The 144,179-nt window shown below is 38.5% G+C and overlaps 6 protein-coding genes and 1 non-coding gene across 16 annotated transcripts in view; 3 read left to right on the forward strand and 4 right to left on the reverse strand.

Moving 5' to 3' along the window:
* Positions 1-2,751: 2,751 nt before the first annotated feature.
* rbm45 (RNA binding motif protein 45) lies at positions 2,752-12,630 on the forward strand. Its single transcript, XM_017470657.2, has 10 exons — positions 2,752-3,245; positions 3,490-3,612; positions 5,584-5,710; positions 5,802-5,921; positions 8,021-8,197; positions 9,050-9,179; positions 9,301-9,397; positions 9,666-9,829; positions 11,295-11,508; positions 12,299-12,630. The coding sequence occupies exons 1-9, from the start codon at positions 2,976-2,978 to the stop codon at positions 11,485-11,487; spliced, it is 1,401 nt and encodes a 466-aa protein (XP_017326146.1). The 5' UTR covers positions 2,752-2,975; the 3' UTR covers positions 11,488-11,508; positions 12,299-12,630.
* Positions 12,631-16,936: 4,306 nt separating this feature from the next.
* Positions 16,937-77,052, forward strand: osbpl6 (oxysterol binding protein-like 6). 5 transcript variants are annotated; one of them, XR_001813000.3, is made up of 24 exons: positions 16,937-17,228; positions 34,627-34,886; positions 46,852-46,974; positions 49,143-49,196; positions 49,298-49,411; positions 49,564-49,734; positions 50,582-50,720; positions 52,147-52,250; positions 54,602-54,694; positions 56,889-57,057; positions 57,229-57,359; positions 58,045-58,152; positions 58,401-58,538; positions 59,649-59,736; positions 62,751-63,004; positions 65,321-65,458; positions 67,342-67,405; positions 67,958-68,036; positions 68,634-68,778; positions 68,878-69,022; positions 69,129-69,255; positions 71,184-71,306; positions 73,938-74,059; positions 74,231-74,353. XR_001813000.3 is itself a non-coding variant. In XM_017470838.3 (23 exons), the coding sequence occupies exons 2-23, from the start codon at positions 34,746-34,748 to the stop codon at positions 74,337-74,339; spliced, it is 2,757 nt and encodes a 918-aa protein (XP_017326327.2). In that variant the 5' UTR covers positions 16,938-17,228; positions 34,627-34,745; the 3' UTR covers positions 74,340-77,052. The 5 variants fall into 5 exon arrangements, 4 of the variants coding, with proteins under 4 accessions (XP_017326327.2, XP_017326329.2, XP_017326330.2 ...); XM_017470838.3 differs by lacking the exon at positions 73,938-74,059 and having other exon boundaries at positions 16,938-17,228; positions 74,231-77,052; XM_017470840.3 differs by lacking the exon at positions 73,938-74,059 and having other exon boundaries at positions 16,938-17,228; positions 50,585-50,720; positions 74,231-77,052.
* Positions 77,053-78,368: 1,316 nt separating this feature from the next.
* Positions 78,369-84,636, reverse strand: prkra (protein kinase, interferon-inducible double stranded RNA dependent activator). Its single transcript, XM_017470910.2, has 8 exons — positions 84,498-84,636; positions 83,770-83,942; positions 82,218-82,299; positions 81,267-81,345; positions 80,911-81,028; positions 80,275-80,369; positions 79,988-80,150; positions 78,369-79,178 (listed from the first exon to the last, which is right to left on the reverse strand). Exons 1-8 carry the CDS (start codon positions 84,509-84,511, stop codon positions 79,021-79,023), a joined length of 882 nt encoding a protein of 293 aa, XP_017326399.1. The 5' UTR covers positions 84,512-84,636; the 3' UTR covers positions 78,369-79,020.
* Positions 84,637-86,980: 2,344 nt separating this feature from the next.
* LOC108266931 (uncharacterized) lies at positions 86,981-88,670 on the forward strand. Its single transcript, XR_008396588.1, has 5 exons — positions 86,981-87,221; positions 87,321-87,459; positions 87,585-87,688; positions 88,026-88,115; positions 88,331-88,670. It is a non-coding gene; the product is annotated as an uncharacterized LOC108266931 (transcript).
* A 102-nt stretch (positions 88,671-88,772) lies between these two features.
* casp10 (caspase 10, apoptosis-related cysteine peptidase) lies at positions 88,773-98,584 on the reverse strand. Of its 3 annotated transcripts, none has more exons than XM_017470760.3 (12): positions 98,344-98,584; positions 95,247-95,518; positions 94,893-94,998; positions 94,556-94,691; positions 93,217-93,296; positions 93,016-93,043; positions 92,881-92,921; positions 92,780-92,792; positions 92,435-92,544; positions 92,224-92,338; positions 91,149-91,656; positions 88,773-89,713 (listed from the first exon to the last, which is right to left on the reverse strand). In XM_017470760.3, exons 1-12 carry the CDS (start codon positions 98,353-98,355, stop codon positions 89,560-89,562), a joined length of 1,575 nt encoding a protein of 524 aa, XP_017326249.1. In that variant the 5' UTR covers positions 98,356-98,584; the 3' UTR covers positions 88,773-89,559. The 3 variants fall into 3 exon arrangements, with proteins under 3 accessions (XP_017326249.1, XP_017326251.1, XP_017326246.1); XM_017470762.3 differs by having other exon boundaries at positions 92,224-92,341; positions 94,893-94,911; positions 98,344-98,583; XM_017470757.3 differs by having other exon boundaries at positions 92,224-92,341; positions 98,344-98,583.
* A 2,917-nt stretch (positions 98,585-101,501) lies between these two features.
* Positions 101,502-104,177, reverse strand: fam237a (family with sequence similarity 237 member A). The gene is made up of 2 exons (XM_017469362.3): positions 103,423-104,177; positions 101,502-101,720 (listed from the first exon to the last, which is right to left on the reverse strand). Exons 1-2 carry the CDS (start codon positions 103,808-103,810, stop codon positions 101,566-101,568), a joined length of 543 nt encoding a protein of 180 aa, XP_017324851.1. The 5' UTR covers positions 103,811-104,177; the 3' UTR covers positions 101,502-101,565.
* A 2,603-nt stretch (positions 104,178-106,780) lies between these two features.
* LOC108267022 (disintegrin and metalloproteinase domain-containing protein 23) overlaps positions 106,781-144,179 on the reverse strand; it is a 37,409-nt gene continuing 10 nt past the window's right edge. The window contains exons 1-26 of one of the 4 annotated variants that reach the window (XM_017470894.3): positions 143,769-144,179; positions 142,863-143,068; positions 142,436-142,512; positions 136,115-136,178; positions 134,055-134,137; positions 133,876-133,933; positions 132,972-133,044; positions 131,972-132,027; positions 131,043-131,108; positions 129,959-130,027; positions 128,078-128,244; positions 124,990-125,074; positions 124,712-124,802; positions 124,543-124,594; positions 124,030-124,129; positions 122,593-122,664; positions 122,304-122,390; positions 122,073-122,153; positions 120,555-120,605; positions 120,328-120,391; positions 119,925-120,030; positions 118,938-119,057; positions 118,683-118,851; positions 117,631-117,742; positions 115,497-115,587; positions 112,253-114,262 (exon numbers count right to left, since the gene is read on the reverse strand). The exon at positions 143,769-144,179 is cut by the window's right edge and continues 10 nt beyond it. In XM_017470894.3, coding sequence (XP_017326383.1) covers positions 114,217-114,262; positions 115,497-115,587; positions 117,631-117,742; positions 118,683-118,851; positions 118,938-119,057; positions 119,925-120,030; positions 120,328-120,391; positions 120,555-120,605; positions 122,073-122,153; positions 122,304-122,390; positions 122,593-122,664; positions 124,030-124,129; positions 124,543-124,594; positions 124,712-124,802; positions 124,990-125,074; positions 128,078-128,244; positions 129,959-130,027; positions 131,043-131,108; positions 131,972-132,027; positions 132,972-133,044; positions 133,876-133,933; positions 134,055-134,137; positions 136,115-136,178; positions 142,436-142,512; positions 142,863-143,068; positions 143,769-143,847 — 2,325 coding nt within the window. In that variant the 5' untranslated portion in view covers positions 143,848-144,179 and the 3' untranslated portion in view covers positions 112,253-114,216. Of the gene's footprint in view, positions 107,363-112,252; positions 117,406-117,630; positions 117,743-118,682; positions 118,852-118,937; positions 119,058-119,924; positions 120,031-120,327; positions 120,392-120,554; positions 120,606-122,072; positions 122,154-122,303; positions 122,391-122,592; positions 122,665-124,029; positions 124,130-124,542; positions 124,595-124,711; positions 124,803-124,989; positions 125,075-128,077; positions 128,245-129,958; positions 130,028-131,042; positions 131,109-131,971; positions 132,028-132,971; positions 133,045-133,875; positions 133,934-134,054; positions 134,138-136,114; positions 136,179-142,435; positions 142,513-142,862; positions 143,069-143,768 lie in introns of those variants that run through there. The other 3 variants (XM_047155966.2, XM_017470895.3, XM_053681044.1) reach the window with 3 other exon arrangements.

The following is a 144,179-nucleotide window of genomic DNA, read 5'->3' on the forward strand; positions in this document are numbered from 1 at the left end:
CGTTCATTCTTACAGCCAACGACAGAACACTTACAAAGCTTACGAAGCTGAGGCATTCTTCACTATTGTTGGACTGTGTGCAGCTCACTCAGGGGAGGATCTATGATAATAGGGCATAGTCCGTCAACAGTTATGGGCGGGGCCTGTTCCAACGTGACATCATTGGAGAGAAAATGCAAACGACTCGTTTTGAGACACTTTATGATTTATGGAGAATATAAAAAAGGGAGTGGGTGGATTTTTACCATTATAGGGTGGTTGTTTACACATACTGCCGACACACATTTATGTTCAAACACAATGTAAAAGAGAATTTTGCATTATAGGTCTCCTTTAAAGTAAATAACACTTAATATTTGTTTGCATATCCCTTGCACTAAGATCACCAAACTGTTGCATTTTTTGTTGTGATGCTCTTCCAGGATTCTACTGCAGCTTATTACAGTTACTGTTTCTTTTAGGATGTTTTTCACTTCAGTCTCCTTTTCAGCAGGTGAAACGCATGCTCAATTGGGTTCAGGTCTGGTGACTGACTTGGTCAGTCTAAAACCTTCCACTGTTTTACTCTGATGAAGACTTTTGTTGTGTTGGCAGTGTGTTTTCAATCCTGGTCCTGGGGACCCACAGCACTGCACATTTTGTATGTCTCTCATATCTGACACACTCAGCTCAGTTCATGAATCTCTCACCTAATTAACTGATGATTTGAATCAGGTGTGTTAAATAAAGGAGACATTCAAAATGTGCAGCATGGTGAGTCCCCAGGACCAAGATTGAAAACCATTGTTTTAGGTAATTGTCTTGCAGCATGATAAAGTTCTTCCCAATTAGATTGGATGCATTTCTCTGTAAATTGGCAGACAAAATATTTCTGTATACTTCTGAATTCATTCTGCTGTTACCATCATAAGTTACATCATCAGTAAAGATTGGTGAGCCTGTTCCAGAAGCAGCCATGCAAGCCCAAGCCATGACACTATGTCCACCATGTATGACTGATGGAGTTTGTATATCTCGGATCAAGAGCAGATCCATTCTTTCTCCACACTTTGGCCTTTCCATCAGTTTGGTAGAGGTTAATCTTGCTTAAAGCCCTTTTGTGGCTCATCTTCTTTGCAAATTCCACTCTGGCCTTCTGATTCTTAATGCTGATGAGTGGTTTGCATCTTGTATATTTCTGCTCTTGAAGTCTTTTTCAAAAGGTGGATTGTATTACATTCACCCATGCCCTGTGGAGGTTTTTGGTAATGCCACTGACTGTTGTTTTGGGGGTTTTCTTCACAGCTCTCACAATGTTTCTGTCCTCAACTGTCATTGTTTTCATTGGCTGACCCATTCAGTGTCTGGTTGTTAGTACATCAGTGTTTTTCTTTATTTTTTTAGGACATTTCAAACTGTTGTACTATGCCCAATACTTTTGCAGTGGCTCTGATTGATTTTCCCTCTTTTTTCTCAGCTTCAAAATGTCTTGTTTTTCTCCCATAGACAGCTCTTTGTTCTTCATGTTGGTTTATCGTTTTTAACAAAAATTCAGTCTTCACAGGTGAAACCCAGGGCTCAACCCAAGAGGAGATATTTAGAGCTAATAAGTGTTTAAATAATCAATCTACCAGGGAAAAACTAGGCAACAAAAACAGCTCAAATGATATGTTCAAATATTTTTTATCAATTGAATAATGAGTTGGTTTAAAAAAAAAAAAAAAAAAATTGGCATATTCTATGTTGTGTAACATATCTCGGTGTAAATATAAGCACATGAAAGCTTAAATTCTGATCCATCATCTGATCCATATTCATCTTTTGATGTCAGACCCAAATGTTGTCCATGTACTGTACTGCAAAAACAAGAAATGGCCGTGCTGTTCAAATACCTCCAGGGGCAGGGTGAGTGTGTGTGTGTGTGTGTGTGTGTGTGTGTGTGTGTGTGTGTGTGTGTGTGTACTCACACGTGGCAAGAACAGGAATCTGAGGCTAAAATGTTCACAGACTCACCCAAACTGGACAGTTAAAGATTAGAAAAAACAGTCACCTGATTTTTTTTTTCTTTTCGCTTTTCTGCTCACCACGGGTGTAAAGAGTATGTATTTGAGTTACTTTAGACCAGTCCTCTGATCTCTCTCATCAGCAAGTGTTTCAGCCTGCAGACCCTCCCCACACAGGACGTTTATGTTATTTATTTATTTATCTATTTTTACACCATTCTGTATGAACTCCAGAGAAAATCCCAGGAGATCAGCAACTTCTGAAATTTCAGCTCGTCACAAAGATCACACTTTTTTGTTTGTTTGTTTCCCATTCTGATGTTTAATGTGAACACCAACTGAAGCCCTTAACGTTTTATCTGCATGATTTGATGCAATTTTTCAATAACCTCATAAATGAGCAGGTGTACAGGTGTTCCTAATAAAGTGACCAGATCTCTTTTAGCACTCAGAATACTTTTGAAGAGTTTTCAGTCCTTCCAAAAAACAAAAAAAAAATTAAATAATTCTAACAGTATAGCTGTAGTAATAAATCGTTCAAGCCTGATTCGTCCAATTCATATTTACACATGAAAACATTTTACAAGTCATACATGCCTGTGTCACGTTGCTGGCTACACTATTTCTTCAATGATGGTTTTACGTTTTTATGAGGTCAAATGCTTGTAAGGAAAGCTTTATTTATTTATTCCTAACAATGTATTTTTTAAAGACTCTTAATTTAGACCAAACATTACGTCGTTAAGCAGAAGGACCTTTATTTTGAAGTGAGATTTGACGACAAAAACAGTGTTTGAACTGTAGACGGCACATTGGACATTTTCTTGTTTTGCATTTACTGAGTGGCTTAGACGTCGAGTACTCTGGTAAAGCTGTTTTTTCGCTTTTACTTTTTTTTAATGTGTTTTATTTATATTTTGTCGAGTTAAAGAGACGTATAATCCTGAAGTCACGTGTTAGTTAACAAGGTAGCGGTTAAGCAGTGCAGTGAAAATGGAGGACTACAACAGGCCGTCGTCCTATCTCGATGATCCCCCAAACAGTCGGCTGTTTCTGGTCACCAGCAAATCCATCACCGAGGACATTATTCGGGAGCGTTTTTCCCCTTTCGGTGAAGTGCAAGACATTTGGGTGGTGAAAGACAAACAGACGAAAGAATCGAAAGGAGTGTCTTTTGTGAAATTTGCCAAATCCTCTCAGGCTTGCACCGCTATGGAGGAAATGCACGGCAAATGTCTGGCTGAAGGAACCAAACCCATTAAGGTGTTTGTTCATTACTGTCTTCTGTGTTGTTGCACTTTATTTATTTTTTTTATATCCCCAGACGACTTTACAGACCAGTGAAGTTTATCGCCCAAATTGTGTGCAGAAGTGTATTTCTTGGAATTGGTGGTGCAGTTGAATTATGATATAACTTGTAATTATTCACTCACACACACACACACACACTCATACTCATTTATTGATCTCATCTCATTGAGCCACTCTGCTCTCTTTCCTCGGACAGGTGTTCATCGCCCAGTCCAGATCTTCCGGGAGCCACAGAGACGTAGAGGATGAGGAACTGACCCGAATCTTTGTCATGATTCCCAAAACATTTACTGAAGATGATCTCAAAGAGACTTTCAAGGTATAACACAAATGGTACTTTTCCACTGCACGGTAGGACTCGACTCGGCTCTGCTCACTTTTTGGGGGGTTTTCCAATGTAGATGGTACCTGGTACTTTTTTTTTCAGTACCGCCTCGTTCGAGGTTCCTAGCAAGCCGAGCCGATACTAAATGTGAGCCACACGCTGATTGAGGAAGGATTCTCAATAAAGAGTGGTTCTGTATTGTGGTTGAATAAATGTGTCATTTAATACATACTTTGTGTACGGTAATATTCTATTAATTTAACATTATGCATCGTTTCTTATTACAGATAAAATTACAACAAAGGTTTCTGTCTTAGATTTTTGCATTTCGCTTGTTACTGATTTCCAATTAGGCATTTATCACTGACGGTCTCTCCTGTCAGACTGAATCTAACTTAGCCATATCGAGCACTACGTAGGTTTTACAGCACTGTTATTTTACATCCTTAATAACGTCCGTGTTCAGTGAACAGGAAAGGCGTTTGGAATATGGCCTGACCGTGTATTTGTATAGGGCTTTGATAATTCAACATTATTCCTGCGTGAAGGCGAGTGGAAGATGGCACCTATGTTGAGGCGGCAGTAAACTGCAGTGGAAAAGTGGCTTAACATCATGATGACTTATGCCCCCCCCCGATTTATTTATTTATGCATTTATTTATTTATTTATTTTTTATTAGGATGTTTCCAGCCCAGTTTGTCAGCTTACCTTTGCACTCCAAACCAGATTCGTTTTATTGGTTTAACAGATGGTGAAAAAATTTTATTCAATTCAGAGTGCACTTGCGTCCAAAAAAAATGAGGTCTTTTTGACGGTACAAGAGCTATAGTTTTACATTACAGCTCCTTAAAAAGGCATGCAGTAGTTCAAGACAAGTTTGAACTGTTTTAGTTCTATAAAGTCAAAGGAAGAGAACACACCGTCATTAGTGGAGGTGAAAGACCGCTATTTGCATGCCAAGTCATATAGAAATTCTTTGCCAGATGTGGCACTTTGACACTGTGACAACATATTTATAGTTATTTTTGTAGTATGTGACTACGTTTACATGCACATCAGTATTACAATATTAATCTGAATTTGGCAGTATTGTTTAGTATTGCGTCATTTAAACACCGCAGTCCAATCGCCCAGTTCAGATTAAAACAATATTCTGATTCCCAACCCTGGAAAATGTCTGTTTTGTATTTGGAAATTTGTTGCATGTAAACACCTTATTCAGAAAATCTACTGAAATGAGATGCATGTGCACGCTCGTTCCACGAGGAATTGTGGGTGCGGACAGATGCTTAGCTGCAGGCTAGGTATTTAGGAATGGCAGCTTAGGCTAAACGGACGCATTTATGTATACAGGAGTATTCCGATGCCTGTACACATATAAACATCGTATTTGGAATACGGCTGTAAGCCGAATATAGACCACATACAGAATTTGATGTGCTTGTAATTGTAGTCTGTATCATGCATAAGATTTACACGAAAACCCTGTAAGCAGTTGATTGTTTTTTATATAATTGGTCAATCAGTTTCAATACAGTTATTAAACTTTCTTCAACTAACTTTCACAAGATGATGATGTCGGTGTGTGTGTTCTCTCTCTCCCCAACACCCCCCCCTCCTTTCACTGATGAGATGAATCACATGCTTTAAAACGGATAAATAAACAATTTGGCTAATTGGATTTTAGCACAAGATTTATTGATACTTGCATATAATCTACTGATCACTCTATGGGGGGGACGTATTTCTTAAGAACCATTCATTCATAACTACTTTTCTTTCAGTCTTTAATATGTCTCTAGTCAAGAAAAACAGAAATTTCACACTTTCTGGAAGTATATCAAGGCTTGACGGTACAACATAAGTTGTGATGAGTAAAGGTTAAGTAGTAATTTTGGATCTTGACAATGTTCTTGCTGTCTCTCGTTCTTCCCCTTATCCTCTCATTCTTTCACTAATGACAGACCTATGGAGATATAGAGTATGCCATCGTCATCAAAAATAAATCTACAGGGGAGAGTAAGGGTTTGGGCTACGTCAGGTATCACAAACCCTCTCAGGCTGCCAAGGCTATAGAGAACTGTGACAAAAGTAAGTGGCATGATTCATCAATCCATGGTGAGACTTTTGAAGACATATACGGCATTTTCACGTACTATACCATCTGTTTCTGTCTGACTAGCATTCAGAGCCATCCTCGCCGAACCAAGGACGAAAAACGCACCAGCCGACAATGAATATTTCAGCAACCAAAGATCGGATCATGCAGCAAATGAGCCAGGCTTAAGTGCCTACCCATTTGGTATGTGTTAAATTGTACAGTATTATACTTTTCTTGTTATTTATAGTTGGGAAGTTACATATTTGCATGTTTAAAGTTTAATAGCTTGGTAGCACTAATGGATCTAACGTCATTTTCTTTCTACTTGTAACAATATTTTCTGTCTCTCACAGAAAAGGCTTTAAACATATCGTGTTCATTCATATGCATTAAAACAAGCACGATGTTGTATGCTGTTAGAGAAAACACAGGATTCATGTCTTTTTAAAAAAAAAAAATTTGTTGGGGTTTTTTTTGTTGTTTTTTAAAAAAATACAAAATAGATAGGGTAAATAGGGTGATGCCACTCTAAATTTGATTGCTGTTTTAGGAAAATATTCGGTCCCGAAGTGTTAGTCTTTGTATACCACAGCAGTTGTTTAGAGTGACTTTTTCTGTGGTGGAATAACTGTGAAAGTTTCCTTTACAACTTTACCTTTAACTCTTTCATACAGTCTCTTTTCATTAAAGGTAAATCAACATTCTGCGTACAGAATGCTTCATTACAGCATTTTGGAACACTGAATCATAGAATTGATTAATGTATTACAGCGAGCGCATTAATATAAACCTGTCATTTGCCTTGCAGCAAATAATTTTCAACAGAACACGAATATAATCCTCTCACTTTTAATGACACCCCACTGCTGCAGCGCCCCCCTTTCCTTCTGCTGTTCTCACACTCATTTTGACAGAGACAGCTCTGGTCCACTTTTCAGACCCCTTTAGCAATTTTTTTTTCCTCCAAAAAGCACCTAGTGACAAATCTAGTGACTTGTTGGACAAACCTTAGCTACTTTCCGTAGAAGAGAGTTGCCAGTACTGCCCCTTCACTTCTAACTTTCTCTTTGAGTTATCATTTTACACCTAAATATAGCTGAAATCACAGAACACCCATTGTCTATAACTTGTGTGTTGTGTGATTTGCCAGATGATGTCGTGGTTATAAATGAGGATTTTAACTGTGCGGAGCAGCAGCTTGGAAATGGCTTGGAAGTGATTGCTGGATACCATGTAGTCTCTTAATGGGCCACATTTCAGGCACTATTTTATACTTGTTCCGTTGTCTGACAGCAGAAACAGAAAAATATGAGAACAGCTTTATTGGGAATTCGGCTATATTAACATACAGTACGTGAGCATGGAGAGTAGAAAAGAAGCAAACATGAAAAGGGCTGTCACTAGGCAGAATGAAAATATGACACAATGATGTAATTAATATGCTAATTAGTGCACGACATCATTTAGAGACTTTCCTTTGAAAGCTGCTGGCAACAGTGCTCCTGTCACTCACCTGGAGTATAGAGATGTTATGGTGAATATGAAGAAGCAGTGCCTGGGAAATGCAAATTTAGTTCAGCATGGCTGGAAAAGGTGCCATTTAAAAATCTGTTATGTATTATTTTTATTATTATTATTTTAAAATAAGAAATAAAGAATATCTTTGAATGACATCTCTTGTTAAGTCCTTGAAAACAACAAAAAAAAAAAGGTGCTTTGGCAAGTTAAAGCTGTCACTGATGTTTGCAGAGCAAAATTTGACTGAAACGATAAAAATAACGGTTCCTTTTGTTATTTTATATACGGATCGTTAGATCTAGAATTCTGCCCGCTGTAAATCATACACATGTATGATAAAGTAGTGTGATAAGATAACATTTATTTGGATGGATTATAGTAAGTATTTATGAGAGGAAGAGGGAGATTGTACGTATGTGGATTACCTGCGTCTGTGCCACGTCTCTACTAATAATGAAGCTGTGAGTTTAACTGTATGTTACTATAGTTACAGTTGTTAATAGGCAGTGCATTAATTTAGAATGGTGATTAAACTGACTGGAACTACTTGTGATGTATATGGTTTTAATGCACACCTCCAGCCAATCAGAATCGAGTATTCGGACAGACCATGGTTAAAAACTGTATTGTAGAACAATAAGTTCCAGTCCACTAATTTGATTGGACAAGGGACATTCCAGGAGTGCTGATATTTAGTATAACAGCACTGGGACATTTCACTGTAGACCTTGCAGCAAAGCTTTGTATGAAGCTAGTATTAAAGTGTGTATGTTGTCCTGCAGGTGCAGAGTCTAGTACTTACACTGCTGGAGAAGGCTGGAACTCTGACTTGATTACTAGGTGCCTGATGGTGTCATCGCGTGTGCCCATCGCACAGGAGCAGATTTATAACCTGTTTGATCTGATCCCAGGAATGGAATACTGTGAAATGCAGAGAGACCAATATGGTTTCAGTAAAGGTAATATTAAACGCTGACGAATACACTTTCATGTATCTCTGTTAAAATGTTTGTGTATTTGTGTATCTGAACATGTAATTACCATCAATATGAAATGGAGAAGTGCTGCCTTGGGATGTAGTTGATCCCTTCTCATAATACAGTTGTTTAAGACGTAAATTTATTTACAGTCAGCTCCAGAATTATTGGAACCCTTGGAAAGATCAATAAAAAAGGTCTTTGTGGTTAATTAGTTTAACGCCATACTGAAATGCGACAGAAATCGAACTTTATTCTAAGACTATTTTAAAAACCCTTATTAAAAGAATTTTTTTTTTTTAACAAATTCATGTTTGTCACAATTTATTGGCACACCTGCGTTTAGTACTTTGTGCAGATGATTGCCTTTAATCCTGATGAGATTTGAGACTACAGTGTAAAGTCTCCTCAATTCAATTTTATTTGTGTAGCGCTTTCAACAATGGACATTGTCTCAAAGCACCTTTACAGAAACATATAAACACAGGATACAGATTTTTAGTGTGTGAAAGTATCCCTATTAAGCAAGCAGCAAGGAAAAACTCCCTAAGATGGTATGAGGAAGAAACCTTGAGAGGAACCTCAGTTCAATATTATTTTTGTTCAGTCTTTGTTACCAAAAAAAGCTGTGTTTTTGTTTCATCTGACTCCAATACCTGGTTCCAATGTCTCAGCAGCATCTAGCAAACTCCGTCTGTAGTCTGCCATACGCCGCCCTCCCACCCCTTTCTGAGACCGATAAATTGTTTGACATGGAGTTCGCAGTAATTCTGGAACTGACTGTTATTTTGAAATAGTGCTTTAGGGAGTCCTAATAATCCTTGTTGTCTGCAGGCCAGGCTATGATTCGTTACAGTAATCTGGGTTCAGCTGTGTATGCTAAAGATAAACTGAATGGCTTTGAGTATCCACCTGGAAACAGACTTTCTGTGAGTTTCATTGATGATGGAGAGGACAGGACCAGGTAGAGACCAGCCCTGAGCTGTTATTGTTCATCTTAATATACCTCTAATGTACCTATCATACAAGGAAAAACCTGCACAGGATTAAACTATTTAATATTGTGGGTTTTCTTCTCTCGACAGCCCAGTAGGGAAGATGGCCATGCAGTTGGTTGCAGCCCAGATGATGTCTATGGTATGGAACGGCCCCTCTGGAGCTCAACTAATGAAGACCACTGCAGTAAGCAGCACTCTTTAAATACAATGAACTGCAGCAACTGGCAGCTTATCTTGAGAGTTGACATAATGGTTTTCAATGAATAGTATTTTCCCAGTAAAATGTAAAACTAGGACTGTTTTCAGTGCTCCCTTAGTGAACATATTGTAGTTCTGGGACTACTGTGGCACAATATTAGCACTTCCAAATGAGGGCTAAATAGCTGGTTTATTGTTAATAACTGCATTCTGTGATGACCTCCTCAAACTAGCTGAATGAAAATTGTCTGCAGGGTTATGCAACATCATCAATGCCCCAGAAGCCTCGTGTTCAGACAGATGTTGTCCTCCCCTCTCATAAGAAACTGGCTTCTTCTGACAGTGTGGTCAAAGAGAGGCTTTTTGTCATCTTCAACCCCTCACCGCTGCCAGTGGACATACTGGAAGATGTGTTTTGGTGAGTACAAAGGCCGTTTATTGGATGATTATGGAAAACCACAAATGTTTAGCAACTGTCCACACATACACCGATATTAATGAAATCATAGTTTATACTCATTTGTCCACACAAACAGCATGATTGAAAATGTCTCAATCTATATGAAAATGCAAAAATGATTTGAAAATGTTGACATGAGCAGGCCTGCCCAGTGATAGTATATAATCAACTGTTATGTATAATGCCTATAAGTGATGGTTAAGAACAGGTGTATTGAGCAATAGAGAAGCTAAATGCAGAAAAACTGAACATGGCCAAGAATTCTCAAGTATAAAATGACTACCTCAAGGATTCGCATGTGTCGGACTGATTAAGGTTTGACTTGCATACAAAATGTTTCAAAACCCGGATCTTATCCAGAATATCCATTCACGGAATGCTTTGTACTCCTGGAACAGTAGATTCAAGAGAAGCACAGAATGCATCATTTTCTTGAGCCTCCGCATGACGGTGTAATAACACAGAGAAATTATGTTGCAAATACCAATATGTAATTTCAGATCCCAAAGTAACAGCCTGTTCAGCAGCCATGATGAACTGAGTCCTAGCACATTCAGAAAATGAAAGTTGGACATGCGCAGGGTGGTGCTGTGATGTTCATATATTTTAAAATTTCTTTGGTTTTCTCCTTGGAGGGGGCTTTCAAAAAGCTTTGTTTTCTGTGACCCAAAATGCCATTTTGTGTGGAAAAAGAAACCAAAAAACTACAGCCCCCAGTTCCAAAAAAGTTGGGATGCTGTGTAAAATGTAAATAAAAACAGAATGCAATGATTTGCAAATCTCATAAACCCATTTGTTATTCACAATAGAACATAGAAAACATATCAAATGTTTAAACTGAGGAAATGTACCATTTTAAGGGAATTTTTTTTTTTTTTAAATTGATGCCCGAAACATGTCTCAAAAAAGGTGGGACGGGGAGACAAAAGCATTGAGAAGTAAGTGTTACTAAAAAGAAATTGCTGGAGGAACATTTTGTAAATAATTTAGGTTAATTGAAGCAGGTCAGTAACATGATTGGGTATAAAAAAAAGTATCTTAGAGAGGCAGAGTTTCTCAGAAATAAAGATGGGATGGAATCTAGATGGAAGCATATGTTGCTCTATAACCTGTATATACCTTTCAGCATTGATGGTGCCTTTCCAGATGTGCAAGTTGCCCATTCCACAGGTACTAATGCTCCCCCATACCATCAGAGATGCAGGCGTTTGAACTGAGCGCTGATAAAAAGCCAGATATTAAGCCGGTCCCTCTCCTCTTTAGTACTCTTTAGTTTAGAGGACGTGGGATCCATGGTTTCCAAAAGGAATTTCACATTTCGTTTTGTCTGCTCAGAACAGTTAGTACAGTTCTTTAGTAGACTGAATCCTATTTGCTTTCCAGTAATTGACTGAACATGTAGGTACATATTTTCTTTCTGCAGTCGTTTTGGCTCTTTGGTGGAGGTGTACCTGGTGCCAGGTCGGAACGTTGGCTACATTAAGTATGCGGACCGAAAGCATGCAAATGACGCCATGGCAGCCCTTCATGGCAAAGTGGTAAACGGCGTGAAAATGAAGGTCATGCTTGCTGATCCACCTAAAGAGGAGTCTCACAAGAGGCAGAGAACTTACTGATACAGCTTCAAATTGGTTAAGGTAGGTTACAACTCCCGGTAAGGTATCACCTTTAGTCCCATCCCATCATTTGGCTAACTGAGGAACCTCATCATGCAGGTGTTTGTCGGTATTGAGTTACACACTAATGAGACATAATTACACTCGAACCAACACACTAATGATGTCATCCCTTCATTAAAGGAATTTACGAGGTGAAATGCATGGACAATTTTAATAATCACTTGTTTATCACGCCCTGTCTTGGACTTCTTTTGAGTCTGATTTTTAATTTTGATTCTTGAACATTTGTCTTTAAATTTGCGTGTGTAATCAAGTAACATTCTCTCTCACTGATGGCTTCAATCTGCTCGAGACCAAGCATAAAGAAAACCTGTTTATCTTTTGCAGGTCAGATAAGCAGTCTACAATTCTGTGCTAATTATTTTTTTATCTCCTCACATATTACCAGTTACTGAATGGAAGATGAAATTAGATTAAATATTGTTTAAAAAAAAAGCCCAATGATTATCATGCTGATGATTCTATAATCTGGCACTTTCACTTGTTTCTTCATGATGTTCTCACCTTTAATGACAGATTCTGTGCTTTTTTTTGCATCTCCGGAGTCTGTCGCTTCAAATTCCTAGATGGAAAATTTACTTTCCTAGTGATGCTCTTTAAACTTTGCAAGCCCTTAAGGCACATTTCTGCTTGATGGATGAAGTCTGTCAAACACAAGTGCATGTCTAAATTCTTTCAAACACACAGGAAGCAGATCTCACTGCAAGGTGTTCTTGTATAACTGGTTATGCTGTCTTTGTTCCTACAGAGTTTAAGTGACATGACGCATGACCTCGACATGACTGGACGGATTTTTACGATGACACGACCTCATAGCTACGGACAGTGACTACTGTACATATTTTGTCGTGCTATTTGTGATGTTTTGCTTTGAGGATGAATGCTACGTCTCTTTTAATACTGTATTCTTTTTCCGATATGTAATTATGAAAAACACCTTTAAATGGTGTAAAAGTCTAAAGACTGTGAAGACAAAGCTTAAGTGGACAGAACACACCACACAGACACCAGACAATTAATTGCTGTATGCAGGTTTGTGTTTCATGTAAATGGTCTTCTAATAAAAAAAATCCACCTGAATCGTGTTGTGATTTTAATTTTTTTTCCTCCTTCCCCTAGGTGTTACCTTAAGCATTAATAATTGTATAAATGTGACAGGTTAATCCACAACACTGCAAAGATACTGGAGTGTTGTTAATATATGTAGCACAGCATAGACAGAATGAATAAATCTGTTTATGTTGAATATTGAGTGTGTTATATATATACATACACACGTACGTATTCATAATATATATTATATAAAATATAACCTGGTTATAAATAAAACATACGTACATACATATTCATTTACTGGATTCATGCGTTACTAATTTGTCATTGTTTAGTGATAATTTTCTTGTCAGTTTAGGAAATAGTAACGTAAAATTTCTTTAACCAACTATGGGACATCGTCATTTATAAATGACGCAAAGAAAATTTCATTTAAAAAACACTAATAATATTCAAATCAATAAAATTACATTTTAATATCACATGACATCCCCTTCAGCCAATGAAATTAAAATTTATTTTCCATGTGCTTCACATGTATCCGCATTTTAGAAAAATAATTACTCAAGAACACCAAATCTGTGTCATGTATAAATGACAGTCCTTTTATAGGATGCATATTTCCTGTGTAGCTGCCAATGTTATCCAGTACTATCAGGCAGTATAAAAGTCTTCATGTCTGTGTCCTAGGTTGATGTTGGTAAGTTTTATGGAAGACAGAGAGGCAAAGCTGTACCAATTCCAGAAGGTAGTGATGATAGTGACAGCAGTGCATCAGACAATGAGGTTGTAGTAAGAAATTATCAAGTTGAGAATCAGGAGGATAACAGCAGTGAGAGTGAGGAAGAATGTAATCGGGAGCAGCCAGCAACAAGTCGTAGGTTGTTGTGGAAGTCAGGCATTCGGATTCATTATCCGATGCCAGTTTGGAGGATGCGTCTTGCCTCAGCAGAGAAGGTGCATTCTCCAAGTTACTACTTCAAGCAAATGTCTTCCTCCGAGTGTCTCAAACATATTGTCCAGCAAACATTTACTCCGTGCAAAAACAGGTTAACTCACCGCTGAAATGCACAGAGAAAGAACAATTCAAACAGTTCATTGGGACTGCTTTCCAAATGTCCATCTATGGAGTTCCTGTAACACATATGTGCTGGCAGACCTGCACACACATTGACAAGATAGCTGATGTAATGCCAATGAAAAGATGGGAACAAATCAAGAGCAACTTCCACTTCAGTGACAACACTTTAGGCCTTGGCAGTGATGACTCAAATCCAGATCCTCTCTTCAAAATAAAAAACCTTTCCTCAACTTTGCTGTAGAAAGAATGAGAAGCATTCCAATGGATGAACACCTAAGTGTGGATGAACAAATAATTCCATACAAAGGAAAAAGTCGACTGAAGCAGTACATCCCCAGCAGGTCCCATAAATGGGGGTACAAGGTGTACATGCTTTGTGACTCAAAAGGCATTGCATACAACTTTGAGTTTCACACAGGCAGGATACTACCAGTCAGTGGAATGCCTGACCTGGGAGCCAGTAGCAACATAGTTCTACGACTGGCATCCATCATACCCCCACATCAGAATTTCAAGCTGTACCATGACAGTTGGTTCATAAGCATAGGCCTTGAAGTTCAAATGACAAAGAGAGGGATCTACTGCCTTGGCACAGTCAGAAGTAACAGGTTATAAAGGGTGCATGTTGAAAAATGACAAGGAAGTGAAAAGGGCTGGATGGGGCACTTTTGATGATAAGGTAGCCATGTGTGAGGATGTCAAAATAATCGCAAGCAAATGGCAAGACAACCACACTGTCACCCTTCTGAGCACGTTCACTGGGGCCTACCCAGGTTCCATTGTGCAACGCTGGGACAGGAGGACAAATCAGATCATCAATGTGAAATGTCCATCCTCTGTGGTGATGTATAATTTTAAAAAATGGGAGGTGTTGATCTGATGTACACCTTGCTTGCATTGTACCGAACAAAGATTCGGTCACGGAAAGGGTACATTCATATTTTCTTTCATATCCTGGATGTACTGTGTGTAAATGCATGGCTCCTGTACCGAAGGGGCAACGATCCCTCTCCTAAACAAAGTAAGGAACTCAGCCTAAGAGAGTTCAAAACAGCAGTTGCAGATGTCCTCTGTAGACAAGGCACAGACAAAGTGAAACGTGGCCGACCCAGCTCTGGAGAGTGAGTGTCAAAGAAGAAGCAAAGGAGAGAATCCATAACACAACCAGAGGTCAGGAAAGATGGCATTGCCCGTTGGCCTCACTACGCTGACAAGCAGGGACGCTGCAAAAATGATGACTGCACAAGTCAAACTCGAGTTATGTGTAGAAAGTGTGGGGTACACCTGTGTTTCACACCTAAAAAGAATTGTCTTGTTGATTTTCACATGCGAGTAAAAATGAAATCACATGAAATCAATTACTGTAGCATAACATAAAACAGGACTAGAAGAGAGTACTGTTTTTAAAACTCTAAAACATTCTTACACTACTGTTTTTGATTCACTAAGAGATTCTTTACATTACTTTCCAGAGAGTGAAATTGCATTTGAATTTGTCTCAAGTTTCAGACAATTTTACATGGGTTCCAAAACAAATATAGCAGCATAAGATGAAATGGGATGTGAATAAAGTTTTTTTTTTTTTTTTTTTTTTTTTTTTTAATCTTTCTGAAACACCAAGACACTGGCTAACTTCTTTCTAGACAGTGAAAATGCATTTGAATGTGTGACATTTCAGAAATTTTATCAAAAATCTTTTACCCAAATGGGACAAAGTCAGTTATAAATGACGGTACACTAAAAAAAAAGGTCAAAGGTCAAATATACAAAAGTTTTGGAAATGATTTTAGCCTTAAATACACAAAAAAAATATAAAAAGTATAAAGATAAAAATATATAAAGTAATTAATTTTTTAGCTGTGATTTCATGAATAGTTCCATAGAGGGTTAAGGAGAACGTCAGCGTCTCTTAAATTTGCCAATTGGTATACTTATTTGGCGGATAGTCTAAACTCAATCAATCTGTAGCAGATATGACTGTCATGATGAAACTTGTTTTGAAGCCGTGCACTAATAGTATCTTGATCAGTATGATGTTAGGCTTAAAGCACTATTTAGATTAAAAGTTCATGTGATTAGTAGGATGGCAGCTAGAGTAGGGGACTGCTTTGTGATGGATGCACAGTAGGACCTGTTGCACTCCACCAGGTGGCAGATATTTTACAGTGAGCATGGTTAAAGCTGTCATAATGTTTGATGGATGCGATGTTTGTCCTGCTATAATGAGGCAGAGCCCTGAATATGTCAACCAACACCTCCTAAATTAGGCATGATGGGTTTTCATTCATCTAATATAATCCAATATTTTTAATGATCATTATGCTGATATTTTCTAGAAGAGTGAGGTTAATCCATCCATCCATCCATCCATCTTCTACCGCTTAATCCTTTTCAGGGTCACAAGGAATCTGGAGCCTATCTCAGGGAGCATCGGGCACAAGGCAGGGTACACCCTGGACAGGGTGCCAGTCCATTGCAGGGCACAATCACATACACACTCACACACCCATCATACACTACGGACACTTTAGACACGCCAATCAGCCTGCCATGCATGTCTTTGGACTGTGGGAGGAAACCGGAGTACCCGGAGGAAACCCCCGCAGCACGGGGAGAACATGCACACTCCACTTCGGACTCGAACCCTGGAGGTGTGAGGCGAACGTGCTAACCACTAATCACCTCATGATTAGCATAGTCAATGTGAATACAGGATGGTGCTTATCTATAATGTAATCCAGAGTAAGTCTGATTAAAGTATGTACCTGAGTGCTGATTTATGAATAAATGTATAGCCTAAAATGTTACATAGAATTTGAATTGTTTTTCAATGTAAGCCCTGATTTATTTATTTTTTATTTATTTTTTAAACAGATATGTATTTTCGATTCTGTGATTCAGTGGGCTGTTTCTTAACTATACAAACTGAGAAGGGATTTTACGCCAAGTTAGGTTACGATGCTTGACATTCAGACCGCTTTCTCCTTTGCTCAGGCGTTTATGCGCAATAACGAGCCGCTCCGGCTTTTTCGCAGAACCAGCTGTGCAGTCCAGCCCGTGTTCCTGCAAACCCCGCCTCCTGTGCTAGGATTGGTCAATGCGATGCTAGATGCGCTAGGATTGGCTAGTAATGCACGAGCGTTCGTTAGGGATTGCTCCGAATTGAAATGCAGCCAATCCCAGAGCAGGAGGCGGGTTTGTCAGAATACGGATGGGAAGAAAACAGTGCGGTCCAGTCCAGCTCTTAGTGCAGCTCGGCCTCTGAAGTCATCTTCTTTACTGCAGGGAGGAGCGTGCAGGAGCATCTGTCTCTAGTGCGTTCAAATTCAACCACACACAGCACTTTGCTGACTTTAGCTAGGCTATTTCTGGCTACAAAAAACCTTTCTAGGTTTAGAACATGAACAATACACCTCATAGGAGATCATCAATGGAACAGTGATATCCGTTGACGGAAAAAACCAACCCGAGAGCCCGTGATTACAGCATCCGGAACCGGCCGCATCGCTTTTATGCGCCAAGAAGATGGTCAATTCAGCTAACGGTTAGTAGGCAGCTCATTTCACATGTTTTAATTCATCCATCTTTCTTGTTCTCCTTCTTATTTTTGCTTACATTGGATTTCTTTTGTAAACCAGTTCCAGTCCTTGCCATTGCTCTATATCCAGTGTATTGTGGATATTGATCATCATTAGAATTAAAGACATTTGTTAATGACATTAAGGATGTTTTGGTATACACTGAAAAAGGACACTATAGTACTTATAAACAGTTATAATGAGTACTATCGATCTACATCACTGATCAGGAATGTGCAGTGTTTTGTGGTGCTTTTGCCCTGCACCAGGTAACATATGATGAGGACATTCTTGGGTGACCTGCATCCTGATACCTGCCCATCTGTTCCTCATCTAATCCCTGTGTAACTGCTCTAGTAGCACGTGAATAATCCAGTGTAGTGACATGTTTAAAGCTAATCCTTACCCCTGATCATTTTGATTCAGGTGCTCTGAAGGGTTAGAGACACTATGTGCTGTGTGTCATGATGACATCAATTAATTATACACGTCTACACATCTTGATCATAAGAGCTGGAAAAGTGGACGTCTTACCTTTTTTAAGCACCAAGGTCAAGCAGTGACATTGCAGCGTGGACCTAATATAGACTCCCGGATTTCTTTAACAGCACTTCAGATTCACTGGACTGAGAAGTGCGTGGGGTTTTTTTTTTTTCAGCCTTGCTGTAAGAGCTTAAGAAAGTTGAGGGAGAAAAAGGAAGCATTCTCTTCTCATGCGTTCTGCAATACATCAGCTTGTCATCATGTCATAGGAAAAGAAAAAGAAAAAGAAAGCCACTGTTGTATTTTATAAAGCTTTTTATTTCTTGTCATCAGATCAACTGAAACAGTAGTGTCCAATCTACTCTATATGCTGACACCAAAATATGTCTGTTGTTTCTTCCAGTGACATTTCCTCATACTTGTCCCAGTGTTATGTCCCACTCTGACATCTTTCAGGAATTGTCTCATTTAAATTGTATTAAAATTAAAACCAACATGCTCTGAGCTCAAATTCCTAAGATGGGATATGCAAAGAAAAGATTTTCACTCTGCTGTAACGTAAGACTTGACTTAACAATTGGAATATGTTGAGCAAATATGTTGATCCAGATGTGCTGAGCAAGAGACATGAAGTGGCTGAGAAAATGTGTAGAGCATAAAGATAAACACGTAGCGTCTGTGTTGTAAATAATAAACGTATACTTAAGTATATGTAGTTGTACTCTCATGGGCTTTTCGGACACCTTGTAGATACCTACTTTGCACTGGGTACTATGTTAAACCTGTATTAAATACTTACCAGGTGTATTATAAGCTAAGCTCATTATGTCCATGAAAATGGTTTCTTATTAAAAAAGCACAGTGACACTACAGGACACCAGTTGCTTGTAGGGATGGGACCTTGTTCTAGAGTTGCACTCACTTCACTGTAAACGCAACCAGACCACTGAGTGTGACTGGCGAAGACTATTTTATTTATGCAGCAGTTAGGACACTATTGCTGTCACCATGGACACTTTGCCTGACCATTCACATTGCAGGTGGACTGAGTCAGCAAAGAGGTTTGTGTAAATTCACCATGTGTACTTCTTCCACGTGTTGTACATGTACATGTGTACATGTATTTTGTTCTGTTTTTAGCAGACCTAGCGTATTCCTGGAACTCTGTGTGTCCAGTGGGATTGGTTTGTTTATGTCTAAATAGCACCTTTTGTTATGTATAGATTTTTGAACAATGCTTCTGTTGCCAAAATCTTTTTGAAGGCAGCAGGCTGTGGTAGTTCAGTGTCATAGTGAAATCCCTGACTCATTTTGCCCGGGCGTATAAGCTGCTTATTGCTCTTAGTCACTGCCTTTCTTATTCTTGTTTTTTTTCTCTCTATTGAGCCAATCGGGGCCCATTCTTCCAGCACTATGAGGGAGACATTACCATGTGCTTTAAATCAGGAATTTCCATACTAAGCAACAAACTTATACGCATGCACAAAACGTCACTACTGAATACAGGGCTGTAATGTTCCTATTCATGACTCCTCTCACCATTAGCAGGCTGATATTCTTGTAAATATAAACTGCTAAGGATTGTTCGCTATTTGCATCGCACTCCACAAGATGTGAGCCCACTGTATGGCTTTTGTTTTACAGAGACCAGTGTTCCGAGTCTTTATTGGTAAATATGTTACCATTAAAACCTAAAGACATGGGGGACCTGACTGATACTGAAGGGTATAAGAATAATAACTAATATGCTGATTCCTGCCAGTCACATGGTCATACAAAAAAAGCAGAACTGTGCGCTGAGATAAATGTACTGTAATGACTTATAACCTCTCATCATGTGGCCTAAGTGGAATTTCATTACTGTTTGCTGAGTGTTTAAAATCCAATAAATAGGGGGTGCTTTTTGGAGTTTATTTCCCCTCCTGGATAATTAGTTGCTCCAGAGTACAATATGCATCCATTGCAAAATTTGCCAGCTCAGTGTCTCTAAAATGTCATATACCCCTAATAATGTCGTATAGTTTGTTTTTTGTCCAGTTTGTGATGCTGTGGTTCAGCATTGTATGGCTTTCTGAAGTGAAACCCTTGCTACAGCCCTTATCTTAAATCATCTGTATACACATACATACATACACACAGACAATGGGCCTCATTTATCCATCTTTCAGTAAAGTTGTGTGTAAATGCTAAATTAAGCCAAACCGATCTAAGAATTGATGGCAGATTTACAAAAAGAAATACTGGTATTCTTTGTACTTGCGTGCTTTTGCTGATCACCCATGAAGTGCAAAGCTTGTTCCTGGCACAGCTCAGTTGCATTTAGTGACACCTACAAAACTCCATAAAAGGTCAAGCACAGACATCTGGGAGCATGAAATGACTACAAAATGGTAAAAGAAAAGGCTGAAGTGGAAGTTATTTTAACTCACTTCTATGCCAGTAAAAATATTTAACAGTTAGGTGTGAATTAAGTGATGTGCAGAGAAAATGATGTGACATGAAAACTGCACATCACACAGGGAAACTGCAATCCACAAGCTATTTTTAAATAGCGTCTCGGCCGATGTGCTGGATCTGAATTGTTGCATAGCTTTAAAAGAAGATGCCATGGCAAACTGAACTGATTTATAAGACAGCTTTCATCCTGACGTGGGCTAAATCTTTTGTCAGCTGAGGCATTTGTTCATGGCTTATGGCAGACAAACCATCCTGTCCTCCGTTTATACAAAGACATTTGTTTTGAATTAATCGAATGACAAGTTTTATTTGTCTCAATTTATGGGTTTGTGTTGCCTTGCGTTCTTTATTTTTCATATTCTGTAATTATGCTAATAATATAAAACGTCTGGGTTTCACAAAATTTTCTCGATGGTATTCTTAGTCTCTGAACTTGTAGTAATGTAGTAATAAAAGAGTAGTAATCCATACAAATTCTATCAGTCAGGGTTTACATCTGCGTAAATCTTCTCGTGCGTAAATTTACACACACTCACGAACATGAGTAGGAAACGAACATTTTTTCCAAAATGAGGGGCCTTTCATGAACAACAAATTTCTTGTATGAATGCTCTTATGAATGATTTACAAATGAATCCATTTGTATCTAGCATTATAAACGAGGCCCGATATTTCCTTTGCAGGTCACCATGCACACAAATTCTCACACTCACACACACACCTGCAGTTCAGAATTTAAGCCTAAAATTATAGAGGTTTGTTAGTCAGTTACTCAGTTGTGTAACAGCATTAGTTCATTATTCAAGCAGTCTAATGTGAAATATGACATGTAAGCAAATCCTATCCTACTTTAAGAACATGACACAAATATGTTGACATTTGGGAGACAGCATATCATTGTACTATCATGTGATTGGCCATCAGGTAATATCTGATAGATTAGAATGACACAGAAGGCTAATTTTCTTAGGCGTTGGTTCCTTGCTTTATCCCTCAGTGGGAGAACTTATTACATGGCTGTTTTTTACGATACCCAGCAAAATATCTGAAGGACTTTTTTTAACAACCAGGAGGGAAATGGGTTGCAAAGCACTGATGTTTTATACAGTTTTTGACTTCTTCTTTAAAAAAAAAAAAAAAAAAAAAATCTGTGTTCTGTATATCTTTTTGGCTAGCAGGATCCTGTGACTGCGATTCTGCTGCAGTTGCACTGACTAGAATAATTTCCTTTATGGTTATATGAACTGTGTGCTTTTTTGATTGTGAGAAAACCCTGACTATTAAATAAGGCAGTTTACACAAAAACAGTGGAGAACACTGAAGGATGCTTTTAGAGCTGCAACAACTAATCGATAATAATCGATTATGAAAATCGTTATCAACGAATCTCATTATCGATTAATTGGTCTGCGTGCGGTACAGGGTGCGTTTACTCACTGCGCTACTTCTGTTCTGAAAACACGCACCGGAGAGTAAATGCTAAAGTTGTGTCCCAAATGACGTACTATACACTTACACTATGTACTGTGCACTCTACCGTGTAGTGTATGGGTTTTAGAAAGGTAATATCATCTCAAATGGAACACGAGCGGTTTTTTTACTAACTGTATAAGAAGTATAAGCCGTTTCCCAGTCGATGGCACATGATGTCAAATGCAAGTACTGTGACGCCACTAGCTTTAGCAGATACTCAGAGTCAACAAAAATAAATTTATTCAGTTTACTGTTTATGTCAACGTTACCTTTTATACTCAGCATGACCTCAGTACCCATTAGACGGAGGCGTAAGGCAGGGGAGTATTTTATATTAAATACCGCAGAGAAGACTGTAGCCTGTAAACTACTGGAGTTTGTGTAGCACAGAAACACGACAGTGATGCATGAGCACAAACGTTTATATCCAAAATGCTGCACTGTTCAAGGGATTGGGGAAACTGGTGCAGGTAAAGATTTGGTTTAATTCCAGTTTATTGCAATTATTTGCTGGATTTGCACGCTTGCAGTGTAGCCTAACTTCTGTCATTTATTATAACGGAAGTGACCTGTTAATAACAAGGCTGCGTTGCTCCTCACGCATGGTGTAGATGCACTGATACACAGTGGGAGCACGAGTAAGATCTGTAATGTCTAATTAAAACACTGTGATCAAAGTAAACACAAGTAAAATAACATGTCTAAAGGCAGCGAGCAACAGAAACCACAAGGTTCCGTGAAAGTGAGTTTTTATTATTAATTTAGGACTGTAGTTTAATTCAGTGCTTTTTGTGCATTTATTAAATTAATGTATAAATACTTATATATAATATAAACTAGTATATAATTGGACAAACAGTTGTGTTAAAGTTTTATAATTTTATAAGTTTTATATGGGTGGTTTGTATTTGTAACACTCAGTTTGTGGTTTATATTTGAAATAAACCAAAAAATGGTACTGAAAGTTCCCCCCTATCCGATTAATCTGAAAAGTAATCAGCCGTTAATAGTTTATGAGAATAAACATTAGTTGCAGCCCTACTGTAGATGCTTTTGTACTGTAAGTCACATTCCATGACAAAGTTGTTTCCGAAGAGCTATATATATTTTTTAAATGACACAGACCATAAGCTTTGGGGGTTTTTCATTTTGATGGATACAAAAATCTGAGTGTGTTAGTGTCTGCCATCCAGGGTGTATCCCTGCCTCGTGCCCAGTGTTCCCATGATAGGCTCCAGATACCAGGATAAAGCTGTTACTTAAGAGGAATGAGTGGATGAATAATTGTCTTTTTATTTATAATTTCTATACAATAAATAAATATAGAGTTGCAGCTAGATGTAAGCACTGGATCTTATGCTTTTTCCCTTTAATGTTTTGTACCATATGTCATTTTGCATGTGAGTTTGGGTGACAGATACTTTGACAAATCCAAATAATAATTCTATCTGAAGTGCCCTTTTCTATTCATATGGCTGATATTAGCCTGAATGGTTCTATAGACACTGAAGTTTGTTGATTCTGTCTTTTCAAAGGCTCAGTTGGGCTCTGTCCCTTTTTTCTTTTAATGAACTAGGATAAGGCAGTTCAAAAGACAAGCACGCAGGCCTATTTCACACTGTTATTTTTCTGATTCATTCACTGTCCTTCAGAGCATTACAAAACATTAGTGGTTCTACTTCAAACAGTTTACGGCTGAAGAAAGAAGATGAAGGAACTGCTTCGTCCAGATGTGAACTGTTAGAGAAAGATGCATTTCAGTGGTTTTGTGCATTTACAGCTTAAGGTAGTGTAGGTGTAAGCGGTGACCTTTGTTGTGAAGAGGTGGGATCTGGCTTCCTGTGAACAGGAGCTATAAGCAGGCTGGGAGAGGCTTTTCCTGTTACTCCAGAGGCCTTGATGTAGGCAATATGGATTCTGCTGAGTCATGGGAAAGGTTTATTGTTTCTGTTTTAACATAGCCATTAGTTCCGGTGAAAGGGAACCCCAGTTGTTCAATGTGCATCATTAAGCAGTGAAATGAAGATGATGGTGGCTTTCAGTATTTAGGCTATAATGCCAACTATTTTTTATATATATATTTTTGATTTATTAATGTGGACACTTATTTATAAGGATAGTCACCCAAAAATGAAAATTCTGCCAGCAATTACTCACCCTCATGTCATTCCAAACCCATAAGACTTTCATTCATCTTCAGAAGACAAATGAAGATATTTGGAATGAAACCTGGGAGGTTTCTGTTCCTCCATTTACATTCCAGTAACAAAAATGTTCAAGCTCCAAAAAGTTCATAATGGCGTCGTAAAAGTAATCGATGTGACTCCAGTGGTTTAATCCCAATTTTATGAAGTGATACGAATGCTCTGTTTGCGCAAAAAAAAACTACAGTTAAGTCTTTATTCACAAAATATCTTCACTTACACATAGATTTTCGATGCACGTTCAAGAGAGAACCACAGCGCATGCGTTGTGTTGATGCACATGCAGACAAAAAAATGTCCGCGAGAGCAAACAAAACAAAAACTCAAGTCCTCCCCATGTCGAAATCAGTTCTCCGTTCCTGGGACCTGGTAGTGCTGCACTGTTTACAGCAGAGGAAGAGGGATGCTGTACACGAACTGAGTCACATAGAACAATTTTTCTTACAAAGATGTCTGCAGATTTCGACATAGAGGAGGACTTATGGTTTTTCTGTCTGCATTCGCGTCAACACAGCACGCATGTGTCGTGGTTCTTTCGTGAACGCATGTCGGAGATCGATGCAGAAGTGAAGATATTTTGCAGATAAAGACTTCATTTTTGTTTTTGATGCACACAAAATGCACACATAAAATTGGGATTAAACCACTGGAGTCATGGATTACTTTTATGATGCCTCCATGAACTTTTTTTTGGTTACTTGGACTGTAAATGGAGGGACAGAAATCTCCCAGGTTTCATTAAAAAATATCTTCAGTTGTCTTCTGAAGATGAACGAAAGTCTTGCAGGTTTGGAACGACATGAGGGTGAGTAATTGATGACAGAATTTACATTTTTGGTGAAATATCCCTTTAAGAGTTGTTAGACTTGGGAAATGAGATGCACAATCAATACTAAACTAAGTACTAAATACTAAGGCTTTGCTGATATGATGATTTTCCCTCTTTTTTCTAAATCTTTGCATTGGAGACAAGTTCATCATGGTGAACACGTGTTTATGAACTGTTGTTTCAAAACTAGCCCAACATTGTCAAATCCTGCTGGTGTCAGTCTCAAGAGGGAAGTGTCTAAAACACAGGGCACTGTATTTCACATACTGCTGTTAGCTAGCTGTGCTGTGAATATCGTACAGCACTTTGGTGCTCAAACATGTTTTTGAAACCTGCATTCTAATACTTAATATAAACTTCCCAGTCACCACAGTGATTTATTTATTTTTAACCCACATTGAATCAGACTGAGAGAAACTGTGTGTGTGTTAGGACTGGGCAATATATCGAAATAATATCGATATCATGATGAATAATTACACGATACACTTGTCTGAGATGTCGTCGGTATGGTCATGTATTTTTTTTTTTATTAGTTTATCATAATTTAAATGGTACTGAATGAGGCTGTTGAAAAAAATACTTCTTTGCCTTTGTACACATTAAAGAAAAGTATAATCAAAGTTAGTTTAACTGCATTTTTGTTTATTTTACTACAGTTTTGCTGATTGTGAATGTGTGTGTATGCATGTCATTAGCACCAGCTAGTATGCTGGTGTATTGGATTGTGAAAAACAGCCTGCTTAGGGGAAACATGTTGGGGGTTTTTTAACCCCTTGTGGCCTCTCCTGATTTGAAACAAAGCAGAAGTCACAGAAGGAGCATGTGCTTGATGTAATATAAGCAGTATTTTACGATGAATAGCCTACTTCATTATGTAGTCTGTTGAATGTATTGTTTGGTAAGCAGACATATTGAATCTCGTAGAGCGTCGTATCAAACAGTACGATATGATATGACATTATTATAAGGTGAAGGAAAGAGAGGCTGCAAGGAAAGGCAGTACACGCAGAGAAAAAAAAATCATCAAACTAGCACGACAGTGTGCAGCACTGCTAAGCCAAAAAAACTTGAGCGGGTAAATAATAGATGGAATTGCATTTTTAAAAATTCAACAGAGACGTTAGCGTATGATGACATCATTACATGTCAAACCGTGACACTATAACATCCTTGTATAGTAATAAGAGGAAGCTAGTTAAAACATGAAATGATACTGAGATGTATGGCAGTGCATTCTTTTATAGGAAGTGTGTGTGGGTGTGGGTGTGGGCTTGTGTGTGTCTATGTATACACTAAAGTAGGGCTAACCCTACTCTGTTCTGAATGCTAAATTTAGACAAGAGAAAAAGAATCATTTTCCCCCTCAGTATCTATTACATCTGATGTACTATGTCTGCTACAATGTCGTGTGTGAGTGTATGAGTGTGTGAGTGTGTGTGTGTGTGTGTGTGTGTGTGTGTCCTCTAGAAGGAAGATAGTAGTATTGAGTTCAAGTTCAAGATTCCATGTTCCTGGGCTTGGTTACAGAGCACCAGCAAGTATCACTCAGCAATTGTTCCAGTCCTGGTTACCAGGCAAACTGTCCTGTTTTTGTAAGTTATTTATCTTAGAATAGGTAAAACATTAGTGTTTGCAGTGTATCACTTTAACTAATCTCTCACTCAGGCTCGTCATCCGTGTGCAGATCAGAGCATTTGTTCCACTGAATCCGTCAAATATACAGTATCTCACAAAAGTGAGTACACCCCTCGCATTTTTGTAAATATTTGATTATATCTTTTCATGTGACAACACTGAAGAAATGACACTTTGCTACAATGTAAAGTAGTGAGTGTACAGCTCGTGTAACAATCTAAATCTGCTTCCCCCTCAAAATAACTCAACACACAGCCATTAATGTCTAAACCGCTGGCAACAAAAGTGAGTACACCCCTAAGTGAAAATGTCCAAATTGAGCCTAATTAGCCATTTTCCCTCCCCGGTGTCATGTGACTTGGTAGTGTTACAAGGTCTCAGGTGTGAATGGGAAGCAGGTGTGTTAAATTTGGTGTCATCGCTCTCACACTCCCTCATACTGGTCACTGGAATTTCAACATGGCACCTCATGGCAAAGAACTCTCTGAGGATCTGAAAAAAAGAATTGTTGCTCTACATGAAGATGGTCTAGGCTATGAGAAGATTGCCAAAACCCTGACACTGAGCTGCAGCACGGTGGCCAAGACCATACAGCGGTTTAACAGGACAGGTTCCACTCAGAACAGGCCTTGCCATGGTCGACCAAAGAAGTTGAGTGCATGTGCTCAGCATCATATCCAGAGGTTGTCTTTGGGAAATAGATGTATGAGTGCTGCCAGCATTGCTGCAGAGGTTGAAGGGGTGGGGGGTCAGCCTGTCAGTGCTCAGACCATACGCTGCACACTGCATCAAATTGGTCTGCATGGCTGTCGTCCCAGAAGGAAGCCTCTTCTAAAGATGATGCACAAGAAAGCCCGCAAACAGTTTGCTGAAGACAAGCAGACTAAGGGACATGGATTACTGGAACCTGAATGCCAACATGTACTGTGACATACTGAAGCAGAGCATGATCCCCTCCCTTCGGAGACTGGGCCGCAGGGCAGTATTCCAGCATGATAACGAGCTCAAACACACCTCCAAGACGACCACTGCCTTGCTAAAGAAGCTGAGGGTGAAGGTGATGGACTGGCCAAGCATGTCTCCAGACCTAAACCCTATTGAGCATCTGTGGGGCATCCTCAAACGGAAGGTGGAGGAGCACAAGATCTCTAACATCCACCAGCTCCGTGATGTCATCATGGAGGAGTGGAAGAGGACTCCAGTGGCAACCTGTGAAGCTCTGGTGAACTCCATGCCCAAGAGGGTTAAGACAGTGCTGGAAAATAATTGTGACCACACAAAATATTGACACTTTGGGCCCAATTTGGACATTTTCACTTAGGGGTGTACTCACTTTATTTACCAGCGGTTTAGACATTAATGGCTGTGTGTTGAGTTATTTTGAGGGGGCAGCAATTTTACACTGTTACACAAGCTGTACACTCACTACTTTACATTGTAGCAAAGTGTCATTTCTTCAGTGTTGTCACATGAAAAGATATAATCAAATATTTACAAAAATGTGAGGGGTACTCACTTTTGTGAGATACTGTAGGAGCATTGATTATGGTCCTTTGTGGTCCTTTGTGTGATTATGGTCCTTTTGTGTTCACTAATTGTCCCAGGATTAATCCACAGTTTCTGTAAATACGCAATTAGGATAATTTTGCAGCCATATAAGAAGCTGCTGATTCAGGCTGATACACATTTTGACAACAGGATACATCTGTGCTGGGTTTACCCAGAGGAAACCTGCTCAGTAAGCATGCTTGGGCAGACAAATGCTAAGGCCGACTCATCACAAACACAGACATACACATATATTATTTAAGGCGTCCCACCATGTCCCACAGCACCGAGCCAGCACTCAGTAAGTCAGAAGAGAACCAGTGACACAGGCGCACCAGTGACATCTTCACTGAAAGAACATGGAGAAAACAAAGAGTTGCATATGTGGGTTTATTGGGACCTCTCTAGAACAGGTACTTCCTTCAGAACATCAACTAAAATGCATTTGTAACAATATAAAGACTGTCTAGTTTGATTGATCACATATTAATTACTGTGCAAAGGTGATGTGACAGGCAGAAGTGCCCCGGTCTGGACATCATTAATGAGCTCTGAGCCGGTTGTTATTCTCAGTACTGATTGCTCAACAACACCCACACACCCCAAACAGAGCACACAGAAAGTCATCAGGGAACATTGTGAGCATAATAAAGGAACAAATATACAGGTAGAACTGAAATTCAAGTACAAAAGTCATAGAAAAATATACACCGAGTATATATACACACATTGTACAGTCTTTAAGAAGTACACAAGATCATGTAATCATCATGATTTATTGCTCACATCTCATAGATTGGATTTTGCCAAGAATGCTCTCACCTGCTTTTCCTTTCCTGAGAAGAACCAGCCACATCTCAAGCTGTGTCAATAACACTGTCTACATGTTCGCATTGAAGCTGTTTTCAGGCCTTGATTTCTTTCGTACGGACATTTAAATTCATTTGATGGACAAGGCGACTTTGATAGCTTATCCAAAGCAACTGACAGTTGAGCTCAGCAGTGGCAGCTTGGCATTACTAGGATTCTAACTCTCAACCTTCCAGTCAGAAGTTCACAGCCCTAACTACTTCTGCCTTTCTTTCTAGTGAGAAATTGTTGAGAATACGAAACATTATACAGAGTGTCGTGTCCCTCTTTCTAACAACAGTAAAGGTTATTTCTTAATAGTGTGTTTAACGAGTCTATTGTGTAAAACCTGCATCTAGATAAAAACTCAATTCTCATTTAATTTATAAGACAGCAGGGTTCAAGGAGCAGCAGAAGCTGTAAGATCAAGCTTTAAAATATGCTAAATACAGGCACTTTATTATCACTGCATATGAAGTATGTGTTAGTGTGTAGCTGCCAATCTGTCCTGTTCAATTTTGAATCCCTTTGCATCCCACACTTCATTAGCACACATAGTAACATAAGGTGAGAAGCACAATGTAGGTGAACTCTTCCAAACAACAGTCCCATCAATTTGATTAATGTGATGTAACGTAAAAGCTAACCTGACAGGTGTTGTGTAAGCACGTAATATCGTTGAGGATGATCTGGGATGCGACTGGGTGAATGTCAAGGTAATTTATCTGAGCCAAGCCAAAAGGCACGGACATAGAGTTGTTTGGGGTTTGTTAGCAAGTTTATATTATTGTTCGTTATCAGTGAGAAATCTATAATCCTTCATCACTGGGAAAACCAGGTGAGAAATTGATATATTAAAATATCTAAATATATAAATAATATATTAAGTACAGTCAGGGTTAGAATACAAACTCGGTGAGGAGCACCCACACAATGCTGTGCCTGACATTTACAATAGACAGCAATTTTTATAGTGTGTTTGACAATACAAAGCAAGATTACATCTCTCTGTCTTTGTCAAGGAGAACACAAATAAGTCATTGACTTTTTTCCATCGTGGTCCTTGATATAAAAAGATATAGTAGAGATAGCACATGCAATGTTATAACTACGCAGCAGGTAAAATACTATTTCATGGTCAGATGAGACCAAACTAGAATTTTTTTTATCCATCAGCATCATTGATGTTTGGCGAAAAAGAAGATTGCAGTCAAGTTAGGAATCATTGATACTTCTGGGCTCTTATGCGGTTCATGGTCTGGAAGCCCTTGTGATGATTTCTGCTAATTACCTGGATATTTTTAGACAAGTATCTGGTTGTCTGTAACTGGATGTTAAAGGAAAAATCCAGATTGTTTATTGAAATGTTTGTGTTTTTGCGTTTCTGGTGCTAATTTGTTGGTTGATGCTGAATCTCTATCTATCTATCTATCTATCTATCTATCTATATATATATATCTGTCTATTTATCCATCTACTGTCTGTCTGTCTGTATTTATCTATCTATCTATCTATCTATCTATCTATCTATCTACTGTCTGTCTGTCTGTCTTTCTGTGTGTCTATCTATCTGTCTATCTATCTATCTTCTTTCTTTTATTCCCATGAGATTGTATTGGTTGTGTGCCATTCTCACATTGAAAGTGCAGTTATTATGGTGTTTAAGAGGAGAAAAATCTCAAACCTCTGTGATAATGGTCAGCTTTCTGTCAGCTCTTTAAACCAAAAAGAACAAGTGATGCTTTTCTAACGTATTTTTTTTTCTTTCCAAAATGCAATGCTATAGAACACAGTTCTGCCAATTTAGGGGGAATGCTTAGCAACCAATTTGTCATCTTTGTCAATATGTCAAGCATGAACATTGACGCTTTGGTCGCTGATCTTTTTGAGTAGAGTGTGCAGATGAGGATGTGAGAGACCTTGCTTCATTCCCACTAGCACCACTCTCAGTGGGTAGTTGAATAACATTATGGTTAATGTCAGAGATCATTACACCAAAGTAAAAATACATCAACCATGATGATGAAAGTGATGATGATATAAACCAATATCCAAATTAACTATAAAACAAAGTGAAGGGCTAACACATGCTTCATCTGGGCTGCTGCTCATATAATCAAAGGGGAATTAATAAAGGCTGTGGTATGGTCAAGATTTAAACTTGCACTGTCCTGATGATAGGCACTCAGGAACCTTAACACATACAGGTTCATCTAAAAAAAATAGAATATTGTGGAAAAGTTCTTTTTTTCCATAATTCAATTCAAAAAGTGGAACTTTCACATAGTCTTGATTCATTACACAAAGTGAAATATTTTAAACCTTTTTTTGTTGTTGTTTTAATCTTGATGAATATGGATTACAGCTTATGGAAATCAAAAATCCAGTATCTCAAAATATTAGGATAAAGAATTTATAATACAGAAATGTCAACCTGAGAAGAGCTCTAATCAGCTAATTCACTTAAAACACCTGCAAAGGTTTCCTGAGTCTTTAATCTGTCAGACTGGTTCAGTATACACAACCATAATCATGGGGAAGATGAAAGAAATTTTGCATTTCATTTGGAAATCAAGGTCCCAGAGTCTGGAGGAAGAGTGGAGAGACACAGAATCCAAGTTGCTTGAAGTCCAGTGTGAAGTTTCCAGTCAGTGATGATTTGGGGTGCCATGTCATCTGCTGGTGTTGGTCCACTGTTTTGTCAAGTCCAGAGTCAATGCAGCGTCTACCAGGAGATTTTAGAGCACTTCATGCTTCCCCCTGTTGACAAGCTTTATGGAGATACTGATTTCCTTTTCCAGCAGGACTTGCACCTGCCCACAGTGCCAAAACTACTAGTAACTGGTTTTCTGACCATGATATTACTGTGCTTGATTGGCCAGCAAACTAACCTGACCTGAACGCTATAGAGAATCTATGAGAGACACCAGACCCAACAATACAGACGAGCTGAAGGCCGCTATCAAAGCAACCTGGGCTTCCAGAACACCTCAGCAGTGCCACAGGCTGATTGCCTCCATGCCACGCCGCATTGATGCAGTAATTCGTGCAAAAGGTATTGAGTGCATAAATTAACATACTTTTCAGAAGGTCGACATTTCTGTATTTTAAATTCTTTATTCTAATATTTTAAGATACTTGGATTTTTGATTTCCATGAGCTGTAAGCCATAATCATCAAGATTAATATAATAAAAAAAAGGCTTGAAATATTTCACTTTATGTGCAATGAATCTAGAATATATGAAAGTTCCACTTTTTGAATTACATTACAATTTTTTTAGATGCACATGTAAATACTTTGCAGGAATGGTGTACAGGATCAAAACTTTTTGAAAACCTGTGGTCTGAGCTAAAGAGGAAACTCCACATGCACAAATATATATAAGAATATAAAGGGGCTTCTTAGACATTATAGGAAGATTCTCAGTGCTGTTATTTGACCAAATATTAATTGTGTGGGTATTTTCGAAACCAGCGTATAGTGAAAAAATGCATTTAATACCTCTTCGTTCTTTGCATGTGTAATTTTCACTAAGTGGTGGTAATTTTGGATTCCATTGACTGCATATTCAAAATTAGCAAGACAAACTTTTATTATTCATGCGAGTTTGAGAATTTACAATATATATGTTATAATGAGAATGCTATGAAGGGTTTTGAGATGTAATTGTAACAGTAACCGCATCCTATAAAATAAGCAGTATCACTTATCACTGAAGATCAGTAGCTTCTTTACTCTTATTGAGCTCCTCTCTACAATAACAACAGAAAGAGAAGCACCGAGGTTTAGAGAACCATTTAGTGACAGATGAAATAATCTAATGCTGGTTTCTTATGAAGCTTTACAGAATGTTGGGAGAGAAAATCCCCTAAGATGAAAAACCTCGAAAGGGTTTTGGCTGGAGCTTTCTTTAATGAGCGTGTAGGAAATGCTTTTTTCCTTAGTGCGTGGAATCTCCTGCGGGAGTAATTAAACTGGACAGGGTTTTGCTTCTCACCGAATCGCTAATCAATACAGATACAGAGGCAGAATCTGTCTCTGCAGTACGCAGTACTGTCTCTCTCTCACACACACACACTCTACTATTGCAATTACACAACATTATGCACTTCCCTCTGTCAGTAATTTCAAAATGCATTCACATTTATAACCCAGACTGTTCACTTACAGCTTCCTTTACAGTGATCGTAGGCTCTGGTGACTACCACCAGTATGTTTGTAAGCATATGCAATAAGTAACAGATGATCTCAAAGCACTGCTGCCATCTGTAACATTTCCATAGAGGCTACCTGAGCTACAATGATTTGATTATGGTGCCTTCATGTTTTGCATTACAATAATAAGAACGAGGGATTTCCTGGGAAATCACTATGGTTACTGCATTCTACAATGGTGAGAAGTAGCTTGCCGTGGGTGTGGGTGTTGGTGTAGGTGGAATACGAGAACCTCCCTCATTACAGTCCAGTAATTTGGACACAAAAATGAAGGAATGATACAGAGGAAATGTGGCAATGCAGGTGTGTTATGACTAATGAAAAGCCTTGACTGGTGATATATCCCCTGTTGTTTCTGCAGTAAGGAAAATTGTACAGTAGTGCATATTAATTAGAAACAACAGTGCACTTAAGAGCATAAATAACACCCACATGTAATTAGGGGAATTTTCTGTAATTGTGGTTGTCGTTGGCTTCTGTTAGTCCTGCTCCTCTTCACCTAATGATACATGCAGGGGCTCCCACACACTCAGATAAATATAACGTGTCTGTATGTTTGGGTAGGCTTAAGACTAGAAGAATAGTATGAGTAGTAAAAAGCAATACTTGTGAGTGAAGAAGGGAGTACCTTTAAGATGACTGAAAGACATTTATATGCATATGTGTGTATGGACGTCCTTAGTCAGTAAAAAAGCCCCCATGTTTGTGTGACCGGCTACTTTTCAGTACTCTGACTGACAGGAAGTATAGTGGGTGTATGTGTGTGCATGTGTGTGTAAATATATATATTTATGTAAATATATAATATATATACTTTTTCAGTATATATTTAATATTAAGTAATTATATGAAATTTTAATGTCTAACATGATTTTACAGTGATGCAGTGGGTAGAGTTGCTGTCTCAGAGCTCCAGGGTCCCCGGTTTGATCGTGAGCTTCTACCCATGGGTTTTTCTCTAGGTTCTCCACTTTTCCTTGTTCTCATCTAGGACATATGTCTGCTTCATGCCTAGTATTCCCAGGATAGCCTCCAGAATCAATCAGTGTGTCCCTGAATGGGATATAGCAGTTATATTCAAGATGAATGAATTATGATTAATTAATGAATTAAGGCAAAGATGCATTTAGAGTAAAGCTGTTGTTCTTTGTATTTAAAAACAAAAGTCAGTTTAAATTATATACAGACATTCAGCAACGAGTCAGCTTGATGAAAAAGTTAAAAATCATCATTGAGGAAAATATAAATATATCTGTATGAAAGTTGAAGTGAAGTTATTTTGAGGACACCGAGCACACAGGTGTTTTGCACAGTGACTCATTTGAGGAATCGTAACCTTTGCATAAAGGTATTTGATTGGGCTTAGCGTCTCAGAGAAAGCAGGAGTCAACTCATAAACCCTGGAAGGCTTGAAGTGAGTTTATTTAATGTTACAAATGATTTGATTTACTCAGCTGATTATATACACCTGATGTTATTGGATATCTTACATCCGATCGTGGTTTTACGTATTTGTTATTTTAGTAGTCATAGGCAAAGGAGAATTCTATTTGACTAACCACTTAGTTGCATTTGACTAACGACATTGTGCAGACATCCAACAAATACCTTCCTTTATTTTAACAACAGTAACTTTTGTGTTAATCTTGCTCTTTTATGTTTCAGGTGTGAGGCTGTAAGTCCCCATTGAGGCAGCTTTCTCTGGTCATGTTGTTTGCCAGTGGTGAGAGCAGAACTTGAGGGAAGACAGACAGAGAGAGAGCACGAGGGCTGCTTTTGTCATCATGGCACACCACCATTCGCGAGGTCATCAAGGCCGTGCTGCTAGTATGGAAGAGAGGAGTGCCACGCCTGTCCATAAGAGCTCCACCCCTACACACAAGAGTGCCTCCTCTTCCTCCTCCTCGCAGAGAGACAGCAGACAGGTGAGAAGGCGCTGGAACAAAAAAAAACAGAAAACCTTGGATCTGACAAACAGTTGTTAATGGATGCATTCAATTGCCTTGTAATTATATTATAATAGTAGACGCTTTATTTGGGATGAGTGAAGCTGTATTTAGTAATTTTGTATAATTACCCACCAATCTCAGGAGATTGGCGTGGCGAAATGCTGCGACATGAAACACAAACCCTTAAAAATGACAGTCTGAAAACAACTAGAGCTCTCAGAGGAGTCATTAATATCTTAACAACTGTTTTTATGATTAATGCACTAGTTCAGTAGTTCTAAATATAATCAATCAGCCGTCACGTGTTTGCAGTCTGGATTTTGCTCTTGAAAATAGTTTTTCACTGAAGCTGCAAAACTAACGTAGTTCAAAACTGTGCTGAATTGGTAATTCATTTAATAAACTTGATTATGTGGCTTCTGCATGATACACTATTAACTATAAAAATAGACAACAGTACACTCCATTGCTGAAAACAGCCAGAAACACTTTTGCAAGCATCAGACTCATTGCTAATATTTACTTTAGCAATACACCCACAGTACAGCTGCTGCCTAAAGTTTGAAGATGAAGATTGTACATTAGAATAATGAATAATATTGTTTGAATTTTATTGAATCTGCTGTTTTATGAAACCAATGGTATCTCTGAGCTAAAACTATCACAGTTTTGGCCTTTGAAACAAAAAATATGATTTTTAATATGTGAAATAATTAGGTTTCAAATATACGAACAAATAATTGTGGACTCTCAATTATTAAATTAAGTAATTCTGATCAATGTAAATAACTGCTATCAGGTGATTTAGACATCATTCTGATGTTCCTGAAAGCGTCCCTTATTTAAGGCTACACTGCCTCGTAGCTTTAGTGCAAAAACTAAAGAAGCAGATGTCAGACACTAAACATGTCGAAGCTGATCAACTACATTTGGCATCAGTGTTATTTGTGGCCCAACTTTTCCTCTAGTAAAAAATCTGACGATTTGTATTTGCACTTTGGAAACTATATTCATGGTAAATTGGTATTGAAATGTGTCATGTATTTTACTGTAAGCATGTCAATGCTATAATCTTATGCATTCCGAAGGACTGGACATTACCCTGTCGGATTTGTTTAGTTTTATTATACCCTGACTAATGAGAAAAAGCTTTTGGTTGCTCTGTTTAAGTGTGAGCCTAATGCACATGTTATGTCTGCGGTAAGTACTGTATAATGAATAGCTGTGTTAAGATATTTATCAGATCCTTCAGCATTCAGACTGTCTATCGGTGCCAAAATAACTACACACAGTAATGAGGAGAAGAAGTAACATACCCTTCCCACTTGTCGCCTAGAATAGACAGAGATATCTAAACTTATATGTGTACTCCCCGTTACATGTAGTGCACCATTCATCTTGTTTAATGCTGTTTACCTTGTGGCATGGTGTTTTGCATGTGTGTGGCATCTTGGGAAATCCCTTTACATGGTGCTTCCCTGAACTGAAATTTGTGTTTTATTTGCACATATTTCAATCACAAGTCAAGTTTAGGAATATTAAAATCTGGTTACTCTCAAAAGTGAAAAAGAAGATACCAATTCCACTAAAACACATCAATACAGAGATTGACTGAAAGCAGCTGGTATGTATGTATGTATGTATGTATTTATTTATTTGTTTGTTTGTTTGTTTAAATATAGAATAATTCCATACCTATAATTAATAAATACCTCTTCATGCACACCAAACAAGCTATTCAAACACCCATTCAGTAGTTATTGCAAGTTTAATAATAATATATTTTACATCGTATTTTAAAAAGGACAGATGATTTTCCAGCCTAATATTTTTCACAATCCATTTTTTAAAATTAGTCTTACCATGCAATGTTACAGTGGGGGCAGTGGTGGCTTGGTAGTTAGGGCTATGGGTTACTGATCGTAGGTCGGTGGTTCAAGCCCCAGCACTGCTAAACTGCCACTGTTGGGCCCTTGAGCAAGGCCCTTAACCCTCTCTGCTCCAGGGGCCATGTATCATGGCTGACTCTGCGCTCTTACGCTAGCTTCCTGACAGGCTGGGGTATGCAAAGAACAGGATTTCACTGTGCATATGTATATGTGATAAATAAAGACTCATTATCATATGCATCAAATATAAATTGACAGCTGGTACTTACACCATATATAAACGGAATCTATTAGGATTACATCCACTACGCTATTGGGAAATAACCAACAACTGGTTAACAGCATGGTATTCACTGCATGAGGACAGCTCTCTTAAGACTAGTTCTTACTGCACCGACAAACACAACCAGTGCCATAGAAATGAAAGCCCGTGCGCTAGGCGCTAGGCACGCAAAGTCATTGTTGTGGGTAAAATGGCAGATCTGGACGAATCAGAAGAGGAGGATAAATTATGTATCGATGTGTCATTTAAATACAATTGTGGGTTGTTGTTTTTTTACCCATATTAAGGAACATCTAGTGTTTTGGTTACATTTGCGTAAAAATATTGTTCATAATGTAGGGCCTAATAATGGTCCTAACTTATCACAGATCCTACCTTAAGATGTCTTTTTTTTTTCTGAGTTGTTGAAACAAACCGAGCAACATTGTGAAAGCTTTGCACATCCTCTGTCTGCAGTTCTTTGCATAGATTTAAGTTAGCTCCAAGACTCTCACGTCACAGCCAAGGCTTCACCCACAACCGCCCTCACTTCACTATTTGTCTTTTCAGGGGAAGAGCGACACGTAAAGACACCAGTAATAGGAAAACTTGGATTGCGGTAAAATCCATTTTTAAACCAGTCTGACTGTCCGTAAAAAAGTTTGTCGGTGTCTGTTGGGGCAGTGTGAACATGACGGCCGTGTTTCCCAACATTTTAAATCCAACAGCCAACTTTTAAAAGTTGGTGATTGTTGCCGTTGTTTGCTGTCTGTCAGTGCAGTGTGAACCAGGCTTTAAAACAACTTGTGTGCAGAGCTGCCCTGCCCTGCCCTGCCCTTAGCTGTCATGGATATCCCGAAGGAACGCTGGATTCAGTTCCCAGCAGCCACTGCACCTCTGCATCACTGTCACATGACCACCTGCACCTGATTCTCATTCATGTTAACAAGCACTTGTGTGTGTGTGTATAGTCACAGTTTGCACTGCACTCCTTGTCTTGCTTTAATTGTTTTCTGTTGCCATGTTATGCGCTCTCGTCTCGTATGTATTGTTTTGTGTTTGTTTTCATTTTCACGTGTTCATAGTGTCTTCTGGTGTTTTGGTTTGACTTTTATTAAACTTGAAATCTGCACTTGCATCTGTCTCCCCCTTGAAATTGTGACATTACTCAATGTGTTCTCTGCAGAAAACCTAGGCACATTTAAAGGGTTTGAGAAATATACAGTATCTCACAAAAGTGAGTACACCCCTCACATTTTTGTAAATATTTGAATATATTTTTTAATGTGACAACACTGAAGAAATGACACTTTGCTACAATGTAAAGTAGTGAGTGTACAGCTTGTGTAACAGTGTAAATTTTCTGTCCCCTCAAAATAACTCAACACACAGCCATTAATGTCTAAACCGCTGGCAACAAAAGTGAGTACACCCCTAAGTGAAAATGTCCAAATTGGGCCCAAAGTGTCAATATTTTGTGTGGCCACCATTATTTTCCAGCACTGCCTCAACCCTCTTGGGCATGGAGTTCACCAGAGCTTCACAGGTTGCCACTGGAGTCCTCTTCCACTCCTCCATGAAGACATCACGGAGCTGGTGGATGTTAGAGACCTTGTGCTCCTCCACCTTCTGTTTGAGGATGCCCCACAGATACTCGATAGGGTTTAGTCCATCACCTTCACCCTCAGCTTCTTTAGCAAGGCATTGGTTGTCTTGGAGGTGTGTTTGGGGTCGTTATCATGCTGAAATACTGCCCTGCAGCCCAGTCTCTGAAGGGAGGGGATCATTCTCTGCTTCAGTATGTCATAGTACATGTTGGCATTCATGGTTCCCTCAATGAACTGTAGCTCCCCAGTGCCGGCAGCACTCATGCAGCCCCAGACCATGACACTCCCACCACCATGCCTGACTGTAGGCAAGACACACTTGTCTCTGTACTCCTCACCTGGTTGCCGCCAAACACGCTTGACACCATCTGAACCAAATAAGTTTATCTTGGTCTCATCAGACCACAGGACATGGTTCCAGTAATCCATGTCCTTAGTCTGCTTGTCTTCAGCAAACTGTTTGCGGGCTTTCTTGTGCATCATCTTTAGAAGAGGCTTCCTTCTGGGACGACAGCCATGCAGACCAATTTGATGCAGTGTGCGGCGTATGGTCTGAGCACTGACAGGCTGAACTCCCACCCCTCGACCTCTGCAGCAATGCTGGCAGCACTCAAACATCTATTTCCCAAAGACAACCTCTGGATATGACGCTGAGCACATGCACTCAACTTCTTTGGTCGACCATGGCGAGGCCTGTTCTGAGTGGAACTTGTCCTGTTAAACCGCTGTATGGTCTTGGCCACTGTGCTGCAGCTTAGTGTCAGGGCTTTGGCAATCTTCTTATAGCCTAGGTCATCTTTATGTAGAGCAACTATTCTTTTTTTCAGACCCTCCGAGAGTTCTTTGCCATGAGGTGCCATGTTGAACTTCCAGTGACCAGTATGAGGGAGTTTGAGAGCGATGATACCAAATTTAACACACCTGCTCCCCATTCCCCAATTGGGCCCAATTTGGACATTTTCACTTAGGGGTGTACTCACTTTTGTTGCCAGCGTTTTAGACATTAATGGCTGTGTGTTGAGTTATTTTGAGGGGGAAGCAGATTTACACTGTTACACAAGCTGTACACTCACTACTTTACATTTTAGCAAAGTGTCATTTCTTCAGTGTTGTCATATGAAAAGATATAATCAAATATTTACAAAAATGTGAGGGGTGTACTCACTTTTGTGAGATACTGTATTTGTTCTCTTAAATTAGAGATGTCAAAATATGTTGTAGGCAGATAAATCTGCAGCTACATCAGACAGGTTTTCCCAGGCCACCACACATTAATGGGATTCACCCCTGTGATTTGTTTATTGGATATTTGGATAAACATATGTTGTTGAAGTTAGAAAGGCATCTGAAATCTTGTGTTTTCACATGGACACTAAATGATTTAAGGCTCCTGTGGTCACTCACTTTGTCTGTGTACTGTCTGTCATGGCCAGATCACTCCACTTAAAGGCAACTAGAGATGGTTGTGGAATGTCTGACCTCACTGCTTTCTGATGTGAACATGTGAAAAATGCATGAGTGATGAACAGAGGCGAAGTGTTAGCATGGGATGTGCCTCTGTTCCTCTCATGCCCTTGCTTTGTCTCTGGAGCCTTCAGCCTCATTTGTATTGTGGGGGAATGCTTTGATGGGCCTGATAGTGCGCTGCTGATAGAGAATGTAACTCTTTGTATTATACAGAGAGAGCATTTTCTAGTGCAAGAACTTGACTTTGATACTCTGATGTGAAGAAGTAACTTGAAACAGATCATGCAGATAAATACTAGGATATCAACTATGATGAAACATTTCTATCCTGATGGAAGTGATTTCTTTTAGGATGACAAAGCCTCAATCCACAGGGATCGCGGGCTCACTGAATGGTATGATGAGTTTGAAAATATTGTGAATTATTTGCTATGGCTTTGCAGTCACCAGATCTCAACTTAGCTGAACACCTATAGGAGATTTTGGATCAATATGTTAGACATCGTTCTCATTAAAACCTCAATCAGCACATTGCTACGACACTTTATGTTGGTTTTTCCTTTAATTTGTCACCTGACTAATGAATCTAAATTCTGTGTGTGTGCCTAATGCTTAATGTGAATTCCTCATTATATCAGAGTGCTAGTACTGCAGCCAGTGAGTTCGCAGACTCCCTGGTAGAAGGGAAGCCCTCATTATTTCATTCTGTCTTTGAAATGGCACACAGCTGCTGCCTCACAGTCAGAGAGGAAATCCTTCACTCAAGCTTTAACTTCCTTAGAGAAGTGAGAATTCTCACTGAGCTTGCTCTTTTTTTTTAAACAGAAAAATGATGGCAGTTTAAATTTCATGAATTGAACCCCTTCCAAATATTAAATCATATTTACATCATTAAAAATGTATATCCTCTTTCTATGTTATATCCTCTTTCTAGTATGTTCTGCAATCATTTATTGTCTAGTGAGATTTATTTAAAAGCACTAGTGTCAGTGCTATCATGTGCATGATTGCTGTCATGTTGATGGCTTTTCTTAATGCTCAGGGTCTCTGAAGTGTGTGATATGTGGTCTGGGGATGTACCATCTGCCTAATATTTGGTTAACCATTAGGAGAGAGAGAGGGAGAAAGAAAAACTCATTTAATCAACTATCATTAACTAAATTGCCTGCTGGTTGTAGCACACATTTTTGTGTTTGACAGATGTAACGTAGAGAAATAATTAACTGAAATTTTAAATACATGACAAAAACATTACTGAATGTCATCTTTATTGCGTGTCTGCTCAGTATTTCTGCCTGAAGCCCTGTAGCAGTGTGCAGTCTCTTAAAATAGAAAGGCTGTGAAAATTGTAACTGCTGCAGAATGTAGAAATTAAAATGTCACTGGATTAATTAACTTTGTGATCGCAGGCAAGCATGTTTATGAAAATGCGTCAGTATAGATATTTGCACAGTATATTTCCAAACCTAGTGAATGGAACATAAATGAATGTTTCACACAAGAGCAGCGCTTGGTGCAAAAAGAGTAGCAGAGCAGTTGTGAAGTGCCACGCATGCACACTTCTGGTGTAATATGTAGATGTAGGTCATTATGAATACCTTGAATAGTAATTTCACTATTCGAATACTGGCACCTCAGACAGTTCACTGGATATCTGAATATCCATCCACAACCCTACTGGTGACTCACTGATCACTGAGAAAGCTGTGCACATCTGCACACCATGCTCAATAGGACCCCTTTTCAAAAAACATCACAGCATCAAAACACTTGTGTTGATATGTGTTTAATTACAGGAAATACTCTGTATTACCTTACCATGATTTGTGTGTTACAGTGCTTTCTAATAATAAGGTCCATCACAGCAGATTGAAGATGAGAAAGATGACAGGGGAGATGTAGTGTGCAAATTAGAAGGTGAAATGTTAGTGTGTTTCATTGTAAATTAGGATGCAGCCAAGACAATGACGGTGCATAATATTAGAACCACAGCAGGCAAATGTTCTGGACTGACAGGATGCCAAAGTAAGTGTATGTGTGTGTGTCTGTGTGTGCGTGTGAGAGAGCGAGAGAGAGAGAGACAGAGACAGAGAGAACGAGTGAGTGATAAGTCTCCAGACTGACCCCACTCAGTATGGTGAAATGCTGTAAGGCGATTCCTAGCATCCGTTGTGTGATGAATTTTTTATTCTGCAACCTGCCATGCTCTGGTTGCATCAATGACAGCAGTAGTCACTCATAACATACTGTTAGGCAGTTGAATGCTGCCAATTATAAATGACTGTTAGGCACTCAAACGCTGCCACTCATAACTGACTGTTAGGCAGTCAAACGCTGCCACTCATAACTTATTGTTATGTAGTCGAACACTGTTAATCAGTCAAACACTGCCACACAGCTACCTATTAGGTAGTTCAATGCTGCCACTTACTGTTAGGCAGTCAAACGCTGCCATTCCTGACTATTAGCCAGTCAAACGCTGTCACTGATAACTTTCTGTTAGTCGAATGCTGTTAATAAGTCAAACACTGCCACTCAGCTACCTATTAGGCAATTGAATGTTGCCACTCATAACTTACTGTTAGGCAGTCCAATGCTGCCAATCATAACTGACTGTTAGGCAGCTGAATGCTGTTAATCAGTCAAATGCTGCCATATAGCTGCTTATTAGGTAGTTGTAAGCTGCGAATCATAACTGACTGTTAAGCGGTCGAGCGCTGTTAATGAGTCAAACACTCCCACACAGCTACATCGTAGGTAGTCGAGTGTTGCCACTCAGAACATACTGTTCTGACATAAACGCTGCCACTCATAACTTTCTGTTAGGCAGTCGAACGCTGTTAATCAGTCAAACACTGCCACACAGCTACCTATTAAGCAGTCAAATGAGGCCACTCATTGACTGTTAGGCAGTCTAATACTGCCACTCATAACTTAAAATAATAATAGTAGTGAACAATTTCAAAAATGCACTTAATTGCATCACATTTTCTCTGGCTTAATATCAAATGTAGTTCTATTGAATAAATAGTGCACTACTTAGGTTCTTCGAAGCCCTTGGGTTATACCATATGAACTGGGCATATATAGCAAATAGGTCATTTTGGATTTTATTTAATTATGAATTATTCTCTATAATCTAAATGTATTTTTTTTATTTCAAATATGTAAATGAATGCACTCATAGGGTTTTGTGTATTGTTGCAGAATCATAATGCATTTAACAGAATTTCTTTTTCTTTTTTTTTATTTCCCATTTATCAAGTAAAACAAACACACACAGCCACGTGCATAATGTGAGTCAGCTCATGGGGTTGTACTGGTGTTGGTTCAGGGTAAATTCAAGTGCACTTGTTGTTCCAGCATCTGTTGTAGGTGTGTACAGTCTGGACTTGTATTTATAGATGCTATTTTCTCGGGAGGAGTCCCCTAGGAGCATTTGTCCTTCCTCTATGTGTACACCTGCAGTGGTATTTGTGTGTGTGCGCGCACGTGTGTGTGTGTGTGTGTGTGTGTGTGTGTGTGTGTGTGTGTGTGTGTGTATGTGCATGTGCATGTGCCTGTGAATGTGAATGTGCCAGTAATGAGTCCCAAATTATCTGGATGTTCCTTGTTGCCTGTTGCTGAATTAGTTGATAACCATGAGGTCTAGAATGTTCTTGACTATGTGACATGACACATTAAACTCAGATCTCAGATAGAAGCATTTCCTCATCTCAAGTCAACTTGAAATCCAAAGAATTTCAATATATAACAATCTCCCTTATATTACTGCATTGTGAATACTCATTCAAGAAATGTTATTCTTTAAAAATCTACCACAGGCACCAATGGCAACTTGCCAAAATCATGCTGATTGTCTTGGGAGAAGGAACTCGTAGTAGTGCTTTAAGCTCTGAGTAATGAGTAATATAATGAGCAATTCTATATATAAGCTTGATTGATATTACTTGTGTGCTGGTTCTCCAAGTTGAATACTCTCCATTTTTCCCTGCATCCTTCTCTGCCAGTATGCTGATATTTAGCTCTAGCTGACTGTTTTAAGACATTTTGGTCTGCTGGCCTGGAGGACACTGATCTCAGAAATGTGATCTTGACTGGTTTTGGCTACTGATACTAATGCTAATAGCTTGTCACTTTAGATGTAGTACGTGTTACTTAATAGCAGGCCATATCACATTACAGTAAACAAGTTATAAAGCTTTGCATTCTGCCCTCTTGTTCAAGATTCAATTAGCAATGTACAGATCCAAACGTGTCTTCTCATCAGGATTTTGGACTAGTATTCCATAGAGTTGGGTACTCGATCCCGGACTCGGACTGGAGTCCGGACTCGAGTCAGATTATGAACGCACTCGTACTTGTCACGCACTAGGGTAAATTTGTACTGAAACTTGACACGGACTTGGACAATTTGGACATTTTTCAGAATACTGATGAGTCCATGTCATGTGTAAGATGAAAAAATAAATAAAAACAAAATTAATATAACAAGAAATTAATGAATGTCTCCCTGCCTGACCTGAAATAAACGCATTGTTATAGTGAAATAAGATTGTAGGTCATATCGCCCACCCCTAAACATTAGCATTTGATGATTCCAGTCTTGAATTTCATGTAAAATGTGAAATGTACTTCTTAATGTAGTAAGTATCATTAACCATATTGATAGGGATTTTTTTATTTATTTTAGGAACTAAACTGAAAAAAGTTACAAGTACAGAGCTGTGTTCAGAAATTAGTTTGTCATTCATAGACAGATTAAAAACAGTAATAAAGCATGAAGCTTGTTGTTATGACATGCTGCTAAATGTAACTCTACTCTGCTCTCTCTCTCTCTCTCTCTCAGCCTATATTACTGTGGGGGAGAGACATCAAATCATTGGAACACTGGAGGACACAATATAGTGTGATACAATAGCAAAACAGGAAAATTTGTATTTTCATACACTTGTAATAGAATAAAAGTTCTACATATACCCCTATGTCCCTTTTTTCTTTGAAACCATTTTTTGATAGGAAGCTAATTGAGGTGCTAGTGACATGAAATAAAAATATTAAATGGCAATGGACGATGTAATAGTGGTATTTTTTGTTACATTTATGTTGCCATTGGTTTGTGAAGGTTAAAATATTAATTTAACAGCTTACTGTTGAGTTCACAATTGCAATTTAAATTTTTCCCCCCAATTTAATCACTTTCTGGACTCGTCCAGACTCAACTCGGACTCGGCAATAGAGGACTCGGACTTGAGTTCAACTCGGCCCCTTTTGGACTCGGACTCGATTGGTTAAGGACTTGGTCTCGACTTGAACTCGACAAAGGTGTACTCGGACCCCGCACTAGTATTTGGTATTTAGAAGTTTGGAAAGGAGTCTCCAGTGTCAGTGCTTTGTAACTTTCTGAGGTAAAGCTGTAACTTTATGTTTTCAAACACTGGTGAGGGAATAACTGTTTAAAGCTATAATGTAAGTAAGTATTGTTAGTGATGGCAAATGAGATTAGCGGGCCTTAAAAGGAATAAAACACTCCAGGGCATGCTTTTATTAGAAAATAATCAACTTCAGGATAGTAACAGCACATCACCAACATATCACTCCACCCTGTCATTGATTATAGTTTCATGATAGCTCTCTGCCATATCTCCCTGCGGTTCTCACTTGGTTTCCCATTGAAGCTAAGCATGGTTGAGCCTGGCCAGTACCTGGATGGGAGACCTCTTGGGGAAAACTAAGGTTGCTGCTGGAAGTGGTATTAGTGAGGCCAGCAGGGCGTGCTCACCCTGTGGTCTGTGTGGGGTCTAATGCCCCAGTATAGTGACGGGGACACTATACTGTAAAAACAGCACCGTCTTTTGAATGAGATGTTAAACCGAGGTCCTGAATCTCTGTGGTCATTAAAAATCCCAGGACACTTATCATAAAAGTATACCCCTGGTGAAATTCCCCCATTGGCCCTTCTCTATAATGGCCCCCTTATAATCCCCATCTCTGAATTGTCTACATCACTCTCTCCTCTCCACTAATAGCTGGAGTGTGGTGGGCGTTCTGGTGCACTATGGCTGCCGTCACATCATCCAGGTGGATGCTACACACTAGTGGTGGTTGAGGAGCCCCCCCACCCGGTCTGCCGCTATACATGCCATGTTTTAAATTAACACATTTAACACATCTAGATGTAAATGTTAGGAAATTAAAGCTGAAAGCTAAGTTTCAAACCCAAATATCTTCAGCATATAGCAAAAACAAAAGAATTGGCCTTGCAATACCAGTACTTTTGAAAGGGATTGTGTATGTGATGACTGGCATTGCAGAATTGATTGACCAGATACTGTCTTGTCTGTTCCTGTCAGCAGCCTGCAAGTTTTCTCAATGTGTGTGTTGAGAATAGTTGGAAAAGGTTGTTTGGGTTTATGTGGGTTTATATTTTGTGTAAAATTATTTAGGAAATATTAATTATCCCCAATTCCCTCTTATTTCATATGTAGATTGTGCAAAGCATCAAGAGGTAATGGTGTAGAAATTGCAGTGCTGACAGATCTGAAGCTGCTGAAACAGTATAAATGACCAGGGCTTAATTTATTCACACTTATAATTTCTCTCTGTCTCACTGTCTTGGCATCTAAGATTTGTCTGACTCATTACATTCATGGACAGAGACTTGAATATGGATTACATATTTGCATTTACTTAATGTGTATCTTTGACTTGTTTAGGAGGCAGACAGCTGGGAGATCATCGAGGGATTGAAGATTGGCCAGACGAATGTCCAGAGACCTGATAAACATGAGGGTTTTATGCTGAAGAAGAGGAAATGGCCATTGAAGGGCTGGCACAAGGTCAGAGAGGCCTTCGTTCATTCTGTATTACTATGCACTTACTCATTTCACAAAATTGTATGTGTATGTGTTCAAAGTCTACCACTGAAGAAACGTATCATCCATACGGAAATTTCTGTTAAGCCTGTATAGTCTTAAAGACCGGTAAGTGGTGGTTTTGTGTTTTACTTGTCAGTCACTTATTAGTAGTTTTGTCATGGTGTCATTACAGCTCACGACAGACCCAGATAAAATATGCTATGTTAGAGAAGGGCGTCATCCAAGTTCACAGAGGGCTCTTTGCTTACTCATCACAATATAAGGTTACACAGAGTGCTGCAAAATCCTTATCAAACCTCAGAAATCTTTGTTGGCTGCATTCAGAGTTTACATGAGTTCACATTGGTGAGACGTTAATACCAATACTCTGCACTGTGGTATTCAGGTCTCAGAATTAACAATAAATATGTATTAAATACATAAAGATGACATTATTAAGTTAATAATAACTGCATGAATTGTCTAGACTTTTGCTACAAATCCCAACAGCAACCACATCATTTTTCACCCCTTTCTAAGTTTCACAAAGATCAAGTTAAGAGTTTACCAAATGTGATGAAATTGTTTTCCAGCTAAGTGTGATTACATCACACATTGAATCCTTTTTTTCAAGTTGCTGGGTTGTTATGTGTGACAGTGAAACAGACCTACAGTTATGTGAAAAAATAAGTACACTCTGTGGAAATTGTTGGATTTTTTAACATATTTGGACAAGCAAACATTTGATTCTCTTTGAAACAATGCCTATTAATGAAGTTGATACACTCGATCAAATGACACATAAAATTGACATTTGGTAGTAATTTTCACAATTTAAATTAACTAAAAAAAAAAAAAATTAGATCATTCGCATGCAAAAAGTAAGTAAGTACAACCCTACATTTATCACACCTTCAAATCCATAAAAATAGTATCAGGTGTTGAAGATTGGATGTTAGTGTTCAGAACCGGCTTAGGGAGTGCAGGTGGAATCTGTCTTATTTATACCCCTCTCACATCTTGTGTTTGGTGTTCCCTTTGTTATTGAGGTATGTGGTGTCATCATGCCAAGATCTAAAGAGTTCTATAAGGCCTTCAGAAAAAGGTTGTGGATGCCTATGAGTCTGACAAGGGATTTAAAAAGATCTCCAAATTATTTGAAATACATCATTCTGCTGTAAGGAATATAATCTACAAATGGCGCAGATTTCAAATGACTGCCAATTTGTCCAGGACTGGCCGTTCCAGCAAATTCAGCCCAAGAGCAGAAAATGTGATGTAAAAAACAAGTTTCCAAGAACACCAAAAGTGGTCACCAACCCTCTTCCTTGAAATCTATCGTACTGCGGGTTTCGTCTCCAACCTCAATCTAACAAAGGCAATAATTATATGGTCAGGTGGGCACGATTATGGTTGGAGCTAGGGTCTTTATGAAGGTAAATCTCCAGGAACAGGGTTGGTGATCAGTGCTATAAATAATATTTACCCTTTTTTAAATAAACTAGAATTAATTTGATTTTAGTAAACATGGAGTAACTGCTGGATGGCTGGGACTAAGGAACAGCCTGTCGAGCTATTGGCTATGAATAAAGGCTGGTACAAAAATAGGCGTAGGTAAATTTCTCTGGTTATATTTATAATGTGTATTTCTTACTGTATACATTATCTATTAAATAAATAAAACAGTAATGGAGTGAGAAAGAAATCTTCAAATGCAATTTTCTCCTTCAGAGGGTAACAGTAGATATGTGCAAAATAAAAACATATTTTAGATATTTAGGATTTTTTTTTTTTTAAATGGATTTCCCACGCACCAAACATTGATGCATTGTGTTATTTTTTTTGCACTTAAGTGGCTGACTAAAGTTTCTCTCTGAATACGTCCCATATCTTTACCAATAGTCAGAAAGGTCTCACATTTCATTGCAGCAGTGTTATATACAGAGATTGTGTGACCTATTCAGATTAACCAACCCAAAACGAAGATTAAATACAACTTCTGTTGCGTGTAGTGCAGAAAGTACAGATTGTGGCACATCCGGAACTCTGACTTTTCTTTAATATTTTGTTATTGTTTTAGTCCCACTCTGTTTGCAGTCTTCTATAATCTACAAGACCAAGCTTGTTTCCTTTGCTGTTTTTAAATGCAGAGATTCTTTGTTCTGGATAATGGAATCTTGAAGTACTCCAAGTCCCCCATAGATGTAAGTACAATGATAAATGAAAGTTAAAACTGCCATGTTGTATTGCTTTACCTCAAGTATTTTTCTTAGAGTATAAGTCTGATTCTCCATGTCTGTGTCAGATTCAGAAAGGAAAGCTGCATGGCAGTATAGATGTCGGCCTGTCGGTCATGTCCATAAAGAAGAGAGCCCGACGCATAGACCTGGATACAGAGGAGCACATTTACCATCTCAAGGTGAGACTGTGGGGGAGAAGATAATGTCATTGTCATAGAAAAAAAAAAGCATTGTGCGTGTTTGCAGTAACCAAGTGAGCAGCAATCCAGACAGACAGATGCTGGAGACATGTGTTGTCTGTGACGCTGCTGTCCTCTGTGTGTGTGTATAGGTGAAGTCTCCGGATGTGTTTGATGCCTGGGTGTGTAAGCTGCGTCACCATCGTCTGTACAGACAGAATGAGATTGTGCGTTCTCCTCGTGATGCCAGCTTACGTACCTTCCCTCCTCCTGCCAACATAGACTCACCCCAGACAACCCCTGCTTCTGCTCACGAACCGAAGGTGAAATCTCTCGTACACACTTTCTAAATATGTGTAAGTATAGTTCGACACATAAACTGTCCTCCAGCGATAGCCTTTGTGACAGACTCTGTGTAACTCTGCGTAATGACTCATCAAAACACACCAGCTCTTCATTTTGCCTGTACAGCCTGTACTGTCACTGAGGAGATACAACAAGAACAGGCAGATATTGTGCCATAGATGAGTTCAGTAATATTCTTGACTAACACTGTAATTAGGTGTGACTGTTTTTTACCATAGTGAGCTGTCCTTCACTACTGATGATACTGGCAGAGATTTCCTGTTAGCCACCACTGAGCAAATTCACATACTAAACTAAAGATCTGCACTATTTTCTTCCATACTTGCATTTCCTAAGATGATATGATATGATATATGTAGAATAATAAATTGTTCAGCACATTTTTAGCCTACAAAACTGCTCAAGATGGTACAAGTGATCATGGTAATGAAAATGGTAAAGTCACTATAACTTAGTGATATTCTTATTCAAAATGTAAATGATCTATAAATATACATGAATATGCCGTATGTCCAAAAAGGGAAATACCAAGAGTCTAAAAAAGTTTTGAATGGAAAATATTCCACCGTGCTGCTCAACTAACTGTTTAATCACTACAACATGGTACAGTTGTCATATTGCAAGTAATTCAATTGATTTGGTTAAAAGCACTAGAATGGGAGCTTCTCTCCATGGTCCTTTCTGCCAACTTCTGCTTGTTCATTTTGCAAATGAATCAAGATAAGCGCATGGGCTAAATGAGTCATTTGTGTGTGTGTGTGTGTGTGTGTGTGTGTGTGTGTGTGTGCGCGCATGTCCTCTCAGCAGCAGGCAAAGCCCAACTCTCTGCCCTGGCAGCCATCTGTGCCCTGCACCACCAGCCTGCCACCGTCCTACAGCAATGGTCAGAGCAAAGTGGTAGCATGGCTACAGGAGTCAGAGGAGATGGACAAGTGTGCTGAGGGTAACACATAGTGTACACACGCACTCGCTCTCTCTTTCTCTCTCAGTCATCTGCATTTCTCTTCCCTCTAGCCAATTAAAGATTTGTGTATTAGTTAATGATGCTGAAGTGTTCCTCTACCTCAGGCAGAGAAGAGAAGAAGCGGGGTTGTTGCAGTAGCATCGTTTTTAATAGGATTATACCATCCTTGATTCACTAGAAGTGGTCGCATTCAGTGTGGAGTTATTGGGTACCTAGTGAACAGGAGGTTTGGGTGCTTAGTTGTAAGTTAGAACACAACCTTCTGGGTGCAGATTTGTACCAACTGAGCATAAACTCATTGTGTCTGCAAATTGTTCGATGCCGGGGAAACCTGGGAGCCAGGTTGGATTAACGCACTGTCCTCGTATACCGTTGATAAAAAGTCCTTTATTTTCTTGACAGTAACAAAATGATGAATGAAAACTTGTAAATAATTAAACCTTGCTATTAAACTTGATGTAAAATTACTTGTTCTGAGTTGGCGTGCAGGAGCGTGGTCAAAAAAGGTGTGCTTCCCAGCTCTCCACTTCCTGTCGGAAGGTTAACCTACGTCAAATATACTCCTCCCGCACCACACGTGACCCACGACCCAGGAGCAAACACACCACCAAACCTCACAAAACGTAACCCAATCCCAAATAACAGATTACGCTAGCTCGCTGCCACACCAAACAACCCCAAATTCCAACTCTACAATAAAAAAATGGCAAAATGACTGTAACACTCATTTTTACTAACCCCGGTGAATTCTCGCTTCTGGGATAACTAATTAAAGCATTTGCTTGTTCATTTTAGTGGTGCATCTAATTAATTATATTTACACTTGCTGATATGTCTTTTCTTTCTTTGCTCAAAAGTTTATTTTCCACTTGTATCTGTGTTTTCTTTGCAAGTAACCATGGTAGTTTAATTTACAGTATATTCAGCCTGATTAAGCATGGTATATAAATAGAGATGCCACCACATTTTCTTTACTCAAACTCTCCACTTCCCTGCAGGGAGATACACTTAACCCTTTAGCCATCAACATGACTTACACAAACCTATAGCTTATAGACAGAGAGATAGATAGATAGATAGACAGACACACAGACAGAAAAAATAGCTAATTCTTATATGCTGCTTATTCATGCCAAATGTAATAAAATCATATATAAACAAAACATAATAAAGCAAAAACCTAAAAGTTCTTAAATTTAGCTTGTTCATATATTTTATCCTCTCATTTTCTCCCAAATTTGGTCTAGCTAGCTCTCTCCTTAGCAACTGAGAGTGTCACACTGCTGTGCGATAGCTATAAAATTGGTCTTAGCTGGGACGTGTTTAGCAGTTACGACAGGCTTAGTTATGCCCTGGCCTAAGTAACAAAGCAAACATTAAAACAGTGTATTGTTGTGTGTTTCAGAGCTTGCCCATTGTCAGTCCAGTTTGATGGAGCTGAGTCGGTTGCTGCAAAATTTGGAGATCTTACAGAGAACACAGTCAGCACCGAGCTTCACAGATATGCAGGTAATGCATATACGTACACAAAACACACACACACACACACACACACACACACACACATACACACAGCTAAAATGTGTTGCAGGTTTGGCAGTCAGTGCAACAGATATATATATTTTTTTCATTTCCAGGTGAAAGTACAGGTGTATGTGTGTGCATCTGAATGTATGTGTGAGTTCTTTTCAGAACCCGACTTAACCTAGTGCCTGATGCTACCATTTAAAGTCCAGAAATTTCATAATCATGTAATTATTAGTCTGTATAGTAACTCACTGCATCCATTCCAGCCCATTAAAATGCTCTTTAATTGGAAATAGCACAGTCCTTTCTATGTCCATGTTTTAGACCTTCATATCATGTCCTCCATGCCCCATAGCATATCATATATCTGTATATCAGTCGTCCATTCATATACATTCTGTGCCTCTCCATGCTTCATAAGAAACACATAATATCATTGACTGCCTTATTTTAATTTATTTTTTATTTAATTTATTTTATTTTATTTATAATTGCATGCTGTATTATACTGTATGTAACAAAGGAAATGTGTTATAACTAGTGATGCACTGAAAGGAAAGTTCCGGGCCCAAACTGAATATTCAGGATGCACATGGCCGAAAACCGAAAATGAAAATTTATTTTTTTAAACCCATTTTAAAATAGTTTTTTGTGTAATTGTATTAATATTAGACTTTTTGCTTCATTCCATGAATTGAATGAATCTGAATTGAAAAACTACAAACCGATAGATTGATCACTCTTTTATTGAACTGAACACACCAAAACAAAAGCAATATTAAATATATTATTCTTCATTCAGTTCTGTAACAGTCAAATTTAGCAGGTTATTTTAATCCAATTATCCATATAATGTAAAGTTCTAGAAATCTATTAGGATATGCAAAACAGCAGTCAAGTAATGAAATAGGCCTTTGTTTATGTAAACACATTTCCACATTAATTAAACATTATTGTGTAAAACAACAGCTTGTTGTGGCACTGCTGTGGATTGGGCTCTTCCCTGTCAAACACGTCAGAAAGTGAAGGAGTTCGCGCCTCATCGCTTGTACGCACCCATTTCTCTGGGACACTTTGCTACATCCTACGCGTCGATCCTTCAGCGCATGCACTCATCACCTCCAGCTCTGCCTGTATCATTTCCTGTGCACGCTGCTTTTTCTCCGCGTCAAAGTAATGTTCTTTAAATCGCGGATCTAACAATGTTGCAAAGCAACGATAACCGTCGGCTAGATCGAGAGTGAAATCTGAGCACTGAGGGGTGGGGCGTAGTGTGGCAGCATGTTTTCTCTCTTTCGGCCAAAAACCGAAAATCTTCTGCGGCTGAAATTCCAGTGCATCCCTAGTTACAACTGCATTTTAAAGTGATACTGTACTATGTTTGATGACAGAGTTAATAGATTTGGAGGGATTTTGTCATTTTTGTGTGCATTAGAGAGCATTATCATAAAACAGGTATTTTTCCTCACCCTGCATTCACGCTAGCAAGTGACAAGTCACCTAGTGTAGGGACTGTTATTGTTATTATTGTGTTATAGATGGTAGCAGACAAATTGCAATCAGACTACTGTATAATTTTTGAATACAGTATCATGGTGTTACTTTTGTTTAAAATGTGTTCTAATATTGTAATAAAACCTAGGAACAGATGTCAAGCACACTCAAATGGGAATTCAGTACAGGTTGGAAGTTGTGAGAGAAGAGAATTGGGGCGGTAACACTGTAGGATTGGTCCAAGAACTTTATTTCAGCCAATCATTTGGATATATTGTTTTATAATACATTATTGCTCATTTATATAACATCACTTGTTGCCGCCTTGCTTGTCGACTGCTGCTGGAATTGCAGCTCCATGCCTCAAACTCAGCTGTTGCTTTGTCACTTGCTAATGTGGATGCAAGGTTCCTGTTTTCCTTCAGTTTGCCTACTACACAGCTCCAGCAGAAAACAAACACGCATACAGCAAAGAGATATGAGTCTGTTGCATCGTTGCAACAAACATGCTGACACAACACTGCATAAAAATGTGTTGTTGTTTTATTTTTATTCATTTTGTATCATTTCATAACTGTCAGCTGCAGCACAGTACAGTATCATTTTAAAGCCTGGTCCACAAAGTTTCATTATGCTGAAAACATTAATCTAGACTTGTATGCAAAATATGCACTTTATTTTGTCATTTGCTTGCCATTATATCTAACAGCTGTTACATCTAATAAAAATCTCATTTTCTTTTTAGTTCTAAAGATGCTACATTAACGTGCTATTAACGCACTCCCATCTGTGTGTTTGTGTGCGTGTGTGGCTGTACTGTATGCGTGTGTGTAACTTAGAGTAATTGTGTAGATTTATCAAAGAAAGACAAGCGAGTCAGCAGAAGATGGAGAACAAAAAGTGTCAGCAAAGATACAAAAGTGCAACTGCAGGTACATTGTCTCTCTTGCTCTAATTCCCAATGAATTCCTTGGTTTGCTATGTGTTTTCTCTTTTCTTTTGCAAACTCTTTAGCTCTTTTTCACTTCGAGTGTCACGTACAATTGGCATAATTATAATCATGGCTTCGCAAATAGATAGTAAACTCTATTACTGCTTTAACTGGTGTGGTAAAAAAAAAAAGAAAAGAAATTTTCATCACCTTATGCCGTAACATACCCACTCTCCTTCTCTCACTCACACTCAAGCAGAAAGAAGATCAACGTGGAGTTATAATAATGAAATGGTTTTGCTTTCTCAGTCAGTGCATCTACCTAAAGCTTTCTGAACTGTTTTCACTCCACACTGAGATGAAAAAGGCAGATTCACTGCTGGACTGCAGTAATGGACTCATGACTCATGTATGTGACTGTCATGTTCATGTTGTTTTAACAAAGTAGATTCCCACACAGCCCACACATCACGCAATCTGAGATTTTACTGTTGGTCTAGGACGGTAATACAAAATATGTCAATATGTAAACATATAGTTCTCTCTTGTATGCAGTCTAATGTATCTTTCAAATTGCAAATAACATGAATTATGTCTGATCTTAAAAATTCATTCATTCATTCATGTTCAGTTAGTGCTTTATCCTGGTCAGGGGTAAAATGGACCCGGAAACTGCAGACAGATAGTAACCCAAGCTCAGGATTGAATTGGGGACCCTGGAGCTGTGGTGTTGTCATCCTAATCTGTTTTAGAAGTTCCAGTCAAGACATTCCAGTCAGTTGGTGGCAATAATAACAATGCTGAATAATAATTTAAATGTTATAGTCTATAAAAGGTTTTTTTGGTTATTATAGTATTAGTTAATCAGGTATTCTGTTTGATCGTGTACAGTATGTAGGTGGGATGGTGGTGCTTGTTGCTCTGAGCTCTGATGATATAAGACATCACTCTGAGGCAAACCTTAAGTCTTGTGTATTTACTTATACAGTATAAGGTTCATATTCTTTTCAAATGCTAAAGAGGTCAATGTTTATGCATATTTATCTATGCTAGTTGCAGTTCTACCAAAACCCAATGTTGTTCCTCCTGTGTTCCTTTTCTCAAATACATCAGAAGTTCTGGTGTTCAACTTCTTCCCATTTTTACTAAGTGGTCAGCTGAACAGCACTAAAGCGGAGACGGTTATTGTTATAAGGCAGTCTTCAACTCTAATTTTTGAAATTAATAATTTGTTTACAAAGGTTTGGATAAGCAACTGAAATGACTGAATGGTGTCCACAGTTATTTTTAATGTTTATCATTAAGGATTATGGCTTTAAATAAGACCATTTGAAGTGATTTTGTTTAATAGTGGGGCTTCATGGGGCCATTTTTGACTAGCGCCGCAGATTCTGTGCAGATGAGACATCTATATTTTGACGTGGGAAGAATAAATGCATGCTTCTTTGTCCGTCCATCTTCATTCTTCTTTTTTTAAGCACGCCATGTTGTCAGTTTTGCTAATCAGACCAGGGAGGATAAATAAATGAAAAATCTATGATAATCTGTGAAAACTCACCGTTTTCTAAGCTATTCTCTCTAGTCCTGTCTGGACCAATGAGCTGCCTTCAGATTAAAAATTTTCTTAAATGCATGTGATTAGTTAAAGCTGAGGATCTGCTAAACAAAGGATGCAGTGATGGTTCGAGTTTAGAGAACTTGAACTACAGGGTTTTTTTTCACATTTCTTGAATCTGCTACAGTATTTTTTGGTTTACTGAATTACTTTGCTGGGTCCTCATCTGGACTGCAGTCTGTCAGTTGATGACCCCTGTACTAAGTTTTTTTTTTATTTAAAAGGCCAGATCCTACTTTTTAAACTGTACTCAAGTCTTTGCCAGATACAACTGTGCTTTATTTAGACTATAGTGTATGATGCACAATGCAGACCTGTATGAATTTTACTCGAGTCTGCATGTATGGGAGCGAAGGGTCTGTCTCAGTTTGTGTAAGACTGTTAACCTGTACTGTGTTTAAGTGTTCAGTATGGCTATAGGAAAAGCCTAAACATCACAAGCTCATGCTTATAGGTTGGAGGATTTGTACCCCTGGTTCAGAATGAAGTTTTTGTCTTGCAGGACTTTTCTGTTCCCTTTTATCCAGGAAATAATGCATGGCTTGCTTTCTCCTAATGTGTGAGGTTTTGTGTTTTGCAGGTACCTCTGAGCACAAGTATGTCACCAATGCGTCTTCATGCCTCAAACCCGAATCTATGCGCAGAGCTAGTTGATTACCAAACCCCAGTCACCCGTCTGACTGATGGCATCGAGTGTGCCAGTGATTACATCAAACTGCAAGAGGACTTCTGCGTCATTGCTCAGAAAGGTAGTGTTCACTCACATTCCCGAACATTAGTAACTCACATCTGTAGGCTTCTCATTTAGGGTTACAGAAGCGATACAGTTCAGAAAGTGACAAATCACTTTATGAACATGACATAAATTATGAAACTTAAAATTGCTTTAGTAAATAAATGACTGTTTCTGTGTGCTGTAGTGCACTCACTGCTGAAGTCTGCTTTCAACACTGTTGCCATTGAGAAGGAGAAGATCAAGCAGGTGCTGTCAGAGCAGGAGCTGTCGAGCCAGTCGGCTCAGATCATGACCTTAAGACACTCTCTATCACAGGTCAGCACTGATTTCCTCATAATACTTATGTGAATATGATCTCTATTGTAGCCATGCACCACAAAATGTGTTAATAAGCTTGGAAGTGAGGTTTTACAGTCTGATTATATAAAATAAAATTAACCCTGCACAGATTTACTTTGTAATTAATTTGGTTTGATAACAGGTTAATAAATCGTGTTTAAGTGAGAGATTATGGGGATCCCATTCTCCAAAAGCTTTATTTATCTTTATGTCCATAATTGGAAAAAAGGATTAGGTTTTCTTGGATTCATTTGAATGGAATAAAATTCATTTGGGATTCTGTCTTTGTAGTTCCATTTCATTGAAGCAAACCGACATACAGTACATGACATTTCCAAACAACCAGCCAACTTAATATTTTTTATATTCAATAATTAATTGATTTTTGGTCCCTTTGTGGCAGCTGAAAGCTACATTTATATTGCTCTTTGTTTAAAGATTGTTGTAGATTGGTGTCGGAGGCTTATGACTGGATACTGACCTGATATGGATTTTAGCAGAAGATGATTATTTTTAGAGAGAGAAAATGCTTAGAAATGCCACAGATACATCAAAACATTGCAATTGTATAACCTTCCAGATGTCTTTTGTTTAAGCCTGTGGACCATCATTCACATAAAAATTTTGATTTGTGCTTGGTTTACTCCATGGTATTGTTTAGGCCCTGTCCCAGAACGCAGAGCTGAAGACTCGACTGAATCGTATCCACTCAGAGTCTGTGCTGTCAGAGCAGGTGGTCAGTGTTAACATCATCAGCAGTCCTGATGAGGTACAAACACCCCACGCTCACCTCATCACCATAAACATCAGTTCACTGAACATCAGCCTGAACCTTAATTGAACTTCAGATTAAATCAATCTGTTAACTCAGTTTTACTTTGGATGATTCTCATATTTCAGTTCTGATTGGAAATATAGTTGGTAATAATTTTAGACCACTTCCACAAATCTTCACGCTGAAGCTCATGGGACCCTCTGTGAATATGTGTGTGTATCGTGTGAATTTGTGTCTAATAGGCAAGTGAACAGCTCCATGATGGGATACCTCTCACTCAGCAGGCCTCCAACGAGAGCAGACTCTCCATGTCAGAATCCGTCTCTGAGTTCTTTGACGCTCAGGAAGTGCTGCTTTCAGCCAGTTCATCTGAGAACGAGGTAAGAAGGGATAGGGTGGAGTATGTGAATCGATTGGTTGGAGGAGGTGAGAGTGAAAGGTTAGAGGATGGGTTAGATTAAATGAGTGGTTAGGTATGAGAAGACGTATGGATGAGATGAGGTAAGAGGTTGGGTGGGATGAGAGGATGGGTTATGTGTGGACATTGGTTTTGAAGAGTTAAATCAGATGAAAGGATTGGTTAGATGACTGACAGTGGATGGATTATATAATACATTGGTTGATATGGGAGGATAGGTTGGTTGAGACGTGATGGGTTACATGAGGGTAATAGGTCAGGTTGGATAACTTGAGAATGGGCTGGACGAGGAGATTTTTCTACAGAAAAGTTTAGAGAATGAGTTGGTTGAGGTAAGAGGATGTGTTGGGTATGGTAAGGGTGGGAGGATGGTTGAATAAGGTGAGATGATAGGTTGGACAAGGTGAGAGGCTAGGTTCCTACTGCATATGCTGTGGTTCCTTAGTTAAACTGTTACCAAGTAGGTGTCCATGAATGTGTAGTAAAATCATAAATGTATGGAAAATTGTTTTGCAGCTGCACAAATGGTGCCATGTGTCTGTGTACAGATAATTAGCCCTTTGTGAGGACACATTAATAAATGTCCACTTTTTGAAAAGCTAAAACAGCCTAAATATTTCCTTTTTTGGTTACTGAGGATAAAGTTAGGGTTACGTTCAGGTATAGACATACACATTAATTAACTACAGTAATAATTGTCAGTGGGAAGGTCCTCTTAAAGATAGTAAACCCAATATGAATGTGTGTGTGTCTGTGTGTGTCTGTGTGTGTGTGTGTCTGTCTGTGAATGAGAGATGCAGTAGAGAGGTAGTGCATAGTGCTCTTTAAGTGCTCTGGCTCTATTGATTAGGTCACTTTCAGGAGCTTAAAAATGCTGCATTGGATAGTACTGCAGAGTGCCAGTAGAACAGACCTGGTACATGCACACACATAGAAACACACTGCAAAAGCTCAGTTAGTCAGCACTGGAGAGAGAGAATGAGTCAGTATGTCAGTATGAGTCAGTAAATTGGTAACTAAATAACTAAAACCAGTCCCTCACCCTTCTCCTTCTCTCTTTCCCTTCCCTCAGGGCTCTGATGATGAGTCTTACGTCAGTGATGTGAGCGATAACATTTCAGAGGACAATGCCAGCGTAACAGATAACATTTCCAGACAAAGTAAGCTCTACCCCTGCCTTGTCTGTCTCTTTTTCCCCTCTCTGACTCTTATCCTTGACCCAAAGCACCCACGTCCATTAGAGAAAGCAGATAATATGATCTAAGGGCAGTCTTTTGTGCTGCCTTCTTTCACACACACTTAGACCCAAATGTATATATAAATAGATAGTCTTTCTTAGTATCTCTCTTAACTCTTTTAATTCAGTTCAAGAAGCTCAGTTTTGCTCCAGCGTGGTTACTCATTGAATGCTGTGATATTGGCTGTGAGCAGTGTTGCTATGTTATAAAGCTAATCCAATCTAGAAATGCAGCCCCACTGATAAATCATTTTTCATTTATCAATTCTAACCTAATTGTGCACCTGTTATTAGACCTGTCTAGAGGTCATCCAATCAAGCTGCATAATATAGTTCCCCCTACTCTCTACTCACTTACAGACATGGACAAATTTGTTGGTACCATTACTGCTCATTGAAACAGTGCTTTGTTCCTTCTTAAAAGTGATGAAATTAAAAAGCAAGGTTTTATTCATACCTGCATGCCTTTGGTATGTTATAGAGTAAAGCAAACAAAGTGTGAAAAGAGATAAATGATTGCTTATTCTACAAAGATATTCTAAAAGCGTCTGGATTTGTTGGTACCCCTAGAGAAGATGATAAATAATTGGATTATAATGATATTTCAAACATGTCTTCAATCCTTGTAATCAGTCATTCAGTCTATTTAAATGGAGAAAAGTAGTAACTGTGCCGTTTGGTATCACCAGACTTAACATGGATCAGAAAAAGCAAAGGAGAAAGTTGTCTGAGGAGGACAGAAAGCAAATTATAGACAAGCATGTTAAAGGTAAAGGCTGTAAGACCATCTCCAAGCAGCTTGATGTTCCTGTGACAGGAACTAATAGTAAGAAGTTTAAGGTCCACGGGACTGTAGCCAACCTCCCCGGACACGGCCGCAAGAGGAAAATCAACCCCAGGTTGAACAGAAGGTTAGTGCGAATGGTAGACAAAGAGCAAGGAAATCTTCCAAAGAGATTCAAGCTGAACTCCAAGGTACATCGGTTTCTGATCGCACCATTTTGAGCAACAGTTGGCTGAATGGAAGGAGACCCAGGAGGACTCCACTGTTGAAAGAAAAACATAAAAAAGCAAGACTGGAATTTGCTAAAATGCATATTGACAAGCGACAATGCTTCTGGGAGAATGTCCTTTGGACAGATGAGGCACAGCTGGAGCTTTTTGAGAAGTCACATTAGCTCTATGTCCACAGGCGTATAAATGAATCTTTCAGAGAAAAGAACACCATACCTACTGTGAAACATGGAGGAGGCTCGGTTATGTTTTGGGGCTGCTTTGCTGCGTCTGGCACAGGGTGCCTTGAATCTGTGCAGGGCACAATGAAATCTGTAATTCTGGAGTGAAACGTACTGCCCGGTGTTCGAAAGCTCTGTCTCAGTCACAGGTCATGGGTCCTCCAGCAGGATAATGACCCAAAACACACGGCTAAAAGCACCCAAGAATGGCTAAGAACAAAACATTGGACTATTCTGAAGTGGCGTTCTATGAGCCCTGATTTGAATCCTATCAAACATCTATGGAAAGAGCTGAAACATGCAGTGTGGAGAAGGCACCCTTCAAACCTGACACAGCTGGAGCAGTTTGCTCAGGAAGAGAGCAACCGACCCAAACGACCCACTAACAGCTGCAGTAGTCTCATTGAGAGCTACAGAAATCGCTTGTTTGCAGTGATTGCCTCTAAAGCTTATACAACAAAATATTTGTTTAAGGGTACCATAATTTTTGTCCATGCCATTTTAAATGGTTTTATTATTTAAAATATTCTGTTAAATTAAAAATAAAAGCAAAGTCTGATTTTTATTAAAGATGGAGTAAACAATGATGGATGCTAATCACTTTTGTCAGTTTTAAGTTATTCAAGAGAAAATTGTGGGTTCTTTTTTTTTTTTTTTTACCAACAAATTTGTCCACGTCTGTATATTCATCTTTAATTGAAAGATGTTTTGCTGGAGGGGTATTATGGAATCTTCTTCACCTTGTAGAAATTTGACATGACTGAAAATGATGGGAAAACCGATATCGTAATATATATTGCGTATGCTTCAGTTCTACTCTTCCTCATGTATGACAGAATAATCTCTGGAAGATAAAGTGTTTTATGTTTGAATCTGGGTTCTCATGATTGTGAATACACTCTCACTCTATAGGCTATACAATATAAAATATCTATTTGGCTGAGAAAGAAGAAGAGGAGAAGACCTAAACTCTTGGCTTTGAGGTGTAATGCCATCTCTCCTACTGTATCATTCATTACCTCCAATAATCACTCTGTTAGGAAAGAAAACTAATTTTGAGAATTGTATCCCTGCTGTGGGAGCAGCAAGGCAGCCATCCAGCTTAGCAGAGTTAAATTAAAATCTAAGGGTTCTAGTGTCCTCCTATTCTGTAGATTTTTGATTGACATTTGTGGTATTTTTAATATATCCAATAGATATGCATTAAACTGTAGACATTATTTACATCTTGCACAAACATGTGATATCATGTGTCTGGTTCATATGTCATATGTCTGAATAACATCTGTTATTTATGCACATTCTTGTTATTTGTTTAAGATTGTGTTTCTCACAGTTGATATGCAAATGATCTGTGCTAGCTAGGTGGAGTGTGGACAGTAACCTAGCTGGACGCAGTTGGATTTGAGATTATTTTATTTTACACGCTTTACTTTTCCTCTGCCATGGAAAGGGTTGTGTTTCTTTCGAATCATTTACTATGTTTGGAAGATGGAATAGCTTGATTCTGTCAAATGCTGTGGACAGGTTGTGCTGTGGCGCTCTGCTGATCTGTCTACATTCTGATTACAATATATTACTTATGCGTTTGCTTCTGTAGTTTAATCCTATGCAATCTTGATCAAACAGCTGGAAATGCATGCTCGGGTGTAAATCAGGCATTAGTCTCATAACCACTTCTCCCTGTATTTCATCCCCACAGTGCCGAATGGAGATGTGGCCGGGGGCGTGTTTCGAAACGGGAGGCGTACATGTCTGCCTGCTCCATCTCCTGATGCCACCAATATTAACCTGTGGAATATCCTGAGGAACAACATCGGTAAAGACCTGTCTAAGGTGGCCATGCCTGTGGAGCTGAATGAGCCTCTTAACACTCTCCAGCACATGTGTGAGGAGCTGGAGTACACCGAGCTGCTGGACAAAGCAGCCGAGACTGATGATCTCTACGAACGCATGGTGAGTTCTAGATATCACATTATCATTTTCAAAATGCTTCTGTATTTTAGAGTAACTTAGCATAGTAAGAAAATTAAGCTCCGTATATTCCATGCCTGTAAGACTTCCAAGCAGAAAATGTCATTTCAGTATAGGCTCATTTTTCCTCTTTAACCTTTTAAATAGTTATTCGCTAAGCTCTGTATTCAGAATTGGCTATTTGAGTTCAAACGTTTGATTGATATTTATGCAGGGAAATCTCTGTGTATTGAGACTCAGATTATCCGTGTGATTAACCTGAATTTCTGGACAGCCTCGTTCAGATTAATAAACTTTCCTGTAGCTTCCACCATCAAAGTTTCCAGGTTTTTCTTGTGTAGAGCTATTGTGACAAGAGTTATTTTGTTGTGTCTAGACCACTGCCTTTGAATACAAGCATTTTCCTTCAAGACTGAAAAATCTGGGGATGAAAATGATGATGTAATAAATTGGATGCACAACTTAAAGTAACGTTTACATGGATCCGATATTAACCCGATTAAGACAATACTCTGATTAAGAAACTAGCATGTAAACAGTGATTATTGATGACCTTAATCCGATTAAAGTCATACTCGAAGTAAACACAAATCGAATTATGACATGTGGAGTATTCCTGTTTTAGTCGCATTATCGACATGCATTACAGACATGTACACACCTTAATCACACTATTAAAACCGTGTGGGAGTTTTCACCGCATTTTGCGACAGGACACATACACACACGGCAGTTCTCAACTGTTTGACGGCAAGCAAGAGAGTACGGCTGTGTCCGAAACCTATACATGTATTTCAGCTGCTTTAAAGTAGGTAAGTATGTGGTCTCAGACGCAGCCCATGACTTCAAGCAGTCGTCTATTAGCACGTACAGAAGGACAAATAGTTAACTGCACTTATAAAATTAAATTAAAATTAAAAATGAAACACCCCAAACTGTATACGGTACCATAACGAAGACGAACTGTATGTTGACACATGAAATTCTGGAGGGAACGTTGGACGGCGTGGCGTGGCATGGCGTGGGGACGTAATGACGTGCTGTTAATCAGTCTATGTTCTATAACGTGTAAAACCTGAACATGAAAGGAATATTCTTAAAGCGACTCATGTAAACTTAATCTTAAGTTTAAACTTAAACTTAAAGCGACTCATGTAAGCTTAATCAGAATAAGGTCAATAACTAGATTACTGCTGTCCATGTAAACGTAGTCAATAAGATAGCAAATTGAGGTAATTTGCTATCTTATAGCATATTAGTATATTATATATTAAATCATAATATACTATATTTTAGTATATTATGCTATATATATATATATATATATATATAATATACTAATATACTTAGTATATTATATATTAAATCATAATATACGCAGTGTACATTTTCATGCTTTCATTATGCTGTTTTGAGTTTTAGAATGAATGAACTGTGCCCTTGTTTTGTTTAACTTGCACTCTTCTTTAAAGAAGACAGTCCCATGTTTAATGGATGAGCTGAGAATGCAGTCGTCTGTTTACAGCTACACTAAAGTAGCCCTTGGTGGTGTTCCTAATTTTATTGCAATAATCAACATGCCATATATAATTCAGTTCTTTAGATAACTATTGAGTTATAATATTGCCCATTTATATTGGGTTGTGGTTGTGCAATGTCATTATCGACTCCTCATGATACTTGCTTAACTCAACTCTTCCATTTGTATTGGCCCAGAATGTGTATAAATTGCTAGAATAGGTCATGTCCAACAGCAAACTATCCCACAACTACAAACTTTATAGAATCGTTCAACCTACCATAGCATAAAATAAGGACAAGGACCTTATGGAGGAACAAATATTGCCCACAGCAAGTAAGTACGTACAGTACTCCTGGAATAAGAGGCTGTGTGTGTGTGTGTGTGTGTGTGTGTGTGTGTGTGTGTGTGTGTGTGTGCGCGCATATTCAGGGACTAAATGTTCTCTGAAGTATCTTCTGGCCTCATTAAAGTTGTTCAGCTTCATTTTATCCTCATTTCAGCTTCTATGGCCCTCACACACACTAAATCACTTTACATGCTGTTTCCTTTAAGGTGACATTTAACTAAAGATTCATGTCAGATATTCACAAGCTTCAGGATCCTTAACACAGATCTCCTTATGAGCTAGAGCGCAGTTGATTTCTTAAGTGTGTTTTTCTTTCCTTGAACGCCTCTTTTCTTATAGTCATTCAGTCAAGTGTGCTTGTCAGCAGTAATTTCCTTTAACGGTTTGCTTGACTGTGTATGGTGTGTATCTCCTGCTAATGTGCGTGTAGGCGCTGGTAGCTGCGTTTGCTGTCTCAGCGTACTCCTCCACATACTACCGCGCAGGCAGCAAGCCCTTTAACCCCATACTGGGAGAGACGTACGAATGTATCCGAGAAGACAAGGGCTTCTGCTTCTTCTCTGAACAGGTAAGGCATCTTCAGCTTGTGCTTTTTTTTTTTTTTTTTTTACTCCTGTCTCACAGGCTACACAGTTATACGGTCCACATTAACACAGCTGTCAAACGTGCAAGCAGCAAATCACGATGATGTAAAGTAAGTCATTTAGAACCAGTGTCAAATTCACGGAGAGAAATATGTTGTTGTTACAGCTCTGCTGTTATTATGCAACATCTCTGTGTGTGTGTGCGTCTGCCTGGTTTTGTGAACACACATGCGCAAGGCCATAAAAAGCTCCTGTCCTCTGGTAGAGAATCTCCTCTGCATAGTTGCAGAAGACCTTTGTCAGCAGACTTCTATCCTCTGTATGAGTGTGTCTGGGAGTATGCGTGTGTATGCTTACTGTACACTTTATTAGGAACACCTGCACATGCATGGTATTATCTAATCAGCCAATAAAATCATGCAGATACAGGTCAAGAGCTTCAGTAAATGTTTACATCAAATAGCAGAATTTAGAAACAGCGTGATCTCTGTGACTTTGATCATAGCGTGGTTGCTGGTACCAGATGGGCTGGTTTGAGTATTTCAGAAACTGCTGATCTCCTGAGATTTTCCACACACAACAGTTTCTAGAGTTTACACAGAATGATGCGAAAAATAAAAAGCATTGAGTAAGTGCCACTTCTGTGGGTGATAATGCACAGATCGCGTTGAGTTGCCAGGAAACATATAGTAACTCAAATAATCACTGTTTACACCCGTGGCGAACAGAAAAGCATCTCAGCATGCATACAGCATAGAACCTAGAGGTGGATGGACTACAACAGCAGATACATCAGGAACTCCTGTCAACCAAGAACAGGAATCTGAGGCTATCATGGGTCCAGACCAAACAGGACCATTGAAGATTAGAAGAGTCTGTGCCCATGATAGCTTTAGATTCTTGTTCTTGGCTGACGTTAACAACCATTCCACGGTTAAAGTCAAATAGAGATCATATTTTTCCCCCATTCTGATGTTTGATGTGAACCTTAACATAAGCTTTTGATATGTATCTGCGTGCTTTTATGCATTTCACTGCTACCATACGATTAGCTGATTAGATAACCGCATGAACGTGCAGGTGTTCCTAATAAAGTGGACAGTGAGTGTACGTGTGTGCGAATGTGATGTGAGTGTGCAAAATATTATGCTGATCGAGTGGGAAAATCTCTGATGTGTATCGAGGTGTTCATAACTTTAATTCTAACTCTCGATTTATATTATCTGTTGTAAACCTGACTTCTTGCAGCAGGGACTCCATATAGCGTCCAGAGCAATGACTCGCAGCCTGAATATTGTGAATAACCCCTCCTGATAACGCATCTTGGAGGAGAAAAGTAATTGTTGAAGAATTAGAACCACTTTGGGTTGGATATTTTTGGCAGCCAGTTTGATATTTTCCCTCGCTGCCTCACTACTGAATGCAGAAGGAGACCAGGAATGATACAGAAAGTACTGAATGAAAGCTGAATATCTGATTCAGCTACAACTTCGCTAACTTTTCTGAGATTATACTGCATTAAAGCAACAGGATGTGTGATTTTGTTGAGAAGAGCATGTTGCGGAATGTTCTTTTTTTTTCTAATCATAAATCTTCTGAATTGCAATCGTTGTTTTAAAGTCAGGCTATAAAAACAAACAAATGTCAGAAATCAAATTCACCAGAATATTTATTTTGTATTCTCGCACAATTTGTCTGATTCATACACTGTGAATACATTAGGATTATTTTTGGATTAAGGACCAGTATCTATTTTTGGCTTCTCTCAAATGTTTCACGAGGAAGGGTCATGAAAGGCTTCATGTAGAACATATGAGGAAATTTCAAAATCTCCTCTGGCTCATTTGTGTATTTTTTCTGTGTTCAGGTGAGCCACCACCCCCCAGTCTCTGCCTGCCACTGTGAGTCCAAAAACTTCACCTTCTGGCAAGGTAAGATTGAACTATTCTGTTTTCCCGCTTATGCCATTCATTAGCCAGGTAGTTTTCTCTTTTTTTCTTCTTCTGTTTTTCTCTCTCTATACCATCCTGCCTCTCTCTGCATGTATCATGAACTGGACATAAAATCAGCCGTAGAGTTTCCCAGCTGTGCTCACAGTAAACTTAGTACAGTACACCTCAGGTTCCAGGTTTCTGTGTGCTTTTCCAAGATGTCATATTGTCACTGGCAGGCAAGGATGATGAGGTTTTTTTTTCTCCTGACTATTATGTGTGGGCATGTTTTTATATCTTGGTGGGGACCAAATGTCCCAAATGTCTGACAGTTTTTTGTTTTTTGTTTTTTAAACAAAAAATTCCAGCTTTTATTTAAAAAAAGAAAAAGAAAAAAAGAATTAAAATAAACAAGAGCTTTCCTTTTGGTTACAGATTTTAGGGTTATGTTTAAGGGTAGGCATAATATTAATTACCTGCATTAATTATTATATAAGTGTAACGTCCTCACAAGGATAATAAGACAAATGTGTGTTTGTAATAATTCATTAGATGTCAGATGGAAGAATAAGTTCTGGGGGAAGTCTATGGAAATCCTCCCCATTGGCATCGTAAATGTCATGCTTCCCAGGTACAAAAACCTTTTTTTAATATATAAATATATATATTTATTTTATTTTTTTTACTTACTTTATGTGTATTCAAGTAAACAGTGAAAGTAAAGTAAATTTCCTTGCAGCAGTGTTTTCTGTTTCAAGAATAAATGTTTTGTTGTTGATTGACCTCAAAGGCTTGGATGTTAGTCTTACTGAGCCTTAAGTCGGGTTCACACTGTACGATTTTGGCCACGATTTGGTCAAAATTTGAGAATCCTAAAAGATTCCTATAATCCTTTGATGCTAGTTTGATGTGTTCCCTGACAGCTGACAGTCGTTGCGATAACATTTTTCCTCCAATTAAATTCTGACAGTGTCAGAAGATCTGATTCACAGTCCTGTAGTATGTCTTTTCCTACTCCGTATGAGTCTTCTTGCGTGCGTGCGTCCGTTTTTGACGTGTTGACTGTCGTACAGTCTGATATTAATGACAGCTGAGATCCTACAGTGTGAAACGGCTTACAGCCGGGATTGTGTTCGTAGAGTCTGACAAGCAACAGTCGCAAATGACTATTAATAATTGCACAGTGTGCACCCGGCTTTAGACTAATTGGTATGTTTTGTGTTTATAGCTATGGTGATCATTATGAATGGAATAAAGTGACCACATGTGTGCACAACATTCTGAGTGGTAGAAGGTGGATCGAGCACTATGGAGAGATCACAATCCGAAACACCAAGAGTAGTGCCTGCATCTGCAAACTCACCTTCATCAAGGTATTCATCCAGCACACGCTCTCTCACATCTGTCTTTATCTGTTGCTTTCCCTGTCTGTCATTTCTTTCTTCCTTATGTATGCTTGCATGTGCATATAGGGTAACTACTGGAGCTCCAATGTGAATGAGGTGCAGGGCTTTGTGATGGACCAGGAGGGGAAGGTGGTCCACAGGCTCTTTGGGAAATGGCATGAAGGTCTTTACTGTGGTGTACCACCCTCTGCTAGGTGTATCTGGAGACCAGGTATTTTGAATCGAATGCACTTTATATTGTTTCGTAAAATGCCACATTAGTGAATTACGTGATTTGATCTTTGTGCTGTGTGCACGTTTGAAATGTTTACTTTCAGGCTCGATGCCTACAGACTATGAGCTCTACTACGGCTTTACCAGGTTTGCTATTGAGCTGAATGAGCTTTGTCCGGAGATGAGGGAGTTGCTGCCACCTACAGATGCTCGTTTCCGACCAGACCAGAGGTATACACACACAAACACACAGATTAAGTGTACTTACCTCAAAACAGATCAAAAACACTCACAGAACGGATTTCACTGTTTAAATGCTATTTGAAGTGTCATAATATTTATATTTTACACACTAACCCCCACATGTAATCCTGAGCTCATCCCAGCAGGGACATGACGTGACAAAGTGGACAGAGAGCATTCATTTTCAGTGTGAGCGAGTGAGCTCCAGCATCGGTATTTGAGTACCGCAAGCACATTACGTCCATCAGATCAGTCTGTGTCTCATCACCTGTCTGCTTCAGTGACTACGTTTAAATGGACAGCAGTTATCTAATTATTGACCTTATTCTGAATAAGACAATATCCTGATTAAGTTAAATTAATTAATTTACATGAGTTGCTTTTAGGCTATTCCTTTCATGTTCAGGTTTTACATGTTATAGAAATAGATCGATTAACGGCACACGTCATTACCTCCCCACGCCACACCGTCCGAAGTTCCCTCCAGAATTTCACATATCGACATACAGTTGGTCTTCGTTATGGTACCGTATACAGTTTTGGGTGTTTCATTTTTAATTTTACAGAAGCTTCAAGTGCAGTTAATTACTTGTCATGCTATACATACAAATAGACGACTGCTTGAAGCCGTGGGCTGCGTCCCAAACCGCGTACTTACCTACTATATAGTAGCTGAGATACATGTATTTCACCTACTATATAGTAGGTTAGTACGCGGCTTCAGCCGTCAGTTGAGCACTGCCATGTGTGTGTGTGTCATGTTACAAAATGTGGTGAAAACTCCCACATGACTTTAATAGTGTGAATAAGGTGTGTATGTGTCTATAATGCACATCGATAATTCAACTAAAACAGGAATACCCCACATGTCTTAATTCGATTTGTTTACTTCGAGTATGACTTTAGTCAGATTAAGGTCATCAATAAGCGCTGTTTACATGCTAGTTTCTTAATCAGAATATTGTCTTAATGAGGTTAATATCAGATTATTGTTGTCCATGTAAACATACTGATTGTTGTCTTTTCACTCCACTCATCTCTGATCGTAAAGACAATGTGGTCTCAAGATGACATGACTCCACAAATGTGTGCAAAATGATCCATTTTAGATCAAATCCATTGGAGTGAACACATGCTTCAGTAGAAGAGGTTAGGCATGAGGAAAATCTGACTTTTTGTAAAAGCAGTTAACATGGTCAGTGTAAAACAAAGTTGCTGTTGAAATAGGGACCTAGAAATAGTGCAGAATATTACAGATGACATGTTCAAGATATTGAACATTTACTATCTTTGTTTTAAACATGTAAAAAAAAAAAAAAAAAAAAAATCTTCTGTTTATTTCCTATTTTAATTGAATTTAAAAAACAAACAAACTGATTTTCAGTGTGGTCTCAGATATTTGGACTCCACTGTATATTCTGTAACTAGCTTGTATCATCATTTGTGTGGATATTGCACAACCAGTGAAACTGTGGCAACCAGCAGTTGTAATTTGATTGCCTTAAAATATTCATACGTACAAACACTTGCTTCAGACCATACCAGTACACTCACACACACACACACACACACACACACACACACACACACACACACACACACACACACTCCTACTCACATAGGAGCTCCCATTCTCATGAGTCATTACTCTGCAGTCAAAGATGCATTCTGCAGAAATGCTACTGCCATCTTCTGGAGGAGACAAGCATCACATCACAATTTTTCATCAGATTGAATTCCTAAACCTTTGACTTCTGGAAAATTTACATTGTTAAAGGTGTTATAGGTCTTCTGGGTTTCTGGTTTGAGCCTATGGTGAGCTCAGGACTGCAAAGAGGCAGGTTATAATATTAATTTAACACCTTGATGGAAGACGGTCACTGAGCTCTACCACACCATCTTATCCTCTTGCACAGGTATCTGGAGGAGGGGAAGCTGGAGTTAGCTGCAGCTGAGAAACAGAGGATTGAGGAGCTTCAGCGGGCGAGGAGGAAGTGGCACGAAGAAAGCAACACCAAACATCAGCCACGCTTTTTTAAGTGAGTGTGTTATCACACCTTGTTTTCTGGACACATTAATTCTAGTTGTAGTATATAGGATGTATTGTAGGAATTCAATATGTAGAATCTTCATTCACTGTGTAATCAGATGTAATCTAACATATAAAGAACACTCATGAACACGGTCTTATTGTGTGTGTGAAAAGTAAACTCGTAAAGTGTGTTTTTATGGTTAAATACTGTATCAGGAGTTACAGTGAGGGTAAAAAGTATTTGATCCCCTGCTGATTTTGTACGTTTGCCCACTGACAAAGAAATGATCAGTCTATAATTTTAATGGTAGATTTATTTGAACAGTGAGAGACAGAATAACAACAAGAAAATCCAGAAAAACGCATGTAAAAATGTTATAAATTGATTTGCATTTTAATGAGGGAAATAAGTATTTGACCCCCTCTTAATCAGAAAGATTTCTGGCTCCCAGGTGTCTTTTATACAGGTAACGAGCTGAGATTAGGAACACACTCTTAAAGGGAGTGCTCCTAATATCAGTTTGTTACCTGTATAAAAGACACCTGTCCACAGAAGCAATCAATCAATCAGATTCCAAACTCTCCACCATGGCCAAGACCAAAGAGCTCTCCAAGGATGTCAGGGACAAGATTGTAGACCTACACAAGTCTGGAATGGGCTACAAGACCATTGCCAAGTAGCTTGGTGAGAAGGTGACAACAGTTGGTGCGATTATTTGCAAATGGAAGAAACACAAAAGAACTGTCAATCTCCCTCGGCCTGGGGCTCCATGCAAGATCTCACCTCATGGAGTTGCAACGATCATGAGAACAGTGAGGAATCAGCCCAGAACTACGCAGGAGGATCTTGTCAATGATCTCAAGGCAGCTGGGACCATAGACACCAAGAAAACAATTGGTAACACACTACGCCGTGAAGGACTGAAATCCTGCAGCGCGCGCAAGGTCTGCTGCTCAAGAAAGCACATATACATGCCCATCTGAAGTTTGCCAATGAACATCTGAATGATTCAGAGGACAACTGGGTGAAAGTGTTGAGGTCAGATGAGACCAAAATGGAGCTCTTTGGCATCAACTCAACTCGCCGTGTTTGGAGGAGGAGGAATGCTGCCTATGACCCCTGGAACACCATCCCCACCATCAAACACGGAGGTGGAAACATTATGCTTTGGGGGTGTTTTTCTGCTAAGGGGACAAGACAACTTCACCGCATCAAAGGGACGATGGATGGGGCCATGTACCGTCAAATCTTGGGTGAGAACCTCCTTCCCTCAGCCAAGGCATTGAAAATGGGTCGTGGATGGGTATTCCAGCATGACAATAACCCAAAACACACGGCCAAGGCAACAAAGGAGTGGCTCAAGAAGAAGCACATTAAGGTCCTGGAGTGGCCTAGCCAGTCTCCAGACCTTAATCCCATAGAAAATCTGTGGAGGGAGCTGAAGGTTCGAGTTGCCAAACGTCAGCCTCAAAACCTTAATGACTTGGAGAAGATCTACAAAGAGGAGTGGGACAAAATCCCTCCTGAGATGTGTGCAAACCTGGTGGCCAACTACAAGAAACGTCTGACCTCTGTGATTGCCAACAAGGGTTTTGCCACCAAGTACTAAGTCATGTTTTGCTGAGGGGTCAAATACTTATTTCCCTCAATAAACTGCAAATCAATTTATAACATTTTTGACATGCGTTTTTCTGGATTTTCTTGTTGTTATTCTGTCTCTCACTGTTCAAATAAATCTAACATTAAAATTATAGACTGATCATTTCTTTGTCAGTGGGCAAACGTACAAAATCAGCAGGGGATCAAATACTTCTTTCCCTCACTGTAGTACTGAACATGTGACAGACGACTATTGTTACACCATAAGGTATAGTCACCCATAAAAAAAAAAAAAAGTAAAATATTCGAGCTGCTTCAGTATGCAAATACGGACCATCCAGATTTAGCTTGTTTTGTGCTATTGTGTCAGTTTAATGGGGAAAGGCGTGAATGCGTATAGGATTTTGGGGGTGTTTCCAGTTTGCAGATTCATCTGGATTTTATATTGAGGATAAGTATAGGAGCGGCGGTGCCCTTGTCAGACATTTCTCTGTGGAACCACAGTGTCAGTGGCCTCCTCGCCTGACGTCAGTGCCTGACCTCACTGATGTGCTTGCAGCTGAATGTGCACAAATCCCCAACGCCATGCTCCAAAATCTAGTGGAAGCGTTCCCAGAAGAGTGGAGGTTCTTATAACTGCAAAGAGGGACTGAATCTGGAAAGGGATGTTTAAATAGCAAATATGGGTGTGATGTTCAGGTTTGTTCACGGACTTTTGGCCATGTAGTGTATCTTATTCAATACAGAAAAAGAAAAATGAGATTTTCAGTACAAGGTTCAGGCTATTTCAAATTCAAGGGGCTTTTGCCAGCCACTCATTACTTTACATTTACATTTATGATATTTGGCAGACGCCCTTATCCAGAGCGACTTAGATTCATCTCATTCATACATCTGAGCCATTGAGGGTTAAGGGCCTTGCTCAAGGACCCAACAGTGCAATGTCTCCCTCATCACCTTGAATTGCAGTTAACACTTATCTAACACAAATTGATGTAGAAATTATAAAGTGAAATATATTTTTATATTGTGCTACAGCTTACAGAAGACATATTGAGATACACGTTACAGAACGATGTACTAATTGAATGCTGCTAGTTTGAGACTGAGGAATATTGAGGAGATAACGGATGAGGTCATGGGGTCGCTAGCAACCCAAGGTGCGCATTTAAGTCTCCAAGGACACTAATAAATAGTCTGTTAATATCAGCATGTTTGTGTTGTGTCTGTAGAGTAGACAGTATTTGAGCTTTTAACACATTTGTAATGTAGCTGCTTAATGCTTTCTTTCGCTTCATCAGCTTTCAATCTGTCCATGTTTTCATTCACAGAAAAATTGTAGACTCGAACCAGAGAGAGAAGTGGGTGTCCAATAACACATACTGGGAGCTGCGTAAGGATCCTGGCTTCCTCAAGCTGGAAAACCTTCAACTGTGGTAGCATCTAAATGCTTGTACGAAACATATCACCATAGCTACAGACTCCAGAAGCTTTACCTATGCACAGTACGGCTTACGTTGAAGCGCAGCGGCACGGGACTATACTGACGGCTTTCACGTGGCTCCCGAGGGATGGATGAGGACAGACTCTGCACACGCTGCCCCACCGCTCCCTATCCAGAGTCTCTCTCACTGTAGTAACATACAGAGACAGGGTCGTTGTCACAGCAACCGTCCGGGAGTTGTAGATCTGTCCTGTTGAAGCCCGTCAGGCTTCCCGTTTACGCCCTTGCCTTAACAAGCCGCTTCTTAATAACCCAGTTTTATGCTTTTAGTGAAATCAGTTTGATTTCTTCAAGTTTAGACCGGCAGTGTGAATTTTATCTCTCGGTTACATAGACAATATCTACAGAATATCCTGCATGTTTAGATGGCAGCTTTCATTGGCATCTGCTACACCGACTTGTTGACATATCATTTGTAGTTTTGAAACGTAACCGTATTTTTGTAAGCTGTCAGAGCTGAGAACCTCATTGCCAGCGCAGGGACTGTAGGTTTGTCCCGACAGTGGGACACATATAGACCAGCCAGTTGTTTTCTTTTCATTCAGCACCATCTGCTTCTTTCAACTGTTTAGCGGCTATGACGTGGAATTGCCTAAGAGACATAGGTACCGTTTTGAATCACATTTTGTCAAGTTTGATTGTAAATGTAGTTGCGTATACTTTTGAAAATACCCTCAGAGCATTCTGATCCTACTGAGAATCTGCCATCTAAATGCGTTTAAAGACCCTAAAAACATGGCGTCTCTGTGCCGTAACCCTGTCAGTGTCCATGATTATAGCATCTCTTACAGTAGATCCAGACAGAAGACATTTACCAGGTTGTGTATACTTTACACACTGATCACCTAAGATTGCCCATCATTCCCCAGGCATGTATTTTTAGCATATCCTCTTAAGAAAAGCTCATGTGGCTATTTTAGGATTTAATTGTTTAGTTTTTAAAGGATTAAATTAAGGATTAAACCCTTAAAGGGTTTTAAAGGTTTCATTTTGTTAAATTGTAAGAATATAAGTGGAATGTAAATGTAAACTGTTCTTCCATTTGCTGTGTGTGTGCCAGGTTCAGGACATCCGCGCTCTCTCAGTAACAGCTGATCTATTACTACATCAGTGACACCTAGTGGCAACCCTTAAAATGAGATTTTGTTTGTTTGTTTGTTTTTTTAAGAATATAGATTTAAGGTTTTGAACTTTTATGTCTCAATCAATGCAGTCAAATTAGAAAAGATGTTACTAAATCTCTATTCTAACTCTTATTACACCATAATAAACCTCAAACATTTGTTTAGAAAGCCTGCTTAAGCTAACGGCTTATTAACGCTTTCATGTTGTGGGCAGTGTTGAGAATCAGTTTCTTTTTCCAACCAAAGACAAGTTTTTATATTTATTTAATGCAAATTTCCCAGTTTCCAATTTATTTTGTTGAGTGAATGTTTCTATTTGTCCTACAAGACCTGCACCCATGAAACAAAATTGCACGTTTTGCTCCAGTGATTTCAACATTGCTTTGAATATTATTTTTCAATTTGCGGTTTTTGACACATTGATCACAAAACATATTTTCCTTTAAGAAATTGTTGCATTGTTTATGCATAGTTCATTGGATCATACTGGATTGTGCCCAGTATGTTGAGTGCAATGAATTTACAAGCTGTTCTTTCTGTTAAACAGGAGTCACGGGCGACAAGGTCATGTGTTCATTTGAACTAGTTATAGAGATTATAGGCAGAAAAGAAAAATCCTCTCTTTATAATATCATGTCACTAGATTACCAAAACTATAATGGTAGTTCAAAAACATGTGTAAAATGTAGAGTTACCTATCTGTAAACAGACGTTCTCTCACTAACAGAATCATGTATCAGTGCATCAGTCCCACTTGCTGTGCCTTACTGCATCTATATAATACTAACACAGTACTGCACTATAGTTATAATGAGTGTTAAGTACTGAACACACACTGTATACCCGATACCAGTGCACCTTCTCCCTGAACTAACTCTGCTGTCTAGAACAGCAGTCAACATTTCTGCATAATATGTAACTCTGCATCCTTAATCCTGATTTAAAAACAAACAGGCATCAGTCTTTTACATGGCTGCTGTATCAAAGCAAAGGCAAACCTGATACATTTTTATGTGCAATATATATGCAAACAGTGCACCACTTGTGGTTTTACTGAATTTGTCAGGCAAGCTGAGGGACATATTCACTGTAGCGTACAGTGCAGTTAAATGTTATTGTTTGGTTTCTCTCTCGCTCGTAGTCACCAGCATGAGGGACTGGATATTTCAACCATCTTTTAATTTTAATAACTGAAACATTGAGTCAATTAATAAATAATCCCAGGTACAAACATTTCAATCTGATATTCTAGTCAAGTGTACATGTATGTAAAGAGAAGGAACATCAGCACAACAGAAAAAGATACTGGATATCTGAGACAATTTATCATCGTTTTCTACCTGCATGTGTACGTGGCATAGCCTGCCAATCGACGATGCTGATGCCTTATAAAGATGTTTTGTTTCAGTAGCAGTTTTTGTTTTACAGATAGATTTATTAATTGATTTTCATTATATCCAGTCTAGCAGACTCTACACTACTGTAAGTGGTGTGTTCTGGCTGAATAAATCCATTTTACAACGGGTCTCGTCTGACGAAGTGCAATTGTATAAATGCATATTTCTCTTTCCATGATCACTGTACACCGCTGCTACATAGTGCTTGTTCCAATATACTAAACTGCTGGAAATCTGTGGCCTGGTTTTCTTCTTTATAGCACGTGCAAACACACACACACACACACACACACACACACACACACACACATTACATGTACATCCCAAGAAAAAGAAGTTGTGTTTTTCCAATTCTGTTGCTCTTCCCTGAGCCAAGAGTGCAAAGCTTAGAAACACCTAACTAGGCAGAAAGGCGCAGTATAGATGGTACTATAAAACAGCATTTTATATTTAGCCCCATCTCACTGTGGTATAAACTCAACAAAAAAAAAAACAAAAAAAACCCTAAGGGAAAATTTGGTTCATTTGCACAACTTCTACACCATTCACCCAATCTACAAACTCTGTTGAGTCAGTCAAAATTCACATGCAAAACTGAACCAAGAAAGCTTCACATTGTAGCCAGTATTGACAAAATTAACTATGCTGATGATTTGACAATTAGGGGAACAACTGCTCAGCTAATCACACAAAGACTTGTTACCTCGAAAAACTGTCACTCTCCAATCAGATTTCAGTTGGCATTTCACAACCTTAACACTGGCAAATTGTAACAAAAATTGGAATGGTATATCAGCATCTATACTTTCTATAATTCTATTGGTATTCAAGCAATACGGGATCTCAAAGTAAATAATTTCCACACTTTGGCTGTCTCTATAGGTATTTAAATAGGAATATGGCATATTGTAACACCCTGGCTGTTGTGAGGAAAACGAGGACTCGGAAGGCAGGTGTGAAAGAGAGCATGGTTCTGTTTATTTTATTTTTACCATGATAAACATCTTCCCAGTGTAAATAATTTAACAGAAATTAAACTGCCACTTTCTCTCACACACACACAAGCTCGACAAGACCCAGTTAGTTGAATTTGCTTTGCTAAGTACCACTGGCTGTCTCAGCTTAGACAAAAAAGCATGTGCATTCATTCATTCAAATTACCCACTTCTCCAAGACTCCAGTGCTAAACCATGCTCCGGCCACAACACATGTTTAGAGTATACAAAAAATTATTTTTAACTCGATTTTTATGCTTATTATTAAAGTAAATAGACATCAATTGTAAAACAGCCTGAAAATGTTCAACATTTTCACAGTAGGCAGTAGTTCATCAAGGAGCATTCTGCTTTCCACACTTCTGTAATAAACCTCAGTGGAGTGCTTCACATTAAATATGTAAACATAAATGTTACATTAAAAGAAATAACCTGAGGAAAACATGACATTTCAATAATAAAAGAAAATGGTTTATTTGACTTGCAATAGCCATGAATAATTATAAATAGATATACTAAATTAATTGTATTATATAGATAGAGGAATAGAGGAATTAATGATTCGTCTAAATAATTAGGAGTAAATATAAACAAAACACATTCAAAATAAGGATTTAAAAATATAACATTTCATTTTCACATACAAATGTCAGCGAGAAATATAAACTCCTTCACACACGGCACACTTCATAAAATATGTCTTTTCTCTATCCAAATTTTCTCTCTCCCCCAGCTAGTTCATATAAAGCCTGGTTAACGTTTTATAAACCAAGAAATCTTTTAAAGAATCCAGATGATGTTTATATAGTGCTCTGTTTCTAGAGTGTGAACAACTTGTCAATAATGGCTGGTTTTGATGAGAAAATTATATACACTACGGTCAGAACTGATTCTATGATTCCTAGTTGTCACACACTCATCAGGAATAAATAAATCTCTCTTAATAAGTAACTGACTTCAGCTTAAACAAAATGTCTGTAGTTGCAGCCAAGCTTAAGACATTGGGCAGAGCATACTTTCAGACATTGATCCAATTTGTTCATGATGGTTCATTTAAAGCTATTATCTATGCAGTGTGGACTGGAAGGTTGTAGCTGGTGATTACTTGGTGCTGGCCATGATCTTAATGTATTGCAGAGCATTGTGAGCTGCATCATTGTGTGCATTACTGCAGGAGATTCCTGTACCATGACATACTGTAACTGGCATGGTGGACAGCTCAGCCAAACACTGGTACTGCCCATTTACTGTAAGTTCATCTGCAACACAGACACACACACCGAAATATCAGCATAAAGTTTGACAAGATGTTAATCTAAGGGGGGAGAACAAAATAAATAAATATCCATATCCTCTCAAGACTTTTGAACAAATATTAGGCACCTATACAAATAAACAGTATTTTATTCAAGTTAATAGATCTTTTTAAAAAAAATTTTTAATTATACCAAATATGTAGGTAATAAAACATCAGGCGGGGTGGTTATAAGACAATAATCAACAGGTTATCAACAAATCATCATCATCATCATACTGTATGCTCCATTTATACTACAGTAATTTACCACCAATTACACATTTCTATAAATTAAAGCACAACATATCTTGCTTTGTATCTACAGAAACAAATTAGTTCCTGTTAACACTTACATTGTTGTCTACAAACAGACAGCTTAATTCTCATATTTTTATATATATATATATATATATATATATATATATATATATATATATATATATATATATATATATATATATATATATATATATATATATATATATATATATATATATATATATATATATATATGTTGCTGTAAGGAAGCTGTGTGCACAAACATTTATGGAAGGAGCAGTCAGTGTCAATTCTTCAGCACAGATGTAGCTATTACTTTATGTTCTTCACCACATACTTCACAGTTCATGAGTAGTATAACAAGCTGCATTTTTGTCTTAATAACTATGTGCAAAAGAGACAAAAGTGGCTGGTCAGGGAAGTTGGGGTCAGAGCACAGGGAAGGAAAGTATGTGAAAATGTATTTTCTTGGAGGGAAAAAGCTAAACTTACCTATGTCAAAATATGTGACCTCAAAGCCCTGCTCCTGCGATAACTCCAGCATCATCTGTACATAGTCCATGTTGGGAATACTGAGAGGATTCCTCCTCAGTAACAAAATCTTCTCCGACTCAGAGTTCCTGAAACTCTCCAAGTATACATGTGGTTTTGGATTCTGCAGAGAATTAGACCGAACAGGGGGGCATATCTTCAGCAATAAAGTGAATTTTTAAAAAAATTTTAAATCAAAATATAAAACGCTCTGGCAAACCCAGAGGGTGAATGAATACTCATTTTACCCATGTAATCTCAGTAGACCCTGAGAGACAATGTAGTTTTTCCAACATCTTTTCTGCTGCTACTCTTCTGGCATTCTTTTTAGAGCTCCCGGTACCTGGTTCGACAATATAGCACAGAGGCTTATGGTGGATATTATAGCAAAAATACATTCATTATCAGCTTTAAACCAGAAGTGTTGTTAATTAGCAATGAATATAACAGCATAGCTATTAAAACAGAACATACAGCAGTCATCAAGTCAATAAGACAGATTTTCTCATATATTTGACACTTAAATAAATGTAAATACCAAAGCATGGTCATTCTTGACTTTTTTTTTTTTTTTTTAAACCGACCGTCATGTTATTTATCATGTTAATCTACATGATTTAAATACCCACAGAGTAGCATTTATAATTTGTTATAATAATTGCATTTAAGGATGTATATTTTTAACCTACATCTACCATTGTTTAATATGCTTTTCAGGGAAACGATTTTTAGTGTTTAACATTTAAATCCATGTTTGCACAGGCTTAAGTTTAATTTATGGCTGAGTTAAAGGTTGTTGTTTTTTTTCCACTGCAATACATAGTCAAACTGGACATAGACTGGACAGAGAATATACGCTTGATATCATATAGAAAGCTACAAACCTTTTTCTGAGAGTGTCTCCAACCGGCAAATTACTGTAAACTCTTTCTTATGATCCGGACCTGCTTCTGAACATACTATGTATTCTGGGAGACGCCATGACCTCTGCATCGCAAGCTCCTGCAAGACAGGCACAATTCAAGCACAGGAATGAACACTTGACTAACGCTTACTCGAAAGCTACATGCAGTATTCCTTGGTGAAACAATTCATATAAACACAGTTAATGATTATCAAGTTAGTCATGAAAAACCATGGAAAGATTACATTTGTATATGTCTTCTATCGTTATTACAGGCATTGAGCATTTCACTAAGAGAAACGTAATTAATGGTGTTTAGAAAAGACTAGTGATTACCTGCAGTATTCCTACTGGATTAGGCTGGTCGTTTGCTTCACCACCACAGTCATTATTTTCAATCCTTTGATTTGGAGGGCTTTGGAATAAAATGAGAAATGTCTAATGAAACCACTGCAGTCTTATACTATGGAACAGTTTTTACAAATCTCCCTGCTCTACGGTCATTTTTTGCACTGTGTTGCCGATGCCATGGAGATGGTTACCAGAACTGGTAGTCAAAACATTACTGAAAGTGCTTTCGTTTACAGCAAATAAAAACAAAAGCAACTTTGTTTATCCAAGCACCAACTGTGCGTGTATGACAATGTAAGTAATCATTTGTTTAGTTCTAGATTATTAATATCAATTTGGCAACGGAAATTACCGACACCATTTAGTTCATAACTCGGCCGTATTAACAGAGTTAAACAAGCTACTGTTTATATTACATGTTTTATAGATTTACTGACAGAATATCAATTGTATATTCATTAGATATTTCCTGCTATATTTGAGCTATTCTTTCATTGTTTTATTCATGTAACAGCGTAATATTATTTCAATTCTTTCTCTCCTAACAGTCATTGTTACCCATATTTAGAACACTAAAGAGCACATAGTGGCTGTTGACCATAGCACTATGCATAATATGACTGACTCTACCTATTGAATATGTGTGTAAACAGTTTACTAACTGCATTACACCCATTTCATTTCAGATACAACAAACACACATAATTGTACTCCAATCCATTTCTTCATCCTTGCTATTCAACCACTCTCACAATCAACTCCACATGCCAGCTGTCATCACTTGTATCTCTTCTGGAATAAATCAATTTAAAAAGTAATTAAATATGCATTCTTTTTGATAGATGTATTGGGCCAGACTGTGTATGCCAGCATCTCACAAATACAAATCCTTCACAAATGTCACAGCTTATAAACTGCAATCTGTTGTGTACTCACCATTTTTCAACGTCTAACTCCAGTATTTTCAGAGCCACCATTGCAGCCTCTTGTTTGGCGGCTTTTTTAGAGGGACCCTGGCCTATAATAAATAAAGAGTGAAAATGATACAGTGAAGGCATGTTAACCAACCTAAAAAAAAAATAATGTTATCATATAGCTGCACAGTTTGTTCATCTGTAGCTGAAGCTAACATTAAAGTTAAGTTTATTGTGAGCTCTTTTGTCTCAATCAACTTGGGAATGTTTCACGGTCTGTGTTTCCAGAAGAAAGGTCGTTGGTTGAGAGTAAACTATCAGAAGTAGCGAGAACAGACATCTTACGCCCGCACCAAGTCACAAACATCAACTTAATTAATGCGCAAAAAGTAAATCCTGGCAAATGAGGGGAAAGAAAACACAAAGATCTCAGCTGTTGCAGAACTTAAGTGCTCACAGGCATGATGAGCTCTGAATGCTCGCTTCACTGCTCCATACTTGCATATCCCTTTGGGTGTACACAATTCATGAGGACCTCCCTCAAAGATAATATGGTATATCTTGTCCAGCATACATCTGACCCATACAGGCATATGAGGCTTATTGAGTGACTGACCCATATGAGGTTTAGCTTGAGTCTGATCTGTTCAGTTGTATAGGGTTTAGTCAGTGTGGCTTGTACAGGTGGATGAGGTTTAGTGCAAGTTTGACCCATGTTGTATCCGCATATGATGTATTGTCGATTATAGCATGGGGAAACACATCCTAAAGGGGCTAGGGGGAAACAGTTCAATACACTTCACGCACCTGTACAGGTCAGTCTCACAATAAACCTCAGGCACCTGTACAGGTCAGACTCACAACAAAAACCACACACACCTGTACAGGTCAGACTCACAATAAACCTCACACACCTGTACAGGTTAGACTCACAATCAACCTCAGGCACCTGTAAAAGTGTTGTATTGAACTCAGTTTCCCCCTAGCCCCTTCAGGATGTGTTCCCCATGCTATTATGGACAAATTTAGGGATGTCAGGTTAAAAATCATAGGACTTATCTGTTGTGGGGGAAAAAAGTCTGCAGTATGAATTTGACACATGTATAAGCTTTATTTCTTATTGAACACAGGGGGAGCAGTATCTGACAGTAACATTCCCCCTGCTATAATGGAGGTGGTTTTAGGACAGGGGTGGGGCCAGGGTTAAACAGATACCAGCAGATACAAAACGGGTGCGCGAGGTTTACTGCGAGTCTGACCTGTACAGGTGCGCGAGGTTTACTGCGAGTCTGACCTGTACAGGTGCGCGAGGTTTACTGCGAGTCTGACCTGTACAGGTGCGCGAGGTTTACTGCGAGTCTGACCTGTACAGGTGCGCGAGGTTTACTGCGAGTCTGACCTGTTTCAGTGCGTGAGGTTTACTGCGAGTCTGACCTGTACAGGTGCGCGAGGTTTACTGCGAGTCTGACCTGTTTCAGTGCGTGAGGTTTACTGCGAGTCTGACCTGTACAGGTGGATGAGGTTTATCGTGAGTCTAACCCATACCGCTGTGTGAGATCCAGTGTGAGTCTGACCTGTACAGGTGATGTCTCCAATGGTAAGACTAAAGATGAAGAGCGGTTGGTGGGCTTCTCCATCTGCTCTCTCCATCATGTAAAAAGGCACATTGCCAGTTTTAGTGCCATATTCGTGAAGCAGCTGAACTGGCGTTTTGTCAAGAAGGACATGTTGGCATGCCAGACCCAAGCTGAAATTGAAAAGAAATAAAAATGTATCTTGTTAACGTCAAGTAAACAAAGAGCACTGACCTAAAACCTGGAATTAGATTAGGAAGTACAAACAGATTATTATTCCCAATACAATATTCATAAAACCCATTGCACAGCCGTGCAAGAACAGTCCAACCTGCTGCAGTAACCGCTACAGGTTTTAGTTAATGATGCTTTAATCTATTTTCCTGCCATGACATTATCTAAAGGTAACCTACTAGCCTTGACTTAGCCGGATGAAACTGATACTGCTGAGCCGGCTAGCTAAATTCCACAGCGTCATATAGTATGCTTATTTTATATTTTTGAAAAGGTTTTCCTACACTCTTCCCAGGTTATTTCCAGGCAACTTAAACTACTTTGTTTCCATCCCTGAGTTAGCCTCAGTTGGCTAGCAAGCTAAACATCTAGCATAAAACATTTAGCTAACTAGCAAACATTGCTAATCAGTAAGCCTATACAGGCACAGGACTCTATATCTCCTTAAAATGCTTAGAAGCAATTTGGTATTGCCATGAAAAGTTCAAACTTACTCAGTTTCAGTCATTATTAAGGCAATTCTCACAAGTCGCGGACTATTTTGACATCCTATTTAATACAGTAGTAATGTTCTGCAGCGTCCAAACACCCGTCACCTGGCGGTTGGAGGCGTGTTTGATGTTGTAACCAATCAGAGACTGTTTTAATTGACAGACATTTGAACCTATTACACGCTCCACCCAATTGTTATGCTACATTCATGTCGGAATTATGGTCAGGGAAAGTAATCAACCCAAAAGTTGCACAAGAACACCATTCCATATTATTCTGATTTGTCATAGTAGGGACTTCTCTATTTTTTCACATATCCTGCTGAAAAAAAGAAAGAAACCATCACAGAAATTCTAGTGGTTTCCACTACAAATAGCTACCATTACAAGCCATCAGCTAACCATTAAAACCATTACCATTATTATTCCTTAATGGTATCTACAAGACAAAATGCCAACAAGGCAACAAATTACCAATAGAGACCCACAGGGACGGTTACAATTTCCATTTAAACCAATACAATTTCCATTATAATTATTAAAACCACTACAAATTTTGTAATGGTTTCTATTGTATTTTTCAGCAGGGTATACTTTCCATAACTGCTGATTAGGCCATAGTCATTGGCTTTCATTTCTGACAGCTGATTGCATGATTACATGTTTATAGTAGGTAACGCGTAAATACCAACTAGTCTTTGTGTAAGTCCGCAATCATAATTTATCCATCCATCCATTTTCCGTACAGCTTATCCTACACGGGGTCATGGGGGAGCCTGGAGCCTATCCCAGGGAACTCGGAGCACAAGGCACGACAGGGTGCAAACCCATCGCAGGGCACAATCACACACACACACATTCACACGGACAATTTGGGAATGTCAATCAGCCTACAACACATCTTTGAACTGGGGGAGGAAACCAGAGTACCCCCCGAAACCCCCAAAGCACGAAGAGAATGTGCAGGCACACACAGGGTGGAGGCAGGAATCAAACCCCCAAACCTGGAGGTGCAAGGCAAACATGCTAACCACTAAGCCACCATAGTAAAAGTTCTGAGTTTTTCACACTTAATTCTAGTTATGTTAGTGTAAGAATTAGTAACAGTTAATATTGTAGATACAATGTGCATTACCGCTACAAAGTGTTGCTAGGTCTGTGTGCGTGTGTGCGTGACAGGCAGGAGGTGCTACAGGATATGCAGGAACAAGTGGGCAAGTTGACTGCACTGCTCCAGGATGAACGCAGATCACACCAACAGAGTTACCGTGCGGTCAGATGCACTCTCCTTCCTCTGAGTCTCTCTACTCTGTCCCATATGTGGCCTCTGTTCTCATAAGACGTGTGTTCCAAAGTAGAATTGCTTTCACTTATGTCCCTCACAGCACTCTCTTACGTTCCTAGATACCCCAACCCCCCCTCTCTCTCTGTCTGTCTGTCTGTCTGTCAGTTCTTCTGTTCAGTAGTGTTTCATTGGCATGAATGTTACATGTCACATTATTGCATGACACACATACAGACACAGACTTGCACACATGCATCATTACATTACTTGGCACTTACAAACACCAATAAAATTTAAATACATTTAAATAAATAAATAAATAAATAAATAAATAAATAAATAAATAAATAAACATGCAAAAAGAGAAATTAGTGTCTGTCTCTCTCTAGTTGTTGGATGAAGCAGAACTCAAGGCTAATAAATGCAGGCAACATCATCAGCTGGAGATGGAGTAGGATTCAAAGATTCTTTTTTGTCACCTCATTTTGACCCTTTCCCATTAATCCTCCATTACAGTAACAATCTCTCTCTCCCTCTCCCTCTCTCTCTCTCAGGAAACTGATACAGGACCACAGGTCTGAGATGAGTAAACTGGTTGCAGCTCACATTAGGACTCTAGAGGATGAAAAGAAACATGCTGAGGAGAGATATGGTATGATCACAGAGGACTAAAATTTAGCCATGGCCAGCTCACAATGGTGTAAGCCCAGCAAACAGGGGACGTTCCCCAGACGTTGCGAACGTCCACTCAGGTCCGCGATTGGTCCGGTTTATAATGTTCGCTGGCGGCCGTTCCAAGGACGTCAGAGTAATAACGTAAATCATAACATTACTGAATGTGTTACTTTCAACGAAGTACACATGGACGTTTGGGGGACAATTTTAGAGGCCATTTAGGGGACGTCCTGGGGAGCTTTTTTGTCAACTGGGAGCTTTATGTAAGATTAGACTAGGGACAGGCCTAGACAAGTCTCAGACACTTCACCCATGAGATAGAAAGTATTTGCTGCAGTATCTTTTGTGCACTTTTCTAGCCGTTATTACTTGTGCACTTTTCTAGCCGTTATTACTTTCTAGAGTAATAACGTAAATCATAACATTACAGAATGTGTTACTTTCAACGAAGTACACATGGACGTTTGGGGGACAATTGTAGAGGCCATTTAGGGGACGTCCTGGGGAGCTTTTTTGTCAACTGGGAGCTTTATGTAAGATTAGACTAGGGACAGGCCTAGACAAGTCTCAGACACTTCACCCATGAGATAGAAAGTATTTGCTGCAGTATCTTTTGTGCACTTTTCTAGCCCCAACCTTCAGGATCTTGAAGGTTGTAATCTGATTGGCTCTCTGCACTTTTATGTATACCTTTCCTTACTTCTTTCATTATAGTGCTGCTCAAAAAAGACTATGATTTCCTCAAAAGCTCCTTCAGACCCTACAAGGTACGAGTACCACATATCTAATTGATTCTGATCTAAAGCCACTTTAAAAGGTGGAGGATGTGCTCATGTATGTGTATCTGTGTGCTGTGTGTGAACTAGGACAGTGTGTTTGATGACAACTGTTTGAAGACTGAAGAGGAGCAGAAAAGATGCCTGAAGAAGCAACTCTTGTGGTGTGAGTCCAGGCTCCTTGCCATAGGGCACTATCTAAAGAGTGTGGTGAGCTAGCAATCTGCTAGTGAGTGCATTAAATTTAAGTATAATTTTACTCTTAAATAGTATGAAACAGTAAAAATTGCTGAATTAATATGCCATGTATCTGCAGGGTGTGAGCTATAGTCACTAGAGTGTGATCCTTTTTAGTGAAGGAGCAGCTGAATCAGAGTAAGGCAGAGAGAGAGACACAAAGAATGGCTTTTCAGTCAGAGACTGCAGAACTTCATGCCAATTTTGAAGCTGAGGTTGAGGTAAGCAGAATATTTGGATGTAGTACATGTTAATTCTCAGTAAGGAATCAGTGCAACTGGCTATAATTCGGTTTGTTTCAAATAATATAAATATTGCTGTCAACTGGTAAATGAGGATTAAATAATGGGGCTGCAAAGGCTGTGTTTCTGAAATAGGCTTATTTGACAGTATGTTTGTATGTTCTTATGGATGAATGAGCCGCGTCTGGTTTCTTCTCTTAAAGTTGAGTCGGTTAATCCATACTTATGAAAGGTTTTTAAATTGTATCTTTTTTTTATGACAGCAAATTGTCATTAATAAATCCATAAGAATAGAAAATGGGTGATTTTTGTGCAGGGCTTGAAGACACAGCTGAAAGAGAAAGACGTGACTATCAGCTTGCTGAGAGCAGCTCTGCATCAGATTCAGGAGGAGCTTAACATTCTGGTTAGATGTGCACTATTTTAATCACATAATCATAGCACTTTGTTGAAGAAAGAAACAAAAGCCCATGCATATTTGTTTGTCAAATTGTAACTGAACCTATCTATAGCTTGAATAAATAGAAACGTTATAGTTTGTCATTTGCCTGTATCCTGGTGGAGAGGATGAACATTTATTCTAATCTTTAATGGGCAATGAATTTTGGTGTTTTCTAACAGATCTGCCGTCTCTCTGAGCTGGGAAAAGGGCTTTAACAGAACCACCAGATGCATCAACAAAGAATTATTAAGTGCCCCTCACAATTACACACAGTTTCACTTTAACACTTGCACAGTATATTACACTTCAGTCCTTATGTGGAAATATCAATGCAACATGCAAATACCAATGTGGTGCTGTGAGCTGAATATAAAATGACTGAAGACAAGCTAGTTTTATTCCTTTAACAATCCAACACAGTTATGGAGGAACATGGATACAGGGCTTAATGACCAACTGAGTTTATATGCATGTGACAACACCTTTAATTGAGACTTATGAAACATGCTGCTGCTTTTTCAATATTATTTTCTGATATTTTTTTTTTGTTGACTTTTTGATATTTATAGTAATGGTACCATGCTGTGTAAAGGTGTGACAAAAATAACAGTCTACAAGGGATTTCTTTTCAATTTAATTTATATTCTTAATTTCAAGAGAGAAATAGGCTACCTTGATTTGATTTCCCATAATAACATTACACATCATATTATCATTCATTCATCTTCAGTAAACATTTTGTCCTGACATGGGGAGAACATGCGAAACACCATACTGTAAAGTAACCTGAGCTCAGAATTGGAGTGTGTTTAATTCATCCTGGATAACAAAGTATTATAAAAACAATCAGACATACTTTACAAGCGGTATCTAAAATATAGGGTTCAAACAAGGGCTACAGTTAAAGTCTTTCAGTATGATGTTTACTGAGTTACTGAACTCAGCAGAAATACATTTTATGTACCCAATATAAAAAATAGATTTGAAAAATGTTTTATATTCTCCATAAAAATAGGCAATATATAAAATATCCTCTCATCACATTTGCACTATTGTTAAACCCCTAATTTAATTTGGTGTTTAACACACTTAGATACATTTAATATCCACATTCATGATGGCAAACCCAAATGTAATGTACTGTAATGCACTGTAAACTGAAGGTAGTTCAAGTATGGCACATGTTACAATTAGTGGTACAATTCTGTTGTCTACTGCTGTCGTGTCTTTCATAAACTGTCAGTGGTGTGTGCGTTCATCCGGCCTTAAAATGTCAAATAATTAAAATATATATAACTATGACCATTTAAAAAAAAATAATAAAAAAAAACAGTTCCTAAAGGTCTTGAGTAAGAGCTTGCATACATGTGCATAGGAATCCAGATAAAGTAATCAGATAAATGATGATTCAGGGGGGCATAGGGGTTTTTGGTATAGGGAACACTATTCTCTTAGTCAGTGTGAATTCTGGCTTTGACATCTGCTTTCTGGTTCCAGTTCTGTCAGCCTTCTTGCTCATATCATTGTTCACTTTAGTCAGGATGGACAGCAGATCAATACCACTACATGCAGAAAATAAAACACAAAATTAAAAAAAAATTACATTTTATGCACAAATATATAAACTGCACAAATACTAGTTTACTGAGTCATAAAAATGACATCACAGGTGGATAACCCAGCTTTACAAGCATCACGTACAAGTCATAACATTTCGAAAGTGAAACTGTCTTCAGCCCAAACACGTTTTTGCGGTTTTATAAAGCCACATGACAGCCACAGTGTATTTTTTTAAATGCCACCAAAACCTGAGTGGCATTAGTATGTAAATGCCTTAAATGTAGTATTGGTTGAAATTTCTAAAGATCGCCACCTGATTATTGAAAAATATTGAACACAAAGTGGGTTTGCTAATTTTTTTTTGGTAAATACCACCACCACAGTCTTTAACATTATATAGTGAAATCATGACCTAGACATTCTTGCAGAAGCTGCCTGGGAGTATTCTGAGTTTATGAAACACTGGCTGACTAATTAGAAGTGTATATGGATGCATGGTGAACATGATGTCTTTAGGGGAAAAAAAAAGACGCTTCTGGTATAATGTTCCTTTTAATCAGTCACTGCCGCCTAACAGTGATCTATTTATTGTGTGTTTCCTACTCCCATTCATTCCTGTAAGGCACATGACAGTTTCCAGACAGGACGACTACACTATATGGCCAAAAGTATGTGGACACCTGACCATCACACCCATATGTGGGTCTTCCCCAAACTGTTGCCAGAATGTTAGAAGCACACATTTGTCTAGAACGTCTTTGTCTACAGGGAATATCATTCCCTTCAGTGTTGAAATTTTCAGATGTTATTAAATCCTTGAGGTTGGGCTGAAAAGCAATCATGATTAAATAGGTTGGCACTGAACCACCTTTAATTAAGGATTAATTAAGGCTAATTAATTAAGGCTAATTCTTATTAAGGAAGTCATATCTATGGAAAAACTGGGATATGCATTAAAAAGTAAATCTAATTTATTTCGTAAACTGTGGTGGGCAGATCCCCTGACAGTAGACTGCAGGTTTACTGTGTATCATAAACAACACTGTACTCATTGTGTAATATTGGAATTTTGATTATGATCACACTGCCCCCCCCCATCTCCCCCCTGCCCCCCCTCCACCTGTAATTGTACTATTTTCTGTTATCATAATTTGCTTGTGTTTCCAACTCTGGTTATTATACAAAATGGCAATAAAAACAAATAAAAATGCTAAAAGTAAAAATATCCTATTATGCATTTTAAATACTCTGTAAATAAATAAATAAATAAATTATATATATATATATATATATATATATATATATATATATATATATATATATATAAAACAAGCAGTTTGTTGCTGTGAACCATCTGTTCCCACAATTACTACTGCACTTTATATACAGAGTTAATTAACTCCAGAGAATTACAGGATGTGTTATGTGCATGCTCACCTTGGCACAAGCTGTTCGAGGTTCTTACACAGTGACTGTATGAACCAGGATCCTTTAGATTTTTCTCTGAATGAGACACAGCCTGACACTGTCGCCATGGCCACTAGGTAGTCAGCCCCTGCAGGTATGGACTCTCTGGGCACTTCAGCATCACAGAAGAACTCCACGTCTGAGGTGTTATTAGGACCATCTGACTGAAGGAAGACCACCTGCTGCTCGTGAACACCCTGACAGGCCTGGATGAAGAAGAGTTTGGGTTTTTGTTGGAGGGAAGGGCAATGAATGCCATCAAGCAGCTCCATCAGCTCCCTTAGCAAGACTGTCTTTCCATCCACCCCTTGCACGCCACCCTCACAGCCATGAGTCAGCACACAGCACACCACGCAGTCAGCCTGAGTGTGATCTCGCCGGCGCAGCTCATCCAGAGCCTCCAGCATGCTCTCCCTATTGCAGTCCTGCCTTTTCACAATTTCAAACCCCAGCCAACGGAGTACAGCAACTAAACTCTCTGCAAACACAAACACACACACACACACACACAAATAGAATCCACTGTAACCCTATTAGACTGACCAAAATTAGTTGAAGTTGGCTTTAAAGCATCACTGCTTCTTAATTATTTCAGTGACAGAAGTTCTTTGTGAATGTAAAACAAAATGTGATGCTGCCTGGTTCACTGCCCACTCTGTTGTGTATTTTGTACTGTGTCTAAGTCACATGTACCACATATATGAAAAAATTATGAATGTGCGGACATCTGAAATGTTCTTAAATGCTTTTCTACCATCTCATTAATGCATAAAATAAAGTTCCAAAGCAAAATATTTAGAAACACATTTCATACAGTTCAGATCAGTTTTATACACCATCGTTGTTACCAATAGAGTCACAAATAATATAATCATAATAATCTAATATAATCCAATTAGGGTGTTGTGAATAATAATATGATCGTGAAACCATCAGAAAGGGTAATATTCTCTACATCAGCCTTACTCAGTGGCACAGGTACAAATACAACATTTCATGCTACTACAACATGTGGTTTGAGTGTATATGCATTAGTTGTGCTTACTCTCATCTATGTCTGTCCCCTCTCTATTCTTCAGTTCTTGACAATTTGAGAAATCATAGTTGTTGATGATCAAGGCGAATCCTCTCCAATCTCCACTCATGTCATATTGCTCCAGCTTCTGCAGCACAAAGTACATCAAAGTACCGTCATTCCAGACCAGGCACACACACCCCACACTGAAAAACTTCAGAATTACTAAAGAGAAATTTACCGGTGTGTTATTTTGGTTAGGCTCAGGAAAGCTCAGGTTCCTGTCACCTTCGGCGAGGTTTCGAGTTTCAGAAAGACGCAAGTGAGCAACGTGTTCTTGTACAGCATTACCTGGAGGCCATATGACAGAGTACACACAGCTAGCTAAGCTAGCTGCTATAGCTGCTTATAGCTGTTTATTTGGTATGCTATTGCTGCATACCAAATAATACACAAAAAATACAAACAAATCTGCATTTTGGATACACTGTGTAGCAAATTCCTATCTACAGTCTAATTTCGTGCGAAGCAGGAACAGCAATTTACAGGGTTTTTTTCACGCCATTTTTCAGTTTTCACTCCTTACCTGAGGAATGCTCCTGTGAAACAGACAAAATATGCAACATGTTATTAGTCTGTTAAGAGAAAATTCTATTCCTCCAAATAGACAGCGGAGTGTTAACCAACCTCGGTGCACAGTGGATGACTCAAATATGAGGGGGGCTCTTCTGGAGACGCCAAATCCAAAACAAGAACCTCATTAATATCAGATCAATCTCACCAACATAAAATATTATTGTAGAGCTTAGTCTGAAATTGTACCTTGGTGGTATGCAGCAGTGTCCTCAGGCTAATGGTATAGAACATTGCAAATAAAACAAGATAAAATTAGGAACACAAGAACAGGGGTCACACAGTCAACACTGAAGGTTTTAATTTTTTAACAGTTAAATTGGTCTGCTAAAAACAATCATGTATAAAGTGTGATGTGAGAATAATAATGCCTAGTTGCTTATATAATACCGGATCTGGTCTGGTGGTTACTGAGGTGTCCTGGGAATCAGACTTGTCCCTGCCTTTCATTTCTTCAGGAACACTAGAACCTACAAAATGAATACCCAATCAAGGGTTAGATTTCTTAAGGTAGATGGGATAATCAAAACTAATCGAAACGATGTGCAATGTGAACAAAAGACTGGACAATGGACTCCACCTCCTGGATTATTTTATTATGCAAGTTGTCAGATCACAATGGTTAAGCCTTGACCTTGCTAAGAGAATTTACAATAACAGTAAACAACTGGATTTAAATTTAGTCAGTGATTGTTTTTGTATAGAAATTCTTCATTTGTTTTCATTTTATGCTTCTAGAATTCTTACTTTGTTTTTTGGCACATTATTCATTGGCGGGTGAGGCATAAATAAAGACATACAATGGTATTCAGAGCAACAAGTTCTCGGACCATTAGCCAATCAACAAACAACATTGTGAAAGGATCTGGATTGAAGGATCTGCAGTCACATTACATAAACATTGTCACGAAACATGTCATTCTTAATTCTTATGTTTAAATAATGCTGTCTTATTTGGCACATACACTCATTTTATGGTCATACAGGTGCCATCACCCTATTAGCTTGGGTAACAGCTAAAGTTAAATATTCAAGTGTTCATAATTTACAGCCCTGTCATTAGTATTGACATTTACAATAGCCTACAGTACATGCTATACTATTTTTAAAAATCATTAAGACTTCTTCAGTTGTCATTCTGGGTGAACATTTCAAGATTCTATGTAGAACCCAGTTGCCATATCAGAAAATGAAAACCTAGACATTTTTTAAGGTGCCAAGAAGCCTTAATAACCCAAATGAGATTTTAAGAGCATTTAAAGAACACTATTTTCAGAGAATGAACAAGTAGTGATATGTGTAGACGGTTTTGTTGCAGTACTGCTCAGCACAGTAATTTTGTCAGACAAACACACTTAAGTTTAGAAGAGACTGTTTTTTAATTGATATAGTTGAAACCTACAATGTCCTTATTGCTAAATGTTGTGAAAGCTGAGACAAGGAATTTTAATAGACTTCCTATGTGACAGACAAGAGGTCCTTACTGGTGCTTACTTTCATTGTATTTACTGTCTAAATAGTGGTATAAGTAGATCTAATCAAGCATTCGTTCTGTAGTTGTAGTGTACAAACCTGATTAAGTCTTTTATTCTAATGTTTGTACTCTTGATGGGTAACTTAGCATTGGTCTAAAAATCAATGCTAAATTCCTTTGGAGTTGTTTAATATTGAAATATTTTCATCACTGCATTGTAAAATGCATACAATATCATACAAGTATGTTACTCACCGTTCTCCTTTTGATAAAGACTGATTATTTTCTTTAAACTAGGGCATACAGGTTCAGTGATGCTTTCTAAAGTGCCAAGGTTATTTGCACTCATGTAGCCTCGCTTCTCCATTTCCAGAAACAACTGCAGTACTGTCTGTAAATGTGTAATTATATCAATAATGTTATAATATAATATTTTAGTGCCTTTAATTATTTATCAATTATTGTTTATAGATTTTTACTTTATTGATCTGTATAATAATAGTACTGTAAAAATATTGTAGTGTTAGTGTATTGATTGGAATAAAATGACAGTACAGTAGGAGTTAGTGTGTGTTTACAATGGTACACTCACCACATTTTGCTGTAGTTTCCTGCGGGGTAAAGTATTGTTCAGCAAAAATTTTATATTGCGCAGATCATCATCTGAGATGTTCTCTGACAATTCAAATAACATCCGCCTATAATTTTAAAGAGATAAATGATTTTCAGAAAACAGCATTTTGTTTTCAAAGAGGAAACCTAAAAAAAAAACCTACAAATATACACACGCATCTTAGATTTTATATTTAGACAATTAATATTTAATTTTTTTTTATTTTAAACTGCTTCTATTCATTAACCAGTGAGAAGTACAAATAGCAGCATGTACAGTACATTATTTGAGAAGGAAGTACCAAAAGATGTACCCCCAAAGTGCTGCACTGACCTGAAGGGGGAGACACGACTGCGTGAGAGTTGTGGATTTAATTGCAGGTCTCTGATAAGTTGATCACGTTTGATGATCTTCAGCAGCTCAACAAGCAAACTTGAATCGTCAGAGGATAGCAGGTCACGCTTCTGCAGGAGAGAAAACAAATCTCTGGCTGTGACTACATCACTGAGATCTTTCTTGAGAATATCAGAGCAGAGGAACACGAGCTCCAGCATCTCATTCTGGCTCAAGGAGTTGTGAACCTGCACCAGAAGCTTCCGGAACTCCTGGAAGTACATGAAAAGACAATTCAGTGTATGTTTAATCATGCATATCTGAGAAATTACCAATCTAGCAATTCAACCTTACCATTACCAACCTTAACACATACAGTATAGATAAGAGGCAAAAGAGCTTAAAAACAGCAAAGAAATTGTATTTATTTATTTGTTTTAATTCTGTATTTTCCACCTGTAGACAATTCATTAGAAAATAGGAAAGTAAAAGTGACTGGGGCATAAATGTTATATTATATCACAGAGTGCATTCAGGACATCAGGTAAATGATCATATTTCCTTGCCTGATAAGTGGTGTAATTGCCTGAAAAAATAACATGACTTAATTTGTGTGACTTCATATAAGGGACTGTGGTCATCTAAGATCTTGATGGAGGAAACATGGCATATGCTTTGGCTAGTTTTTTTATTTTTATTTATTTTTTAGGCTATAATACTGTAATAAAATAAGTATAAAGTTCGTTCAAATCCTGTGCAGATGTTTATAACTGAATTATGTTCAAGATGGATGGACATAATTATAATTAATGATGGACTATATGTGCATTTGTCATATCACAGCAAACTAGCAACCCCATTTCCCAGAATACACCACCAACTACAAACATGGCCGAAGAGGACTATTCCCCCATATGCTCAAGTTGCCTTGTCTCTATCGTGTCCGTTTATTCTGTGGTTGTTGGGTTTTTTTTTAAACTTTGCTTACGTTTACAACTTCGTCTCTTTGCTCTGCCCTGTATGTGCTGTTTGCCCGATCGCCTGACCGCTGCCTGTTCATGATTATTGTCTTCTGCCTTATTCTTTGGACTTGTTGTTTTTGTTGTTGTGTTAAACTGTCATTCCTCCATTTGCTTCTGTCTGTGCCTCCATTACGTGACAGCATTAAACTGTGTTTTAATCAGGTGAATGTAGAACATTACTTAGGCATACTAATTAGTAAGCAAGCTGATTTTTACTTTGTGATTTTATGTTCATGTCACTTAAGATTGAGGTCAATGTTTTTTTCTATGACACAAAATAAATTATACAATTTTACTTATTATTTACAGTTATTTTTTACTTTTTTGTTTTTACTACTGACTTTTTAAGAAACGCTTGTTTATGAACTTACTAAAGATACTGAAGACTTTCTAAAGTATGTTATTTTTGTTACTGCTGTGAAAAATGAATTAGAGAACATCTTAATATGTGGTCAACTCTCTTTATACAAAGCTACAATATGGTGATGATGACTTTGGAGAAGATCTTGGAGAAGCCATTTGAATAATTCATGTTATTGAAATTTGATTTATTAATGCAGTGAATCAGTATGCTGCAAATAAATAACGTTTTAAGTGGTAGAAAAACTTACAAAACGTGTAGTTTACTACTGGAATAAAGTTGGTTTGACGTTCGATATTCGCAGATATGCGGAAATTAAGGGACCATTACATACGACATTGTTAAACACGATTCTAACTTCAATAGCATTTGAAGGGAATGACTTAGTCATATAACCATTGGTAAAGTGTTCATCTAGGTGTCAGCTATAATGCACACCTCTTAGATTTTTTATATTTAACAAAATAAACTATTAAATCATACATAAATATTGCCATGTATTTTATTACTGCATGGGCTCATACACAAAATATATCATAATTTAAAGCTCAATAGCATTTGAAGGGAATGACTTACAGTCACACAACCAACTGTACAGTGTTCATCTAGGTGTCAACTATAATGCACACCTCTTAAAATGTTGATATTTATTAAAGTAAGCTATTAAATCATATGTAAATATTGCCATGTATTTTACTACAGAATGCTCTCATGCACAAAATATTCCACAGATTAAAGCTCAATAGCATTTGAAGGGAGTGACAAACAGTCATGAAGCCAACTGTAAAGTGTTCATCTAGGTGTCAGGTATAACACACACCTTTAAGATTTCTGATATTTAACAATATATACTATTAAATCATATGTAAATTTGATATGAATTTCACTACCGAATGGGCCCATATACAAAATATTCCATAATTTAAAGCGCAATAGCATTTGAAGGGAATTATTTAGTTTATTTAGTTTATTTTTTATATATGATTTAATAGTTTATTTTATTAAATATCAAAAATCTAAAAGGTGTTTCTCATACCTGACATATAGATGAACACTTTACAGTTGGTTATATGACTGTAAATTATTCCCTTCAAATGCTATTGAAGTTAGAAACGTGTATAACAATGTCTTAGGTAACTTTAGAGACGGTCCCTTCATTTCCGCAAATCTGCGAATATCGACAGTCCAACATCAAACCAACTTTATTCCAGTTAAATACCTAAATAACTGCCCCAATTGATCTGAATTGACTGTAATATTAATGCATACACTTTTAGTTTAGTTCATTATAATCCGCATTTGTTTACCTAATGGGGACACTGTTTGACACTGTCTGGCGCACTTTACTCGCTGAACTTGATAAAAGACGGAGTGACTTTCGGCCTAACACTGAATAACCACAGGCCCTTTTTTAATCTATAAAAGTGGAACAAAACTAGTCTAGATAAAACCTTCAGAGTGTGCGAGGAAAGTGAATAACATGAGATTCACTGAACTAAATGCTAAATTCCGTACATTAGCGTCGGTCTAATGTACTCACTACAAATAAGTCAGTTTTAATGTCTTTGAAATCGGGAATCTGAAAGACATGTTTAATTTGAAAACAACAACAACAACTTATTTTTCAATGTCTCGTTCATCGGAAGCTTCATTTTCTGTCACCACGGATAACTAGATGAGTCTTAACTCATATAAGGATTTATTCTAGACTTACCTGATCTTCCATGATGAAAGACTTAATCAGGAGGACGGGTCTCGGGTTTTTTTTATACTTTACCCAATTGTTATAGATAGGGTTTTAACCACAACAAAATTTGTCCGATTTAGTGGGGAATAAATGAGCTGAGTCACTAATAATTCTATTAGTTTATTTTTCCTGTAAGGAAATGCAATGAAAGTTAGAGGAATACTTGCTCCGGAGACTTCAGTTCCCCTTCAGTGCGCATGTGCGACTTCATGACGTTTTCTCATGTAGCTACATCGAGCCAATAGGATCCATCTGCAGAATTCCAGGCCAGAAGGCCAGGAGCGCCAAGCCAGGAGCACCCAGTCTCCGGCCGGAAGTGGGGGCGGAGCTAACGACAGCACGTCAATTATGGCGAGCAGCAGCAGTTCCAGGCGTCATCGCGTCATCGCTTTCCTTTCTGGAGTTCTTTGTAAAGTTTTAAAACTTGTTCATTTCGCCAGTATTTGTTAAAACGTATAGAACTGAATTATTATATATATTTATTATGATAACAGTCTTAAGATTTCCGTTGAATTATTTCACTCACAAGTAACGGTGTATTTTTGTTTGTTTGTTGTTTTTTTTAAAAACAACAACAACAACAACAACAACTTAATACTCAAGTAAAAACAGGTATTCTTTAGCAAATAATTTCAGAGCAAAAGCAAAGCAATTCAGAGATAATGCATAAATAAAGCTCCGGTCACAGAAATAACTTCTAACAATGAAAATAAATAAAAACAAAACTTCTCATCTAAAATGTAACTTATGTAAGTTGGAAGTTCATTACACCACTGAGGGATAGTCAGTTTGAAGGTTCTGGAAAGGGACCTGAGGGAACATAGACCTCAAGGAGAGTATTGAGCTAGGGGGATGCTGTTTCCGACAATGCTATTTGTATGTGAGCATCAAGTCCTTGAATTTGAGGTGGGCAGCTTCAGGAAGCCAGTGGAGGGAGATAATGAGGGTTGTTTTGGGCTGGTTGAGAATAAGGTGTGTTGCTGTATTCAGAGAATAAGGTGTGTTGCTGTCATTGAAATTCACCCCAAAGTTTCTGGCTGGTCTTTTTGAGTGTGGTTGAAGCAAGCTGTACGGTGGGATTGTGCTTGATTGAGGGATAGGCAGGGATGACGAGACGCTCCATTTTAGCTAAATTGAGCTTAAGGTGGCGTTCCCTCATCCAGTTTGAGATGTCAGACAAGCAGGTAGAGAGGCATGTTGGCCTGAATGTTGGCCTGAATGCCCAGGTCCAGTTACTTTGGAATCCTATGACAGGTCTTATCCTTGCTCTTTTACACCAGTGCCTTGGTAAGGCGGAGCAGCTCCACTGGCCTACCCATTTGCTGTAGCATCTGGAATTCAATGAAACACCAACAGATTTGTATTACATACAGCAGAAGGGTCTCTACACTATGGGACAAATTTTGGCATTTGGAGTCAATCCCTGAATTTTATATAATCACTGAATTTTTTTTGCAAGCTCACATGGGTTGAATGAAACAAGTTGGCTTTGAGTTTGGAGGTGATATTTGAGGACACATGTCAGCATACTAGGTTAAAATGTATTTCTAGAGAATTACTAGAAACAGGAGCTAAAGCATTTCACTTATCTCTTGACTAAAATTACACAAGACTTTGTTTTTAATAACATTCATAATATAAATTGTTTAAGATTGCAAATTGTTCCTGACACACTAATGTTCTAGAAAATTTGTGATTATTATAGAAATGTTGATTCATTATGACAAGACAAATGGGAGATTAAGGATATCTTATATCTATACTGTTAGCATACAAGATTCTTTGTGAGTTAAAACTCTCTCTTACCAGATACAAAGGTTTTTCCAATATTAGTGGATTTTCACGAATAACAGTTTCTTGTGTAAATGCTCCTATCAACAATCCATTTGTATCCAGTTATCAAAATGAAGCCCATTGTTCATTGTTCCTAGGCAAAACATATGGTCACATTAAAACATTGAAGATAGTAATGCAAATATTACAGCATAAAATGTTATATCCACAAGCAAGCCAAGTGTTACGAGGTGATAACTGCCTACATTTTCTTACAGAAGTTAGGTACATTAACGCTAAAAGATGAATTACAATATCCCACAGGAACTGTTACATTTTCTTCTGTTTATAAAGTCCTCATTCTCTCCATATATATATATATGGAGAGAATGTCATAAGTTTATATTTGACAGATGTAAGCTGAGGTTACGTTGATTTGCTCACCTTTCCAGATATTGTGCTATCATGTAGCTTCCATAGAGTTATTGTGTCATCTAATGGTCAAAAAAGGGAACTGCAACAAGCGCTATTTGAGGTTCATTCGCGCAGGATTCATTTTGCCGATTTTAAAATTACTCTGTGGCTGCCAAGATCTTGTTTATTATAAATTCATTTGAATTAAATCTAAGACATTTCCACAAAAAATGCCAAGTGTAAGTGTGACAGTGTGTCTATGATGCACCGAATCTTTCTGTTGTAAACTATATCATGGAGATTAAAAGATGAAAAGGGGATTATAGGTGGATACACCAGGTGTCCATACTTCAGAAAAATGCTGGGCTGAGAAAAATGAGAAAAATGTTTTTGGGTTTTTTTTGTGCTAACTTCTTTGTGTTAATTTCAGGTGTTTTATGTATTTTTGAGATGTAGATGGGATGGAAAACAAAGGTTCTTCTAAAATGCTTAAAACAAGCTGCATTGTATGTTGTATGACTGTATGCTGCGATCTCTCAAGTACCTATTACAGAATTACTCAAAATCAGTAGATAGTAGCCAATAGCATAAGTTAAGTGTGATAGCCCCTCAACTTCATTTTATTTGAGGCTATGTCATTGTTAATGTCATCCTGCCACAACAAAATCTATGGGCACAAGCCTCTGCTGGGAAAAAGGGTGTCAGCTAACACATAATGACCCTACCTGGGATACATGTGGGCATGCCAGAGCACGAGCTACCCACAGAAAACCCACATTAGGTTATTTTGGGTTTTGTATGGGCTAGCCTGTGCCCCTTACTGTCTGTAGCTTACCCATTGATGGCCAGTGTTTGATGGGATTAGTCTGTCTTAAAATACTCATGTAATCAACACTAAAACAAAAAAAAGTCTTAGGCTAGAGAAGTGGTGCAAATTATTTTATTAAAACAAAAAAAAGTTGCCATAGGTAAAAATATTTTATCTTCATTTTTTCTTGATGATTAAAAATGTGAAATTTTCTTTGAAGGCTGGGGTTTTGGATAAGCATCACTGTGCACGCTGCGTGGTCCATCCTTCTGCACTTGAATTTGAAACCAGGCACGAGTAAACTCCTCTAACTTCGAAAAATGGTTCTGCAACTCTTGCACAAAAGCCTCTAGAGTGAGACAGACAAAACCAGTTTCATGTAAATAAACAAAAAACAAGATAAGAATAAACATCCACAGTATAATCTCAACTTTTGCATTGTTTTTGAAAGTGACACAAGGCTGTCATTTTGTATTTTTTATATAGTCATCCCAATTTATTCACTCAGAATAGCTACAGTTGCGTTTGCAGCTATTCATATTAGACAGTGCAATCCGGTGTATTCACTTGGAGTGGATGCATAAGTCTGACATTGCGATCTGGTAAAAATAGATCTAGATGAATGTATTTTTAAATAAAGCTGATCTTCACAGACAGGAACAATTGCCAATAAAAAAGTATAGCCAAAATGCTGGGTGAGAAATGGTCAATTTGGAAAACAGAACAAATATGCTACAATTATTTTAAAAATTATAATCTCAGAATATTGTTTAGCTCAGCAATGGAAAACATCAGAATAGATAAAGGAGAACATGTAGAGAAACATCCAAACACTCCTTTCACTTTTCACTCATCCTCTTTTCAATTTAAGGGATTTCATGTGTATGAGATCAGTGCTTAAAGTAGTGATAATGCTCTGCTATGGTGTAATTTGTTAGTATATGTTTGAGTATTTTTTCTGAGGCATTTCATCTTCTGGCTCTATTAAGGCCAATTCACACCAGACGTCAATTCAATTCAATTCAATTCAATTTTATTTGTATAGCGCTTTTTACAATAGACAAAGCAGCTTTACAGAAATATCAACATGGTATACAGATATTAAAGGTGCGAATTTATCCCAACTGAGCAAGCCACTGAGTGGCGACGGTGGCAAGGAAAAACTCCCTAAGATGTTTTAAGAGGAAGAAACCTTGAGAGGAACCCGACTCAGAAGGGAACCCATCCTCATCTGGGTCAACAGATGTCAATTACACATCCATTTCTGCTTCATGGTCTGGCCCTGCACACGGTGGCTTAGCATGTTTGCCTCACACCTCTGGGGTTGGGGGTTCAAATCCCACCTGTGTGCACGGAGCCTGCATGTTCTCCTCGTGCTTTGGGGGTTTCCTCCCCAGTCCAAAGACATGCTCTCCGTCCATTCCGCTCAGCTCTGCCCAAGAAGATAGGGCTTATAGTATGACTACCCCACAATTATGGGGATTCTGCCTCTTCATCTCCATGCTTGCACCTCCCTTCCCCATCTTAAAACACAGCTAAAGCCCACCTTGCTTTTCCAACTACCTAATAACTCATATGCATTGGCCTTATCGTGCCCTCTAAATTTTAGTATGCTTTTCTGCTTTTGTAGTTTTATAAATTCCTTTATATTTCTGAGTTTTATCTGTGTCCTTGGGTACCCTGATAGGTGCTGAGAAAAATGCTATTATTATTATTATTAGCTACAGCAACTGCGTTAAAGGCATGAGTCCCTTGTCCAATAGAACCCTGCAGAAATTCATTAAAAATGACATTTTCTGCACCCTGTGAACTTAGTTTGTGTGCATAGACAAAAAAAAAAAAAAAAACACCCTTCGAGAAAAACAAAAGCAAACAAACTATAACTTAACTGGTACATAAGCCTAATGATGCAGTAAGAGGCGAGTGGCATCAAAATTGAGCAAATATTCCTTAAGTTTTGTCTGTATTGTGGCACAATGTATCCAAATATGTGTAACTGGCCATGTTCCGGAACACTCCCTTAAAACTTTAACGCAGGATCTAGTACTTACTGTCCGCGGAGAGAGAGCGCGCGACCGTGAGACGCCTTTTTGTCCGCATGATGTGCCGCCTCCCGAGCCCATGGTTTCTGGACTGGATGCAGTCCACGTAGAGGTCCCAGAAGACTTGTGCCAGGTCCCAGAACAGAGCGCCGTGCTTCCGGTTCTCCGAGGACTTCAGAAACACCATGAGATCCCAGAAGTCAGGCACCGTGTGCGCGATTCTCGGCGTGCGCATCTCCAGAAGCAGTACAGAAGCGCGTTCCCAACAGCGCGGGTCCGCGCGGCTCAGCGTCAACGGGTCCACGTGACGCAAGCTTTGGTCCTGCGTTGAAAGCGCGTGCACCAACGCGAACAGCAATAGGACCAGACGCACGCGCAGGACTACGTCATCCATCATCTGCGAGAGTAATTAGTACATTAGACACTCGGGGTAAGCTATTAGTCCTAAAAGCTGATAAGCAACTACAACTGTTAGTCTTGAAAGTTGCTCAACAATCCTACAATACTGAATAATTGTTTTGTTTTGTTTTTCTGGGGAAAAAAAACAATAACAACTAAAAAGTAAATAAAAAGTCTTAGAAATATTCTCTGGAAACTGTGTTCTGGGCATTATACAGTACAAGCACCGTGTGCGCGTAGGCTACCTGATACAAACTGAGCCGTAAAGATTGTTCTTGAAATGAAATAATTTATAGTTTATATGAGAGTACTCTCACATACAGTAAAACAACAGCATACACTTATAAGTTATTCAACGCATATTTAAACGAATAATCTTAACAACATCAATTTTTTTTATATATCAATGGCCTATTCAAATAGATTACATTTGCAGATTACTGCTGGAATTATAGTCTATATACATGCAAAAGAAGAAGATTCGCTTACCTTTGAGTTGTCACCGAAAACTGGCAGGATTTGTTTGTGAACCTCCGTTACAACCTCAGTTTCATTAAGGGGGATGGTCACATTATTAAAAACCCCTCACAGCGCTTAACAGGGATGCTCCACTCAAGCTAATGGAAATGCGCACCAAAATCATGATGCTGCTAACTTCAGGTCTTTCATTTAGCCCATGAGTCTTAAAATGAAGTTATTTTCATTGACATTATTTATGTGAGATTACTTATTAAATCTGCATCCGTTTCCATGATGGGAGTTCCAGTTCAAGACTTGATTAGTCACAGACAGAGACAAAGACAGTGGAAAATTCTTGCAGTGAAATTCTTAATTGCAAGCTCCCGAACTGTGTAAAATATTACAAAGCGCAAAGACACGTAAGACACATAAGACATAAAGTGCACAACAGCACAATATAATACAGTGCAGGGAAAATTACAATACATATCCTTGTACAGAATGCACACTGCAATATGCAAGTGCGTCTGATATGTTCTGTATGTAGTGAGTTGGTGGTTATATGCGCATTTCTGGCAGGTTGGTAGTCGGATTTCCGGTCGAAAACTGTCAGGTTTTAATTCAATTTAGTTTTTTAATTTATTTTAATTTTAATTTACAGTGCTCTCCACAAATATTGGCACCCTTGGTAAATATAAGCAGGCTGTGAAAAAGGCTGTGAAAAATTGTCTTTATTGTTTAACCTTTTGATCTTTTGTTCAAAAAATTCACAAAAATACTCTGCTCTCATGGATATTAAACAATTCCAAACAAAGCACAGATTTCTAAACAATAATCTTTGTTAAATATAGGTGTGCAACAATTATTGTCACCCTTTTAGTCAATACTTTGTGCTACATCCCTTTGCCAAGATAACAGCTCTGAGTCTTTTCCTATAATGCCTGATGAGGTGAGAATACATGGCAAGGGATCGGAGACCATTCCTCCATACAGAATCTCTCCAGATCCTTCAGATTTCGAGGTCCATGCTAATGGACTCTCCTCTTCAGTTCACCCCACAGGTTTTCTATGGGTTTCAAGTCAGGGGACTGGGATGGCCATGGCAGGACCTTGAATTTGTGGTCAGAAAAGCATTTTTGTGTTGATTTTGATGTATGTTTTGGATCATTGTCCTGCTGGAAGATCCAACCACTGACCATTTTAAGCTTTCTGGAAGAGGCAATCAGGTTTTCATTTAATATCTGTTGATATTTGATAGAGTCCATGATGGCATGTATCCTAGCAAAATGTCCAGGTCCTCTGGCAGAAAAAAGCCCCAAAACATTAAAGAGCCACCACCATATTTAACCGTGGGCATGAGGTACTTTTCCATATGGCTACCTCTGTGTGCGCCAAAACCACCTCTGGTGTTTATTGCCAAAAATCTCTATTTTGGTTTCATCTGACCATAGAACCCGATCCCATTTGAAGTTCCAGTAGTGTCTAGTGAACTGAAGATGCTTGAGTTTGTTTTTGGATGGGAGTAGAGGCTTTTTTCTTGAAACCCTTCCAAACAACTTGTGGTGATGTAGGTGACTTCGGATTGTAGTTTTGGAGACTTTCTGACCCCAAGACACAACTAATTTCTGCAGTTCTCCAGCTGTGATCCTTGGAGATTGTTTGGCCACTCGAACTATCCTCTTCACAGTGCGTTGAGAGAATAGACACATGTCTTCTTCCAGGTTGATTCATAACATTTCCATTTGACTGGAATTTCTTAATTATTGCCCTGATGGTGCTCAACAACCTTACCCATTCTTATGAATGACTAAGAGAATTTAGCTTATATGTTACCTCATATTTATACCCCTGTGAAACAGGAACTTTTGTTTGAACAATTCCTGTTCCTAGTCACCCATTTGTACTAAAATAATTAAAATATCAATGGGAATATACATCAAAATGTATTTTTCTCATATGAATTCATAGGGGTGCCAATAATTGTTTCACACCTATATTTAATAAAGATTTTTTTTTTATAAATCTGTTTAGTTTGCAATTGTTTGATATCCATGAGAGCAGAGTATTTTTGTGATTTTTTTTAAACAAAAGATCAGAAGATTAAACAATTTTTTAAAAATCACAGCCTTCTTTGCTTATATTTACCAAGGGTGTCAGTGTTAGTGGAGGATACTGTAGTTGTTAAAATGTATATATATTTTTTTTATAGAAGCAGGTCATGTAGTGGCTGGGGCCCAGGGTGGTATTTTGGTTGTGGGGTGGGTGTGGCTTGTGTGTAGTGTGTGCATATAAATAAGCAATAGAACCACACAAAATGACAACATAGCAAATTAAGCAATTCTTAGATACTTAAGGCAGTGGTTCTCAAACTTTTTCAGCGTGAGGCCCCTCTTGTATAGAGTACATCCCCTTGTGGCCCCCTAGAGTCATCAAATTTTCGCAACTGAGTTTTTTTTCACGCTAGGCTGTTCTGTATTATCCAGTTTAAATAGTCTTAGGTTTTATTCAATTCAATTCGTTTCAATTTTATTTGTATAGCGCTTTTTACAATGGACTTTGTCTCAAAGCAGCTTTACAGAAACATATAAACACAGGATACAGATTTTAAGTGAGTGAATTTATCCCCATTGAGCAAGCCAGTGTCAAGGAAAAACTCTCTAAGATGATATGAGGAAGAAACCTTGAGAGGAACCAGGCTCAGAAGTGAACCCATCCTCATCTGGATAACAACAGATAGTGTGAAAGTAAAGGGAAGTTCATTATGGTTTTTATATAAAGTCTGTTTTGTTGAACTAGTCCACTGTTCACTAAAGGAGACCTGAGTGCAAAACTGTATGTGGTAATGTATGTGGTAAGTCTTAAGGCCATAGCAGTAACTGTAATCCCAGCAACCACAGCAAGAATGTCCATGTGGAATTGAGGTCCAAAACTATTTCATGGTTCTTCAAGCGGCACCATCCACAGCAATCTCCAGGCTGTAGCCTCCAGTTGATGAGAGCTCCATCCAGAGGTAGGGCACCAGGATGGATCAGGCAGGTCCGGAGTGCAGAAAGTGTCAGGATCAGTGGCATCTCCATAAAATCATGTGTAGCTTGACAGAAGGAGAGAGGGAGAGGGAGGTAAAGATATCAAGCGTGTGGCTAACAGTACTGTACACTCGTATATCAACGGGCGTCTCTGTTTGGTGTGTCTTAGTGTGCTGTGTATAACTGAGATAATTGATGAATATTTCTCATTTCATGTACATTATATTTCAACGTTTAACAATCCCGACTTACATAGAGGTAAAAATTCAAAAACAATAATGTTGTAGACTTTCTACACGGCCCCTCTGGTGCCATCTGGCGGACCCCCAGTTTTAGAACCACTGACTTAAGGACTTGAATTGTCGTAGCTGTTTACCAAGAGTTATTTCTCTAACGATGCAGAGTTCACACCTTGAATCGTTGATGACATAGATTCCCCGCCCGTGTCCCGCAGAGTGAAGCAGTAAGTGCGCAATTAAGAGCAGGAGGTAGTGAAAGCCCCCCTCTGGCTTTCGCGCTCTTCTGCCTTACACCGCGCATGTGTGTGTCACGCTCATGCTTTTAGCAAAATGCCACATGAATGAGTGATGGATGCGTAATTACTGCCTAAGGACAGGGCCGCACGCATCGGACTAGAAAGCCTCTCAACGGCCTCTAAAATGTGCATTAGCCATCGCTTCTGGCTTGCTCATTGGGGACAAATTTATCAATTTAAAATTTAGATTGGAAATTTGTATATTTCTGTAAAGCTGTTTTGTGACAATGTCAATTGTAAAAAGCGCAATACAAAAAAAAAAAAGTCGTCGTATTGCCACATGTGTACAACCCCTTTTTTCTCCTGTCACAAATGTCTGAATGGGCTAAAACAGTGGAATTTTCATTCATTCAATTTGGCAGAAAATGATAAGGTCAGAGTTATTACGGGAAAGAACGATGACGGCACTTACATCAAGTGTGTGGAACAACAGTAGATTGGGTGCGTGGTCTACTAGCTATAATATTTGCTTGATGGTCTGACTTTAAAAATACAGAACAATATAGGACAGGTATGCAGAGGCATAGCCGCATGGGGGGTTACATGGTGGTGGGGCGTCGAATTTAGAAGGGACTCAAGGGTTAGGGTTAGGGCTACCAATATCCAGCGACTACTGAACTGTCCCTAGCAATAATTTTAATCAGACAATTCAAATACATTCATGTATATAACCACTGTTGTCTGTCGTGTGGTTTTTATTATTAGTTTTTATCTAACCTTTATTAAACCAGGAAAAGTCTCACTGAGATCAAGAATTTATTTTACAAGAGTGTCCTGGCCAAGACAGGCAGTAGCACAAATTGTGGTACACAAACGGTTAACAGATTTGTTCTTTACTACGCCTCCCTAAGCAACATTGCTAAAGTGTCAGAGCCTGTAGCTACCATAGACATACAGTACATAAACGCCGCATTGGCCGATTTGGCCCGGTGCTGTGGTAGGTCAACATGTCCGCCATATTGATCCGGGCAAGACTGTCCTATAAACAAACAGAAGTAAACGGGGGAGCTGTGGTTTTTCTGGATAAAAAGCACAATAATGTTTACATTTCTCAAACAATTTCAGTGGTTTATGATCTACGTGGAGTACAAAAAATGTACTGTCTCCAGTTACTTACAATCTTTATAGTTAGACTTGGAAAATTATTCATTCATTCATTGTCATAAGGAATTGTGAAATCTCACGCTTGTCAAGAAGAGATTTGGCTTCTTTATCTTGGTTAATAAATGCTGAGATGTCCCTAATGTAATAAAATTTAATGTAGACCTACATGAAATGTGCATAAAGGATTTTCATTGTGGAAATGTCTTTTTCTGTCTTCAATCTCATCTTTTAGCTTTTCTTGTACTCCAGGTCAGAATTCTGTTAACAAAGCTCGTTCATTTTTAAATACTGAAAAAAATCGAACTAGTGCATCTTTAAGTACTAATAATTGACCATCATTGTACCAAAATGGAACAATGTAATAATAATAATAATAACAATAAGCCATGATTTGATGACAAGCTATTAAATCTTTATAGCCTATGGATACTCCTACTGTTTGGAGATGAGTGGGGAAACTGAAGACAGGTGGTTTATCTCCATCTCTAATTCTGACAGTCTGACCTGGCCTGTCAAAGTCCTCTGGCTTGAAATGCTCACTGCAGCTACTTACATCTACTTCCCACTATCTCAACTGTCTCTCTTTGGGAAACCTTCCGTGTGAGAAAAGTTAACTAGACAACTAACAACAATAAGTCAGTCGTTCAGCCAAAACAAGAAGCTTGTCATAAAAGTCCGTTTGCAGAAAAATGGCTGTAAATATGACAATCTTGATTATCTGCAATTTAGTTTATAATATAAACTATAATATAAGCTGAGACTTATTACTGTTGCCTGGACCAATATGTCAGTGATGTTGACCTAATATCCAGCGGTCAATGTGGCATTTATGTATGTCTATGGTAGCTACATCCGGTTGTACAAAGCACCAAAGCTATGTCAACTAGATGCACATCAACAGTGCTGTTCTGTGCACGAAATACAGGACAAATTAATCGCATCTCATATTGATTCAGGGACAGGGCATTTTTTCAGTGCGTGACAATCCTGTATTAACGGGATGATTGGCAAGCCTAAACCTTAGTTTGTGTGTGTGTATACTTTGACTTGTAAAGTAGCTCCTAATGCCAACCTTTCTTTTTTTGGCCACCATCCTGATTCAGCATATCACCAAATTAGCCTAACTGCCAAACACACATACACACACAAGCAGACATTAGGAGCTACATTACAAGTCAATGTATTTTCCCAATTTCTAATGTGTAGAATCAACAATAATGGTTACAATAACACTAAACTAAGCCATAAATGTTTTTCTTCAATGTTAATGTGGCATGCATCAATGTGTTATTTTGTCAGGTCAGGTGAGAGAAGCAGTCCTGCCAGGTAGTATCTTGGACAGAGCAGGAAGAGAGGCAGGTGGAGAGGCAGGGTCACAGGTGAGGTCGAACAATGACATGGTGATATGTTAGTAGTGAGATTCAGTTGCACTGTAGCAGCTAAACCCATACAATGATCGCTTAGCTGTGCCTCCACTTGGCTAGCGACACCAAACTAGCCTAGCTAAAAAAAGTTTTATATTTTATCAGTCTGGTATTAGTTCAACATACAGTGACAACACCCAAGGCAGGTTTTATAATTAATCCAACTGTTGCTGATCATGTCATACATTGACAGCTAAGTTACCTCAGCTTCCATAAAACAATACTTAGGCTACTAGCTGAGCTGGAAAAAATGCATGAAGAAGAATCTGGGCTCAGCCCCAGATGATGAACAGTCCCGCTAACGTCCCTGTTTCAGACCATAACACATTTTGCCAAATGGTTTAGGGTAATTATCTGTATGTTTTCACAAAACTTACATGGGCTTGGATGTTTTATTTATTTTGTGAGCATAGGCCTCCTGTCATGTGACAAATACGAGATATTGTTGTCACATGCAGGGAGTGACCAGTACTTGCCAGATCTACTTGTGGGTCTCTTGTCAGCCTCCCTGATGATTTAAAATCTTGTCCTTTCACAGTTTTGGCGGGACATCCTGTTATTCGAAATTTCACTGCGGTGCCCCATTTTCTCCACTTGTTGATGATGGCCTTCATGGTGTTCCATAGTACAGCTAATGTTTTGTACCCCTCTCCTGATTTCTACCTTTGGACGATAATCAGCAGAAATCTGATTTATTTGATGACTTTTGAACATGAGTCTAAATGTGATGAATTAATTCTGAGCAAATTTTTTAAATTTGATTTTCACTTGAATTTTGTTGTCACGGATTTCCCATCGCAGTGACCGCGGGAGCAAGAAGCGGGCTCAACAGCCTGTACCATGACACCACGCACTTCCAGTTTGTAGACATTGACTTTGTTTACCTTCGACACGTGTGTTTTTGTTAAGATTTATGTCTTGACTTTGCCCTTGTCTTGTTATTGGTTGTCTCCCTCATGTGCCACCATCAGTCACAGCTGTTTATCTTTTATCTTTGATTTCATTAGTATTTAAACCTCTCGTGTATCTTTGTTCGATGCAAAGTACTGTGTTCTGTTTTCCACCAGACCCATACCAAGCCTATTATCGTCGTGGTTCTTGTTTCATGGTTTTGATCCTGTTTTGTCCTCACATTTCTGATTCTTGTTTCACCTACTTTATCCTGTTTGCCGTTCGCCTGAGCATTTGCCCATTTTTGACTACGTTTATGCTACACAATATGGATTTATCTTCCTGTCTCTCTTTAATAAAAAGCTTTAACTGCAATTGCACACCTCTCTGTGGTGAAAGTTGGTTGCTATATCACAGTATAGGTGGAAAAAGATCTGACATGATTTATCTTGATCAAAATTATTTTTTTTTTGCCTCACAAAAACCTGCAATTTTAGTAGGGGTGTGTAGATTTTATATTCTCTGTATATATTGTATATAAGGTACAAAACATGTCAACTTGATGGTACCTCAGCAAATGAAAATTATGCTTTAGTAACTTTATTTCTGAGAGTGTACTCCAGAAACACTCGGCTCTAGTCTTGGTGAGCATGGTTCCAGCCAAATTTGGTAATTTATTTGCTCCTAATAAATTTGGTCATCAGTTGGACTCAAGCTCCTCTGGTATAGACAGTCAGAGCTTATGAGATGTACAACAGCTGAAATCCTATTCCATTAGTTTTTTAAAGGATGCCCTTCCTTTTCGGCAAGAGTTGCAGCCTAACTGTAAGTAGCCTGTAAACTGTAGCCTAGTGTAAGTTCATAGAGCATTTCTGTAGCCACTTGTTTGTAGACTGGCCTTGGTGTCTGTATGCATTTACACAAAGGTTTTCTAGTAAAAAGTAAACTTAGCAATGCAAAGGAAAACACTGTGCAAACAAAATAATTAGAATCAGATCTGCTTGAAATGTAAAACATTTTCAGTTTATTGATCATTATGTTTTTTATTTGATTGAACTTCTGTTCATGTACTGTGAATAAAGGCGGTAAGTGTGTTTGTCCTCTGCTCACAACAGAGGACTAGTCAGTATTTAATGAAAAATAAAGCATTACATTTTTAAAAAGTGAGACCTTAAAACCTCACCTGAAATATCAGACAAGGAAATAATTACCGGATTTATTCAAAACCCGACACAATACATTCGCTCCCATTAAATTAAAATACATTCATTCAATACCTACATGAATTCTGCCAACAATTCTTCTTTAGTATGAAGTGCAACAATACATTTAATAGTTTGGCTAATATAAAAAAAAGAAGAAGAAGATGACCTTACTGGCGATCCTGGTTTTGTATATAATGGCATTGAACTTATTATCACATCCAACAACTCTGAGTTTGTGCAATATTTTTTTTCTTTTTTGCATAGTAAATAAAAGTTAGATGTTCTGTAGCTGACATGCACACGTATCCTTCTGTGGTATAAGTTTCTTATTGGTTTGGGGACTTCTTTATATAGTAGTAAGTCAACTATTGTGAATGCATGCAGCAAAGCAATTGCACCCTACAGGCTTAGCAAAGAGAGCTAAATGAAGTGCCACGAAATTGGTACAAGACCTCATCTAAGGTCAAAATTAAACATGTATATGTAATTACACGTTACCCCAGGATAAAGGTTTTCAGTCTTCCAGGGCACCAAATTGTTTAGCACCAGCAAGTCAAATTGACAGGACCTGCAGTGTCATTTTGAAGAAGTTGACTCTACTCATGATGGCTTCAGCAGTTTAGACGAACTGAATTGGTTCAGAAATGGATGAGCGTTGAAACATCTTCAAGTTTATACTGTATGTAAGTCACTTTTTTGACTTACTGTTACTTGACACCTCCCCAGAATGTGATATGGCAAACTGTCAAGGATTTCTTTTTGTGTTTAATTGGAAACCTCCTCCGTGTCTAATCCAACATATTACAAGGGGAAAAGAGTTCTCCTTTAGGCACCCAAAAGCCTGCAAATATTTCTTTGGCTTTAAGTCACTGTGAGGATCAAACTCAACAACTGCAAGAAGAATCGTATTGGCTTATCCAGTTTGATTCCCTCAGCAATCCCTCACCTGAAATATATTTGTATACAACACCTCTGAATCTGAGATTTAAAACTACAGTTATATATTTGTGTTGAACGTGAAGGAGCAAATTTGATTGTATGACTGTTTCAAACTATGCCTACTCTATAGCATGCTCTATTAAAAGCAAAACATAATGCTGAAACAGTCAGTGTAAATCATCTTACAGATCAGCACCTTAACTCATTCTCTGTCTGTGCAGCAGTAGAGTCCAGTCTACTCCATGTCTCTATGTGATATGTGTAATACGTTAAGGCCTATATGCAGCTGGGTTCAACTTGATGTAATAAACCACTGAGGAAGTCGCAGTCTGTGGCGACGTACAATCTGTCCCAGAGTAACTGCAGTTCACTGAGCGGAACTCACCCTACCTCACACTGATGTAGTACCAGAGCAATGGCATATCTGTTCTCCTATAGGTGTGAAAGGGCATTTTCTCCTTTGCCTTTCAGAGGGTTTACTGCTCTTTTCTGTCAAGTATCAGTAAGCATAGGTAGCCATGCAGCCCTTTGCCCAGGATGTCAGAGTAGCTGGTGCTCTGTGATAAGATGATGAAAGTGGGATTGGTCGTTATGAAAGATGAAACCTGGCAATTAAACCATCTCAGTGAGCTTGGGATGTGAAAGAGGGCAGAGCTGAGAAGCTGCATTTCTACACAACTAATATGTGGTTTTGTTATCTACTGTATATCATATTTTATTTTATATTATATTTATAACTAATGTCAGAAAGAGCAGCAAAAATTGTAGTCCAGCTGTAGATTACTTAAGAAGCTTTGGAGGATCACCATCCATTTTCTCCACTAGATGGCGGATGCGTTTGGATCATACCTTCGCTTTTTGACGTTTCTTGCCATTCAGATGATAGAGAAAAACAGACAAAAATACTTGGGTTAGATACTATGGTTAAAACTTGAGTTTCATACAATGGACAATGAGTTTCATACAATAATATACTTAATAGTGTTCAACATGACAAAAACACTGTTCAGTTCTTGACCCACTTTTCTTTTGACAGCTACATGCAAACTGTAAATTTACACCTGGATCTGGGAAGTGGACAAAATCATGCATTTGCAGTCCTATATGTTGAAGCATGCACAGTGCTTAAATTGAGATTTGTACCAGTCAGTGGATGAGTGGACTAAAATGAACAGGAATGATCTTAGGACACACATGGAATCCTGACTTGAGAGGACTGGCACTGAGATTAAGGCAAGGGAAGGTCTTAATTATAGACAAGTTAATAATTTTTGTCCAAGTGCTTATATTACATAGTGTTGAGCTTCATCACTAAACTGTGCAATAGTCCTCTGCAAAAGTCATTATACATATTACAATATTTTCACAAGAAGCAATAGTGTATTTTCATGATGTCCAAAAAATTGGTGAGAAGGAAGATTTGGATGCTGAAAGGGACCATGCCTCAAAATGATGTCTAGAACAATACCATGACTTTCAACCCAATGATGAAGGCACAATGATGCATTTCCTTTGCAACTTCACAAGGAGAAAGAGGAAGAAGAAGTGACATGATCTGCCATCTTTTCTGACCTCGGCCATACCATGCCAGGTCCTTGCAGTAGTATAGGCACATATCATTAACAAGTTTCTGGCTAATGTGCACAATGAAATGCTCAGTGAACCTCATACCCAACACTGGAGGAGGTCAGTGGCAAATGATCAGGGACAGTTCAGTCATAATAACAAAATATGCTTTAAATATCATATGATTACTAAAACTTCAGGTGCCGCAAAGGTTTGTATCAAATACTTCAAGCCTGTATTTTAACATCAGTGCCCAGGTAGAGAAGCCTGCATGTATCTCAGCTGAAGTTTTATATTTAGCATGCATGGCAAGCTTTTAACCACACATTTCCAGTTCATTTGAGGTTCTGCCACAGTTTAAATGTTACCTCTCCTAATACCGAACTATTAGAAATAACAGGAAATTTCTCTGAGATAGATTACGGTTTCAAATTCAGACTGTTTTGTTGTCTATAGCAGAAGCCCAACTCCTGGAGTGTGTAAGACAAATTGATGTTGTAATCTGCAAGATAAACACAAGCAGGCCAGTCCTTACTTAAAGCCCCAGCCTGTCCCTCCCAGCACTATGGCTGCCACCAGGATGGCTCCAGCGATGGAGCCAATGATCAGGTTGGTGGCACTAGGTCCTGTTGCGGAGGGGCAGCATGGGAAAATATATATATTTTTAATTTGACTAAAACTCAAACTATTAAGTTCAACTGCTGTTTATTAATATAGTTATAAAAAGTTTAAAGTTGCAAGACACAATCACGCTTGTTTCTTCAAGCAGGTTAACCTCTTTGTACAAAAATATCTACATCTGCCTAGCTAAGCAGTTCTACTGCTGTTCTTAAATAATCATTGAATTCTAATTATATTTAATTTGCACTTATAGCGATATAGAAAAGACCTACTAATAAATCTATAAACATTTCCAAAGAAAACTTCACTTGTACACAGTTAAGTTATTTGTGATACGAATATCACATTCCTAAATGATAGCAGCAGGTGGAAATTTATTTCCCAGTAACCTCAGATTATCTATGCAAATAATTTTTTTTTTACCATGTAGCATGCCACCATAAAAACTGTGATGATGTCATCACTTAAACATTACATAGGCAAAATGTATGTGTGTATAAATAAAATGCTAGTACCTACTGGTAGAGAAATTAAAGTCGCCGTAAACATGTTTTGAGAACCATCCATTTTTGTTTAATGTTGAATATTAAATTGCTTGTTGTAAGAGGGCAGTGGTATCTCAACAGGGATATGATGGCTCAGTGGTTAAGGCTATGGGCTGCTGGTTGCAAGTTCAAAACCCAGTATGGCCAAACTGCCACTGTTGGGCCCTTGAGCAAGTTTATTTATTTATTCATTGTTCTTTTAATGCCATGCCAGCATCAATGGCTGTTTTCATGGCAAGATCAAGGTAGGTAAAGCAGGGCATTCCAGTAATTCGTACAGCATTACAACAATAAAATCTTACAACATTTCAGCAGCGTCAACAACAGCAGCTATATTAGGTCACTTTAATATTCAATAAGAACTCCAGGATTTTTCCTGGTGAGACATTTTGGAAGACTTGGCCCTTGAGCAAGACCCTTATTCCCTCAACTGCTCAGTTGTGTCCTGTCTCAAATGTAAGTTGCTTTGTATAAAAGTGTCATGTGAGTATAATGTAAATGTAAAGATTTGTTCAGTTCCCACCCATTTTGGAGCAAAGCCACTGCAATATATAACTACTGATGCTAATGCAGTAATCCAAACAATACCCATGGCAGGACTTAATGCCAGAAGTGCACCAGCTCATGGGAAAAAGGTGAGACAGTGCAATGAAGAGGCCTCAGACATGGCTTTAAGGCAATGATAGATCACAACTATATTTGTAGTCTAACAGATTAATTGCTTTTCATTTAGACACACGCGTATAGTACAGTAGTGCAAATCTGTTACTGATCAGTTTTTGGTTAATGAGCTTATACTGTCTAGTCCACATGTGGTAGCTCAGTGGATTACCTTAGTGTTTCTGAACCCTAAATTAACACAACCCCATGCAATGCCTGATGAGTTGAGTCCCAAAAACCTGAGAGATTAGATTTTACTGATATGAATGCCAGTATCTATGCTCTCAAACAGCAGGAGATGTATAGCAACAGTCAAATGACAAAAATGGGACAGGATAGTTGGAAAGAGGTTCTTACAATCAATCACAGGATACCACACAGACTTAGGAAAAACACTCACATCACCATGGTTACAAGCTACATACTACAGCCACTACACATATACACAAACACAGTCACACACCAGCATAGGCAGGTCACTGCACTGTCACACACAGGGCAGCAGCACCATGGAAAAAATTGCTTACTCAAGTCCCCACCCAGTTCCTCCAAACAGAACCCCCAGGGCCAGAACAGTCCCTGCTAGAGCCCCTATCAGCCTGTTAGTGGCCACATTTGCTGTGCATGAAAGAGAGGGAGCACCATTACTAACCATGCTGCTGCTCTTCCACAACAGCTTTATCTGTGAGGATTGCTTAAAGAGTGCTCTATATTTATGGGCCATCAACTCAATTTACAAATAAAACTTGAAAGCAGATGTGGGTTTGCAAAGTTTGAGACAGTAGATTGTTTGTGTGTGTATATGTGTATGAATAAGTGAGAAATAATGACAAAATGACAAACCCCGTGGTTCTTCGTCTTCATTGGAAGCGGGCTGTTTAGGAGGGTCGGGTATGCTGCAGTCAGTTCCCGCCCATGTCACATCACACGTACATGTCGCCTCATTATTGCAAACCTGTCAGCCATATAGGCAATGGGCAGAGGTTTTAATTTAATCAAGTTTTCTGATATTTACTAATATTGTATATTTACTAACTTTATTATTTTTTAACCATTCTTTGGTAGAATGACTTGTGTGTTTTGGGTTGTTGTCTTGCTGCATGCCCCACTTTCTCTGAAGATTCAGTTTATGGACAGATGTCCTGACATTTTCCTGTAGAACTCACCGATATAATTAAAAATTCATTGTTCCATCAATGATGGCAGGTCATCCAGGCCCAAACCATGATACTACCACCATCATGTTTCACAGATGGCATAAGGTTCTTATGTTGGAATGCAGTGTTTTCCTTTCTCCAAACATAACGCTTCTCATTTAAACCAAATTTGGAGTGATCTTTGTTGGTCCCCACTCCTGGGGAGGGTAAGAATTTTGTAAGGTTTTGTAACCTTTTCCAGCCTGATGAGCATCAACAACTCTTGTTCTGAGGTCCTCAGAAATATCTTTTGTTCATGCCATGATACACTTCCACAAAAATGTGTTGTGAAGATCAGACTTTGGTAGATCCCTGTTCTTTAAATAAAACAGGGTGCTCACTCACAAATTATCATCATCCCAGTGATTGAAAACACCTGACTCTAATTTCACATTCAAATTTTCTGCTAAACCCAGTGGTTCACATACTTTTGCCACTCACAGATATGTAATATTGGATCATTTTCCTCAATAAACAAATGACCATGTAAAATATTTTTGTCTCGTTTGTCTACTTTTAGCACTTGTGTGAAAATCTGATGATGTTTTGGATCATATTTATTCAGATATATAGAAAATTCACAAACTTTCAAGCACCACTGTATAACAAAATTTGTACATAAAATAGGGTGCTGATACTTCTGCACAGTACTGTACATCAGTGAGCTTCATTTGCTGGATAGATAACATGAGTTCTTACCCCATGGTTTGAGCAGATGCGGCCGTTGGGCCCGGTAGGACAGGCACTCATGTTGAAGAATTGGATGGGCAGACATTTACGGTCAAGGCACATCATGGATGGCCCACATGGCATCCCATCCTCCACGTAACCCAGATCAGTGTCATCATCCAATAACACATGACCGCCACTGAAATGCAAAACAATGGAGCAAATTCAACCATCCAGTTCATCCAGTAAGGCTGAGGGTCAAGCCTTCGTGCATGTTCCTCTCACCTGCATTCAATCAGTCGGCCCTGGTGGTTAAAGGATATGGGCGTGATCTCTCCCTTTATTCTTCCGATGCGGGGTATTGGCCCAACATTAGTGCACAGCAGATACCCACAGAACACATCGCTGTAAGTACAGAGATGCACAATGACTACAGGATACAGACATAATAAATACAGCCAATGTAGCGAATGCAGATTACATCAGCACCAATACACCTCATGTTTGATGCAACCACAATATCCATCCATCCATCTACCTTCTATACCGCTTATCCTTCCTTCAGGGTCACGGGGAAACCTGGAGCCTATCCCAGGGAGCATCGGGCACAAGGCAGGGTACACCCTGGACAGGGTGCCAATCCATCGCAGGGCACACTCACACACACATTCACACTCCCATTCATACACTACGGATACTTTGGACACGCCAATCAGCCTACCATGCATGTCTTTGGACTGGGGGAGGAAACCAGAGTACCCAGAGGAAACCCCTGCAGCACGGGGAGAACATGCAAACTCCGCACACACAGGGCCACGGTGGGAATCGAACCCCCGACCCTGGAGGTGTGAGGCGAACGTGCTAATCAGCAACTACAATATGTCACACCGAAATCTATACATATTTTGGGCTGTTAATACACAAAAAACCAACAACTATGGAATACAGTTTTAGGCCAACGTTAATTACATAAATGTGACATTATTAATTAATGACTTATATTATTCTTTTAAAGTCCACAAAAAGACAGCATCTTAATCAAAGACACTGTTCATCTCGAGCACCACGTTTTTATGGATAAAGTTATGCACTTACGTTGCCAACTCTGCATATGGCTCAGCGAGAACACCAGCCATTTTAATGAGATACAGTACAAAAATACATTACAAATACAAACATTATAGATCAGGTTTCCCAAGACTAGGTAGACTGTGCACCCTTTTCCACTAAGACATGTTTGCCATTAAAAATGTAAAGAGAGAAGTCACTTACTGCTTTCCACATTGGATCCATTTCTCTCCATCTTCCCCACAGTTCCCTTTCTCAGATCCTTCTGTGTTCAACTTCTCATAGCAGAACTTCTCCGACCCCCCAGATTCTACCCAGATATAGAAATCATACGGAATGGGGGATAGGGAAAGAGAGAGAGAAAGAAAGAGAGAGAGAGAGAGAGAGAGAGTGTTTGTGTATGTTATACGATAGAAGAAAGTTTGGAAAAGGATATTGTATTGTTATAAATGTATTTATCCGTTAAGTGTATAAATTATTAAGATTTAGCATCTGTTGTGTTTTAAGGGAATAGCTGTGCACTTTCTGTATTATGCAGGACACTGAAATGCAATATACATGAGGTTAAAAATGAAGATCTATGAATTATCTTAAACACTTAACTCACTTGGACCCCACACATATTTGCATTGGTTTTCTCTGGTCTTACACTCTCCACTATAGCAGCGTCCCTGTGTGAATAAAAAAAAAAACCCCACAATTTAAAATAGAGCCTATAATGCTTTGTTTATTAAGAGCCATAAATTTATTCATCAATAAATCATACAGAACATACTTATAAATAAGTCATTAATTCTAATAAGAATTTTTTTTACATGCTATAGCTCATGATACCTGGTCAAGATGGCATAATGAGCCATCCTGTTTGTGGAGGTTAGGAGGGCACTGCAGAGAGAAAGACATATCAGCTTCAGTGAATGTGCTTTGCTGACTTAAAAAATGAAACTGAACTGAAATGTGAGCAAGCCATATTGATGGTGGTGGAAGATTAGCACTCTGTCCTGCATGTGCATATGTAAAGTGTATTAACTGTCTTACAGTGTTCCTATTGGGTTTAGTGTTGTGCAGCATGTTGGAAGTGTTGGCAGTTGAAAAGGTCTATATTACTGTCATCTACGCAGTAAAATCAGCATTAAAATCTTATTTAGGATTCCTCCATCAGGAGGAAACCTATTGTTATTGTTAGTATTCTTCTTTTTCTCCTTCTTCTTATTATTCTCCTTATCTACCTAAGGTTCACAATAATTCAAAATCTGAATGGTAAAAAGTTTTGAAATTTGGCACGTTGATACTAAAGGCCACAAGTAACTCCCACACCACAAATGGCCCACATGAGCCCATAGGTGGCACAACAGACCACGCACAAAGTCTACGTAATTGTCCCTCTACCCCATAAGTCCAAAACATCTGAAAATTATTTCTCATTGTGAACAAAAAAGCCAGTGGTACCCATAAAGTCTGTCGATAGATTTTCCAGTACATTGATAATTTGTCCAAAACTACAAAAATCTTCTCCTCATGAACTGTAGGTCCGATTGACCTGAACTGTGGTACATGTCTTTCTATAGGGTGATAAGCTATAAGGAATCAAATAAAAATTGCCCGAACTATTTACATATTGGTGAATTGACAACCATTGCACATATTTCTTGTGTCCATAAATCAATGTAACATTAACCTATGGATTTGATCTGTGCCACACACACAAAGTGTGCCACACTACAGTATGTTAGCATGTGCAATGGCAACCTCATATCTCCAAAAACAATAACATTAAAAGAAATAATATCTGTTATGTTATGTTTAACAATATCTTTATTGTCTGCTAGATGGCACTGTTTGTCTTGGATTGAGCCAAAGTACACTTTCATGCATATAGTTTAAAAGACTGCATTGTAAACTGAATGGTATTCACTGACTAATGTATGTTAAATAAGCATTTTTGTATTTCTTTTCAGTTTCACAATAAATGTAAGAGAAAATTGTCAAGAGAAATTACATGATGGCACTTATGGAACAAAGTAAAAAGCATCGAATTTACTTTTCGCCTGAGTGGTCATTCAAGCCTGTCTATGCTCACTCAGAAACATGCGAGGACAGACAAAATGAACTTATTAAAGTCTGCCATTGATCCAAATGCAATGAAATGCTGCATCTGTGGGATACATTTCTCTACCATGTCAATTTTTAAATGGTCCGCAATCTTGAGGAGGAATCCGCCATTGCTGCTTGCAGCTATATTTCTTGTTATTGAATTTTGTGGATGTTAATATACTTAGTAGGTACCACTAGAACCGGGCACTTAAAGGGTACAAAAGAAGCCCTCACTGAATGTGACAGGCTGTCTCTAACCTGTCCAGAGTCTCCTGAGCAGGTCTCTGAAATATCACAGTCATTCACTGCATAGCGACAACTGAAGCCTCTTGGGTAAAACTGTAAGAGAACAGGAAGGAAAATGCAGAGAGAGAATAAAAGATAAATAAGATTGTTACCATAAAAGCATCCTATTTATCAAAATGTTGTTTTCAACATCCAGACAAAAGACTCATATGATTACACGAATCTGTTGTTAAACACACTCACCAGGCAAGTGCTGTTGCAGCAAGGCCCATCACTACAGTGCGCTCCATTTGACAAAGAACACTTTTTGCAGCATTCCTTATAGCATCCCTACAATACACAGAAAAAAGAAAAGAGGAGAAAGACTATCATCAAAACAGTGTTCAAAAGTGAACCACCTCTTTTTATCACAGTATTTCTCCTACATTCAGTAAATAAACAGCTTCATATCTGGATAACATTATAACACTCACTTTTACTTGAAAAAGCAATATATATAATTTTTCACAACAATGGCAAAGCAATGACTCACAGCTCTTACACCGCAGTCACACTCCTCTCCCACCTCCACGTAGCCATTCCCACACTCAGTCGACTCAAACAGCTGCACAGGAAAAAAATCCGGATATTACAACGTCATGTAGCGATGAAGAAGCAATGCAGAACATTCAGTTGTAAAGATCTGCTCATTTCTTCAGAATTATGCGCTTTTATTCCGAAGCTCACGTCTTTTGATGTTTCAAAATATTTCATAATCCTTAAAATTTTGGGAAAAATTTGTTTATAGCAGGTTGGGGTATATTTAGAGGGTGATTTGGGAGACGGTCAAGGCCTCACTGTGTTTTATGTCCAGTGTCTTATTTGTGTTATGAGATGAGCACACATGCTTAGTTCTCTAAATGGCATGCTGCCATGATTGTTACAGAGTTAATGTAATGTGCATGCCAGCTTAATATCAGAGAAAGTCTGAAATGTTTCCAAACAGAAATGTAAGCACTCAGCCTGGGCATCATCCTCTATTGCTTTCCTCTTCATCTGATCACTTTAAATACAGCACTACTGATGATGCATTTGTTTTTCTGCACAGTGACTTCCCGCTTCCAAATCATTTCCTATCATGCTCAGAGAAATGAGGAAGCAAGCAGGCAGTGAGAGAGGGAAAAAAGCTGAGAATTTCTCAACTTGATGCAAATAAGAAGTGAATGTTGTTGGGTGGCGCACAATCATCTTGATTTATTTTTTCAGAAAGCGCTTGTTCCTGGTCAGGGTCTTGATGGATCCTAGCCATGGGATCACTGGGAATACATCCTGAATGACTCATCACTCAATCACCAGTCTATTCACACAATTTAGCGTCGCCAATACACCTATGCTGGAAGATACAGGAGAACCCATAGAAAATCCACACAGACACAGAGAACATGAAAAACCCCATATATACAGTAACCAGAGGTTAAACCAAGTTCAGTATTGAACTGGGAAAGAACCCTAGAGCTGTGAGCTGGCCACAATGCTTCCCAACACACACTGCTCCGCCCAACACATAGATTGTATAAAATGTGGTGTTATGCTTCATGAAAGCTATATGCTGAAATCCATGAAATACAAGTTTGAAGATTAATGATGGCTGTATTGGGTTTCCCATTTCCCTTTGGAAGTGTATATATACAATATGTGTAAATATATGAGTGTATGTAGTACATAACCTACAGCTACAATATAGCCAAAACCTCTGTTTTGTTCACATCTCTGGACGGCTACTGATGGCGAAGCATGTGATTCACTGCCTATTAATGTATTGTGATACCTGTGATGATGTGTGTAATACCAGCTTTATAAAGCATGATAGCTCTTTATGTATACAAAAAATATTTACATGGTTAGCTGTGGTAAAACGTCTCATGCATACAATCATTACAGTTGGAATGAAGATACACTGAAAGCAGCAGGCTGAGCGAATGCCTCTTACCTTGTTGGGCCTATTGAATAGGCACGAACCTCCACCTTTCAGAAGGAACTCTTTATAGTCTGAAATACTACACTTAGAAAACCTTCGTGGGTGCTGCACTCTACAACAGAGGAGAGCGGGAGATTGAGAGCCAGCACCAAAAAGGAAATAAGGCAAAATTGAAATTGTCTGAGAGATATTGTTTAGAGTGTAGCACATCATTATCAGAGCTGTTAAAACTGTTAGCACCGTGAGATTTATCATGCTTTGACACCTACTTCCTGATGCTAAACATGCTGATGGTCTCTGAACCACCTGGTTAAACAATCAAACCCTGTCATCACAAAATACCCACAGGCAATTATGCATTTGGGGAAAAAGGATAAACACGTTGTGGCATATCTAAATAATTATGATGTATCTAAATAACAACAATGGTGTTTATGAAGCCCCTTTGACACCATACCCTGTCATTATAACCCCAGGTGTGAAAATGTGTGTATGTGTGGGTGCAGCGGTAGATAAAACTCTCACCCTGTGTCCTCCATGATGCAACCCACCCATGAGTCAACACAGCCACACTCCTCTGAGACAAAAAGCACATACAATACACACAGTGGTAGGACCTTAATATGAAATATGACTAAGTAAAAATCGACAAAGTATGGTTTTATAACTTTTAGGTTTATATGTGTGAACATACTATTCTTGCTGTATGCAGGATCCCATTGAATGCCTAAGTTCTGAGCCAGACTCTGGGACAGTGAGACAGCCACAGTCCATGCAGATCCATACTACACATTATACATAAACATACAAGAAAACGTCATCATATTACATACTTTATAATCACACCTGTTGCATACACAATTATGATTACTGCACTAAATTGCTGTGTCTCTACTACCATTCATATATAGGAGAGCCCAAAAATGTAGTTTTGTTTTAAACCATAATTGAAACCCTGTTTGACGTTCTCACCTCGTTCACTCCAACCCCACGGCTGAGTGAACACATGCCTCCGAAGAATGCAGCGCTGCTCTGACGGTAGTGAAACGTCACATTACTGTAGATACACAAAAAAGACTATTTGTTTATGACAATGTCTGATTTTTGTCAATGACAACTGATGATTGTCTATGATAGTTGTCTTTGACAGTGTCTGACTACATACAGTGCTGTGAAAAAGCATCTGATTTTTTCTGTTTTAGTGTATATATAATAATAGATTTTTTTTTAAATGTAATACAACATAAAACAAAGACAACCTTAGTAAACACACAATACAGTTTTTATTTATTTATTTTATAGAAGCAAAAAAAGGTGATCCAACACCTATCACCAATGTGAAAATCTAATTGCCCCCTTAAACTTAAAATCCAATTGTGCCACCTTAAGCAGCAATAACTGCAACCACAGGCTTCCAATAACTGGAGATCAGACTTTCACTTACTTCTAGTACTAGGACTTACTCCTATGCTTTGGACCATTGTCTTGCTGCATAATCCAGGTGCACCAGAGTTTCAACTTATGGAATGAAGACTGGACATAATCTTTTAGGATTTTCTGATAAAGAGCAGAATTAATGTTTCCCTAAATAATTGCAAGTTGCCCAGGCCCTGAAGCAGCAAAGCATCCCCGCACTATCACACCTCCACCACCTTGCTTGACTGTAGGTATGATGTTCCTTTTGTGGAATTCGGTGTTTGGTTTACACCAGATGTAACGGGACCCCTGTCTTCCAAATAGTTCCACTTTCGACTCATCAATCCACAGAACATTCTCCCAATGGAGAATTGGGAGCTTGAGGATCATCAAGGTGTGTTTTGGCAAAATTCAGACGAGCCTTAATGTTCTTCTGGGTTAAGAAGAAGCAGTGGTTTTCACCTCACCACTCTTCCATGGATGCCATTTTTGCCAGTGTTTTTCTGATATTGGAGTCACAAACAGTGACCTTTATTGATGCAAGAGAGGCCTGTAGTTCCTTTGATGTTGTCCTTGGATCTTTTGTGACTTCCTAGAGGGTAGTTGCTGTGCTCTTGGATGAATTTTGGAATGTCGGCTACTTCTAGGAAGGTTCACTATTGTGCCAAGTTTTTCCGTTTGGAGATAATGGCTCTCACTGTGGTTCTTTGGAGTCCCAGAGCCTTTGAAATAGCTTTGTAACCCTTCCCAAACTGATGTATTTCAATCATCTTCTTCCTCAACATTTCTGGATTTTTTTTTCTTCAATTTTGGTATAATGTGTTACTGGGTAAGACCTTTTAACCAACCTCATGCTGTTGAAAAAGTTCTATTTAAGTGGTGATCTGATTGAACAGGGTTTGCAGTAATCAGGCCTGTTTGTGTCTGGTCCAGCTGAACCTCATTATGAATGCAGTTCCATAGATTTGGGGAATTACTAACTACGGGGGCAAATATATTTTCACACAGTCAAAGTTGGTATTGGATAAATTTTTTGATTCAATAAATAACAATCATTTAAAAACTGTATTTTGTGTTTACTAAGGTTGCCTTTGTTTTAATTTCTGAAACAATTTAGCATAAGATATACACAAAATCAGAAGAAATCAGGATGGGGCAAATACTTTTTCACAGCACTGTACAAAGAAAAACATTTGGCTCTGTTATACTATGAGAGACATCTTGCTGGTCTGGATCGACTCCTCCCCTTCATTACAAATCATTACAAAATGATTCTGATGGACATGACCTTTATAGCATAATGAAACATTTCTATCCAGGTGGGAGTGGTCTCTTACAGTATGGTGATGTAGCCATCCTGTAGTTTATGGGTTTAAGAGTGTCAATAATAATGAAGTTGACTGTAAATGCAGTTATGGCTGGAGTAAATGAATTGTTGTGTGTTTTGTATTGATCATCAATATTGTCTGTAAGAAGGTAGGAGTATAATATTTGAGGTGTGCTAAGTGAGAAGGGTCATAGGGTCATTTTGTGATTTTCTCTGGATGTCCTTACAGAGAGTACACGGATTATCGACTATACGTCTGCATAGACAGTGACATGCAAAAAGCTTTGGATAATTGCTGACTAGATTTGTATCAGCAGCTGCTTCATTACTCTATGCCTCTTCAGTCTGAGAAGCCTTTTGGTGATTTTGCTGTTTAATGGTGTTGCTGACATGTGGTACTAGGAATTTTAATTGGGTTGAATTTAAATTATTGTTTGGTTTTTATTAATCGCTTCCGAACGTCTACGATTAGTCCTGTAAGGTCACGTTACAGCACCTGGCCACCTCCTGTTGGTATGCCGATTCATCATGTCCTATAATTAGACCTATAATGGCAGCGTGATCAGCATGTTTAAAAGGCTTGGCTGAGCTGTTTTGACTAGCGAGTCCATTAGTGAATAGAGATCAAAGAAGGTATGAGAGAACACATTCTCCAGAGTTATTGTGCTGAATGACAGAATGTAATAGCTTGGATTGATCACCTTTATTATCTGCATTATTAGCAATATTCAATATCAAGTAGCACAGTACTTGGTTCATCGTAAACTACTCAACCAAGAGTATGCAAGCATATGTGCTCAGAGACTCCAGATGTTGAGGAATGTGCTCGTGTCAGAATGATAATGAGTCTTTATTGCTCACATATACATATGCACAGCGAAATTCTTTTCTTCGCATTCCCCAACATGTCACGAAGCTGGGGTCAGAGCACAGGGTCAGCCATGATACAGTGTCCCTGGAGCAGAGAGGGTTAAGGGCCTTGCTCAAGGGCCCAACAGTGGAAGCTTGGCAGTGCTGGGGCTTGAACTCCCAACTCCGATCAGTAATCCAGAGCCTTAACTGCCAAGCCACCACAGAATGACGGTTTAATTTCAAGCAGGCAGGGAGTAAGGAGTTCAAAGGTTTTCAAGACCATGCCACCCTAATGCAGTGTGAAATGTAATACATTGTAGCATCTGGAATATAATAGCCCATCATCCCTAAACCTATGCCACAAAATATATATTTTTTTATTTAATGGGTTGGACAATTGAAGATGAAATTATTTGACTGTGTGACTAGTCCCTTTTAATAAAGACAGGGGAGCGGAGGACTCACGAGAACAGGTGCACTGCATCTACATGCTGTTTTATGTGCTGCTGTCGGTATTTCGCGAAGTCTCGCAGCATGTCCAATGGCATCACTCCGATTGGAATATGGTCCTTGTCTGTCCATATTTCCATAGCAACCAGGACCACACGTGTGTTCAATTGTTCTGTAAAGACCTAAAGACAGAGAGAAAGCCATTAAGTGAAAAGGAAAATAGTGATGAAAAATGATAAAGGGGGATTAGGGCACAGACCAAGCAACTAGATAGATAAATAGATAGATAGATAGATAGATAGATAGATAGATAGAGAGATAGATATACACTCACTGAACACTTTATTAGGAACACCTGTACACCTACTCATTCATGCAATTATCTAATCAACCAATCATGTGGCAGCAGTGCAGATACTGGCCAGCAGCTGTGTTCATATCAATGTTCACATCAACCATCAGAATGGAGGAAAAAATATTATCTCAGTGATGATTGTCTGTGGCATGATTGTTGGTGCCAGACAGGCTGGGTATTACAGTATTTCTGTAACTGCTGATCTCCTGGAATTTTCACACACAACAGTCTCTGTGTAACAGACTCTATACAGAATGGTGTAATAAAATAAAAACATCCAGTATGCAACAGTTCTGCATATGGAAACACCTTGCTGATGAGACAGGTCAACTCAGAATGGCTAAACTGATTAGAACTGACAGAAAGGGTACAAGAACTCAGATAAACACTCTGTACAATTGTGGTGAGCAGAAAAGCATCTCAGAATGCACAACACATCAAACACTGAGGCGGATGGTCTACAATAGTAGAAGAGCATGACGGGTTCTCCTTCTGTCAACCAAGAACAGAAAGCTGAAGCTGCAGTGGGCACAGGCTCACGAAAACTGGACAGTTGAAGACTGGAAAAATAATTCTGATTTTTCAGGTGCACTTTCATGCTGCGCATCTCCTGTTCTACCACATCCCAACGGTGTTCTATTGGATTCATATCCGGTGACTGGAAAGGTCACTGAAGAACATTAAACTCATTGTCATGTTCATAAAACCAGTTTGAGACGACTTTTTCATTGTGACATGGTGTATTATCATGCTGCAAGTAGCCAGTAGAAGATGGGTAAATTGTCGCTACGAAGGGATGTCAGGTGGTCTGATTAATCTCGATTTCTGGTGAGGCACACAGATGGTAGGGACAGAATTTGGCACCAAACAAATCCATGGAATCCATGGTCCCAACCTGCCTTGTGTCAACAGTCCAGACTGGTGGAGGTGGTGTAATGGTATGGGGAATGTTTTCTTTTGGCTCATTAATACCAATCAATAATTGCTTGAATGAAACAGCCTATTTGAGTATTGTTGCTGACCATATGCATCCCTTCATAGCCACAATTTACCCATCTTCTAATGGCTACCTCAAGCATGATAATGCACCATGTCATAAAGTAAAAGTTGTCTCAAACTGGTTTCATTAACATGACAATGAGTTAAATGTTCTTCAGTGGCTGTCCCAGTCACCAGATCTGAATCCAATAGAACACCTTTGGGATGTGGTAAAAAGGGAGATTCGCAGCATTAAAGTGCACCTGAAAAATCTGCAGGAGTTTGCAATCATGTCAACATGGACCAGAATCTCAAAGGAATGTTTCGAACATCTCGCGGAATCCATGCCGCGAAGAACTGAGGTTGTTTTGAGAGCAAAGGGAGGCCCTACCCAGTGTTAGTATAGTGTTCCTAAAAAAGTGCTCTGTGAGTGTATGGATTATATATATATATATATATATATATATATATATATATATATATATATATATATATGTATTTTAAGCATGCTGCATAATAGAAACTTAAGAGTGTATTTTTTTTAAAAAGTACTAGTAACTTACAGCATCCACCAGATTGACCACTGACTTCGCAAAGTTCCGGGTTTGCTGCTTGGTCTTCTGTCTTTTAAACTGCACCAATTATATCAGTTTAAAAAAGAGAGAAAGATTAGAAACCTGTCCAACAATAATAACAACAGCAACAAAAGCAACATCAGCAGCAGCAGCAATAATAATAAAGTCTATGTATATAGGATTTTATGTTAATTTAGTGCTTTCAGTAAGTGCATAATCATGATAAATGGGAAGACCAATTAGAAGAATAAGAAATGTAAATGACATTTAGTATGAAGTACAAATGTAAAACACAAAAGTAAAGACATGAAGATAATTTAACATTTTTTTCTCTATTTAAAAAAAAAAACTAGTAGAGGGCTGCTAATGTGTATTAAAAGATGCAAAAGATTATTAAAAGATATTAGGGAAAAGGCATTATTTAAAGATTCTTTGGCAGTGATTCTTAAAGGCAAAATCCTGTTGTAGAGGCTACATACAGGCTTTTAGAGTCCCCGTAGAGGGAAAAAACTGAAGCACGCTGATCATTCCTTGAACTTTTACCATTGGGATGGACTGCACTTGATGATTTGAAAACTTTACACTCTTAGAAAACAGGGTTCCTCGAGTCATTTAAATGTTTATTGCATATTAAACTTCTCTGAATGGAAAACGCTGTTGTAGGGTTATGTATAAACCCTTTACAGGTTCCCTCAAACAGACAACCAGAAGAACCTTTAGGCTGTATTTGGAAAACTCTACTGCCATGTAGATTTATTTGAGATGTAAAGCTGAACGCTTCCCTAAATGGGAGACGTATCTGACAAAGTGGTAAGAGCGCCCTCTTGTGGCCACTGCTTTCACTGTGCCTTACACTGCCAACCCCCAAATCTCACCGGTTTACACCAAACCACAAACCCAGAAACTTCTCTCACACTGAAGGAATTCCAGCCTGATGGCTGTGGTTGTAATAAATTGGATCATGTTTCCTTAGAGAGTAAACAGCAGTGTGTGACTATTTACACATCCAGCTTTATTTACCTACACACAAACACACAGAGTAAACCTTCCACCAACAGACATAAACACACACCATATTGTGGTCACTGATAATCATGAGTTCGATATACTTCATCTCCTCAAACACATTTCTTGGCATCTGAAAAAGAAAGAGATATAATGCAACAAACCAGAACTGAGCCACATTTCAACACAATGAAAACACACACAAAAGGTTTGAAATATTTTTTCTTTTTAAAAAAACAACAACAATCCATCCACTAAAGAGGTTATAACATATTTCTGTAGTCCCCATGGATGTGTGCTCTCATTTAGTTGTTTTTGGTCTTTTGTGTGGCAATATGTACTACCCAGTATGAATTTATAATGAATCATTAGGCAAGACTGATGTTATTTGTCCTACTTACATAGTTGGATAAAAAATAGACTCTTCCAGTAAGAGAAAACAATCCTACAGTCTACCAAACAATTCTATAATCTTCTAGGTTTGCACATTTACGCTTGAAAAATGCTGATTCTCCTTAAAGCAGTGTGTTTTGTTCAAGTGACATATCATACATAGAGTCTACAACAGTTAATCAAGCATGCTCGTTTGAATAGTAGGCCACACACTTATTAGAGCTGTCTGAACAGCTATTAAGTGAGTTTTTGAGCAAGGTTTTTAATCAGATTTCTAGGTTTGTATACAAACTTTGCTGGATGTTCGAATAATTTATAATTTTTCAGACTGTGTTTCATGAGATTTAAAATCCCTAAAGATGGACTGTTTTCATTTAGCACAGGTAATAGTACTGCTGAGAACAGGCTTGAGCATTAATCCACAACCCACATTAGAGCCTTGTGGAGAGATGAGTAGAATATCAGGTGACTGATATATATGCTGGCTGTTCTGTTCATGCTATAGTCAGTCTTCCTTTGGGAATGCCACACATGTGTCACTGACTAGAGTTCTGCTGGGTGTATGTGAGCTCATGGTGTGGGGAAAGCCCCCACCAGACTTACAGCACGCTTTTTCCTGCGCTGCAGCCAAGCCATGTCATCCAGTTGGCCCTCCTCATCTACACACACAGACAATTACAAACGTTTTATTTTGTACTGTCACTAAGCACATAACTATGTGCTCTATTATTGCCAACTTATTCTAATCTTTATTTTTAATCTGATCCGTTTTATTCAAATTCATTGACTCATTGGTGGGGTGCTGTGTAGGTAACTAAGTAACATGTAAACCAACAAATGCTACCCGTTTAGGTTGTACTGCACATATGTAATTCATTCATTTATCTTTAGTAACGTCTTCATCCTGGTCAGGTTTGTGGTGTATCCAGAGCCTATCCTGAGAACACTAGGCACAAAGGATGCAGTATGCAGTTTTACTGAATACATTGTTTGTGGAAACCCTGTGGACACTTGACAACACCCAAAAGAAAATGTTCTTACTACTGATATCAGTTTTTCATTGGTATGTGTATATGTGCAATTTTCTTTAATGTTCATAAGCAACACGGTTGTTTTTGTCGAATTTTATCTACTCTTGCTAGCATTCTTTGAAACAAATTACTACTTTCTGATGCACACTACCATATTTCCATCTTTTTGTTTACATTTGACGACATTTGGCAGATGCCCTTATCCAGAGCGACTTACATTTTTCTCATTTATACAACTGAGCAGTTGAGGGTTGAGGGCCTTGAACAAGGGTTAGGATTTGAACTTATGACCTTATGATCAGTAGTCCAATGTCAGTAGTCCAACATCTTAACCACTGAGGTACCACTGCCCCCACTACCACAACAGCTACCACTGTTTGATGGAACAGGAGCAGTCTTTCTGCTAACCATTTTTGCTATTAACTGCAATACGAAGTAGCAAAACGCAAAAGACTGTAGGAAATGAAAGCGCACGATGCATCGCCCATCTGCAATAGTTTGATGCGCATGGTTGAATATGCTATAATTAACCTGAACCCTAAAAGTAGGCTAAAAAGGTGTTTGGAGTATACCTGCATCCTTGGGGTCATGAGGGCTTAGAAAGCTGGCCATCCTCTGCAGTCTGTGGGGTCTAGCAGCACCATCCTTAAGCACAGACATTGCAATTTGGACAGATGATGCACATGCTAACTTCCAACAAAGAATACTACATTTCTTTCATTACGTAGTAATATTTATACCACAGCACAGTTGAATTCTCAATTCTGATTGGTCAGAAGGTGCTGGTAAATTTTCTATGGCATCAGCTCTGATAGTATTGGCGATTTGTAAGGCCAACCACAGTTTTTTGATAATACGCTCATTTTAATATTCTATTGTTTTTTTTTCAACTCTCTCACAGGAACTTTTATGGCAGATGCTCTACATAATCTAAGACTAATATTAAATGGACGTTGATATATATATTCGTTGATACAGTTGCTAGAGTTTTGTATCGCTGATATCGTGTGCTTTTAACATCCTCCTCCTGCTTTGTAATGGTTTCTGCCGTGTGAGAGACTTCAGGACAGAGGACTTTGCACTATTGACTTGAGGAAAATAACAGATAGGCTGGTAAGGGGACTACTGTTTTATAGTTGTTATAATGTCAATGTTAACAGGAATTAACAAGCTTCATGGATTTTTCACACTTACTCTAAAGTTACTCTAAACTGATGAAGAAAACGTATGGAGTATTGTTCTTTAATTAATAATTGCTGTGGTATAAGAGGAATAAAAAAAAAGTTTGGGATGTATTGATACAGGAAGATATTCAACTTTGGGTTGGAGGATTCTCAGCTTTGTGCACCACCTTACCATTGATTATTTTCCTACAACAGCACACCCTCAAAGTTTTTTTATTCTTTACATACTGAACATGTTTTATAACCTATAACTCTCTGGGTATCACATAAATGGCAACACATTAGTACTTACAATCGAGTGTTTCATAGGCTCAATAAAATACACATAAACGCCATCATCAAACATGCCACTGGCAGCCACAGAAAGAGAGAAGAAAAATAGCACTGAGAGGCAGTAAAAGCACTTCTTTAAAGTGTTTTCTTTTATGAAGTGTGATTCTAACAAAGACTAACTGTTGTTTTTATACTCACTGCAAGCCGTCACAAGTTGACAGGGCTACACGAGATGCCACATTCCCTCTCACCTGGCCACGGTAATAACAGTGCTCTCCACCCTGAGAACACACACACACACACACACATCACACCTCTTAATGCAGGCGGCACCTTAAAAACCAGATAATAAATCTTACACACAAATGATACATAAAACTGCTCAAATCACACTGTAATTCATATAATCTGTTAGTGCTTCACTGAGGCAGGACAAGCAGGGTAAAAATAGCAGGAAACAGAACAGTGATTAGAGAGTCTCCAGTAGAAACAGGAGCTTCTTTATTTCTCTCTGGACCATTGTTCTGTAGAGCAGATTGATGAGCTGGGTTTTAACCACTCGATTCATTAGAGAGGTCATAGTAACACAGTAGAGCCAAAAACAAGTGGAATGTGGATAAAATGGGAAATTCATAGTCAAAATAATATGCATGTTTAAAAATACTCATAGCCCTGAAACAGTGACTGTAAAAAAATCGCTGAACAATAAGTAGGATATATGAGTAGTATAAGGACTAAGCAAATTAGATGATGTGAATAAAGGCTGTAGGTTCCAACCACCTTCTACAATATTCCCTAATACAATTTTTCAAAAGTGTTTCTTCAGCAGTACATTTCAAAGTTGCTCTTTATGTCCTGAGATCCTTGATAGTCAGGTAAATATGGACAGAGTGATGCTGTTATCTTACACTGATAATTAGGTAAAGGTAATATTTCCTGTGCATAAAGAAGAGAGTATTGGATGTGTTTATTTGACATTGCAGTCACCTTCTCTCTCACCTCATCATTCTCTCATTCTCTCCTCTCCCACGTTGCCAGATTTCCCACACTGCATTATTCCTGCAGAGCAATATCTGATAGTCATGTGATCTGAGCTTCAGTGCTGCTGAATCAGTGACTAATCATTTAGTTCTCACCTCACTCAGCTCACATCTCTTTCTCTCTATCATTCTTTTTAATGCAGTTTCTCTTCGAGCTTCATTTTAGCCTCTCAGTCTGTAGTAGTAGTAGTTATTTGTCTTGACCAGTCAAAGTAATACATTACAGCCTCAGCTCTTAAATTTTTTTCTTCGCTTGCATTTAGTTGCTATTTTTGTGGTCAGAAAGAATCACTTACGCTTTCATTACCACCTGCCGAGACCAGCATTAGCACATGTGCAATGCAAGAACAGTACTGTCCTGACAACATAAAATTCATACACCCTGGTTTTGTGAATGTACTCTATTTATAACTCCATTCGTGATGAGTACTAAATGTAAACCAACCAGCTTTCATTACATATAGGTCATATAAATTATTATTATTTTTTAATTCTAGTTAAATATTTAATTAAGTAGCAGACTTGCCCAATTTATTGTCATCATAGAGATATTATCAGCCCAAATTACACCATAAATGAACATTCATGAAAGTGTACAACAAGACAGAAATCACATTAGTCATATATTTGCTCAGTTAGTGAGTTATTTGTACAACTGAAACAGTGACATGGAATCTTCCCTTTACTGAGCCACTGGTGAACATTGTGATTTTTATGAGAACAAGAGAACGAGAACAGTTCATCTGACTGGACATAGGAGCAAAATACTGAGCGCTTCCTTCATTCTAACCAAACCCATTTTTGCAATTACACCACTAATGCCTATGCTCATGGTCCAACAAATTACAAGAATATGTAAGACTGTGATCTTATTTTGTGCTTGGGCCATGTTCACAAAAGAGAGCCTTCAGCCTCTATTTTTATATATTTGCATACTTTCTCTCTTTGTCTCACTCTCTCTCTCTCTGTCTCACTCACTCGTATTGATGGATTGTTTTTTTTGTTTTGTTTTTTGTATTTTGCCAATCTCTGTTCTCTGTTCCAAACCTCCTGATTTCAAAACTAGGCATAATAACACCGAATTTGAAATGAACAGCTCACCTATTACAACTTTAAATAGCAAACTGGTTGTCTGTGCAAAAGCTGCAAACTAAAAAAAAGCTGGTATGATAAAGGTCACTGGAGTGAAATCAGCAGGCTGTAAGAATAAAGCACTACCTTAGACATGATAGGTTTTCCTTCCTCATAGTGAATCTCCACATAATCGGAGGATAGTAGGTCACTGTAACACAGACAGAAAACAAGTATTATGACTTCCTACAGCTGTGGGTTTCCTCTGCTGAGTTACGATATTGCAGCGCACAATATGAGCATCTCCAGTGCAAGACAATACAAGAAACACTATAGAGGTGGGGTTAGACAGTACTGGGTTTCTTGTTCATGTACATTAACACTAATGCATCGTCATTGATCCCATTTATCCATGAATCACATTAGTATCATATTTTTCGGAAACATACAGCCAAGAGTGGGATTTTGAGATAATACGTAAAACAGCAGATAGCAGCTAAAACACACATGCAACATCAGCTGAACATTAAATATGCATATTTTTTGGGGAGGGTTAAATGTATCCTGGGCATTAAAGGTATTACTGATTTATTATTAAATAAGCACACTGTATATAAGGACTACACAAAACTTTAAATTCTCATAGATACTAAATGTCTGCAGTCTTTTTGATCCAAGGCCAGTTATACTAAAAGCATAGTTACTATAAATTTGACAATCCACTAATCTTTAAACATAGACATCTACATATTAGTTTATACCAATCTGTGGTGCAGTGCCACAATCCTTGAACCGATAAAATGTCAATGTAAATAACACTAACCAATCATGGTTTCCATTGAGCTAACATTTAAAGAAGTTAGAGCTCTCCTGAAAGAGTGTTTGACTACCTAATGATGTTTTATAAACAACAGTTTTAAAAGAAATACAGTGGATAGTGTGTGATACGGAGAACTAGTTATTAGGTGGAAACCTTTAATGACTAAATTGGTAGAAAATGTTGTACAAAAATGTATGCATGTATGCAAAAAAAACTACCTAACTTGCTCAATTTCTATAACTGAATAACCACAGTTGGTTATTATATTCATATTTGTATCAACTGAATGTGCATAAAGGAGCTAATTTTACAGCATGGGTGTCTTGGTGATCTACCACCCTGGAACTTTTACTGCTAACAGACCTAAATCTAAAATTCATGTGCTCCTAAAAGCATTGATTACCAGGCAGGGTCTGTCTGTCATGTCCATGTCTGCAATTCCAGAACTTGCAGACTACAACTCCATTAATCGTCAGACTATAACCTCATCACATGAACTTCAGCTAAGCTCCCATTCCCTGATTACTAATGGAACCAACAGACATTTCAGTCTGGCTTCAGCATTGTGTCTGTGATTATGCCAAGATTTGCCACATGCCTGGTCAGGGTTTTGACTATAGACTTCTTCGCATTTACTGATTAGTCTTGTTTAGTTTAAGCCTGTTTGCTGATTGCCTGACCATTTTTGGTTTCTGAGCATTGCCTAGCTTTTGGTTTGTCAGCTACAACAATTTTTAATGAAACCAGAACACCTACTTGTATCTGTCTATCTGCAGTATGACAGAAGACTTCGCCTGAAGAATCATGGAAGCAGCAGGCTTCAGCAAATTCCATCAAATCCTCTCTGCTCAAGGCCATGTGTTCGGCAAACAGCAACAGCAAAATTCCACCACCCATATAAAATTAGAAAGTCTTGCAGGTCATCATGATGGCACCCACATTACGTGCCCACGTTATGCCCATCCCAACAAGTATGGTAGCGATGTTTCAAAGTTAATAACTACAGTGTTCACTGTACTTCTCTTTTTAAGAAATCAAGTCTGGCAACAACAACAAAAATAGAGATCAAGGAACAGGCGAACATCTCATGTGCCTAAAACAAGGTTCACAATCAGCAGGTGAGGTCATCAACTGGGGACTCCAGTGCATCCACTAAAGGGGATAATTCATGAAGGGGTCCAAGTGATGAGCTACGCCTTCACACCAGTGCGATCCAAATATCTCCTTTCCGGTAATGGAATCCTCAAATAACCCCACTGTACTTGTTTTAACCTCATCTCAAACTTACCATATCCTTCACGTCTATAGAAAAATTATTATGACTATATGACTGATTTCTTCTCAGGTACCACACCACCCTGATCATAATGAAATAATGAAATAATGCCATGGAAGAATATCTCTGTCTTTGTTGAAAGACTACGTCAGACCCTTCATCTCACCAGAAGAGTGATTCTGCGTCCATGCATAGATAACCTGGTTCAAGTCACAGTAAAACATAGATACCCACAGCCTCTTGTTCGCTCAACCTCAACAGCTCATACGGCCACCATCTTCTCCATCTGTTAAGTGCTTAGAGCCTATATAAAATCAGAGAAGGTGCTGGATGGAAAAAGGCATTTAGTATAACTGCTGATCACTATGAATATTTGGTAATGCCATATGAGGGTCAATGTTCCCTCTGCCTTCCAGGCACTCATTATTGATGTACTCAGAGACATGTTCAGAAAATTTGCAGTCGCCTACATTGATGAACTTCTAATCTTCTCGAACTCAGCACATCCAGCACATCAAAATGGTGTTACAACGATTGATCCAGAACATCTTATGGAGAAGTGTGGGTTTACAGTAGCAGCACTACAACATTAATTAAACTGGGACTGATAGGAACTCATCAATTAAACTGGAACTGACTAGAAGTCATCAGAGACAGAATAGAATTAACAATCTATCCTACAGTGCTGTGAAAAAGTATTTGCCCCATCCTGATTTCTTCTGTATTTGTATATATCTCATACTAAATAGTTTTAGATTTTCCAATGAAATGCAACATAAAACAAAGGCAACCTGAGTAAACACACAATACAATAAGTTATACAGTACAATACAAAAAAGTGATCCAACACCTATCACCAATGAAAATCCTTTAGGAATTCCTGAGCAAATTAATGAGCAGAATTAATGTTTCCCTCAATTACTGCAAGCTGTCCAGGCCCTGAAGCAGCAAAGCATCCCCACACCATCACACTTCCACCACCATGCTTGACTGTAGGTATGATGTTCTTTTTGTGGAATTCAGGGTTTGGTTTATGTCAGATATAACAGGACCCCTGTCTTCCAAACAGTTCCACTTCTGACTCATAAGACCACAGAACATTCTCCCAAAAGGTTTGAGGATCATCAAGGTGTGTTTTGGCAAAATTCAGATGAACCTTAATGTTCTTCTGGGTTAGCAGTGGTATTTGCCTCACCACTCTTCCATAGATTAAATTTTTGCCCAGTGTCTTCCTGATAGTGGAGTCATGAGCAGTGACCTTTAGGTTCTTTTTGTAGGTCCTTTGATGCTGTCCTTGGCTCTTTTGTGACTTCCTGGATGAGTAGTTGCTGTGCTCTTGGAGGAATTTTGGAAGGTTGGACACTTCTGGGAAGGTTCATTACTGTGGTGACTTTTGTCATTTGGAGATAATGTCTCTCACTGTGGTTCTTTGGAGTCCCAGAGCCTTTGAAATAGCTTTGTAACCCTTCTCAGACAGATGTATTCCAATCACCTTCTTCCTCATCATTTCTGGAAGTTCTTTCAATTTTGGCATAGTGTGTTACTGGGTAAGACCTTTTGAAAAAGTTCTATTTAAGTGTTCATTTGATTGAACAGGGTTTGCAATAATCAGGCCTGGTTGTGTCTGGTCCAGCTGAACACTATGAATGCAGTTTCATAGATTTGGGGAATTACTAACTAAGGGGGTAAATACATTTTCACACGGGCTCAGCTGGTATTGGATAACTTTTTTGCATCAATAAATAACCTTATCATTTAAAAATTGTATTTTGTGTTTACTCAGGTTGGCTTTTGTTTTAACTTCTGAAACAATTTAGTAGGAGATATACACAAAAACAAGAAATCAGAATGAGGGCAAATACTTTTTCACAGCACTGTACATCTAGTATGCAGTAACAATGGTAATAGTAAGAGACTGCTATGTGCTGGATTCACCTTCAGCTCTTATGTCCTCTAACACTACCTCCCAGGCATCAGAGTCTGACTCAGCGAGCACGCACACACACACACACACACACACACACACACACACACACACACACACACACACAAAATAGCTCTTTCATCTCACTTGCACTTTCCGGCCCAGATATTTTTTTCTTCAACCTTGCTTAAATGTTTTCAGGGAACAAACATTTTCATTGCAAAAATGCCTTTGTGTGTTTGTGTGTGTGTGTGTGTGTGTGTTTGAGACCTCATACATCATGGGCGTTGAATAAAGAGTACCCAATGGAGAGTGTGTTAGACAATTCAAATCAGATTAGGATTATTTTTAAGGTTGGGAGCTGGTGTGGGGGGTTGGCTATGTAGCAGGTTATGGGTGAGTGTAAAAAGAGAGAGAGAGAGAGAGAGAGAGAGAGCACAAAACAGACTGAGATGATGCCATTTGTGTTTTCTTAAATGGTTTAAAATGGCTTAAATGGGACAGTATGTGCATGTATGGACAGTATGGGACAGTATTGTTATGTGTTGTATGTTAAAATGTTGAATCGAGACAACAAACATGCATAACTCCATTAAGTGATTAGTTGCAAGTAAAAACTTCAACTTCACAACCCAGACACACCTCTATCCCTATATAAATCTCTCCAATGACTGGACAGGGATCAACAAAGACCCAATTACACACACTCAGACTAACAGATCTATAAGTCCCTCTGTTCCTCCACAGAGGAGAGGCCAGAAGAGGCTGAGCGCAGAGTAATTTTAGTTCTCGGCTGCAGCGCGATGTGGAGGACTAAGCAGAATTGTACAGCACAGGTGCAGTGAGGGGAGGAGGCCAGAGCAACACTCTAAGAGCAGGACTCACTGGCTGCATGCAGGGAGATTGCTATATTTAGATCAGATCATTGCTGCTGCACAGCCACAATGCCAGCTGCAGTGTGTTCAGAGACCAGACACATACACCCGCAAACATTTTGATGTCACACCCACTCACAGACCTTAATATGGATGTGACTCTGAAAGTGAGAACGGGCAGACCCATCCTTTTTCTGCAATATTACATTCTAAACATTAAAGGGGAAAAAAATTACAATTAATGCTATAGTATATGCCTTAATCACTACATCACCTATTCACTGCATTTAGTCCAAGCTTTTCTTAAAATGCAATAAAAGAGAAATAAGCTGTCTGTAAGTAAGATAGGTGCAAGAAAGCATGAGAGAAAAGAATCCAGAGAGTAAACAAGCACTCAGTCCTTTACATGGAGCATCTCTTCTGCATATCAATTAAGTCAGAGGACTGACAGCAACACAATTCATTCTTTATTCAAGTGCAGTAATCAAAGTTACTCAGTTACCTACACCGGCAAATAGCAGCTCTCTTTATCACACTATCACACTGCTACTCTGATAATAATCATAGGGGCATGGGATACGAGTGATATTTAATTAAAGAAAGAACAACAGTCATCAATCATACCTGGCAGATATTCAACTGCATCTAATATTGATCCTGTAGTGCATTTATACCATACTAAAGTCCCAGCATATTAATTAGCTACTCATCCTAAAGTATATTACATAGAACATAGTTACAAAAGTGAGGAATGCAGTCTGGACCTGCCAATGGAGGGTTAAATCGTTTTCTGCACCCACTACATCTGCCTCTTTTAAGACACTTTCTTGGTTAACTGCAACATTTAACATGCAACACACTACAATATTCAGTGATTTAGTGTCGTCTCAGCATTGAATGTCATGCAAGCACTTAAAAGAGTAAATCGGTAAATGCCGTGGCCATGGAGATATAATGAAGTCTAAGAGATTTGTCCTAACTGAGGCATATTCCTCGATCTACATATTAAAGATTCTATAGTAAGAAGCATAAGCATAGTAGGTAGTGCTTCACAATATGTAATATATATAGCAATTATATTGTTAAATTCTGCCCCCTTTTTTAAATAACACAATGCATTCTTAATAACAGAATAACTTTTCATATTGAAATATGAAACCATCCACAGAAAAATGTACTTGGAACTTCTGACTCACAACAAAAAGTGTTTATTAGCGAGCACATTTACATATTGCAGGCTTCTGTGATTACACAGCCTAAAACTGCAATAACGATTAACAAACATTACATTATGCAGACATATTTGAAAGCCCTTTCCTATAACACAGCACATCTGTACTATAACCATGCCTTTTAGCTGTGGAGCCTCAACACTTCAACAGTCTAGTATTGACCAGGCTGTGAAACCTAAAACACTGTGTCTCATGCATGTGTACCTGTGTGCAGTGAATGAAACAACACATATAACAAAATCTATGTGCTACACAATGAAATACAACATAACCCTTCTGTACCTAGAAACAAGGATTTAAAGGTAACTTGAGAATAGAGATCTACACAAGCTAATACTCACTTGTTTAATATGAGGTCTAGTATGAATCTGGATCCAAAAGCCTCAAGCTGAAAACTGGCTTGAGCCAAATGGACTACCTAAAGAAGAGAGCAGGAAAAAGTAAGTGTTTTTATTAAAGTACTCCTTCTGACAAAATGAACACAAAATCTTGCGCCACATAAACATAATGCAGACACACTTTTGGTATTACAGCGTTGCAGTAAACTGAGCTCATGCAGCTTGCCAAGAAGATTAGCTGCTGCCAGCTGCCAGACAGACAAACGGCAGATCCCCCCACGAGGAAGTCTGCAGTCTTCTTAATTCAATATCTATAGCCTAATATCTCTTACCTTAACATCCTTAGTAATGCATTTACGCCGATACCAAAATACACTGCAATTAAATTTGCATGAATTATTCTGACGGAGACAATAATGCACACACTCACCTGGCCCTGCTGGCCCGGGATCTTGGTCTGAGTGTTCAGGTTATGGTAAGTGCTCTCAGATTCCTCGTTAATGTAGTAAATGAGGCGAGATGGATATGTGATGGTGTGTTCAGCCTCCTGGGTGCTCCCATTGTGTGTGGAAGGTGGTGCAGTGGCATCCTGCTCCACCCGCACTGACACAGCATCCCCAGCAGACTCATTCTCCACTGACACACACATATCCACACACACATCAATCCAGTAAGTCACAATAGCTGGTAAATTGCTACAGGTATACAATATTACTATAGCAATATAACAACCAAACATGATTCCACAAATTCACAAAGACAGCATAATCAATGTAATTTGTAGAGCTTCATCTATCAAAACATGGATGGCTGCATTTACCGTAATAATAATAATAATAACAATAATAATAATAATAAATAACAATATTATTATTAGTAGTGGTAGTAGAAGTAGTAGTAGTATTAATAATAATAAGAATCATCATCATTAAGAATGCATTAGTAGTATTAATAAGACGTTTATTTAATTTTTATTCACATAGTCTAATTTTATTAGTATCTCTTTGCAATAAAAACAGCTGGAAATATCTGAACATTTACAAATGTGGAACTGTGGATTCAGATGTATATTCATGCAGAATATAGCCTATGCATGTCCACAGAACTAGAAAAACGCATTGTGGCTGTGATAAGCATCAAGTCTCCCTCCCTTCTCCACTTAAGACACTTTGCTCCTGTACTGTACTGTACTGTCCTCAACGTCCACACACAGGACGTCCTTGTGTCCTAACCCAACCGAAATAAAACTACATAGACACACACACTCTCACACTTCAGCAAGCCGTAACTGTATGAGTTAGTGACAGCATCACTCAGTTAAGGTTACGGTACTTACCGCGCGGCGCTGTCGTTACAGACTGCAACCCGGAAACGAAGATGCTCACGAGCAAAATGAAGAGAAGCGTCAGATGCATGATTCATATTTGTCGGTATGAATAGTGTTATGTTAGCGCATGCACGCGGCGAGTGGCCATCATAGTGTCTTTACTGCATAGTCTACATAGTCTCTGCAGAGTAGCGCAATGCGAGGCGGTGGCCAGCTGCATGCAAGTACTTCTGCTCTGTGAGCATGGTCGAGCTCAGGAGGGCACTGACTGCGCCACACTTGCGCAGAGCGTGTGTCTCATTTGTAGTCTACTGAGTGTTCGTTTAGACTGGAGGTTTTGATTTAAAGCTGCAGTAGGTAACCTTTTGTTTTTCAAAGAATATACCATTTATTGGGTCAGTGCAGCATAAAATATTTTTT

The sequence above is a fragment of the Ictalurus punctatus genome, chromosome 6 (genome assembly GCF_001660625.3).
Source record: "Ictalurus punctatus breed USDA103 chromosome 6, Coco_2.0, whole genome shotgun sequence".
Taxonomy (NCBI): Eukaryota; Metazoa; Chordata; class Actinopteri; order Siluriformes; family Ictaluridae; genus Ictalurus; species Ictalurus punctatus.

What these genes read in the sequence shown, in the direction of transcription:
- rbm45 (XM_017470657.2), top strand. Translation starts at nt 2,976, where the DNA reads ATGGAGGACTACAACAGGCCGTCGTCCTATCTCGATGATCCCCCAAAC. An exon ending in AAGGAACCAAACCCATTAAG is followed by an intron (nt 3,246 to 3,489) that starts GTGTTTGTTCAT and finishes TTCCTCGGACAG; the next exon opens with GTGTTCATCGCCCAGTCCAG. An exon ending in TATAGAGAACTGTGACAAAA is followed by an intron (nt 5,711 to 5,801) that starts GTAAGTGGCATG and finishes CTGTCTGACTAG; the next exon opens with CATTCAGAGCCATCCTCGCC.
- osbpl6 (XM_017470838.3), top strand. Translation starts at nt 34,746, where the DNA reads ATGGCACACCACCATTCGCGAGGTCATCAAGGCCGTGCTGCTAGTATG. An exon ending in CGAGCTTCACAGATATGCAG is followed by an intron (nt 52,251 to 54,601) that starts GTAATGCATATA and finishes TGTGTAACTTAG; the next exon opens with AGTAATTGTGTAGATTTATC. An exon ending in CGTTTCCGACCAGACCAGAG is followed by an intron (nt 69,256 to 71,183) that starts GTATACACACAC and finishes CCTCTTGCACAG; the next exon opens with GTATCTGGAGGAGGGGAAGC.
- prkra (XM_017470910.2), bottom strand. An exon ending in GGAGACACTCTCAGAAAAAG is followed by an intron (nt 80,370 to 80,910) that starts GTTTGTAGCTTT and finishes TTGTCGAACCAG; the next exon opens with GTACCGGGAGCTCTAAAAAG. An exon ending in GGTCACATATTTTGACATAG is followed by an intron (nt 79,179 to 79,987) that starts GTAAGTTTAGCT and finishes TCTGTGTTGCAG; the next exon opens with ATGAACTTACAGTAAATGGG.
- casp10 (XM_017470757.3), bottom strand. An exon ending in TAACCACCAGACCAGATCCG is followed by an intron (nt 93,044 to 93,216) that starts GTATTATATAAG and finishes CTATACCATTAG; the next exon opens with CCTGAGGACACTGCTGCATA. An exon ending in CACTGCTGCATACCACCAAG is followed by an intron (nt 92,922 to 93,015) that starts GTACAATTTCAG and finishes TGGCGTCTCCAG; the next exon opens with AAGAGCCCCCCTCATATTTG.
- fam237a (XM_017469362.3), bottom strand. Translation starts at nt 103,810, where the DNA reads ATGATGGATGACGTAGTCCTGCGCGTGCGTCTGGTCCTATTGCTGTTC. An exon ending in GCGCTCTCTCTCCGCGGACA is followed by an intron (nt 101,721 to 103,422) that starts GTAAGTACTAGA and finishes GTCTCACTCTAG; the next exon opens with AGGCTTTTGTGCAAGAGTTG.